This window comes from Erythrolamprus reginae, chromosome 1 (genome assembly GCF_031021105.1).
Source record: "Erythrolamprus reginae isolate rEryReg1 chromosome 1, rEryReg1.hap1, whole genome shotgun sequence".
Taxonomy (NCBI): Eukaryota; Metazoa; Chordata; class Lepidosauria; order Squamata; family Dipsadidae; genus Erythrolamprus; species Erythrolamprus reginae.
The window spans coordinates 43,598,505-43,723,295 of NC_091950.1; the positions used below are offsets into that span (position 1 = coordinate 43,598,505).

Below are 124,791 nucleotides of genomic sequence, written 5' to 3' on the forward strand. Positions count from 1 at the left end.
CACTTAGTGATCCTGATATTTATAAACATAATTATTTATTAACAATAATTATTTTCTTTGTTATTTATTTGCAAAAATCATTAGTCTGGCGATGATGTAGGATGTCATCAGGTGGGAAAAACCGTGGTATAGAAAAAAACCCGCGAAGTATTTTTTAATTAATATTTTTTGAAAAACCGTGGTATAGGCTATTCGCGAAGTTCGAACCCGCGAAAATCGAGGGAACACTGTAATCATTGCTGTCTAGGAGCTTTCCCCAGATTACTGACCTACAAGTGCTATCTTCCTCATCTACATGATCAATGGTCACTCTGCTTGGAATGAACAAGGGTTATAAGGTAACAGCTCTAGGAAAAATTGTCTTTCCTCCCACATGGCTTAGGACTAGATTATTTACAGCACCATCTTCTGCCTCACATGTTCCCAGCAACCGATTAGATCACACAGTCAGTCTTCTCCAGGTCCCATCAGCCAAGCAATGCTGGCTGGCAGGACCACGGGGAAGAGTCTTCTCTGTTGTGGCCCCGGTCCTCTGGATCCAACCCCTCATAGAGATTCAGACTGTCCCCACTCTCCTCGCCTTCCTTGCAAACACACTTATGCTGGCAGGCTTGAGGCCATTGAGCAACAGTTCTCCGCTCCCACCCAGTAGTATGAATGAGTGATGATTGTATACCATTAATATTGGGTTTTAACTTTTCTAATTGTTCTTATTCTATGTATTGGGGTATTTTAATTTTGTAATCATTTTATTGTTGTAAGTCGCCCTGAGTCCACTAGGAGAAGGGTGGCTTATAAATCTGAAAAATAAAATAATAAATAAAATATAGTTAAGTTATTAATGCTTGGCTTTACACTTTATGTTAAATGACTAGGTGGCTTGTAGATTGTTTTGGGTTTTTTTTAATATATAGCATCATACTAGCCACAGTGGTTGGTGAAGTTTTATTAACATTTGTGTGGATACACTGCAATTTATTTAAACCAATGGCTTATTATATTTATGGGCTACAATCTTCCAGTCGTTTGGCAGAACCAAAAACAATGTATCGGAGTGCCAAACCTGCAAAACAGGCAAAGAACAAATCTGTACAAGTATCAACCAAGTAGATTTTGTTTCATTGTTTCCCCCCCCCCCCCTCAAATACTGTTTGAACTATCCAAAATGCCATTTAGGAACTGTTTTTCTAAGGTGAAAGCTGACAAACTGAATAACAAATTGCAGATCAAAGGTAAAAGCCTGCCATGCTCAGAATAAGGTATTCCTCATTTGGTAAAATAACTCCACTCATGTTTACATATGATTAAAATGTAGTCATTATGGTGTTGTGGAAGATCCATAAAGATTCTAACTTTCAATACTTGTTTGCAGAAGAGACAATGTTATGTCCTGAAAAGCTGGGAAGTTTTCCCTCCTGTCTGACCAGGAATTCAAGCGCTTTAACTCAGATTGGTTCTTGAATTAAAGGACTCCCTATCTAAATCCCTGCCTGTAGCTGATGTTTGCTGGCTATGACCAATAAACAGCTGAAGTCACTAAACAGTCCCCTGCCTCTTTAGTAGAGAAACTTAACAAGAACATTTTAGAAACCCTATCTTATTAAGTTCAACTCAAGGAGTTTCAGCATCAAACTAAACAAAGGCAGAGCCTTCCCCATCATATTTTATTTTATTTATTTAATTGTCATACAAATATAGTATTGTATTGTAGCATGTTTAACATAATATAAGTATAAAGTAGAGATAGAAAAGATAAAAGAGACATTTGGACAGGAATGGTAGGCACAAAGGTGCTCTTATGCACACCCCTTTTGTCATGGCTCCTTTTGTACTCGTGTTGTTGCACATCTGTAGAAAGAAATGGGGGCTTCCATCTTGCCCAATTCACCCCCACTGATATTGCTGCCTGTGGTACAGATTACATGGAGTGTGTGTTTGCTCAAAGTAACAGAGGTCTTCAAACTTGGCAACCTTAAGACTGGTGGACTTCAACTCCCAGAATTCTCTATTCACAGAATTATATGGATAATTCTGGGAGTTGAAATCCACAAGTCTTAAAGTTGCCAAGTTTGGAGACTCCGGGTTAAGTACATTTACATCTGGTTATGCCCAGTCCTGGCCCAACAACATACTACAGCATAAAATCCTGGCTTTCCTTATTGCTTAAAATGGGAGGCCATTAGGAAATCACAGGGCTGTAAACTAGACCGATACTGTACTGTACTGTAACAGCAAAAAGCACTACAATACCAAAATATGAATAATCATTCATGAATGTTAGTTAAATGTTTTATAATTATGTCGGGTTTTAGGTTAGGTTTTATATTGCTTTTTAGCTTTCATATTGGGTTTCTCAGATTTTTGTATTGTACTGACTTTTATCATGTAAGATGCCCTGAATCCACTGGAGAAAGGTGGCTTAGAAACCCAATGAAATAAATTTTAAAAAACCCTATGTTTGCCATTACAGTCCCTCCTCCTGGGGATACTGCCAAAGGAAGTTAGATACAGAAATCTGTAACAATCTCCAGTAATTAAACCAAGCATTAAACTCAAAGGAGGCTTTATTTTTTAAAAAGTGAAAATATCTTTCTCCTAGTGCAGGGGGTGGGCAAAGTTGGCTCTTCTATGACTTGTGGACTTCAACTCCCAAAATTCCCCAGCCAATCATGCCAGCTCAGGAGTTCTGGGAGTTGAAGTCCACATATCATACATAGAAGAGCCAACTTTGCCCACCCCTGCCCTAGTGTTTTCAAATATCCATTACGCACCCACACAACACAACCATACAACCATACACACACACACACACACACACACACACACACACACACACAGAAAGAGAGAATAAAACAACATGAATTCTGGGAAATCCCAAAGTCCTTTTTCCGCAAAACAAGTTGTGCAATCCAAGGGTCCCCAAACTTGGCAACTTTAAGACTTGTGGACTTCAACTCCCATAATTCTCCAGCCAGCTATGCTGTTCCACCAGAGGTCCCCAAACATGGCTATGCTGGCTGGAGAATTCTGGGAGTTGAAGTCCACAAATCTTAAATTTGCCAAGTTTGAGGCCCCCTGGTGCAATCTGATCCTCCTCCCCCCTCCCCAAAAAAGTGGTGAATTTTATGCAATCTGCTCCGGAAGAACCGAAGCCCGTCCGCTTTCAAAATAACGCCCTCCAAAAGCATCTGCAACCAACTCATTTACTTTCTACGTCCAAAGGCGCGCGAGAGTCCCAGGAACCCCTTTTTTATAGGAAGAATCAATCCGCTTTCCTCCCTAAGCTGCGCTTTTTTTCCTCAGCCCGCTTCTTCAAGAGGGGAAACATCGCTAACCATCCTACTCCGGAGGCTACGGGAATCTACGGGGGGGGGGGGAGGACGACGCCTCCTGGACCGCGCGTGGATAGGGGCGGTCCCCGGGACCTTCGCGCGCCCGCGCGCGCCGAAAGAAGCGAGTTCCTGCTCGCCTGGATCCGCCTCCTCTTCTCCCTCCCCCGGCGGAAGGCGGGGAGGAGGAGGGGGGAACAACGGAGGGCGTCCCGGGTTGGCTGTCCGAGGGTGAGCTCGCGCCCCGGGACGAAGTGCCGTGCAAAGTTTGGTAACCACGTGGGTAGCACGCGGAAGGAGGAGGGTCCCGGGGGTTTTTGAACCCCTTCCTGACACCATCGGAGCCTCTCTCAGCGCAAGAAGTGCTGTTGTCAGGAGACTAGCCATGCCTTCCGCGGAGGTCCTCAGTGGGAAAATCGTTTCCGCGTAAGTTTCCCTCCTCCATCGTCTCGGTGCAAAAGATTTGGGGTTGGAATTTCACCGTAATATAAGTATCTGGGGAAAAAAGAGGGGGGTGCAGCGGGAGATTTTCCACATTCGTCAGGGCGGCAACACCACAAGCCCCTCAATGTGGTATACTGTATAGCTGGGCAGTTATCTAGAACTGATATTTGGACTTCAACTCCCAGAATTCCCCAGCCAGCAAAATTTTATTTTGGGGATGACTGTCTCAATGGCACATTAAGAGATTTTGTCCCTATGGAACAGTTAGTAGGGAGGAAGCTCAACTAGTCACATTGACTTTTTGTGCATATTGTATTGCAGTTTTCTTAATTGTAGCCTGTTGAATAACTTAGAATTGCCACAATGCTCTACACCAGAACCAAAACACATTATGGCTTATGATAATGAGTGAACCCAACCAATATCACCTTTGAAAAAATGTGGAATAAGCTTCCTGCTGAGGCATACACATACTGTACTGCACAGGAACATGAAAAGTTGTTCTTCCCATCGGCTCCTCCACCTTAGTAAATTTGTGTTATTCATTCTCTTGAGCCCGGACTTTAGAATGCCTTAGACAGCTCCTTTTTCTCTTCACAAACAGAATCATGCTGGGTTTTCATTACAGAATTTGAAAAGCCAGAGTATTACAGCTGATTCAAGCACCACCTATCTATGATAGGTGGAAGGTCTTAAGCATAAAACTTATCAGGAAAGACTTAATGAACTCAATCTGTATAGTTTGGAGGACAGAAGGGAAAGGGGGGACATGATCCAAACATTTAAATATGTTAAAGGGTTAAATAAGGTTCAGGAGAGAAGTGTTTTAATAGGAAAGTGAACACAAAAGGGGGCACAATCTGAGGTTAGTTGGGGGAAAGATGAGAAGCAACCTGAAAAAATATTTTACTGAAAGAGTAGTAGATGCTTGGAACAAATGTCCAGCAGATGTGTTTGATAAATCCACAGTAACTGAATTTAAACACGCCTGGGATAAACATATCCATCCTAAGATAAAATACAGGTAGTAGTATAAGGGCAGACTAGATGGACATGAGGTCTTTTTCTGCCATCAATATTCTATGTTTCTATGAAGTTTGTTAGAAGACCCTCAGAGGGCTGTGTTCCCACAAAACACTGAACCGTAAAACAGGCAACCGCATTTAAGTGATGTGTCAACCTAGCCTATTTTGGCTTAATGATTCAGTATGTTGTCATTTGATAAAATTGTGTGTGTGGAGGCAGAATTATGCATTACTTTAGTACAGGAGTGTCAAACTCAAGGCTAGGAGGTGGGATGGATCCAGCCCACTGGTTGCTTAGATCTGGCCTGCGGGGAAACAGTGAATACCTACTCGTGGGGCCTCTATCAGCAAAAACAGAGCATTGGAGGGATGTGTGCAGTCATCCAAGGTTCAATTTTCACCTGTGACAGCCTCCTGCTGTCCTCTGCCAGTGAAAATAGAGTTAGAAGGTGGAGCACCCACAATCCTCCCGAGCTCCATTTCCATTGGAAGATGGTTGCAGGAGGCTATCATTGCTGAAAACGGAGCTTAGGAGCTCGTTTTCACTGTCTGAGCATTCAGGCCACCACAGCTACCAAAACAAGTGACATCAAGCTGTCCCCCCCCCCCCACACACACACAAATCAAAGACAACCCTGATGTGGCCCTTTATAAAATTTGACAGCCCTGCTCTAGTAAATGATCTATCAAAATCACAGTATGTCACTTTGATTATACAAGTGACTTCTCTAAGGATTCCTCCTTTTTTTCCCCCCTCTGTAAAAATGCCCCAGAAAGAATGATAACTGAGGCAGTATTGAAATTACAAGGCGGCTAATTTGCTACTCCTTTCTCTCCTGAGGGTAGAACTGTACCTCCTAACCGCAGCAAGGGAGGCAGGATTTCAAAAGGCTCTTGGTATTTGGGATAACTGCATCCAGTTTGCATTAAAGGCACACCACTTCTAATAAGAAAGGGGTGGAGTGAAAGGGTCATGGGATTAAAGGAAAGAATGGTAATAAATCATGCCTAGATTTGCACATAACTTACAGAGTTATAATAAGAAAGCATGTTTTTATTTGGATATGTGTGTGTCCCTTGTGGTCGGTGCCATCTTGGAAGAATTGTTTGGGAGCTAAAGTGGGTTCTTCTGTGACGGGGCTTGTCGTTGGCAGTGGTTGGTTGTGCAAAAGAGTTTCATAGACAATAATAGATTTTAATATGAAATTATCCCTAAATCCAGAAAGATTTGTACAGGAGATAAGAACTGACATATGAACTGCCATGAAGTGGGAACAGGCCTGTTCCCCCCCCCCTTTTCACCAATTCCTGTGCCTTTAATGGTTAAAATTAGCCTTTGCCTACTCATTGATTCCAAAATGTGATTCTGCCCCTCCTTGTTACTTGGAAGAGAACTTCTAATTATTGTGCAAGTTTGTTCTATTACACTGATTCGGTTGGGAGCTTGCTTGCATAAGCAGCTTCTGGCAGGAGTTAACCTACATGGGTTTTGCTATGGTGCTAAACTGCCAGGTTCACAGAATTTTGATGCTTTCCTATCGTACTATAATTGCCAGAAAATGCAGAACAAGGTCCATTAAAAAAAATGTACAAAACCCCCCATTGTAGCTGTCCAAGCTGGATGTCAGGGATACACATCTTATTTCATCTGGATGCTACACTTGATCTTTGAATAACAAAATGAATATACCTGGGACTACTCCCAGGTAGGTGTATATCACATTGTAGGTGGCAGTTCTTGGCAGATTACAGTTGATCTAAGAAAAACTAAACAAGCTAGTATTTAGATGGGAGAGCACCAGGAAATCTCAGGACGATGGGCTGGGCTGGAAGTTGAAGAACCATCTGGAAGAAATCATGGCAACTTCTCGTGCTTCCTTGCCAAAAAACAAATGGGCATCTGAATAATGATGATGATGATGTAACAACAACAACAATAATAATAAACGTTTATTAAAAGCCATATACAGCTAACAAAGACAGGCAGTAGGTAATACACACACCTAGCTAAAATGCAACTAATAAAACCACAAAACTTGTAAATACACACACACACACACACACACAGTGGTACCTCTACTTAAAAACTTACCATAATTCGTTCCCTGACCAGGTTCTTAAGTAGAAAAGTTTGTAAGTAGAAGCAATTTTTCCCATAGGATTAGATTAGATTTATTGGATTTATATGCCCCCCTCTCTGCAAACTCGGGGCGGCTCACAAAATCAATGTAAAAGCAAATAATGTGTGCAAATCCATTAGGAAGAAATAAAAGCTCGGAATTTGGGTGGGAGGAGGAGGAGGACAGTCGCTGCTGAAGGAAGAAGGTGAGGTGAGGTGAATCTAAAAAAAATCCAAAACTTTAAGGCTTAAAAAAAAATAGAGGCACTCTGAGGTGGTGAGGAAGAGCACGTGCCTCCCATACACCCATTGCAAGGCTGCCTCCCATACACTGCGCCAGAGAGAGAAACCCAGGGGGAATGGCAAGAAACTGGCCGGGCCTTCATGCCGCTTTCAAATTTCCTAGGAATTGTTTTCCGGGCTTAGGTTCTTAAGTAGAAAATGGTTCTTAAGAAGAGGCAAAAAAATCTTGAACACCTGGTTCTTATCTAGAAAAGTTCTTAAGTAGAGGCGTTCTTAAGTAGAGGTAACATTGTATATGGTAAAGTATATGTTGCTCTATGCATGTGGTTTGTTTTGTTTTTGTGCCATCAAGTCAGTATCGATTCCTGGATGCCTGTCTGAACAAGTCTGTGCAGTGTTCCTGGCAAGATCTTTCAGAAATTGCCTCCTTTCCAGGGCTGAGAGAGAGGACTGGCTCAAGGTCACCCAGCTGACCTCATGACTAAGGCAGTACTAGTTCGTTCAGGCTCCTTCCTCACTTACCCACTATGCAGACTGGCTCTCAGTATATATAACACAATATAACTCCAAGTAAATCAAACTTCTGTGAAATCAAACTGTCCCCTTAGGAAGCAACACCGATTGACAATCCATTTCACCTGCTGTTGTGCACATTCAACTTTGTACAGAACAAAGTATTCAATGAGAATATTTCATTCATTCAGATCTAGGATGTGTTATTTGAGTGTTCCCTTTATTTTTTTGAGCAGTATATATAAACAAACTGGGCTTTTAACTGAATTTTCTGCACTCTCTCAAAATGTCTGAATAGCACACTTCTAACTAAAACTGAATAATAATGATGATGATGATGATGTAACAACAACAATAATAATTAACGTTTATTTATAATGCCCTTTTAACAAAGGGCATAACAGCAAGCCATATACAGCTAACAAAGACAGGCAGTAGGTAATACACACACCTAGCTAAAATGCAACTAATAAAACCACAAAATTTGTTAAAAACATTCCCAACTTCTCCTATGTCTTCCCCTCAATGCATAGTAGGAGTATCTTTTTTTATTGTTTTCAAAAAGTTAGTGGAAGCCTTTCCAGCCCAGATAAATTCCCATAAAGATGGTGCTTAATTTCTAGATAAATGCCATTTAAGCATGGGCATAAAGATAAGTGTCCATATATGCTATCTTACGGGTGCTATTTTGAAGAAACATCCACCACTTTTTCTGAAAGGTATCTTTGATTTGCTTTCTTTGTTTATTATTATTATTATTATTATTATTATTATTATTATTATTATTATTATTATTATACATAGGAAACAAAATGTTTGCTGTCTTTTGAAACCCATTCATTGTTTTAATGCAGAGGTAACGAATCTTTACTCCTTTATGTGATGTTGAACTCCCAAGTCTATTGGCTGCATTGGCTTGGGCCAAGAGAATTCAGACCAGCAACATCAGGAAGGCTGCAAATGTCGGGTGTCTGCTTTTAAAATCATCTATATAGGTGTCTGATTGGCAAAGGTGCCAGTTTTGTTTTAAATAAATCACACTAAGAAACATCGAGAGAAGCTTTATCACTTCAGGCAGCGTAGTTTCTGCACACAAACAGAAATAGTGTTGAGAAAATTGATTCTGTTACTTTATGGCTTCTTAGATTTTGACTATTGATGGGATTACCGAGTTTTCATGGGGGTTTTTTTCTATCTTACAGAAGAAGTGTAAGGACTACAGTTTTGTAGAATTGGGAAAAATCTATAAAGCTATCTCATTTCAGTACAATCTAAAATGGAATAATGTTTATAATGTTAGGTCTGTGCCAGTATGATGCTCTTTGTTTGTTTGTTTGTTTATATTCTACCTTAATTATTTTTACAAATAATTCATACTCAATTATCTTTCCTTTTCCTTACCTGATTCCCAGCCTCATGCATACTACTACTACTACTACTATTACTAGCAACAACAACAGAGTTGGAAGGGACCTTGGAGGTCTTCTAGTCCAACTCCCTGCTTGGGCAGGAAACCCTACACTACTACAAACAAATGATTATCCAATGTCTCCTTTAAAACTTCCAGTGCTGGAGCATTCACAACTTCTGGGGGCAAGCTGTTCCACTGATTAATTGTTCTGTCGGGAAACTTCTTCTTACTGTCAGAGATTTTCTTAGAAAACAAAAGAGGAAGGATTGAGTGCAGTTCAGTACTTTGTGTAGAAGCGTGCCTGCCTTTTCAATGAAAACAAACAAACAAAGATAAATTGAGATAATAAAGAACATTCTAAGAAACAGAAAAATGGTGCATTTTGCCTTCTGCTAAAGTGGGTAACATCAGTCAGGTTGCCAATAACATACTTTCAATACCCCACCAAATCTTAAACTATTCTTTGCAGTATTTTGATTAGGCCAAATCAGTCCATAATCAACTGAATAATAGAAAACCATTAATCTGTTGCCTTATTTGTTTGAATGGGCTTTCATATATCAAACATATTCAATACAACTTTAATATTACCCGATGCTGCATCAAATCCAGCTGTTTTTGTCATAGGAATTATAAGGTGAAAACATCACATATGGTCCTACAGCTTCTTCATTCAGACTCCCTGTTCTGTTGCCTGGATTTATTTTTTATTTATTTATTTATTTTGTCCAATACACAATACATATTGAAGAGAATAGACATGAAGTATTATATATAAAGAAAAGATATAAAAATAGAGGAGAAGATATATGAAAGGAAGAAAAGATATATGATATATGAGATAAGGAGAGACAATTGGACAGGGGACGAAAGACACACTAGTGCACTTATGTACGCCCCTTACTGACCTCTTAGGAGTATCTCCAGTATCTCTGGAGATTTTATATAGCCCAACCCTACCGTGGGGAAAAAGAATGACCAGTAAATTATTCACAAATGTAAGAAGTGCAGCTGTGTTAGTCTGTTGCAAGAAATGACTGGTTGCACCCCAAAGGGAGGCTATTTTATTATGACAGACTTGTTTGAACTCTATGTTGCCAAGCTACAATTTAGTAACTGTTTTAAAGCTTCCAAATTGTGTTGATTTGGGAGTTGAACCTAAAAAAGAAAGTTGCAGAACAAAAATAAATATTCTCCTTCTTTTAGGCCTTAAGGAAGAACAAGAGAATTGGAAAAGTTACTGTGTGAGATTGTTTTAGATAGATTTCTTAAAGTAAGGGATCTAGATATAAAGTATCCTTCCCAAACTTTTGGGGGGGAGGATATCACGAGTTTAGAATTAATAAGGCTCATGTGCAACTAATTAAACAGCATTTAACGTGGGACCAGGCTATCTGCGAAATGTAAGGGAAAGTTTCTGTTCTTTATACATGTTGCCTGGAATTTTCCTTTTTAGCTGAATTGGCACAATGAAGCAGCTACAAGAATCTGCTCTCTTAATGACCTTTGGAATTGAAAGCTGTTGCAAACATTTAACATGGCCCATATTGAAAAAAAAAAAAGAATGAATTTCAACTACTGTGGAATAGTAAATTGCTTTGTTCTTGGGTTTGGGATGAGTGGAGAGAGCAAATCCTTTCTCAGCCCCAGAAATCACTGGGCAATTTAAGCAGAATTGTCTTAAGTCACAGATTGTGCTAAATCATGATTTGTTTAGCCACAGGTTTTTCAATAAGCCACATTTGGCTGCATTCTGGCATACTTTAACAGAAAAGATGTATCTATGTTGCTCTTTATTATAGAAAACTACACAACTCAATGATTATTAGGTCTTTGAGAATTTTTTCATTACTTAAATAGAGAAACAGAATAGCATAGCCCATAAAATCATCTGCTACAACGTCCTTCCTGTCTACTTCTGTTTCAACCACAACAATACATGAGCCCACAACAGGTACAAACTTAAAGTAAACCGCTCCAAACTCGACTGCAGGAAATACAGACTTTAGTAACTGAGTAGTTAATTCATGGAACTCATTACCTGGCTCTGTAGTATCATCACCTAACCCCCAAAACTTTACCTTTAGATTGTCCACTGTTGATCTCTCCCAATTCCTAAGAGGTCAGCAGGGAATGCGCATAAGTGCACCAAAGTACCTTCCATTCCATGTCCCAATGTTTCTCTTTTACTAGCATTATGTATGCATACCACCAATTCATACTTGACAAAATAAATAAATAAAATAAATCACAGGGAGACAAAAAGCAAGTGAGAGTGGGAATGACTTCTGACTTCCTCCCAGCTTTTCCATCAATGTTGAGTGTAGCAAACTGGCAGAAAGCACTGGAAATCATAAACATGTGATTGCAGCAATGTGACAATACTTGAAGCAGCCTCAAATTTGCTATGAGTCCCAAATTAGGGACACATTTCTGTGAACTACCCCATTTGAGGCATGTTAATTCAAAAATCGTTGCCCAGTGATACACCATTTTGTCCAATGGAAGATTGCAATCAAGCAAGACAAATACAGTGATCCCTCGATTATCGCGAGGGTTCAGTTCCAAGACCCCTCGCGATAATCGATATTTCGGGATGTAGTGGTGCGGAAGTAAAAACACCATCTGCGCATGCGCGCCCCTTTTTCCATGGCCGCACATGCGCAGATGGTGGAGTTTGCGTGTGGGCGGCGGGGAAGACCCTTCGGCCGCCCAACAGCTGATCTGCTCCGCAGCGCGGCAGCAGCGAGGAGCCGAAGATGGGGTTTCCCCGTTGCCCAGGCAACGGGGAAACCCCATCTTCGGCTCCTCGCTGCTGCCGCGCTGCGGAGCAGATCAGCTGTTGGGCGGCTGAAGGAACCTTCCCTGGGTCTTCCCGCCGCCCAGGCAAAGGGGAAACCCCAAGATCGCTTGCCGCTTGCCCGTCACCCGCTCACCCGGCCGCTCGCTTGCTGCTTGCCCGTCACCCGCTCGCCCGGCCGCTCGCTTGCCGCTTGCCCGTTCGCCCGCCCGCCCGGCTGCTTGCTTGCCGCTCGAGAGCAAGAGGGGGAGAGATAGAGAAAGAGAGAGAAGGAAAGAAAGAGATGAGAGAGGGAGGAAGAGAGTGTGAGAGAGGAAGAAGCAGGATAGAGAAAGAGAGAGAGAAAGAAAGATGAGAAAGGAAGGGAGTGATGTCATCGGGTGGAAAAATCGCGATATAGCGATTTGCAATGATCGGGATCGCGAAACTCGGGGGATCACTGTAATAGTAGTACAGTGATCCCCCGCTCGTTGCGAAGGTTCCGTTCCAGGACCCCCCGCAACGAGCGGGTTTTCGCGAAGTAGCACTGCGGAAGTAAAAACACCATCTGCGCATGTGCAGATGGTGTTTTTAACTTCCGCAGCGCTAGCGAGGAGCCGAAGATTGGGGGCGGGGCGGCTGTTTTAAAACGTCGCCGCCGGCATGGGGGGCTTCCTAGCAGCCCCCCAAACCCGGGTTGGGGGTTCGGGGGGTGCTGGCAAGCCCCCCATGCCGGTGGCGACGTTTTAAAACAGCTGCGCCGCCCCCAATCTTCGGCTCCTCGCTAGCGGGCAGGCAGGCGGCGGACAAGCCGTTCGCTGGCGCTCGCTCTCGCCGCTTTCGAGCTGAGTCCTGAAGCGAATTCGCTTCAGGACTCAGCTCGAAAGCGGCGAGAGCTAGCGCCAGCGAACGGCTTGTCCGCGCTCTCTCTCGCCGCTTTCGAGATGAGTCCTGAAGCGAATTCGCTTCAGGACTCAGCTCGAAAGCGGCGAGAGCTAGCGCCAGCGAACGGCTTGTCCGCGCTCGCTCTCGCCGCTTTCGAGCTGAGTCCTGAAGCGAATTCGCTTCAGGACTCAGCTCGAAAGCGGCGAGAATGAACGGTGTGGGCGGGCGAAGGGCGGGCGGCAGCGAGGAGTTTGCGTGGGCAGTGGGGAAACTCCTTGCTGATGCCCACTGCTCGCCCTCCCGCCAGCAAGAGGGGGAAGACCCAGGGAAGCCGCCCAGCAGCTGATCTGCCGGGCGCCATCTACGCATGCGTGCCCATAGAAAAAAGGGCACGCATGCGCAGATGGTGTTTTGACTTCCGGGTTGAAAAATCGCAAATTACCCTGTTCGCAATGGTCGGGGACGCAATAACCGGGGGATCACTGTATATATATTGCAAGATAGTATAGTAACCTAAATCCGGTCCCCACCAGGCTCCCTATCTTAGTTAGATTTTCTTTCTTTTTTACGTTAGGAAGGGAATCTGTCACTATTAGTGCCAGCAAACCTCTATTTTCAAGATCTCTTATGGGTACCATAGCATTTTTTAGGACATGAAAATAATAAGTGACTTATAAGCATTGCTTAGTTTGGATGTGAACCTATCTGCCCAGGAAAAAGATCAAAGGTAAGCGGAATCAGGAGGGATTGTCCTAAAAGAGGGCAGCTAGAGAAAATGGAACCTAGAATTGTGATAACTTCACTTTGATGCCCCAGGAAAGCCATGCAAGATCTTCAGCAATTATTTGGAAGAGAATTCAAAATTCTAAAAGTGTCAGTGGTCAGAAAGTTTGGAGTTTCCTATCATCAATCATATTAGCTACGTTCAAACAATTTGCTAAACTGAAATTAACCTAACTTTACTGTGGCATACTATGATGTCTGAATCCCATTACTGAACTCATTAACATTCTTGTGAGAAGAAAAGAGTAATTGCAGTGGAATAATTAAATTATTTAAATTAGGAGTTTAATAAACCCATTGGGCAAAGTGGCATTAGCTACATTAATTTCATTGTGAATCCAGGCTTCTTAAACTAAAGTCTACACATTTAAATAACTAAACAGTTATTTCACTTACCATGTACAGGAATTCTGTGGCAAACATGCAATACTGTAAACCCTTTCCCTTCCTGTTCATTTGGGAGCATAAATTAGGGATGTTAAATTAATTTGCCTGTTTTGCAAATTGATTTTATCAGGTCATTTTATACCCAGTTTAGGGCTGCATTTTAAAATCACTTTACATTTATGAAGCAGGAGGCAGTAATAGAAATTTTGCTACTTATTAGATATGAGAAAAAAAAACATTTGGGTGGCAAAGAGTATTTTATGATCCGCCTCATTATGAACACAATGGAGCCCAAAATTTGTGTTGCTATTTTTTTGTTGTGAGCCACCCCGAGTTTTCGGAGAGGGGCAGCATATAAATCCAATAAATCTAATCTAAATCTAATTTGTTAAGTGAGTTTTGCACCACCTTACGACTTTTCTTGCCATGGCTGTTAAAACAAATCACTGCAGTTGTTAAGTTAGTAACATGTTTGTTAAGTGAATCTGGCTTCCCTAATTGACTTTGCTTGTTGGAAGGTTGCAAAAGGTGATCAGGTGACCCTGGGACAGGGCAATTATCGTAAATTTGAACCAGTTGCCAAACATCCAGAATTTGATAATGGGGGTCCTGCAGTGGCCGTAAGTGTGAAAAATTGTCGCAAGTCACTTTTCTCAGTGACCTCATAGCTTTCAACAGTCACTAAACGAAACATCGTGAGTCATGGATTAACCAATATTAGAAGTAGAAGGGAATTAGCTCTTAGAAAGCTGAAATGGATGTGATGGAATTCATGGAGTGGGATTTGGTGAAATATTAACTGATAGAAGAAATGTCCATGCCACTCAGCTCTTTTATCCAGTGGAAATTACTAAATCTATTTGGTCAGTAAGAGTTGAAACTGGTTTTGATGACATATAATCAATAAACTAAATATTGTGACATTAAAGCTAACAGAGATGTTAATTTCTTACAGGGCTATCTCAAATGTTACCTTGAAAAACAAGTGTTTGTAATACTAGGAAAAGTTTAAGGAAATCATGGGTAAAATACCTTCTTTTGGTTCATCCAAAATCGCCCCCTCTGTCAGTTGATAATGCATTTCTCCTTCTGACCTTTGTTTCTGGTTTATTATACAAACACACACATGTATACACATATATATATGCACTTAATCTGTAAATGTATAGGTGAAAAGTAAGAGAAAATGATGCAGTATCATTATTAACATTATGATAGATTAGAAATCTGACTGGCATTGTTTTGACTGCCAGTGTGTAGAGAAAATTACTGTATTTTTGGAGTATAAGACGCATCTAGATTTTAGAGGTAGAAAACAAGGAAAAAAAGTATTCTGAACCAAGTGATGTATTATTTAATAAAGTACCAGTGGAGCAGAATACTGTTTACAAATATGTAAACTTTTTACAACCATGTAACTTTTTTACAAACTTCAAACTTAACAGCTTTAAGACTAGTAGACTTCAACTCCCAGAACTCCTCCTCCAGTCATGCTAGCTCAGGAATGGGAGTTGAAGTCCACAAGTCTTAAATTTGCCAGGTTTGAAGACCCTTGCACCCCTAACCCAGGGGTCCTCAAGCTTTAAGACTAGTGGTCCTAACTCCCAGAATTCCTCCTTCAGTCATGCTAGATGGGGTAATTAGAAGGCAAAAACAGCCCCATTTTTGTGAAAAATGGGCTGTTTTTTGGGCATTTCTTTTTGCAAAAAAGTAGGTAGGCAAAGAGTCTGGGAAGCCTGCAGGGAGCTCCTGGGTGATGGGGGATGGCAAAAATGCACCATTTTTGAAAACATGGACCATTTTTGGCCATTTTTCACAAAAATGGGACAACTTTGCTTTCCCCCAATCTCCAGGAGGTCTCTGCAGGCTTGACAAACCCTCTGTCCACCCAATTTTTGCAAAGAAACCAGGCAAAAAATGACCCATTTTTCACAAAAACAGGGCATTTTTGCCATCTCCCAGGATCTCTCTGCAGGCATGGGCAGGGATTTGGAGAGCAAAAATGACTGCATTCATTGCATAAGACACACCAACATTTCCACCCTCTCTTAGGTGGGAAAAAGGTGTGTCTTATACCCTGAAAAATATAGTAAGACAAAGATAACCAAAAATTAAGCCCTTCCAGGAAAAAGTGAGGAAATTAGGTAAATTTAGCTTTGAAAAAAAAATAGCACTAAAGATCAAGACTCAAGGAGATCTACTGTGTGAGACTGCTGCTTTTCACTCCCAAAGCTGCAAAAAGAATGGCCAAAAGTCCATGAATCCAAAGGTTAAGGAGGAATAGTAATAGGAGTTGAAGTCCAGGAGTTAAAGCCAACATGCATATTGGCTTTAATTTTTATGTTTTCAAATAGGCAAATCTAAGTGGGAGGAAAAGGATGATAGGAATGATGAGAAAAACTAGTAGAAATAGAAGTGCAGATTTAGTAAAAAGTCTTTTTTAAAAAGTAACATCAGCCCTGTTTAAGTAACATCAACCATCTCAGACCTCTTTCTCGAGTCCCTGCTAGTAACATTTTATGATATTTGGAAATGTGTGCTTTCTCACATCTTGACAGCTATTTAATCAAAGAATAGCTTGTTTGGTGTGTTGTATTTATACAAAGTGGTTTGGGGAGAGGGTTGATATTAGATATGAACCAGCCCTTGTATTTTGCAAAACATGGTTTACGATTTTGCATCACAAATAAACTCAGCCAATTCTAGCTCAGGAAAAAATAATGGTTAAGCAAAGCCTGGCTTAATGCAATGTCTGTAGTAATTATTAAGTTCTAGTGGTGTTTCAAAGTACATTAAAACATGTTATTTGCAGTTGCACTCTGGTTTCACTAGGTGGCACTAAAAGGTGTGATTATTAATTTTACTAGAGTAGAGTGTATGGTAGTAAATGATGTACAGTAGCAACTGCTTTGTCAGTTTCATTTTCTTCTTTAATTTGACTTTTCTCTAAACCTGATCTGGGCATTTTACAGCACCTGGGCTAAATCTGGCCCTTTGGCCATCCCTGTCCAGCTTGTTGGAGGGCAATCAGAAATTAGAATAAAACATAACATTAATTCTTACCAGTAGCAGGTAATCAAAACCATATAGTTACAAGTTTTTATAAGGAAATAAAATTAATATCGAGCAGAATAGGATCCCAGTTTTTCATGTGGCCCCTTGGGTAAATCAATTGCACACCCCTGCTCTAAACTACATATTTCCACCTAATAATTAAACATAAGAAAAACCATTGCATAATATTTTGTACAAGAAAAATATTGATGGTTTGAGTCTGAAACCAGGCCTGCAACAAATCCCAGTTTTTGTTAAAAGTTTAAAACTCATTTGGGCCTGTCACTTATCTCTTATTGCATTATTTCACAAAGTGACAAAGTTAGTGGAGTAGAGGAACGCTGTCGATATAATTTACTTGGACTTCAGTAAGGCACTTGATAAAATAGACCATAATCTACTACTAGATAAAATATAAAAATGTCTTTGGACCCCAGGGGCCACCAAATTCATAATTTTAAACCCTGCAGACCATACCAGGGAGGTGGGGCAGGCTCAGCTGCCTTTCTGACCTCCCTGTCTGCAAGGCCTCATGGTGGGAGGCCCGACAGAAATGCCTGGTCCAGGCACATAGCCTAGAAACCTCTTCTGTGTTCTTTTTCTCAAGAAGCTTGGTCAATCTGAGTGAAGGAAAACGAAGATGGGCAGAGTGATGGCGGCTTGCTGATGTTGGTGGGAAAACTAGTCCCATATTCCAAAGCTAGAGCTGTAGTCCCTCCTCTCTCCTCCTCTCCCCTCCCTTATTATTATTATTTGGATTTGTATGCCGCCCCTCTCCGAAGACTCGGGGCGGCTCACAACAAGTGAAACAAATCATAAATAATGCAATTAATTAAAATATTTAGAAATTTAATCCCTTCCCTACTTTCCATTCCTTTCCTTTCCTCGCTCTTCCCTTCTTTCTTTTTCTTCTTTTCCTTTCTTCCCTTTTCCTCCCTCCCTTCCCCTTTTTCCTCCCCTCCCCTCCCTTCCCCTTTCCTTTCTTTACCTCCCCTCCATCCCTCCCTCCCTTCTTTCCTTTCCTGCTTTCCTTCTCTCCATTTCCCCTTTCCCTTCCCTTCTTTCTTTTCCTGAACCCAGGTGGAGGAGCTGCTCCTCATCTCCTGCCACTTGGGGCTCGGAGTTGTAAACTGTGTCTGGGAAGCACTATAGCAGAGAGAAGCAGACAGTCAACCTTAGCTTTGCTGTCCATTGCGGATGCCTCCACAGGGGGAAGGGCACTTACTATTTCTGGTAGATGCTGGATGGATAGAAGATGGATGGATGAAAAGGAGATGAATGGCTCTTGATTGTGGTTGCCGGAAGCACAGCACACACCCTGGACTCAGACTGAGTCCGAAAAAGGGCTAATATAAGCATAGTTCCCTCTAAGCTGAGCAGTGAGCAATCGCTCACTTAAAAATCATCATCAACTCAGAGTTTTTCAAACCTGCCCAGAAGCAAGAGGGAAAGAGTGAGAGGGAAGGAGAGAGAGAGGAAGAGAGAGAAACAGATAGAAAAAAGAGAGGAAGGAAAAGAAAAAGAAAAAAAATGGGAGTAAGGAAGAGAGGAAAGAAAATCAAAATCTAGTTTGAAACTATTATTATTATTATTATTATTTTTTATTTATTCGATTTGTATGCCGCCCCTCTCCGAAGACTCGGGGCGGCTCACAACATGTAACAACAAATCAAAAATAATAATAGCTCAACTATTTAAGTGGCATTTTGATATTGATAGAGTTGCCCTATTATGAGCTCACTGTTATAGACACACAGTACCGTATTTTATTTTGAAATTCTGAGGCAAAACAGGGTGGGGTTTTTGTTTGTTTGTTTGTTTGTTTATTTATTTAATATTTCTGTGCCGCCCAGTCCCGAAGGGACTGCCGCTCAGACACTATACTTTTCCGCCCACCCCCCAAAAAATTAGAGGGAACACTGAATATAAGGTATGGGGTCCTATTTATATGTTAGCAAACTCAGTCCTAATTGGCTGCAGACAAGTTCCACCCATCCGTGGAGACTAGCTCCCCCTACTGTGGAGAACCCTTATCTCGAGGAGCTCAGCCAAAGTTTCCTGTGCCACTTCAGCGAGCACTCCTCGGAAGAAAAGAGTTTGCAGGGGGCCAATCTAGCATCCGCCATGGATAGCAAAGCTAGGGTTGACTCTGGCTGCTTCTCTCTGCTATAGTGCTGTTCCTGGACACGATTTATCACAGTTTAGTTTATAAAAACTAAATAGTGCAAATCTAAGTCTCGGGGTTGTCTTTGGGACTAGGTCCCACTTCCTATGTTTTAATCTACTATTGATGGTTAATGTTTATTTTCTCTTTCCCATCTGTTCTTTGTAGCCAAGTAAGGGAGCGACTAAAGAATCAAGTTGCAGAAATGAAGGCAAAAGCTCCTGGTTTCAGGCCAGGCCTTGCTATTCTGCAGGTAAGTGTTTTATATATGTATGTATATATGTATTTATTTATTGTCAAGCCAAGCATATGCAGGTAGCTATATAAGGAATGGCAGCTGCATCCGGAGAGATAATTTTTCTGGAAGTATGCAAACTCTGAATTCAAAGGAGAAAAAGTAACTTCAGAGCATGCAGGGTTCTCATGTACTGAATTTTTCAGAGTATAAGATGCACCTTCTTACCCCCCAAAAGAGAATGAAAACATGGGTGTATTTTATACACCGAATGTAGCCCACCCAGCCATCCTCACCCTTTGGCCTCTGTCTCCCAGCAATTTACCTCCTTCTAGCACACAATGCAGGGCCTGATTAGCAACTGATTATTGGCCTCCTGACCAGCAGCTGATTGAAGCTGCAGGCAGGCCCACCTGCTAAAATGAAAGTGAAACTAAAGCTGCAAGGAGGCAAATTGCTGGGATGGACAGGCAGAGGCAGAATTTTATTTTCTTGTGCTAATCAGTTGCTGAAACTTGATGCAAGGAGGTAAGTAAATAACTATTAATGTCTATAATATGTTCAAATTATTAGACTTATTTTTTAAAGACTGCTTTATTTTTGTTCTAGACAACTTAACAAAATGAAGAATATTTTTAAAATAAATGCTTGATCTGAAGAGGCCCAGTGCTATTGTATCTTCTTTTAAATAGCAGAGAATAATGTATATTTCCAGAAAGCCACATCAATTTTAACAACATCTGTACAAGTATAATCTGAAATGTAACAGTGTCCTGTTTAATATTAAGACAAGGCAGCTGAGTTAAACCCTGACGTAGTCATGTTTCAATAATTGGGAGGAGTTAGTGGCATTAGTGGCAAACTTTCTGGCATTAATATACAGTGATACGAACTTTATTGGTTCCAGGATGAGGTTCATAAGGTGAAAAGTTCATAAGACGAAACAATGTTTCCCATAGGAATCAATGGAAAAGTGATTAATGCATGCAAGCCCAAAATTCACCCCTTTTGCCAGTCAAAGCGCCCGTATTCGCGCTGGTGGGATTCCCCTGAGGCTCCCCTCCATGGGAAACCCCACCTCTGGATTTTGCGATGCTGCAGGGGAATCCCACCAGTGCAAAAATGGTCGCTTCGGCTGGCAACGGAAGTCTGGAGGTGGGGTTTCCCAGAAGTGGCGGCGGGTTCCTAAGGTGAAAATAGTTCAGAAGAAGAGGGGAAAAAATCTGAAACCCCAGGTTCGTATCTCGAAAAGTTTGTATGACAAGGGGTTCATAAGACGAGATATCACTGTACTGCCATAATATACATTTCTCCAATTCTTTGCTATTTCTATGGCTCAGACACACATGCACAGAAATACACAGGGAGGCAAATTGCTGGAGACCGAGGCAGATCCCCCCCACCTTGTTTTCCTCTCCCCGAAAGGTGCATCTTATACTCCAAAAAATATGGCAGCATCTGTCAGCAAGCCTTAAACTGCTGGGATTGTATCATAGCCACAAAAACAGTGACATGATTCCAGAAAAAGCTGCATCTATTTTAACAGTTGCCAAGAAATGGTACGTGAATGCTCCAAAGTGCCTTCCCCCCTCCATTTAATTGAAAATTGTGCACGATCTTAGTGCCATCTCTTGAATTTTAGATGCAGTTTAAAACAGGAAAAAGTATTCAAAAAGCCTTTCATGATGCCAAAAAATTTTTACTTCTGTTTTTTTAATCTTGTATTTATGCTACTTAGATGTGTCTGTGCAGTCAGAGTGAGCTCAGTTTGAGGAAGACATTGCTTTCACACTTGTAAAATTGCATATTAGCTTAAAAGGCAGATTAAATATGAATATATTCATATTTAGAGTGAAGGTTTTAAAGTCTGCCGGATTCCAGTTAAGCACATTAAAGATCTCCCCTGTTGACTGGGAGGAATTATGTAAGAAAGAACGAAGTCTGTATCTTCGGAGGCAGATACAAGATCCCAATTGAGCTAGTGCAGCAGTGAAAATATAATTTGGGTTTTCTCAAAAACACCATTGCCTATAAAATCTGTCTGAGAGAAAAGTTTAGGCCAGGGCTGTCAAACTTGTGGCCCACAGGCCAGATGTGCCACCCCATGCCCGGTTTAGCAAAGGGGGGGGGAAAGTCACAATATTGGCGGGTCCCAGGGGAAGAGCCTTCTCTGTGGCAGCCCCGACTCTCTGGAACCAGCTCCCCCCGGAGATTAGAACTGCCCCCACCCTCCTTGCCTTCCATAAACTCCTTAAAACCCACATTAAAAATACCTTTCCTCTACTTTATGGAAATTCGTTTTTCACGTGTGGTCTTGGCCTATAAAATAATCTGATTTATTTCCCCCCAAAGGTTGGTGACCGGGATGATTCAAATCTCTACATTAGCATGAAGCTGAAGGCTGCCGCTGAGGTAATTTTGCTTTTCATTGCATTGGATTCAATGAAACATTTTGTTCCTATTTGTGAATTTAGCTTCAAGTAAAGAAATTGAGATACATAGTTTCCAATTGTAAAGTGTAATTGTAACCATGAATTTTCTTGTTAGGATTAAGGGATAGTCAATTACAAAACAGCAGCGGAAGATTAATTGTTTGCTGCTACCACAATGGATAGCAGAACTAGCAGAGATGGCAACATTGTTTGATTGGAGAAAGTTCAATACAGTGATCCCTCGATTAGCCCGGGGGTTACGTTCCAAGACCTCCCGCGCTAATCGATTTTCCGCGTTATAGTGGTGCGGAAGTAAAAACACCATCTGCGCATGCGCGCCCTTTTTTCCATGGCCGCACATGCGCAGATGGTGGAGCGACGTAAGTTCGGAGGCTGGCAATGGTGATTTTTCTGGGCTCCTCGCCGCTACCCGCCGCCCGCCCAATTCGCCCCTCTCACCGGCTTTCTTGGGGCAGCGCTGGCGGCAATGGCAATGGCTTCCTTCCCTCCCTCCCTCCTTCCTTCCTTCCTTCCTTCCTCTCACCGGCTTTCTTGGGGCAGCGCTGGTGGCAATGGCAATGGCTTCCTTCCCTCCTTCCCTCCTTCCCTCCCTCCTTCCCTCCCTCCCTCCTTCCTTCCTTCCCTCCTTCCCTCCCTCCTTCCCTCCCGTGGAAAAACCGTGGTGTAGAAAAAAACCCGCGGACTTATTTTTTAATTAATTTTTTTGAAAAACCGTGTTGTAGCGTTTTGCACTAATCGAGACCGTGCTAATCGAGGGATCACTGTAATTGCATTTATTAGTGACTGGAAACCTTTTGGGCTGAAAAACGGAGAAAAAATACAGGTTTGAAGATTAGAAAGGGTAGATTATAAAAAGAAAGAAAATGTGGTAAATTTAGCTAGATGGTTAAATATAATTATACTGTCAAGAAGATTGGAAACTGTTTCTGTAGTACAGTAATAGAAAACTCTGCAAGATCTTCCCTTCTGGTGGCAAAAGGACAACTGCCTTTTCAACTGTACAAAGTTAGGATAAGTAGTACGTTACAGAGGTGAGTTCCAATTTCCCTCCCCACCGGTTCGCATTGGGACTTAAGTGCACATTTTGTGTGCATGCATTTCTTAGAAACATAGAAACATAGAAGTCTGACGGCAGAAAAAGATCTCATGGTCCATCTAGTCTGCCCTTATACTATTTTCTGTATTTTATCTTAAGATGGATATATGTATATCCCAGGCATGTTTAAATTCAGTTACTGTGGAATTTATCTACCACGTCTGCTGGAAGTTTGTTCCAAGGATCTACTACTCTTTCAGTAAAATAATATTTTCTCATGTTGCTTTTGATCTTTCCCCCAACTAACTTCAGATTGTGTCCCCTTGTTCTTGTGTTCACTTTCCTATTAAAAACACTTCCCTCCTGGACCTTATTTAAGCCTTTAACATATTTAAATGTTTCAATCATGTCCCCCCCTTTTCCTTCTGTCCTCCAGACTATACAGATTGAGTTCATTAAGTCTTTACTGATACGTTTTATGCTTAAGACCTTCCACCATTCTTGTAGCCCGTCTTTGGACCCGTTCAATTTTGTCAATATCTTTTTGTAGGTGAGGTCTCCAGAACTGAACACAGTATTCCAAATGTGGTCTCACCAGCACTCTATATAGCGGGATCATAATCTCCCTCTTCCTGCTTGTTATACCTCTAGCTATGCAGCCAAGCATCCTACTTGCTTCCCCTACCGCCTGACTGCACTGTTCACCCATTTTGAGACTGTCTGAAATCTTCCTGGAAATGACTCTGCACATGTGCAGAAGCCAATAACAAGAGAACCGGCTTGGGGGCATGGCAAGCCTGGGTTACTGCTGGTTCCAGCAACCCAGGCCACCAAGTTCCTAATGGTTTTATAGAACTGGTCTGAACCAGCAGGAACCCACTTCTGGTATGTTATGGAGGACTATTGTGGCCGCTAAGTATAATTTGCCAATTTGCACAGGGACAATTGTTTAATTAAATCTACAGTAAAGAAGTACACACACACATATGCAGCTAGATATGTACATACATATAAATGTAAAAACTTGCTTTTATTTCTTTTTCAAGACCAGAATGGAACACGTGATTTGTTCTTATTTTCCCACACTCTACTGCAATGACTGGTGATAAAACTCTTGCTTTGCAAGTGTAACAAGAAAGTTGCCTGGTTTCCTAGACAACCTAGGAATACATTTTCTTGCCTTTGCCCGATGAACATTTTAACCTCTTGCTATATACCTTTTTTGAATTCTGTATGAGGGATGTTACAAAGCTTGCAAAAGGAGACCGTTTAACCTTCATCTGATCATGTCTCAGTTTATAAACTCTCTCATTCATTTGGCTTTTATTTTTTCAGATCGGGATCAATGCCAATCACATCAAGCTGCCAGGCACTGCTACAGAAGCTGAGGTAATCCAGCCCACTTTAAGACATGCATGTGTCAGCTGTATTTGATCAGATCAGTCTCACCTGATAGTATGTCTTCTGTGGTCCCTTGGAAATCTGCATCCTGAACCGCTACTGAAATGATTGTTTTCTTTCTAGCATTAGCTCCCTTTGGTGTCTATAATATAGCATTTTTAATTTGGGAACATCTTAAAAAAATTACCAAGCAGAAACAATGGCTAAAAATAGCATGTCTTGTCAAATCACGATTTTCTACGTATGTACTCTTATTTATTTATTTATTTATTTATTTATTTATTTATTTATTTATTTATCAGATTTGTATGCCGCCCCTCTCCGTACACTCCGGGCGGCTAACAACAATAATAATACAATGTAAACAAATCTAATATTTAAGTTAATTTTAAAAACCCAATTTAAGAAACCAAGCATACATACAGACATACCATGCATAAATTTTATAAGCCTAGGGGGAAGGGGAAGTCTCAATTCCCCCATACCTGACGACAGGAGCTTACGAAAGGAAAGGAGGGTGGGGGCAACTCTGATATCTGGGGGGAGTTGGTTCCAAAGGGTCGGGGCCGCCACAGAGAAGGCTCTTCCCCTGGGTCCTGCCAGACAACATTGTTTAGTTGAGGGGACCCGGTGAAGGCCAACTCTGTGAGACCTAACTGGTCACTGGGATTCGCACGGCAGAAGGCGGTCCCGGAAATATTCTGGTCCGATGCCATGAAGGGCTTTGTAGGTCATAACCAACACTTTGAATTGTGACCGGAAACTGATTGGCAACTCTTGAATAAACCATGGTTGGCTATGTGGACACATTGAACTTAGTCATAAAGCTTATATGTGCTGCTTGTTTTTAAATGATTCTGTTAATTAAATAATAATAAATGAAAAGCATACAATAGCAACCTGAAGAACCTCTAATAGATTCCAGAATGATCATTAGGTGGATGGCTACAAGTCTGGGTATTTTTTCATAAGGATACTCACTGTTTTAGGGAAAGGAAAAAAAGTAAAGATAAGCTAAAATGTCAGAGAGTATTAATAGGCAAGAGCTGGTAGCAAAGAATAATTCATTTATAATCTCATTAGTGATTCTGCTCTCCATAACAACCATATTTCAAGAAATTCCAAATGTGAACTGGGAAACACTACCATAAACACTGAAATGTTTATAAACCATAGCTGGGTTGACATAACCTAAGTTTTTGTTTTACTTTGGTTTAGTGCAGGCACATCCAACCCATGGTCCAGGCTGCATGTGATCATGGACAGCTAGTAGTCTGGCCCACAAAATTGTAAACTTTAATATTATGTGATTTATATATATTAACTATGGTATATTTTATATTTTATAAGAGGCCCAAGACAATTCCTCTTCATCTAATGCAGCCCAGGCAAGCCAAAAGTTTGGACACTCATTATTTAGCACAGCGGTTCTCAACCTGTGGGTTGCGACCCCTTTGATCCTTTCACAGGGGTCGCCTAAGACCATCAGAAAACACATACAGTGGTACCTCTACTTAAGAACTTAATTCATTCCTTGACCAGGTTCTTAAGTAGAAAAGTTTGAAAGTATAAGCAATTTTTCCCATAGGAATCAATGTAAAAGCAAATAATGTGTGCAAACCCATTAGGAAAGAAATAAAAGCTCGGAATTTGGGTGGAAAGAGGAGGAGGAGAGTCGCTGCCGAAGGAAGAAGATGAGGTGAGGGGAATTTAAAAAAATCCAAAACTTTAAGACTTTAGGGGGAAAAAAGGGGGACTCTGAGGCAGCAAGGAGGAGCACGCACCTCCCATACACCTGACGCGAGGCTGCCTCCCATACACTGCACCAGACAGAGAAACCCAGGCAGGCGAGAGGAGAGAACCTCCTGCTCCTTTGACCGAAAGGCGGCTGCTGATGCTACCTGCTTCCTCTTCCTTCCCATGCTGAAGGGCTCTCCTCTCGCTCGCTCGCTCACTTTGTAGCTGGTGCCTTTCCTTCCCTGACTCCTTGGTTTGGCTGAAGCCAAGTTGATCTGGCCGGGGCGAAGCTCTCCCTTTTGCCTTTCCACGCCCAGATGCTCCGGGAGGCAACCTCGCACCAGGTGTGTGGGAGGCAGCCACCACAGCGAAGTGGTTTATTCCCTCTCCAAGTGCCCAGAGAAAGGAAAATGCTCCATTCACTCTGGGCTGCCCAGAGCAAAGGGAGTGTTTCTTTTCTCTGGGCGCTGGCAGAGATTTATTCCCTCTCCAAGCACCCAGAGAAAGGAAAATGCTTCATTCGCTCTGAACTGGCAAATCCTCCTTAAGCAACACCAAAAGGCTCCTCTGGCAGCCCAAAAAAGCTCGAGATGGTCGGGATTAAAGGGGGAATGGCAGGAAACTAGCTGTCCCTTCGTGCCGCTCTCAAATTTCCTGGGAAATTTTTCCAGGCTCAAGTTCTTAAGTAGAAAATGGTTTTAGGAGGAGGCAAAAAAATCTTGAACATCCAGTTCTTATCTAGAAAAGTTCTTAAGTAGAGACATTCTTAGATAGAGGTACCACTGTATTTCCAATGGTCTTAGGAACTGAGACACTGGTCCTCTATCCATCTCCAGGCGGGTCTGCCCATATGCAAATAGATTACTGCAAACAAAAAAATATTTACCATTGGAACTTCTGAGCATGTGCAGAAGCCAAATTTCTGGCATTGTGCATGCGTTGCCATCTTGTTTTCATGGATTTTTGCATATATTTTTTTAAAAAAAATCAGCACTGTATATGTGTACACGCACAAAGTGTGTGCACGCCCAGAAGGCATGGCCACACAGTGCAGGAGAAAGTGAACTAGCAGCAAGGTAATTTATAATTCATCCTGAGTTTTCTAATAATTTTATTATTTTATGGTTGGTGTCACCACACCATAAGGAACTGTATTAAAGAGTCATGGCATTAGGGAGGTTGAGAACCACTGGTTTAGTAGGTTGTATGATTATCCCTAACATTGCATTTGGGTCCATTCATCATTATGAACTAATATTGAGAATAATTCCAGTTTGTTAAAGCTGGTAAGTATTTCTGTGCTTTCTGCACAGTCACTCATACTTGATGCCTCCTGGCAACAGGAGTGGCTGAAGAAATTAGGAAGCCTCTTCTGTGATATGAAGGCATTGCCTCTGAACTGGCTTGTTTCCCATCCTTTCTATGAACTTGCAGGTGCTCAAATGCATTAACAATCTGAATGAAGACCCTGCCATCCATGGGTTTATAGTGCAGTTGCCTCTGGATTCAAACAAGCCCATCAACACAGAGACAATTACCAATGCTGTGGCACCTGAGAAAGATGTCGATGGGTATGATTGTTGTAAAATATGCATGTTAATTTACTTAGAAGTAAAACTCTCTTGTGGTGAGTGATAGTCGCAAAACGTATCCGGAAAGACTTAATGAACTCAATCTGTATAGTCTGGAGGACAGAAGGAAAAGGGGGGACATGATCGAAACATTTAAATATGTTAAAGGGTTAAGTAAGGTCCAGGAGGGAAGTGTTTTTAATAGGAAAGTAAACACAAGAACAAGGGGACACAATCTGAGGTTAGTTGGGGGAAAGATCAAAAGCAACATGAGAAAATATTATTTTACTGAAAGAGTAGTAGATCCTTGGAACAAAAGTCCATGCCTGGGATAAACATATATCCATCCTAAGATAAAATACAGAAAATAGTATAAGGGCAGACTAGATGGACCATGAGGTCTTTTTCTGCCGTCGGACTTCTATAAGTTTCTATGTTTCTATCTGGAGGGCCAGTTGGGGAAGGAATACATTAAAGCAGTGTTTTTTCTAACTTGGCAACTTTAAGATATGTAGACTTCAACATCAAATGCCAGCTGGGAAATTCTGGGAGTCGAAGTCCGCACATCTTAAAGTTGTCAAGTTGGGAAAATATTATACTAAAGAAAAGCAAAATAATTTTATTTGGAAGTGGCTGCTTTTAAAAGTATCCAGTCGCTAGTATATATGTTAGGTTTCCATTTTGCTTTTATTATCACAGGAAGAAAACTTCACTAGTATATGTAAATATTCAGGCAGAAGATCACCAAAAGTTTTAATAACTTCTGTTTGCCAATGCCTTCTTCCCTTGAGCTGAGAGAAAATCATTGGCCCAGGGTTGCTGGCTTTGTGCCTTGCCTTCTAGTCTCACAAAGGTGGGACTAGAAATATCTCGCCTAGTTTTTAGCCTGGAACCTTAATCAGTCTGGCAAACTGGCTGTTATTAAATTGCAAGGAAGGTAGGTTTTTTTAAAAAAACAACAACACTATATTTAGTTATAAATGCGGAGCTTAGATGTTAGATGATGTCAGATGATAAGTCTATCTAATTCAATGATCTGAGTATTTAGTATAGATGGTCCTTAACTTATGATTTCAAATGAGCCCACAATTTCTGTTGCTAAGTGATACATTTGTAAAGTGGGTCTTGCCCCATTTTATGACATTTCTTGCTCCTGTTGATAAATGAATAACTACAGTTGTTAAGTTAGTAACATAATTTTTAATGGGGAATCTGGCTTCCCCATTGACTTTGCTTGCTAGAAGCTCATAAACGAGTATCATGTGACCCCAAGACACTGCAAATGTTATAAATTTGAGTCACTTGCCAAGTGTCTGAATTTTGATCACGGGACCGTGGTGATGTCACAATGTTTGTAAGTGTGAAAAATGTCAAAAGTCTTTTTTTTTTCAGTGCCGTTGTAACTTTGAATGTTCACTAAGCGAACTATTGTAAGTCGAGGACTACTTGTACTGCACAAGGTTTCTTGTAGTTCCTCTCCTACAAAAGTTTGGATGGGGATAAAAAATTCAGAGCCATCTACAAAAGTTTAGATGCGAAGGTAAAATTTCAAGGATTGCTAATTCAGCTGTTTTGCTTTTCTCCTTTTCAGCTTGAGCAGTGTAAATGCAGGGAAGCTGTCACGTGGGGACCTCAGCAACTGCTTCATTCCTTGCACACCCAAAGGATGCATGGAACTTATCAGGCAAACGGGTGAGCAAGGAAAGGGTGGGTCTTGGTTCACAAGAGCCAGGGACGTTCAACAGACCAATCCTTGACTGCAGCTCATCTGTCTGGAACTCCCACCGCATTTCGGACATAAACACTCTAGAAAATATCCAAATATATTTTACTAGTAGAGCCCTCCACTCTCACTTGTAACAGAATACCCTATGCAACTAGATTTACAATCCTAGGTTTAGAAAACTTAGAACTATGTTGCCTTAAACACGACCTAACCATAGACCATAAAATCATCTGCTACAATGTAGTAGTCAACGACTACTTCAACTTCAACCACAACGACACATGAGCACACAACAGATACAGACTCAAAGTAAACCACTCCAAACTCAACTGCAAGAAATACAACTTTAGTAACTGAGTAGCTGATGCATGGGACTCGCTACCTGACTCTGTAGTATCATCAACTAACCCCCCAAACTTTGTCCTTAGACTATCCACTTCAATCAACTTCACCCGATTCCTAAGAGATTATAAGGGGCGTGCATAAGTGCACCAGCGTGCCTACCGTCCCATCCTAATGTTTCTCTTTACTAGTATTATGGATATGAACATTATTATATCTTTGTATACTACCAATACGTACTTGACAAAATTAATAAAATAAATAAATATGCTTTAGGTACCATGAGTGATTATGGGGAAGCTAGAAAAGGAATGAAAGAAAACAGAGACACTATAAATACTTGAGTGGCAACTGAGTTGTTGCCTTATCATAAATGGCAACTTAACTCAAGTAAAGAGAAATGTTCCCTCTTTGAGGAAGATAGGCAATTCATAAATGTGAACATTAAATAAAATGTTGGAAGAAGTATGTCAAAGCATTCAAAGACACTCTGCCTTAATTAATTCATATAAATGGGACTGGAAAAACTCCATTGCACTTTTCGAGATTCTGAATTTACCCCAAAGTAGCATCAAAGAGACGGCCATGAAATCTCTGTAGTTCTTGTTTCCTTGATCTTGCCCAACTGCATGGGGCTTAATACATAAAAGCCTTTATAAAAGAATGATTGGAGGATTGGGGTTGCTTTTTGTAAGCCAGAGGTGGATCATAGACTAAACGGAGCACAGCTTTTGTGATATGAATGCCAATTCTGGATTCTGCATTTCAGGTGTTCAAGTAGCAGGCAAAAGAGCGGTAGTGATTGGGCGCAGTAAGATCGTTGGGGCTCCTATGCATGACTTGCTGCTCTGGAACCATGCAACTGTGACCACTTGTCATTCAAAGACTGCATCGCTGGCTGACGAAGTAAGGCAGGAAAACTGTGGCTGTAATGTTTCTGGGTTTAGCCTATGCAAAATGCTCTCCCCAACAGGTTCTTTTTTCCAGATGGTTATAGTTCAGAAAATGCCACAGGATCTCTTAATAGGATAGGTGATCATGGGAAGTAAATGTAATTCCATATTAAAGTATATGTCTCTATATGAAACATCCCAGGAAAACCTGTATTTTCCTCTTGGAAAGAATACTGGGAAGTAGCAGACCTCAGTTTGCAATATAGGATTCCGTCTTTAAGTCCATGTTCAAGTAGGCACTTGACTAAACTACCAGTACTTTATATTTGGATAGTGATTTTTCAACTCAACAAAGAAACAGCAAAAACAAATACAACCATGTTGAGGCACTGTTTCTTGGTTTCTGCAGATTCACAAGAAGCCAATTTTGCTCGAGCAATTCTTAAGATCTCTAGTCAAAGGAGTACAAAATTTGGGGGCAAACATGCACTTTGCATGCACAATTATTAGGCAAGTTGTATTTTGAAGGATTAATTTTATTATTAATAAACAACCAGAGTACTCTCAGTCAATCAAAAATGTTAATTAACCTGAAACCTGAATATTTAAGAAACTAAAAGTGAGGGTTTGGCTTTCTTAGGAGAATACCTATGTGTGCACAATTATTGAGCAACTATTCGTGTGCAGAATTATTATGCAACTAGATGGAAAACAAAAAAAAATTGCCCAGCTCACTCATTTATCTGCATCTCTTAAAGTGAGAATAATAAACAAACAACTCAAAATTCAATGCAATTTCAATTCAATTTATTAGATTTGTATGCCGCCCCTCTCCGAAGACTTGGGGCGGCTCACAACAATAATAAAAACAATATAACAGTAAACAAATCTAATATTAGATATATAAGAAAAATATATAAAGCCCCAACAATTAAAACCATACAACACATACATACCAAACATAAAATATAAAAGCCTGGGGGAGATGTCTCAGTTCCCCCATGCCTGGCGATATAGGTGGGTCTTGAGTAATTTGCGAAAGACAAGGAGGATGGGGGCTGTTCTAATCTCCGGGGGGAGTTGATTCCAAAGGGCCGAGGCCGCCACAGAGAAGGCTCTTCCCCTGGGGCCCGCCAAACGACATTGTTTAGTCGACGGGACCCGGAGAAGGCCAACTCTGTGGGACCTTATCAGTCGCTGGGATTCGTGCAGTAGCAGGCAGTTCCGGAGGTCCGAATGTATAAATAAACATTTCTGACATTTGAAACAAAAAAAAACATTATGGAAAGTTAGCTTGTCAAAAACAATATTCAAGGCTTCTCCCTGGTATGCTATAATTTTTTGAGACAGGGAGGGAATGTACTTTTGTTGATTTGCCTTTGTGTTCTAAAAAAGGTGAACTCTTGCTGATAGGCAGAATATCTAAAAATTGCAAAATGTTGGGATAATGATTTCTGTATTGATGTTTATGTCTGAGAAGGGAGCCACATGTTGCTCAGCATGCCTCTCAGATCCTCCAGGGACCATCCAGACACTTAATTTTATAGTCGGCCAACAATATTCTATATGTATAACATATTTTTGCTGATAATGAAAATGAAGGGAGACTAGCATAGATCTATTTCAAACTATTTAGCTGTCATCAACTAGCCATCATACCCTTACCGGGATTTGAATATACATGATATACATACATACATATATACATTCCTATTTTAATTAACCAAAAGGATTTATATTCATATTATAGGGCATTGTTAAATAGTGAATCGTTTTAAAGAGTGGGAGGCACAGCAGGAAAAAAAAGAGATCAAAGTTTCTTTATGAAAGTAAGTTAATACAAGTTGTGTTGCAGGTCGGTAAAGCCGATATCCTGGTCGTTGCAGCTGGCAAAGCTGAGATGGTGAAAGGTGAATGGATCAAGCCAGGTTCAGTAGTGATCGACTGTGGAATCAATCACATTCCAGGTAATGTTGAAAAATGACTTTGAAAAACTGTTAGTAAACATGTTAATTAGTGTAGTGTATAGGTAGGAGAAAACGATTACATTCATTACTGGTTCAGTCAGGCAATTACAGATCTTAATTTGGAAGTAGATCCCACTGTCTCTTAATTTTTTTTGAGGGGGGAATGGGAGATTAGGGATTAGAAAGTGAAGAAGAGGAGGAGGAGGAGGAGGAAGAAGAAGAAGAAGAAATAAAATTATGCTATAGAAACTTGAAGAAATCATTACTTTCCTACTGAGAAATTAATTAATGAACCAAAGCTTGGTTGCATAAGGTTCCTCTTTATTCAAGTGGAGCTTCTCTACCCATCTGCTCTCCAGTTTAAGAAACTAAGAGGATTAGTCACACCTGTCAAGTTGCTACCCTCCTACTTACTGCACTTCTAGAAAGATTGATTTTATAAGTGATCTATCATTAATTGCACTTAACTAATCAAAGGGTTAAATAAAGATGCTTATATTCTTCACGCTTCTTAGCAATTGTGGCTCGCTTCATTTTCTGCCTTTGAGGATGAGAAAAAAGCCCATAAGATACAATGCTAGCTAGCCAAGTCATTTCTCAAGAAGAAGACCCCAATTGGCTTATTCCCACATTGTTGGGGGGGGGGAGGGTATTGAATTTGAGCTTGCAGTAGGCTAGGATTCATGGGTCACACATAGCTCTTCATGATGATGACAGAACCCAGCCTGATAAAGGGAACATCCCGCTATATAGAATGCTGTTGAGACCACATTTGGAATACTGTGTTCAGTTCTGTTCATCTCACCTACAAAAAGATATTGACAAAATTGAACGGGTCCAAAGACGGGCTACAAGAATGGTTGAAGGTCTTAAGCATAGAACATATCAGGAAAGACTTCATGAACTCAATCTGTATAGTCTGGAGGACAGAAGGGAAAGGGGGACATGATCGAAACATTTAAATATGTTAAAGGGTTAAATAAGGTCCAGGAGGGAAGTGTTTTTAATAGGAAAGTGAACACAAAAACAAGGGGACACAATCTGAAGTTAGTTGGGGGAAAGATCAAAAGCAACATGAGAAAATATTATTTCACTGAAAGAGTAGTAGATCCTTGGAACTAACTTCCAACAGACGTGGTTGGTAAATCCACAGTAACTGAATTTAAACATGCCTGGGATAAACAGATCCATCCTAAGATAAAATACAAAAAATAGTATAAGGGCAGACTAGATGGATCATGAGGTCTTTTTCTGCCGTCAGACTTCTATGTTTCTATCAGGAACCTAGCAAGCCCAAAATATTTTACCCATTTTTGAGGAGGATGTGAAGTTTTAAGACAGACTTTTTCAAACTTTAAGATGTGTATCCGAATGGTGCTTTTTCAAGAGACAATTGGATTTTCTGGTTTTTCTTTGAAGTTGTTTTGCTTCTCATCCAAGAAGCTTGTTCAGCTCTCTCTGAGGTGAATGAAGAATCTTCTTGGATGAGAAATGAAACGTCTTCAAAGAAAAACCAAAAAGTCAAGTTGCTTCTTGAAAAAGCACCTTTCGGATACACATGACACGGATGACTGAGAATCCCCATAGGCATTTAACCTTCTTTTCTTTAAAACAAGTGTAGACCTGTTTAAAGGCCTTAAAATGTACATGTTGGTTCCTCAGACCATTTTCAAACCCCCCCCGTGAATAAAGATGTATGTATGGCAGTCATTAATTACCTCATGACTCTTGACAAATATATCTTTTCTTTTAGGTACACTGAGAGCATATGCACCAAAGGCAAATTCCTTGTGCGTCCAATCACACTTGGCCAATAAAGAATTCTGTTCTGTTCTGTTCTAGTCTATTCTATTCTATGTAGGCACTCCTCACTTCTTGCGGCACAAAGCCTTTGCCTAAGGCAGTGAAGGCGAACCTTTTTTTCCTCAGGTGCCAAAAGCATGTGTGCACGCCTATTGTGCATGCACCAGAGCCCACACCTATAATCTAATGCCTGGGGAGGAAGAAAATGGTATCCCCCACCACTCTGGAGGCCAGAAATGGTCTATTTCCCAACTTCTGGTTGGCCTAGTAGGCCAATTTTTCACTCTTCCCAGGCTCCAGAGGCTTCCCTGGAGCCTAGGGAGGGGAAAAAAGCTGTCTCCCGGAGGCCCTACGGAAGCTGAAAATGCCCTCCCAGAGCCTCCATGTGAGCAGAAAATCAGCTGGCCATCACACACTTGTGCGCTGGAACTGAGCTAGGGCAACAGCTCACGTGTCAGTAGATATGGCTGCGTGTACCACCCATGGTACATGTTCCATAGGCCTAAGGTCTCCTTCAGACTTCCCAAGGACAATTGCTGTGTCTTTCAGCTCTCAATGTTCTGTCAATACCTTGATGTCAAAGGAAAGTGTTTTGCTGGGAGTGATGCTGACAGGCAGAATGGCAATCACACCAGCCATTAGGGTATTATTCTTAAATTCGTGGTAAGTAGCTAGCAACCTAGTTGTGAGAAAATTGAGGTTCCACTTAACCCCCTGCCATGAGTGCTGCTATGGAGACCCAGGGCTACTTTTGTGAAGCTTCGAGAGGCCGCTGTAATTGTTTAGAGCCTTTTGTTTGGTGCCTTATTGAGGCAACCATATAAAAGAATCCCATGCCAGGACTAAAACCATAATTAAAAACAATAGAAAAAGTGCTTTGGGGTGAAGTCATTTACATAGATCTGGTATGAAATTATGATAATATTAAAATCTATTTATTGAACAGCGGGTACTGTATGTGCTTGTGATTTTCTTAAGAGTATCGTGCTGTATAGTTCTCTGCTAACTAGCTGCTAAGCAAAGAGAAAACCACCTCCAACATTTTAATTTGCAGTGTGTTCTTGTCTCTCCTTCACAGATAGCACAAAGGCCAGTGGGAAAAGAGTTGTTGGAGATGTAGCTTATGCTTCAGCAAAGGAGAGGGCAGCCTATATTACCCCTGTACCTGGTGGGGTTGGACCAATGACTGTTGCAATGTTGATGCAAGTGAGTACCTCACTTTGAGGAAGATCTTTTTTTCACTTTCTACTGAGTTTCTATGTAATACAGGTGTCTAGCCGTGCTCTTTGTTTCATCCCACGAGCTTTAAATCCTCTCATTTTTGTTGGGCATAGCTATTTGGTCCCATAACCTGTTGGGCGGAGAGAGTTTTGCACTCATGGAAGTTAATCCACCAAGTAGCCACAGTTAACCATTATACTGAATTGAAATCTTCAATGAAACACAGCAGTAGGCTTTCTTGTAAAATATGTATTTTACTTGTCTTGTTTCAAACTGCTTCTCTAAATAAACTATCATACAATACTTTCATATAACTCTTATAATATCCACCACTGCTCATTTTATTTAGAAGCCATCTTTTGAATACATTTGATTTTTCAGATGAATTTGATTGAACTAAAGTTACTCAGAGAGTTTGAAACTGAATAACAATTTAAGTTTCAAGACTGAATAACAATTTAATTTATGCAATAATATCAAAAGAAAATAGAAACCATGAATAATATAACCCACGGTATTTCAGATACACAATGTTTTCCCCAAAATAAGACATTCCCTGATAACAAGCCCAATTGAGGCCAAGTTCTTATTTCAGTGTTTAAAAAATATAAGAGGGCCTTATTTTTGAGGAAACACAGTATTACATTAAGCTGGTGCTTTCCAGATTTTCCAAATGTAAAATATAGACCAGCCCAACCTGCTAAAATGACTATATTGGCTGCCGATTGATTTCTGGACACAATTCAAAGTGTTGGTTATGACCTATAAAACCCTACATGGCATAGGACCAGATTACCTCCAAGACTGCCTTCTGCCGCATGAATCCCAGTGTCCGGTCAGGTCCTATAGAGTTGGTCTCCTCAGGGTCCCAGGGACAATGTCGGCTGGCAGGACCTAGGGGAAGAGCCTTCTCTGTGAGGGCCCCAGCCCTCTGGAATCAGCTTCCCCCAGAGATTCACACTGCCCCCACCCTCCTTGCCTTTCATAAGAACCTAAAAACGCACTTATGTCATCAGGCCTGTGGTCACTAGAACCTAGCCTCTGCCCAGTGAATGTATTAGATGTGATAGTATGCATGTGATTGTTCAATTTTAAATGATTGGTTTTAAGATAATTTTTTAAATGATTATTAAATTATTATTCTATTAATTGGCTTAGAAATGTTTTATATATTGTATCTTTCCTTTCGAAATGTTGTAAGCCACCCCTAGTCCACGGAGAGGGGCAGCATATAAGTCCAATTAATAAAATAAACAATAAAATAAAATAAAATGCCCAGCTAGCAGAGAGCACAAAAAAAAATCTTCTTGAAACTTACCACTATAACATATCTGGCGGGCACAAGTTGAAAAGTTTGGGTTAAAGTGAGGGGGGGGGGGAAGTAACAAGGCCATTTTGCAGTGTGTTTCACAGCAAATTAAAGCCCCGGACAAGGAACATAGATAGAATCTTGATGAATATTGAAGTGTTTAGGAAGTTATGCGGAAGTAGTTTTCTGAAGAGTAAATATAAATTATGGACCAAAAATGCAAATGAGGTATATATACTGTATATGTACCAAATCTTGTATTTAAAGGATATAGAGCTGCTGTCTGCCTTTTGCAGATTATATTGTACAATTTAAATTTTCTAAACAGGACAAAACATTTAGATGATTAGTTACAGTAATTATTTTTTGTTTTGTTTTCTTTTTTAAAACACCAATTCAGAGTACAGTAGAAAGTGCTCAACGTTTTCTTGAGAAGTATCAACCTGGCCAGTGGAATATTCAATATAGACTGCTCACTCCTGTAACTCCTGTTCCAAGGTAAGAGAGAAATAATAAAAATTAGTTTAGAAAGGATATGAATGGAAGTCTATATTTGTGCCTTGCTGTGTCTCAGTGAGACAGAAAGCAGGAGCAAACTTTTATAGCCTCCATTGGAGTTTCTTCTGGTATAGAGAAAATGGACAGTGGGGAAAATAAAAGCAATATCACGTTCGTTCAGATTTTATAACATAGAATATTTCTTTTAATATCATGCCTTTCTTCTGCCTCCCTTAGTGCACTCTATTCTGTGCCTTTTTTCTTCTCTCTTATCCAACATGCTCTCTCAACTACCGGAAAGTGCTAGGAATGTCAGCTGTCTTTGGGTTTTGGATTTTTTCATGTTTTTCCTAAATGCATTTTTGTGCTTGAGTTGCCACTGCTTAAAGCGATGACAGTTTAGATTTATATAATCCTATTTTCCCTTGCCATTTTTTCCAAATTTCCATAGTCCCCTTTCATTGGGCCTATTAATTTTCCTATATCTCTCCTATTCCACTTCCTAAAAATTAATTCTCTATTATTCATCCCGTTTATCTGTTTTTCCAATTTCGCCCATTTATTTTCACTTAATTGCAACTCCATTAACCTTTCCATTTGAAAAGCTTCCCTATACAGCTCCAAACATGGAACACCCCATCCCCCCTCTTTTTCATTCGCAATTAACCACTTTTTTCTTATTCTTGGTCTCTTATCTTCTTCAATCCAATAATTTAATTTTTTGTCCCACTCTTTAACCTTACATACCGATAACCCCCCCGACAGCACCTGAAATAGGTACATCATCTTGGGAGCTATCATCATTTTTAAAGCTCTTATTTTAGAGAGTCTCCTTAGCTTTTTATCTTTCCAGCTCCTCATCTGTTTCAACATTTTCCTCCATGTTATTCTATAATTAATCTCTTCCATTTTCACTGGGTTTTTTAATAACCAAATTCCCAAATATTTTATTTTTTTAAGTCCTAATTTCAACCCTGATTCTTTCCTAATTTCTATCTGTTCTCTCGGATCTGTATTTAAACACATAATCTCTGATTTTTCCATATTAACCGACAGTCCCGATTCCTGCTTAAACTCTTGTAAAATATTTATTATACCTTTAATCATCTCCATCGGGGTCTGGGTCAATATAATTGCATCATCTGCAAATAAATTTATTTTCATTTCTAATTTCCCTATTCTATATCCTGCCCAAGTGTTATCTTGTCTTATCTTATTAGCTAAGATCTCTATTGCTATTACGAATAATTTTGGAGACAGAGGGCATCCCTGCTTGGTGCCGTTTAATATTTTAATACTCTGCGTTCTTTGTCCATTCACTCTTATATATGCTTCATTTCCTTTATAAATCTCTTTTATAGTTTCACAAAATTTTTCCCCCATATTTAATTTGTTACATAATTTATATAAATAACTATGGTTAACTTTATCGAACGCTTTATAAACATCTAATTTCAAAATTCCCAATTTCCTTTTAGTAGCGGTAGCATGGTGCATCACATTCATTACATTTCTAATTGGTTCACTTATTTTCCTTCCCTTCACGAATCCATATTGATCCTCTTCAATTATTTTTGGTAAAATATTTTCTAATCTATTTGCCAGTATTTTCATAAATATTTTATAATCCTGATTTGCCAAACTGATCGGACGGTAAGACCCAGGCTCTCTTAAATCTCGACCCATCTTCGGAATGGTAACAATTTCTGAAAGCTTCCATGTCTGCGGGATATCACGATTTGACAATATATTATTAAACAATTTCCCCAAATGCGGCAGCAAAACATTCACATTCTGCTCCTTTCCTTTCCTCAATGCTTCCTCTTATTACCTGTAAGCAGCTGCAAAACTTTCTCCTTCCCGGCGGCTGCAACGGCTTCCCTTCGAGGAACAACAGCGCCGGGAACGTCACATGATGAAGGGAAGCCGCCGGAGCCATCTCAGCAGTTGCTGCCGCTCCAGCAGCTTCCCTTCATTACGTGACGTTCCCGGCGCTGTTGTTCCTCGAAGGGAAGCCGTTGCAGCCGACGGGAGGGAGAAAGTTTTTGCAGCTGCTTACAGGTAATAAGAGGAAGCATTGAGGAAAGGAAAGGAGCAGAAAGGAGTGGGATTGCAGCAGCCCCCACCCTTCCTGCAGCTGGGAGTACCGAATTTATTTATCCCATTGGAAATAAAGAAAATAGATTTAATTGGTTCCCAGCGAGTTAACAGGGGCTGGGAACCAATTAAATCCATTTCCATTATTTCCTGTGGGATAAATAAATTCGGTACTCGACCAAATCGGTTCTCAACCACACTTCTGGAACGAATTGTGGTCGAGTACCGAGGTACCACTGTATTAACATTTGGAAGAAGAGTAGCTGAATTGTAAGGCTGCAGAAAGCTGGACTTGTTTACTGAAATGTGTAGGAAAGCAAGCATATCCAGAAGAAAGATGTTCATCCATCCTTCATTCTGCTATATTATTTTCCAAATTTTGGCAAAGTGTTCACCTAGAAAAACATTCAGAAAGCCTGCACTTTCAAGGTCAAAAGAGAAAGGGCAAATTTAGGTGTGACTTGTATATTCCAAATATTTAATGAGAGATTATAACTGTTTCTTGATATAACTGTTGTTTTTCAGTGACATCGAAGTTTCACGGTCATGCACTCCTAAGCCCATTGGTGAGCTGGCCAGAGAAATTGGCTTGATTTCAGATGAAGTAGAGTTGTATGGTCAACGCAAAGCCAAAATCTCACTGTCAACACTGAAGCGTCTAAAAGATCAACCAGATGGAAAATACATTGTAGTAACAGGGTAAGTTGCCTTACATTATTTCTATGCCCTGTTAAAATAGCAGGGTTGGGATTTTTTTTTTAACTGACTTGGGGAAAGAATAACAGGTCCCCGTGGAAAGTCTATAAAAGCATTTACAATCATTGAAAGTCTTCCGCTTTCAAAGGAAAATTCCCTAAACAGCTTAATTTTAAAATACAGTGGTACCTCAAGATACGAACCCCTCGTCTTACGAACAACTCGTGATACGAACCCGGCGTTCAGAAATTTTTTGCCTCTTCTTACGAACTTTTTTCGAGTTACGAACCGGCGTTCGGAGACTGCTGGGAAGCCACACGGCTGTTTTAAAAGGTAACAGCCGGGCGGTGGGGCTTCCCAGAAGCCTCCCGAACGCCGGTTCGTAACTCAAACAAAGTTCGTAAGAAGAGGCAAATTTTTGCTGAACCCCGGGTTCGGTTCGGGAGGTTGCTGGGAAGCCCCCCAGGCCGGCTGCGACCTTTTAAAACACCTGCGCCGCTTCGCAGCTGTCTCCCGAAGCCGAACGCGGAAGTTCGGCTTTAGCGTTCGGCTTCAGGAGACAGCTGCGAAGTGGCGCGGGTGTTTTAAAAGGTCGCAGCCGGCCTGGGGGGCTTGCCAGCACCCCACCCGGGTTCGGGGGGGTGCTGGGAAGCCCCCCAGGCCGGCTGTCACCTTTTAAAACAGCCGCGCGAAAGCTGTTTTTTTGCGGGGGGTTTTTTGGTTGCACGGATTAATTGACTTTACATTGTTTCCTATGGGAAACAATGTTTCGTCTTACGAACCTTTCGTCTTACGAACCTCCTCCTTGCACCAATTAAGTTTGTATCATGAGGTATTACTGTACTGTACACCAAAGCACAGCACTAGTATATACCAAGGATGAAACTGGGTCCCAAGGAGACAAATATAAAAAATATCAATTTGTCAATCCCAGAATACAATCTGAACATAAATCAATGAAAATTTTCCCAAAATGTTGAGAAGGGTAAATTTAGGAGAACACCCATATGATGTTTAATTAAACATTCATAATGATGCCATTGCAGAAAATGTCTTGTCCCTTTAAACCAGTGGTTCTCAACCTGGGGTCAGGGTCCTTTGGGGGTTGAATGACTATTTCACAGATGTAACCTAAGACACTGGGAAAAGACAAATTTTCCATGATGTTAGGAACTAAAGCTTCTATTCTGCTGCCTTGGAACATATTTTTAAAATCTGACCAATCAGGTGTTTACAGTGGGGGTGTCCCCCTGACCTTCCTGCCAATCAACTTAAAGCTCTATTTTGAGACTTGGCACTAGACTTATGGTTGGGGGTCACCACAACATGAGGAATTGTATTAAGGAGTCGCGGCATTAGAAAGGTTGAGAACCACTGCTTTAAAATGAGCAAGCAGGTACAAAAAAACCCCTTTTAATAGAAACATAGAAGTCTGACGGCAGAAAAAGACCTCATGGTCCATCTAGTCTGCCCTTATACTATTTCCTGTGTTTTATCTTAGGATGGATATATGTTTATCCCAGGCATGTTTAAATTCAGTTACTGTGGATTTACCAACCACGTCTGCTGGAAGTTTGTTCCAAGGATCTACTACTCTTTCAGTGAAATAATATTTCCTCACGTTGCTTTTGATCTTTCCCCCAACTAACTTCAGATTGTGTCCCCTTGTTCTTGTGTTCACTTTCCTATTAAAAACACTTCCCTCCTGAACCTTATTTAACCCTTTAACATATTTAAATGTTTCGATCATGTCCCCCCTTTTCCTTCTGTCCTCCAGACTATACAGATTGAGTTCATGAAGTCTTTCCTGATACGTTTTATGCTTAAGACATGCTTAATGGCCAAGTTGCTCTCGCTTAACATATTGCTACATATTGTAATTAAGTGATTGTGCTTTTATCCATTTGTTAAAAAGTATTCTTTTTTTCCCCCCAGCATAACTCCCACACCTTTGGGGGAAGGGAAGAGTACTACAACTGTAGGGCTGGTTCAGGCTTTGGGTGCGCACCTTGGTCAGAATGCCTTTGCCTGTGTCCGTCAGCCTTCTCAAGGGCCTACCTTTGGAATTAAAGGTACAGATTGCAACATTTCCTGCCAGAGGCAAAGCTGTAGCTTGCCAGTTGTACACAATTTATGGGCAGTGGATCCAAGTTCAGTCCAAGGCATCTTCATTGAAGGAGTTCGTAGACGATAAGAAAAACTTGTCCTGTGTTTTTGGATAGCCGTTTCAATATGGTATTGTGCTTTGAGGTTAATTGGTGAAATGAAGAAAGGTCAAGTCTATGTTTCTATGTTTCTAAGTTGTTGTCCTACTCGGAAACCAACAGCAAATGTATTCAGCCTTGTCTCTGTGACAGCCTATATTTCTACAAATTGGTAGATATAGTTTGTTTTCTTAGCGCCACCACCCCAAGAAGCATTTATCTTGGTAACGTCCAATCTTTGGTAAACTCCAAGCAAAAAGTTTGCTTACTTTTATTCTCCTGGTTGTGTAAACTTTGGAAGGCTCAGAGGGAAATATTGATAATCCTCATTTAATGACTATCTCTTTTAGCAACTATTCAGTTACGATGCTGATAGAAAAAAATAACTTTACAGCATTTAAGACCTTTGCAGGTCTGTAAAGCCAAGAAAAGCTGAAGTAAGGTCATAGGTGCAGTCACAGTTCTCACTTAATGACCACTCCACATAACAATATCTTAATAACCAAGTTACTAGTCCCAATTCTGATTGCTAAATAAGGACTAGCTATAAGAAGTTGGCTAGAATGCACAAGCAGCGGATACCAGCAGAAACATCTGTAGAATTTTCATCATCAGGATAATACCCATTATTTAAGTGTAATGTTTTAGCAGGGTGATATTAAGAAGTGCTTGACCTATTTTTATTACTGTTAATAGAATGCAAGAAAGTACAGTCACTTGACTTTGATCTTTGCTAAAGGTAATGCATCGATTTTAAAATAAGTAGGTTTTTTCTTCTAATGAATAGCTGTTAAACCATTCAGTATTCACAATTTGATGCATGCCTTATGTTTTATATTCCCCAATATATAGGTGGTGCAGCCGGAGGTGGCTATTCTCAAGTTATTCCTATGGAAGAGGTAGACTTCAAATTTTTTCCTTTATAATTACAATGGGTGTTCCTTTCTCGTATGTATATTCCAGGATGTCAAGACTTACTTGTTCAGAAATTTAGAGTAATGGAAGTTCTTTTCCCTGATATTAGATAGAGAGAATCTGTGTGATTTGATCCTGACCTATGATTCCCAATAGTCATCAACATTCAGCTTGGGGGTAGATATTATTTCTAGTCCTTGTCAGTTCTGCATGCATTTAATCGTAAATCCATTCAACTATGAACATCATTTTTGAACTGATACATTTTTGAACAGATTGCAAAATTTAGAGAAATGTACAATCTCTGTGTGCATTCAGATATTAGAAATTAAATTAGTTTGTTTAAACATGTGGAACAAATTAAATTATCCTCTTATATCAGCCTTGCTGTAGATGAACAATTTTGGGGCTTATTAGAGAAATGCTTTTTATATTAAATGTATTGTGAATTATAATATTGAAGTTTTTTCCCCAAAAAAACATTTGGACCAAAAATTAAGAAACTGTAGCAATCCTTACTTTATAAAGAATTAACTGTTTGTTTGTTTGTTTGTTTGTTTGTTTGTTTGTTTGTTTGTTTGTTTGTTTGTTTGTTTATTTATTTATTTATTTATTTATTTATTTATTTATTTATTTATTTATTTATTAGCTTTGTATGCTGCCCCTCTCCGTAGACTCGGGGCGGCTCACAACACAATAAAACAGTTCATGACTAATCTAATAATTTACAATTTAAAATATTTTTTTTAAAAAGCCATTATTAAGCAGACATACATACAAGCATACCATACATAAATTGTATAGGCCCGGGGGAGATATCTCAGTTCCCCCATGCCTGACGACAAAGGTGGGTTTTAAGGAGTTTACGGGGAGGGGAGGGGAAGTTCTAATCTCTGAGGGGAGCTGGTTCCAGAGAGTTGGGGCCGCCACAGAGAAGGCTGTTCCCCTGGGGCCCGCCAACTGACATTGTTTAGTTGATGGGACCCGGAGAAGGCCCACTCTATGGGACCTAATCGGTCGCTGGGATTCGTGCGGCGGTCTCGGAGATATTCTGGTCCAATGCCATGAAGGGCTTTAAAGGTCATAACCAACACTTTGAATTGTGACTGGAAATTGATTGGCAACCAATGCAGACTGCGGAGTGTTTATAACATTTGCCACTTAAAGTGTAGCAAGTCAGATAAACCTGTCAAGATAGTAGCCCTCATGGTATGCTTGAAGTTCTCTGCCTGTTTTTATGTACTTGGGAGATGCTTCAACAAAATCATCACAATCATCTTAGAATTAGATAAACAGAGATGGAAGGGACCTTGTAGGTCATCTAGTCCAATCCCCTGCATAAGAAGGTGATCTTACATCATTTCTGACAAATGGCAGTCCAATCTCTTCTTGAAAGACTGCAGTGATGACGCTCCCACAACTTCCGAAGGCAAGCTGTTCTATTGTTTGATTCTTCTCACTGTCAGAAAAATTCTCCTTATTTCTAGGTTGAATCTCTTCTTGATCAGTTTACATCCATTATTCCTTGTCTGGCCTTCAGGGGCCTTGGAAAATAGCTTGACCCCTTCCTCTCTCTAACGGCCCCTCAAATACTGGAATACTACAATCAGGTCTTCTCTGGTCCTTCCCTTCACTAGACTAGCCAGGCCCAGTTCCTGTAACTATTCTTCATATGTTTTAGTCTCCAGTCATATAATAATAATAATAATAATAATAATAATAATAATTATTATTATTATTATTATTATTATTATTTATTAGATTTGTATGCCGCCCCTCTCCGCAGACTCGGGGTGGCTCACAGCAGTGATAAAAACAATATACAGTAACAAATCTAATGTTATCCTGGTTTCTCTTCTCTATATCTTTTTTATAGTGTGTTGACCGAAACGTGATGCAATATTATAGGTGTGGTCTTACTAAGGCTTTATGGAGTGGTATTAGTACCTCACTTGATCTTAATTGTGTCCTTCTGTTAATGTAATTTAGGATTGCATTGGTATTTTCGCTGCCACTGCTGGCTCACATTTAAGTGCTTGTCTACTAAGACTCCAAGATCCTCTCACAGTTACTGCTATTAAGCCTGGTTTCACCCAGTCTATATGTGCACTTTTGGTTTTTCTTGCCTAAGTGTAAGACCTTACTTTTCTCTACATTTCATTTTGTTTTGTTAGATAGGGCCCAGTGTTCAAGTCTGTCAAGATCCACCTGGATCTTGAGCCTATCTTGTACGGTGTTAGCTATTCCTGCCAGCTTAGTATCATTTCCAAATTTAAGTTCCCCTATTTCCTCATCTAAGTTGTTAATGAAGATGTTGAAGAGTACTGGGTACTCTTCACTGCTTACTTCCCTGCATGTAGACGTAGACCCATTAAGAACTACTTGTTGAGGTTAGTTTGTTAGCCAGTTACCTACCTGGTGGTGATATTAGCAAGAAGTAGGTTGTGGTCTACTTTGTTGAATGCCTTGCTGAAGTCTAAGTATATTATGTCCACAGTATTTCACTGGTCTACTAATTTAGTCATTATGTTGAAGAATGAAATAAGATTGGTTTGGCATGATCTGTTTTTAACAAACCCTCCTCAACTTCTTTGACCATAACTTAAGGAAGGGAAAAAAGGCTACCTGACTCCTACCCATGACAATAAAAAGAAGCCTTGTCATGTCTGCTGGTTTAGGGAAGGAACCAAATTTGTAACTAATGCTCCTAATGTTTTATCTGTTTCTAAATAATAAACTCCAGATGTCTTCAATAACAACCATTTTCTGCCAGGTGTTTGAGAGGTTGATATAAGTTTTAGTGGCAACAATTTCATTATGTTTTATAATTTTAAAATGTTAAAGTCTTAATTGTTATTTATTTATTTATTTATTTATTTATTTATTTGATTTTTATGCCGCCCTTCTCCTCAGACTCAGGGCGGCTCACATTTTTTTGAATTGTAAACTGTTCACATTCATTAATTGAGATAGGTGGCTATAAAAATCGAATGAGTGAATGAATAAATCTCAGTAACTTAGAAGCAACCGAAGACTGGATAGCATGCTAGGATGGAAAAGGTGTTCAGTGGGTGGGGAGAAATTTTATATTTCTCCCTTCAAAAAGTTCTGCCTAAAAAATATAAGAGAAGGCCTCTCTTTTCCTATGAGAAGGCATTCATGTATCAGAGAACTGCCCTCTGTCATGCCTCTAGAAACAGCACTGAATTTTGTAGTCTTGATCTGGGGACGTAATTAGATTTAGTCAAAGGATTGAGATAATGGTTGGGATATTTTCTGTGCTTCCCCCCCCCCCCCTGCAGTTTAATCTCCATCTCACGGGTGACATCCATGCGATTACTGCTGCCAATAACTTGGTTGCTGCTGCTACTGATGCCCGCATCTTCCATGAGGCTACACAGACCGATCAGGTAATTTGATGCAATTAATTATTCTCTTTTCTAGTGTGTTTTATGCATAGTCTTTATAGCTGAGATTTATTGTGTGCTGATAGTTCCTTAATGACATGCTTTGTTCTTTAAGGCACTCTATTGGCGATTGGTTCCTTCAGTTGATGGTGTTAGGAATTTCTCTGATGTCCAGATTCGGAGACTACAGGTGAGCTTGCTTGTAATCCCTAAACTATTTGTACTTCTCAATTATCCTCAGTGCTTGAAAGCACAGAATTTGATATATAGAGCAAATGTCAGTAGTCTGTCCCATTACCTTCCTGATGCCTATCACTTTTTGAATATAAACAGGTATCTTTCTCTGTGAGACTTTTTAAATCTGGCATTTTATCGCCACCAGCTTTATCAAAAAGGGGGATTGGGAGCACTGCGCACTGCATGGTTTCAAAATACTCAGAATTTTAATACATTATCTTCTTTTAAAATATAAGCAAGTTAATATAAAAATGTAATAAGTTAGAAAGCATCACTTCCTGACACTTTTGGAATAATCCTAGCAATATCTTCACTTCCTTTCCTTCAAAGGAAAACTTAGCCTCTGTTGAAATAATTCAGATTTTTATGTTTTTTTGCATACAGAAAAATGTGCCCTAGTTTTAATGTCTTCCTTGAGGGAGAACAAGGTCTTCCCAAAGTATGAGGCAAAGGCAAAGCGATGTTAAACAATCATAATTCATATCCGACAGTAACATTAATTTAATACGAAATCAAGCTTTATAAGGATGATTCCATGTTTTATCCTTTGGGTATTTCTGAGTTAATTTCAGTTTTGCTCATATTGTAGTTGCCTGGGATGTTATAATACTGTTTTCCCCAGTATTGCTGATTTCTCCTCATAATGTTTTTCCAAGTTCTTGAAAAATTGATAATGATGACTTCCTCATTCCAGTTGCCCATCATAAGTGGCCAAAGATTGCTACCAATACACACCTACTATGATGGTCAATGCCTCTGGGCTTGAGTATGACATGTTCTAAATCAGATGTGATAGATGCATAGCTACAACCCTGACATTTTCTGGATGCTTTGCCCAGGGATATGCATCCTTTCATGAGCCTAAGGGTGCATTTGGCCTTTAAATGGCATGCTGAGCAAAGTTTTGTAAAACATAATTGATGGGCAGGATAAAAACTAAAGCTGATTTAATTTAGTTGACATTTCATTAAAATAAATATAGTTAATGCAATTACTCTACTTCATTCATTTCCCCCTTTCTCTCATTAAAAGCTACAATGTTACAATGATAATAATTTAGAAGGTTCCATGCAGGCTATATGTAAATCTTTTGAGTATTCAGGTTGGTTTCCATTGTTGTAGCTTTTTTCTTCTACCTTTGCACACAGTGCAAGACACCAGCATTCTTAAAATAATTTTAGGGGAGGGTGGGTTTTCTCTGCCTCTGTATTTTGCTGATGCTGAGGGAGAAAAAATGAGAATTCTGCTCATTGATCTCTTGAAAGTAATGCCATTTTCTTAAAATTGTTGCTGGTTTTAGTGAATAATTGTACTAAAGATAATTATTGAATTCTACTTTTAAGACTTTCAGATAGGTGTTTGCGCTTTAGCTACATCCCTTTATGTTACTTGTAAAAAAAGGTTTTTTAAGTACTTTGCTTAAAGACTAGTTTCCTGTAACTTGTCAATGTCAATCTCTCTCTCTCTCTCTCTCTCTCTCTCTCTCTCTCTCTCTCTCTCTCTCTCATTTCCTTCCTCAGAGATTACATATTATGAAAATGGACCCAGCAACTTTGACAAATGATGAAATAAGCAAATTTGTGAGATTGGATATCGATCCAGATAGCATAACATGGCAACGAGGTATTGCAGCACAAATAACCTCTAGAAGAAAAGGCGAAAAGCTGTTTGGAAGAAAGATGATTCTGTCTATGGGGATATGGATTAAAGTCTAAGCAAGGAATAAAATACCTGCTGAGTCCTTCACTCTTAATTTTTAGAATCCATTTAGTTTTGGACAATTTTAATAATTAAGAGGCAGTTGCTGCGTTTGCCCTGGGGAAAGCTTTTGCAATTGGATTGCCAGCAGTTGGGAATTCTTTCTTGGGAGTAGAAGATTTCGGTTATTATTTCTGACCCCATAGGTGATCTGTCAGTGCCATTTTTCTCTTTCGGGCAAGGAATTCTAGTTTCTATGCATTAGTGGGAAGATATAGTAGCACCTTGTTTTGAGCTCTGGGATATTTAAAAGGTCAAGCTTCTTTAATAAATAGCAAAATTTATTCCAAAGCATTTTCGAGCTTTCTTGTCTAGGGATAGTCTGTGAAGAAATTATTTAAGCAGTCCTCTATAGAAGTTAACTATGCAACTTAACTATGCAGAGATGTACGGTAGTACAGTGGTACCTCTACTTACGGACTTAATTCGTTCCGTGACCAGGTTCTTAAATAGAAAAGTTTGTAAGAAGAAGCAATTTTTCCCATAGGAATCAATGTAAAAGCAAATAATGCTTGGGGAAACCACAGGGAGGATGGAGGCCCAGTTTCGTCCCAGGAGATTCCTAGAGAGGCCCCACAGAGGCTTCTCCCTGACTTTTCCGGTTACAGTTTCAGAGACCTGGGTTTGTAAGTGGAAAATGGTTCTTGAGAAGAGGCAAAATAATCTTGAACACCCGGTTCTTATCTAGAAAAGTTCGTAAGTAGAGGCGTTCTTAGGTAGAGGTACCACTGTAATTTAATCCTTATAGTGTTAATGCATCCATCAAAAACTGCATGTCATTCTGCAGTTCAAATTTAGCCTATTAATCAGCATCATGTTGAGAACAGATTATGGTTCTTTCCACACTTGCTCTCAATCTCACATTAGCTTATTTTTTTTCCAATGTTTTCAAGGAGAATTTATTTTCATACAATTTCCTAGTAAATGAGATATGAAACATAATCTCAAGAGACTGATTTTGGCATGTGTCCTACAACTAGTATTCCATACTAGCTTATACACAGAAAACACTTCATGCCTATTTTTTTGTTATCAAAATTGCTAAAGCAAAAGTAGCTATGTATTTCCTCCTTCCTGTGGAATTCCTGCCGTGAAATAAAACGGTCAGAGCAAATTACAGAAAACTATTGGCAAGTCAGTTTATCTTTCAGGCAACGTTCAGTGGCACTAAAAATATAGATCATCCTCCTGCAATTGTGTGTGCTGAACTTCAGTTTCCATCACTCCTGGGTATTAGGACATGATGGCATTTAAAGTTCAACATATATGGAGCGTATAGGTTGGTGAAGATTGACTTATATTATGCAAATTCCTGATACCAGGGGGTTAAAATCAAGGGAGATGTCAAGGGAAATCACCCTAAACCCTTGAAAAAATTATCAGGCATCTATATAATAATAAAAAGGTAATTTTAAAAAAAACTGTGGGTTGCCATGTTAGCCATTTATTTCTCATAGCTTTTATTCTAATGACTTGCCTTTGTGAGATAACTTTGATGGTATTAATTATTTAACATGTACATGTATAAAAAGTTGCTAAGTTCCCCATATTTATGATTTGTTTCCACGTGTTGTGAGCCACCCCGAGTCTTCGGAGAGGGGTGGCATACAAATCTAAGAAATAAATAAATAAATGTCACCCTTTTGTCTTCCCACCTTCTTTTCTGTAGTACTGGATACAAATGACAGGTTTCTGCGAACCATTACAATTGGGCAGTCTCCATCTGAGAAGGGATACACACGCACAGTAAGAGTCCTTTCTCTTTCACTCGAATTCTTTTTGCAATAGCAGGCATTTTTATCACAACCGAAAGCTGATTTTGAGCTAAGGGTTGTGCATCTCTCTCTCTGTTTTCCAGATGCACCCATCCCCATTTTATCTCCATTTTTAGGGCTGCCAATGATGTGTGAAGAAATTTGGCATATTGGAGATTTCCTGTTTGAGTTTTTGCCTTCTTACCTGTACAGAACAACACCATTTAAAATACTGTACTGTGTTCAGTTCTGGAGACCTCACCTACAAAAAGATATTGATACAATTGAACGGCTCCAAAGACAGGCTACAAAAATGGTGGAAGGTCTTAATCATAAAACTTATCAGGAAAGACTTAATGAACTCAATCTGTATAGTCTGGAGGACAGAAGGGAAAAGGGGGGACATGATTGAAACATTTAAATATGTTAAAGGGTTAAATAAGGTTCAGGAGGGAAGAAGTGTTTTTAATAGGAAAATGAACATAAGAACAAGGGGGCACAATCTGAGGTTAGTTGGGGGAAACATAAGAAGCAACGTGAGAAAATATTATTTTACTGAAAAAGTAGTAAATGCTTGAAACAAACTTCTATCAGATATGGTTGGTAAATCTACAGTAACTGAATGCAAACATGCCGGGGATAAACATATATCCATCCTAAGATAAAATACAGGAAATAGTATAAGGGCAGACTAGATGGACCATGAGGTCTTTTTTCTGCCGTCAATCTTCTATGTTTCTATTTTTAAAATGCCCTAACCTGTCATTGCTCAAAAGGCTATCATCCGCCCGGTGTTGTTCAGATGATCTATGACTGCTAGTTAAGACATCTGACAAGTGTACTTCTGAATAGCCAGACAGCACCAAATTTGGAAAAGACTATCACAGATGTTTAAAACTGATTCTGTTTCTAGATTATTGTGACTCCATAATTATGAGTGCTATGTCCTGTCTATGTCTTTTTAAATCAAATACTCTAGCTGTGTTCGGTTATGTCTATTTTTGACTTTGCTTGCTTTTTTTCTTCCTTGCAGGCCCATTTTGACATTACAGTAGCTAGTGAGATCATGGCAGTTTTAGCACTCACAAATGGCCTGGAGGATATGAGAGAACGCCTGGGCAAAATGGTGGTCGCCACCAGCAAGAAAGGAATTCCAATCACCACAGAAGATCTGGTAAAGGAACCTGATTCTCTTTGGAAGGAAATACAGTTCAGTTCAGTCATTTCTGAGATTATATGTGCTTTAACAATGCAGAAGTAGACAGCTTCAATCATGTCAAAGCAGTGTATGTTGATTGCTTAGATTCCTGCAAAGCTAGGAATGCAAAACATCACTGATCTTTGAGTCAGGATTTCTAAATGTGCATCTAGTAAATAATTTTAAATATTGATCTTGAAAATTGAGACATTAAAATTTACCTTCCCCAAATTTCTGGCAATAAATTTTGGAAAAATGGAGCAAATTAGATTCTAAGTAAAGCTTAAACAGTTGAATTTGCCTTTCATGACCTACTTTCATACAACAAAAACTGAGAAAATGGCTTGTTGTGATTATAAAAAGTAGGTTTATTAGCTTGAAATGCCATAAACCTTTAAAAATGTGCAAGAATTGCTACTTAAATAATTATTTCTACTTATTTCCTTAGGGAGTGAGTGGTGCCCTGGCAGTTTTGATGAAAGATGCTATTAAACCCAATCTCATGCAGACTTTGGAAGTAAGTATAGTTTGTGCAGATGCTTTTTTTTTTTACAGAAAATAGGGGTGTACATTAAAATACAGTATATTCTAGTGGTTTACATGTATTACTGCATCATCACCATTGTCATTAGATGTTTTTGACAATTATCAGATAAAAAGGAGGACAGCAATATGATATTCATAGAAAGTATGGCATATAAGATCTTACCAACAGCAACCATGGGATTCCAAAAGTAAATGTAAAATAATGTTGAATAAATTATTTGGAAATTAAATAGGCTTTTAGCTTTTTTACAAAAGTTCATCTTTTTTTTTAAAAAAATGATAAGATTGTGACATTTCATATAATTCTTCCTCCAAATTTCAAATGCCACCACCTCTCAGGTTTTTCAGACATGCAAAGTTTATAAGATACAGTATTCTCCTGGCATTTAAGCATTTTTGTGAATTTATTGCAATGCTTGTTAGAATTTTGCATTAAATCATTGGTTTATTTATAACACCAGCTATATCAGCTTCTATTATTCTGTGTAGCATGGAGGAGGAGGATTTGTTTTCTTTGTAATTTAAGGGAATGGTTTTTATTATTTATTATGAATGCTGTTAATTTTAAAGAGTAAGAGAGGTCTGTGTATTGGCCAATATTTTTTTGGATTTCTTTTTTTACAAAACCTTCCGTATGTCATACAATTGGCTGCTCAGTCCTGTATGTTCTCTACTCCTTCCACATTGCCATCCACTGTGGAATTCATTATCATTGATTACTTGAATGGCTTTAAAAGGGATTAGATAAATTGACGGAGGGCAGGTTTCCCAGTGCTTGTTTGTCTTGAAATTTAGTGAATTGGGGTCTACCTGCTTCCAACTACCTACCAATTGCAAGTGGGAAATGAGATGAAAAACTTTCCTGCATCTTCTGCTTGTGCGCACACCTGAGGCCTTTGGTTTGCCATTTTGAGAAACAAAAGTGTGAACTAGCATTAGTGTTACTCTTGCCCTGCAGCACTGTTTTTATGTTCCTGTATTTGCTCCTCTCCTAATTACTCCATTCTGCTCACTCACCATCTTTTAGCTGTTTTCTTTCTTTCGCATAAACTACCTTGGGAAGCATTTATCTGAGGGGCTTACATAAAATGAGGTTGTTTTCCTCAAGCCTGCAAATCTCACACTCTTGCACAGCTTTGTGCTTCCTTCTGATTTGCAAGTTCTTTCACAAAGTTGTTGTCTTTGAATGCCAAACAGACCACTTGTTTTCCATGGCAGTGCAGTCAGGGATTTTCCCCACTTCTCTTAGACTGTCTGCAGCTTTTTGCGTGTCCTCCTAATTTCAGGTGTCAGTGTCTTCTGCTTCTTGTACCAATAAACCAAAAGTGTACACACATGCACCAACATTATACATCTCTTCCTTGTCAATGAATTGCTACTCATTTGTGCCTAATAGGGCTTTTCCCTCATTCTTTTACCCATTCTTTTACTCTAAAATTATTTATGGTACAATCCTAACACCACATTTCATCTCTCTTGAATGACCAAATTAGTATTATTGATTCTTTTGAACTGCTTTCCCTCTTGTGTTTTGATTTGTCTTGCAAAGATATGTTTTGATTTGTCTTGCAAAGTTTTAGCTAAAGGCAAAATTCAGATATGCTTCAACACTTTCTTTCAGATACCACTGGTCTCTCTCTCTCTCTCTCTCTCTCTCTCTCTCTCTCTCTCTCTTTTAAAGGAAGACCATATAAATGCAGGGAATTTAGAGACATAGAATAGATTAGAATAAAATAGAATTGAATTGAATTCTTTATTGGTCCATGCCCTACTTGGCATTGGACCAGAGTACCTCCGGAACCGCCTGCTACCGCACGAATCCCAGCGACCGATAAGGTCCCACAGAGTTGGCCTTCTCCGGGTCCCGTCGACTAAACAATGTTGTTTGGCGGGCCCCAGGGGAAAAGCCTTCTCTGTTGCGGCCCCGGCCCTCTGGAATCAACTCCCCCTGGAGATTAGAATTGCCCCCACCCTCCCTGTCTTTCGTAAACTACTCAAGACTCACTTATTCCGTCAGGCATGGGGGAGTTGAGACACCTTTCCCCCAGGCTCTTTTATACTTTGATTTATGTTTGGTATGAATGTGTTGTTTGGTTTTTTTTAAATAATGATAGGGTTTTATATGTTTTTTAATATTAGATTTGTTCTACTATAATATTGTTTTTTATTATTGTTGTGAGCTGTCCCGAGTCTTCGGAGAGGGGCGGCATACAAATCTAACAAATTATTATTATTATTATTATTATTATTATTATTATTATTATTATTATTATGAAGTGTGATTGCACACACAAAGAATTTGTCTTTGGTGTATATGCTCTCAGTGTACATAAAAGATACATTCGTCAAGAATCATGACAATCAATTGATGATTGTCATAGGGTACAGATAAGCAATCAGGAAACAATGTTAATATAAATTGTAAGGATACAAGTTACAGTCATACAGTCATAAGTGGGAGGAGATGGGTGATAGGAATGATGAAAAGGCTAATAGTAATAATAATGCAGCCTTACTGAATAGTTTGACAGTGGTGAGAGAATTATTTGTTTAGCAGAGTAATGGCATTAGGGAAAATCTATTCTTGTGTCTAGTTCCCTTGGTGTGCAGTGCTCTATAGCATCATTTTGAGGATAGGAGTTGAAACAATTTATGTACAGGATGTGAGGGGTTAATAAATATTTTCATGGCCCTCTTTTTGACTCATGAGTATATAGGTCCTCAATGGAAGGCAGGTTGGCAGTAATTGTTTTTTCTGTAGTTCTGATTATCCTCTGAGGGCTGTCTTGCTGAGTTCCAGAACCAAACCTGCAAAGTAGATACCATTTGAGGTGTCCCTGAAGACTCCCTCCCTCCAGAATTTTTTTGGGTTTATTTATTTTGTTTATTTATTTGTCAAAAACATGCACAAGATAGTAAGTATTGGTATAAACATAAGTAAAGTAGGTACAGGTAAATTTGGACAATAGGACAGTAAGACAGAGACAGTAGGTACAATGGTGCACTTATGCACGCCCCTTACAGACCTCTTAGGTATGGGGTGAGGTTGACTGTAAGACAGTCTAAGGTTAAAGCTTCTGGGGTTTGGGGAAGAAACCACAGAGTCAGGTAGTGCATTCCAGGCATTGATCACTCTATTGCTAAAGTCGTGTTTTCTGCAATCAAGTTTGGAATGGTTTACAGTGATCCCCCAATCATTGCGAGGGTTCTGTTCCAGGACCCCTCGCAATGATCGGTTTTTCGCGAAGTAGCACTGCGGAAGTAAAAATACCATCTGCGCATGCGCAGATGGTGTTTTTACTTCCGCCGCAGCAGCGAGGAGCCGAAGATTGGGGTTTCCCCGCCGCCCACGCAGACACCTCGCTGCCGCTCGCCCGCCCTTCGCCCCGCCCACGCCGTTCGCTCACGCTGCTTCCCAGCTGAGTCCTGAAGCCAATTCGCTTCAGGACTCAGCTGGGAAGCGGCGCGAAGTGAACGGCGTGGGCGGGCGAAGGGCGAGCGGCGTGCGCGCGGGCAGGCAGGTGGCGGACAAGCCGTTCGCCCACGCTGTTCGCTCGCGCCGCTTCCCAGCTGAGTCCTGAAGCCAATTCGCTTCAGGACTCAGCTGGGAAGCGGCGCAAGCGAACGGCGTGGGCGGGCGAAGGGCGGGCGGGCGCGCAGGCAGGCGGCGGACAAGCCGTTCGCTCGCACCGCTCGCTCGCGCCGCTTCCCAGCTGAGTCCTGAAGCCAATTCGCTTCAGGACTCAGCTGGGAAGCCGCGCGGCTGTTTTAAAACGTCGCCGCCGGCATGGGGGGCTTCCTAGCAGCCCCCCAAACCCGGGTTGGGGGTCCGGGGGGTGCTGGCAAGCCCCCCATGCCGGCGGCGACATTTTAAAACAGCCGCGCGGCTTCCCAACTGAGTCCCGAAGCCAAACGCGGAAGTTCGCTTCAGGACTCAGCTGGGAAGCCGCGCGGCTGTTTTAAAACGTCGCCGCCGGCATGGGGGGCTTCCTAGCAGCCCCCCAAACCCGGGTTGGGTGTCCAGGGGGTGCTGGCAAGCCCCCCATGCTGGCGGCGACGTTTTAAAACAGCCACGCGGCTTCCCAACTGAGTCCCAAAGCCAAACGCGGAAGTTCGCCTTTGACGTTTGGCTTCGGGACTCAGTTGGGAAGCCGCGCGGCTGTTTTAAAACGTCGCCGCCGGCATGGGGGGCTTGCCAGCACCCCCCCGAACCCGGGTGGCCGTGCGAGCAGCGAGCGAACGGCGGGTGGCCGGGCGAAGGGCAGGCGAGCGGCGGGCGAGCGGGTGCTGGGGGGGCTTCTCGCCCTCCCGCCAGCAAGAGGGGGAAGACCCAGGGAAGCCGCCCAGCAGCTGATCTGCCCGGCGCCATCTACGCATGCGTGGCCATAAAAAAGGGCGCGCATGCGCAGATGGTGTTTTTACTTCCGGGTTGAAAAATCGCGATTTAGCCCGTTCGCAATGATCGGGATCGTGATACCCGGGGGATCACTGTATATTGAGTTTGAATCTATTGTGTGCCCGTGTATTGTTGCAGTTGAAGTTCAAATATTCATTGACAGGTAGGACATTGTGGTAGATGGTTTTATGAACTACATTTAGATCATAATAGAGGCAATGTAGCTCTAAGCTATCTAAGCCCAAAATTTCAAGTCTGGTAGAATAAAGTACTGTATTCTGTTGCATGCAGAGGAGTTGAGAACTCTTCTTGTGAAATATTTCTGGACTCTCTCAATTGTATTAATATCCAAAATGCAGTGCGGGTTCCATATAGGAATCAGAGACATTGGAGAACGTGTTGAAGAAATGTTGCAGAAGATTCCACTGGACTGAATGTATTTTGCTACAATGTCCATTTATATGATGTTAGGTTATTTTCCATGTAATGCTTTTTATTTTTTGCTTTCCAGGTGCTGTAAACTTTTTTAAAGTTCTATGTATAGTATATGAGTAACTTTTACTGAATGCAGCAATATGTCCTTCTAAATACTGGGAAAATGTGTTGGTTTGGTGTGGTTTAGATGAAAAGATGCTGATTTTCCTTCCTTCCCTCCTTCCTTCCTTCCTTCCTTCCTTCCTTCCTTCCTTCCTTCCTTCTGTTTCTGTTCATACCTCACAGGGCAATCCAGTGTTTGTTCATGCTGGTCCATTTGCTAACATTGCTCATGGGAACTCATCTGTCCTGGCAGACAAAATTGCCCTGAAACTCGTTGGCAAGGATGGGTTTGTTGGTAAGTCTCTTTTCATCAGGTTTGACTACTGCAATGCTCTCTACATGGGACTACCTTTAAAGAGTGTTCGGAGACTGCAAATAGTACAAAAGGCAGCCATGCGAGCTATTGTGGGTCTTCCAAGATTTGCCCACATTTCGACATCACTCCATGAGCTGAATTGGTTGTTGATTGGTCTCCAGACACAATTCAAAGTGTTGGTTATAACCTATAATGACTTAGGATCAGATTACCTATGGCACCACCTTCTGCCTCATGTATCCCAGCGGCCAGTTAGGTCCCACAGAGTTGGCCTTCTACAGGTCCCATTGGCCAGGCAATGTCATCTCCTGGGACCTAGGGGAAGAGCCTTCTCTGTGGCGGCCCCAGCCCTTTGGAACGAACTCCCTCCAGAGATACGCACCGCCCCCTCCCTCCTGGCCGTTCATAAAGCCTTGAAGACTCATCTCTGGCGGCAGGCATGGTGGGCTGTGAGTGCTGAGACCTAACTCCGGCTAATGTTATTAGTGGCTAGACCCAGTTGGGATGAATGTGGATGATTGTGTTAGGGTAAACGGGGTTTTAGAAAAATTTTTAGTTTTTAGTATTTTAATATTAGATTTCTACATACAGAGGTACCTCATCTTACAAACGCCTCTTCTAACGAACTTTTCAAGATACGAACCCGGTGTTTAAGATTTTTTTGCCTCTTCTTCTGAATTATTTTCACCTTACGAACCCAAGCAGCTGCTGCTGGGATGAAGGGGTTTCTTTTTTTCCCCTTTTTTGAAGAAAGAAAAGGGAGGGGCTGCTTGGAGTAGGAAAGATTTTGCAGAGAACAACGTGCTTGCAAAGGCACTGAAAGGGTGTCTTTTGAAGAAAGAAAAGGGAGGGGCAGCTTGGAGGAAAGATTTTGCAGAGAACAACATGCTTGCAAAGGCACTGAAATGGTGTCTTTTGAAGAAAGAAAAGGGAGTGGCGCCCCCCTTGCCTTTCTTCCTTCCCACTCACCCTTTAGCCTAGCCTTGCTTCTTCCACCCGCCCCCTTTAGCTGCTCCTCCCTGCCCTCTGTTCGCCTCCCTTCTAAAGTTTGGGATTTTCCTGAAGGATTTGCACACATTATTTGCTTTTACATTGATTCCTATGGGAAACATTGTTTCATCTTACGAACTTTTCACCTTACGAACCTCCTCCTGGAATCAGTTAAGTTTGTATGATGAGGTACCACTGTACTTGTATTGTATTGATTATGTTGTATGCCACTGTGAGAAGGGCGACATAGAAGTCAAATAAATAAACAAACAGACAGACATTCAGGCCTGGGGTGTTGTTTTTTTATTTACAAAATACATAGTATACAATGCAGTGAAACTTGCTTTTAAAAATTGGGAAGGCAAATGCTCTCTCAAGAGCCCTCAGTCACAGGGGTTGTAGAGTTCTCCATATTTAGAATATCTATGAGGTACAGCAGGAAATTGCAATTCCTATTATGTCTTATTGGTGGACTCTGTAGAAACTGACCACTAAGGGGGAAGGTGTTACTTAATCTGGCAACCAGGCTCTTATGATATTCTTACCACCTATTTTTAAAGAAAGAATGGGATTGCAAAGTTATTGAAATAGAGAGTTTAAAAAAAACATTGATTTCCTCAACTTAATAAATTAAATGAACTGCAATAGATACTGGGAATAAAAGTAAAAGAACATTCATTGTTCTTGGTTAACAAAAGATTTTCTGAGAGAAATAAAATGACATGAAGTCTGTCTTACTTTTTTTTTCCTGGAACACTTGCTTTTTAAAATTATTTCTTAGGCTGGAGAAAGTCTCGTTTAATTGTGGACATGTTTTTCATAATTATTAGTTGGCGTGGTGTTTGTTCAGTTACCATCTTGGAAGGATTCTTGCTATACTATTTGCCCTAGAGGTACCCACAATTCAGACAAAGGGAAGTTATAGTCGTGAGATGCCTATGACAGGAGAGATGTACACTTATCTATTAGCATTGCTGCCTCCTTAACTGTTCTCCCTCCCAGTTTGCATAGATTGCTGCTAGATCTGCGCAATTAGGAGAAGGAGGAAGAGGAAGGAGAAATATTCCTGCTTCTAGACTTTATTTGGTTCTCTGAATGTTTTTCTAATCAGCTGCTACTCTTTGTTTTAAAATTTTAAACCTTCGGTCATGTCAGCTTAATCGTTTAAGCAATTCCAAAATGTAATTTGTAAGAATAATGCAATGCAAAAAAGAAAACAGATTGTACATTATAATGAATTTTATTGTTCTACATGCAGTGACTGAAGCTGGCTTCGGAGCTGATATAGGGATGGAAAAATTCTTTGACATCAAGTGTCGGTATTCTGGTTTGCAGCCTCACGTGGTAGTCTTAGTTGCCACCATCCGAGCTCTGAAAATGCATGGTGGAGGACCCACGGTAAGCGATGATCGTCCTCTTAGAGAATCTGGGATACCATGATTGATGCTGGGCTCAACTAATAGTACTAAATTCTAGTGGCTAGATTTGCCAACAACAACCTTGAAAACGTAGTCCCCATTATTTCTTTGATAGATGAAGATAATAACTGCCAGGTTTCTTGGCATCTTGTCCTATTACTTGATAACCTGAGTAGGCCTTGCAGTCATCTTTGGAGGCACAGCCAAGTATTCCTGCTAAATGAAGTGGCTGGAGTGAAGGAAAACTCTCAGTTTTAGGGATCTACTTTGAATGCCTTCTCCAATGATGCCTGGATTTGTGCTGGGGGGATATTGCCTTTTCCAAATATTATGATTCTGCATTTAGTTGGAATTTAAGCCCAGTTCTATACTGCAATATTTAATTTTATGTTTTCTGTACTATGTGATTGTTCTATTGGTTAACTTTTTGTAATGGTTTTAGAAATGTGTCATGGTTTAATAGTGCTGTCTTCACCCCAGAGAACTTCAGTTATTTTGGAAGATCAGAAGCAATATAATCATTGCTCACAGATCATCTCAATAATTTAAGCCCCATATTTCCACGCTCTTTCTTATCACTGGTGATTTGTCATGTAAGCGTAAGAATAAAAAGCAGCTTTTACCAATGCATTCTGATAATGGCAAATTGAGCTTGTACTGCATATATTTATTCCCATTTTTTCCATCCTCTTTGTATTCCTGGCATCGGACCAGAATATCTCCAGGACCGCCTTCTGCTGCACGAATCCCAGCAACCGGATAGGTCCCACAGAGTTGGCCTTCTCCGGGTCCTGTTGACTAAACAATGTCCTTTGGCGGGACCCAGGAGAAGAGCCTTCTCTGTGGCGGCCCCAACCCTCTGGAACCAGCTCCCCCCAGATATCAGAGTTGTCCCCACCCTCCTTGCCTTTTGCAAGCTCCTTAAAACCCACCTCTGTCGTCAGGCATGGGGGAATTGAAATTTTTTCCCTTCCCCCTAGGCTTATAGAATTTATACATGGTATGCTTGTTTGCAGTATTGGCCTCTTAAATTGGGGTTTTTTAGATTATTTTTTAATATTAGATTTGTTACATTGTCTTTTTTATTGTTGTTAGCCGCCCCGAGTCTTCGGAGAGGGGCGGCATACAAATCTAATAAATAAATAAATAAATTAAATTAATAAATTCCTGGAACCTGCCAAACAGGCAGATTAAGCTGCAGCAGGGGAGCATGTCATGATATAACAGAGGATAGAACCATGGTCTTCTATTGCTGTGATTGGAAAGACGTGTATGTTTTGTGATTGGAAAGATGTCTATTGCTGTGATATGTACATGTGTATGTTTTTATGTGTAAGGTAATTTCTGTAGCCTAACAGCTGGATTAAATTGCATTTTGGGGACCAAAAAGCCATCTAGCATTATGTACAGAAGCAAAGGAATCAGAATGAAATTTTATGTCATGTGGTTCCTCCTCTTCCTCAATGAAATGCTTTCAAGCTCTTCTCATAAGAACATAAGAAGAGCCACATTGAATCAGGCCAAAGCCCATCGAGTCCAGCATTCTGTGTCACACAATGGCCCACAATGGGGATCTTGAGCAGAAAGAGAAGACAAAACCCTCCCTTTCCCTTGACCCCCAACAAATGGTACTCAAGGGAATCCTGCCTGCCTCAACCAACATAGAGGCGGCACATGGACATCCGTTTCAATAACCATCATACACTGTTCTCCATACAGGATAGAACTGCAGAGTTGTTTACCTTTTCCAGTGTGCATAAAAGAGAACTTGTGCTTAATACTAGCAATGGTTGGTTAGAATTAAGCATTTTTTAAATTTAAGCAAATTACCTTTCCTTTATCATGATTCCCAATTCAGAAGATACTGTACTACACACTATTTTTAGGGGAAGCAGAAAGTGACATGTTTTTTCTAGCCCATAACATGAAGGAGAGAGAGATTTCATATAATTAATGCTAAATTTTGGGATCCTGCGGCAGTTTTGCTTAGAAAATGGTTGCCATGGGAGATTTGCCTATTCACAAAATGGCTGCCACAATCACAAAACACCCACTTACCAGAAGCAAATTAACCTCCTAGGATGCTCTCTACTGTCCCACTGGGACCTTCTGCAGACCAAATGCATTCCTATAAATAATAGTTAAGGCTGCAGCTGGTGTTTTGCTCTGCTCTTTATTCTCAGTCATTGGAAAAGAAGCCTGCAGGAAAAGATTTCTGTCTCTGCTATGTGACAGATTAGCCATCAGTTTAGAGACCAGACTGCCACAGACACCAGGCCAGTAGTGTGCCATGCGCAAATAACCAGGAACAATATTTGAGTTCAGAGCATTAAGAGTTTTTTCTGCCACCTATACAGTGATCCCTCGATTTTCGCGATCTCGTTCTTCGCGAAACGCTATATCGCGATTTTTCCACCCGATGATGTCACTCTCTTCCTTCCTTTCTCATCTTTCTTTCTCTCTCTCTTTCTCTATCTTGCTTCTTCCTCTCTCACACTCTCTTCCTCCCTCTCTCATCTCTTTCTTTCCTTCTCTCTCTTTCTCTATCTCTCCCCCTCTTGCTGGCGGGCGGCGGGCGGCGGGCAAGCGGGGGCATCAGCGAGGAAGACCCAGGGAAGGTTCCTTCGGCCGCTCGGCAGATCAGCTGCTGGGCGGCCGCAGCAGCAGCGAGCAGACGAAGATCGGGGTTTCCCCGCCGCCCACGCAAAGGGGAAACCCCGATCTTCGTCTGCTCGCTGCTGCTGCGCTGCCGAGCAGATCAGCTGCTGGGCGGCCGAAGGAACCTTCCCTGGGTCTTCCCCGCCGCCCACGCAAACTCCACCATCTGCGCATGCGCGGCCATGAAAAAAAGGGTGCGCATGCGCAGATGGTGTTTTTACTTCCGCAACCCTACATCGCGAAAAATCGATTATCGCGAGGGGTCTTGGAACGGAACCCTCGCGATAATCGAGGGATCACTGTACACAAGAATCTGAGCAACTGACGCCCAAGCTAAATTGGTACTAGATGAGGGTCAGCGGAATTCAGTGAGCTGAACCTGGGTCTCTTGTGGCTATTATTCCAAACTAATGACCCCTTCAGCTCATTCGGTTTATCTACAAGAGAGCCCACCAACTTGTACAAATAGATGGCATTACAACAAAATTTAAATTATTAGAACAAAATTTAAATTATTACAATGCCTTCAGAGCCTATAGCCCTGGTTCCCAACGTGGGGCACAATTTGATTTTTAATGGGAGCAATTGGAACTTGTTTAAACCAAGTTAATGGGCTTTTTGAATAATAAGAATGATAAGTCACGGGTGGTGGGGGAAAGCCTCAGGGTTTTAGAGATGCTTAGGTGGGGCATGGTTAAAAAAAGGTTGGGAACCACTGGACTATAGCCTTCTGTTTATGTTAGCAGATTATGCTATGAGTGGCACTGAACAGTTGGTGTTCTGCTATCCAAGTGATATAAGAGAGCAATACCAAGTTCCCAAAACACCTCATCCTCATGTCTTGAAGTTCAGTACATACAGTACCAATCCAGAGTTGCTATCAGTGTCGGCTTAGATTCGGGCAAATCCCAAATACAGTGGAACCCCGACATAAGAGCTGCTCTACTTAAGAGCAACTCGAGATAAGAGCTGGGAGGGGAGAGATATTTTTGTTCTACTTACAAGCCCAAATTCGAGATACAAGCGCCAAGGAACTGTCTCCTGAAGCCAAACGCTAACTTCCGCGTTCGGCTTCAGGAGACAGCTGCGAAGCGGCGCGCGTGTTTTAAAAGGTTGCAGCCGGCCTGGGGGGCTCGGGGGGGTGCTTGCAGCTTTCTTTCTTGCTCTTTTTCTTTCTCTCTTTTACCTTCCCTTCCTCTATTTCTTCTTTTCTTTCTCCTTCCCACCTTCTTCCCTCCCTCCCTCCTTTCACTCATTCCTCTCTTACTCTCCCCTTTCATAAGTTTCCTTGCTTCCTTCCTCTGTTCCTGTCCCTTCCCCCTTTCTTTCTTTCTTTCTTTCTTTCTTTCTTGCTCTTTTTCTTTCTCTCTTTTACCTTCCCTTCCTCTATTTCTTCTTTTCTTTCTCCTTCCCACCTTCTTCCCTCCCTCCCTCCCTTCACTCATTCCTCTCTTACTCTCCCCTTTCATAAGTTTCCTTGCTTCCTTCCTCTGTTCCTGTCCCTTCCCTCTTTCCTTCCTTCCTTCCCACCCTCCGTCCATTCATTCACCCATTCCTCTCTTGATCGCTTAAAGCCGGTCCCTGGTGCAAAAAGGGTTGGGGACCTCTGTCCTACAGGATTGGGTGGCAGAGAAGTTGAACATATGTAAATTTAAAAGTTTAAGAAAGTTTACAAGTTAAGTGAAAGAAACTTCATTATTCATTTATATGTACATGTACATTTCTTCATTAAAAACATGTCTTTCTGCATAATTTAGACTAACTTTGTGAGTTTTTTGAGGGCTGGAACCAATTAAAATTATTTACATTAATTCCTATGGGGAAAAGTCGTTCGAGATAAGAGCTGCTCGACTTAAGAGCCCAGGTCCGGAACGAATTAAACTCGTATCTCGAGGTACCACTGTATGGATATTCCAGACTTGGCAGTAGAGATCAATTTGGATCCAGGATGACCTGCCACATTAAGATAACATATATCAGTGAGTTTGAAGGAAAGAGAGAAACATGTACACCAACAGTAGGGATCCTTGAACTCTTGGGCTTTCAACAAGCAAGACTTAAGAGCGGACTAGCAGTAAATACAACAAATGGAATTTGTTTAAAGAAACTTCTTTAGTTTCCATTTGACTGAATAGACAAGTGGCACTATTTGCTCTGGAAAACTTCTCCGATCTAGCAATTCACTGTTTCCCTGCATGGGACTTGTCATTAGCACTTAGGACTTTAGTAACTAACTCCTTCAAGACCATTAGACAAATTTCCATTACTATTCTTTTTAATTTGAGGGGAGTGGATTTTGCTGTATCCAAACTCTTTTTCTTGTCCATACAGTAAAACCTCTAGTCACAACTATAATTCATTCCATAACTTTGGTCACAAACCAATTTGGTCGTGACCCGAACCTAATTTTGGAAATTTGGCACTTACAAAAAAAAATAGCACAAAAGGGGAAATTGGCTGCGGACAAAAAAATGTGAATTTTTTTGGTCGGAACCCGATTTGGTCGTGGTCAGAAGCGTTCATGACCAGAGGGTCAACTGTATATTGAATTGAAATTATACATTCTAAATTGTTATATAAATTCAAACAAGAAACAATGGTAATTTGAATACATATAAAGCAGATGGGGAAGATATTGCAATAGAATTACCGGTATGCACTCTAGAAGAATTTCATAATTCTTTCCCAAACTCCATTTATGAAGAAATCTGCTACATGGCAATGGACCAGATTACCTCCGGAACCGCCTGCTACTGCACGAATCCCAGCGGCCGATAAGGTCCCACAGAGTTGGCCTTCTCCGGGTCCCATCGACTAAACAATGTCGTTTGGCGGGTCCCAGGGGAAGAGCCTTCTCTGTGGTGGCCCCGGCCCTCTGGAACCAACTCCCCCCGGAGATTAAAACTGCCCCCACCCTCCCTGTCTTTCGCAAACTACTCAAGACTCATTTATACTACCAGGCATGGGGGAATTGAGATAGCTCTTCCCCGTAGGCCATTACAAGTTATGCATGGTATGTTTGTGTGTATGTTTGGTTTTATAATAGGGGTTTTAGTTGTTTTTATTATTGGATTGTACATGTTGTGTTTATTATTGTTGTTAGCTGCCCCGAGTCTGCGGAGAAGGGCGGCATACAAATCCAATAAATTATTATTATTAATTATTAATAGATTTCAGTTTGTAATACAAAAATATAAAATCATGATACCGGGAGAACATCTTTTTCTTTCTTGATTTTCTTGTTCTCAATCTTTTCAGGTTATGGCTGGAGTCCCCTTGCCCAAAGAATACATTGTAGAGGTAATGATTGTGCTTTTGATTGTGTTTTGAATGTATATATTATTTTTTGGTTTATTTATTTTTATTATATTGCTGGCTGGGGAATACTGGGAGTTGAAGTCCAAATATCTTCAAGTTGCCAAGGTTAGGAAACACTGTCTTAGAGGCACCGTTTTCTATTATTTTGCTATATTTATTTTATTTATTTGTTTGTTTGTTTGTTTGTTTGTTTATTTATTTTGTCCAATACACATTGAAGAGAATAGACAAGTAGTAATATATATAAAGAAAAGGATAGAAGAAAAGATATAAAAATAGAAGATAAGATATATGAAAGGAAGAAAAGATAAAGGAGATAAAGGAGAGACAATAAAAGCAAACGACCTAAAAATTACATACAAATGTATTTGCAATGTTTCTCTTCATGGGAAGCAAGTTATTAAAAGGCAGAAAAGGGTAAAATACTAAGTCAGAAAAACTAAAGATGAAAAGATAGGGAAAAAGGGGAAATGGAATACAGCTAAATCTTGTTTACACTGAGAGGATTCACTGTGCCTCTCCATATGGTGCTATCTTTGTAAAACCATCCTTCTACCACATCTGTTTATAAAATACATATTAGACAGAAGAATCTTAAAACTGCTAAAGACTTGTACATTTGATCAAGGGCAATTTTTATGTGATTTTAAACATTTATTATATCAGCAGTATTCATCTGAAGATACTTCTAACTATTTTAAAGAAGGATCTTTAACGATCCATGGAGCAGCATCCTATATCTTCAACACAGTTGGATAATGTGGTGTCCTCTAGCAGAAAATGAAGAATTGTCTTCACCTTTCCACCTCTTTGTGCCATTCTTCTTCTTAAAAGATTCTTTCTCTCTTTCTTTTTTTTTTGTAGTTTTTAAAATGAAACTATTTTACTGTCGAATGCAGTCTTTTTAAAAAATTTATCCAACTTAGCCTGTTTATTTCTCTTCAGTACGTCTTTTTTCCTTTTTTTGTGAATTGAAAAGTTAAGTTTGTAAAATAATGTAGACTAACTCCCCCACACACAAACATTTTATTTTCATTCCAGCTTTCTTTAACATTCAACAACTTGATTGCCATGAGACACTTAACTATTTGTTCCTTCCCTGAAATAATCCCTTGAATTCTCTTTGTCGCATATAGAATATTCCACTTCTGGAAAATGGTTGTAGTAACCTGCGCAAGCAAATCGAAAATGCCAGAATTTTTGGTGTTCCAGTAGTGGTGGCAGTCAATGCATTTAAGTAAGTACAACAAAGGACAACAAAGTTCAAACTTCACAGTTTGGGGTGGATGCCATCTATTAATGTTCTTCAAAATGTACTCAACTGGAAAGGGCACAAGACATAAATTATTGGATAAAGCTTGAACATTAAACTTGATTTAATTGAAGTTTAACTTAAATGTAAATCACAACAAATACAGTAATACCTCGTCTTACGAACCTAATTGGTTCCAGGGGGAGGTTCGTAAGATGAAAAGTTTGTAAGATGAAACATTGTTTCCCATAGGAAACAATGTAAAATCAATTAATCCGTGCAACGAAAAAACCCCCGCAAAAAAACGCCGCCGCCCGGCTGTCAGTTCGGGTTTGGCGTTCGGGTTCAGGAGGACGCTGGGAAGCCCCCTGACTGTTTTAAAAGGTGACAGCCGGGCAGCGGGCCTCTCAGTGGCCTCCCGAACCCGAACTTTTGCCGAACTTCCGGGTTCAGCATTTGGGAGGCCGCTGGGAAGCCCCGCCGCCCGGCTGTCACCTTTTAAAACAGCCAGGGGGCTTCTCGGCGGCCTCCCGAACGCCGAACCTGGAAGTTCGGGTTTGGCGTTCGGGTTCAGGAGGATACTGAGAAGCCCCCCGGCTTTTTCAAAAAGCAACAGCCAGGCGGCGGGGCTTCTTGGCGGCGGAGGGTTCGTAAGAAGAGGCAAAAAATTTCTGAACCCCGGGTTCGTATCTCGGGTTGTTCGTAAGACGAGGGATTCGTATCATGAGGTACCACTATACATTTGAAATGATTATTCTTCATATATTCAGTAATTTTCTCCTTGGTTTGCATTAAAAGAACAATTCACTCACAGCTTTTAGAGATGTCTCAATACTTCAATAATGTAGGAAAAAGGGGTAGTAAAATCTAAGATAGAAGAGATGGGCTGTTATCGCTACATTGCAGGAAACAACAAGTTTCCTGCACATCCTCATTTTTGAAAATTAATGCAGATAAAATATGAACATATGTTAGTTTTTGGCAAACACTACAATCTTTTCTAAGGTCTATTGAGTGCTTCTGTCAGATCAGATTTTCAGAAACCTGGTTCACACATAAAGGTAGATGAGTGGGTGGTGATTTGAAATGTGGTAAATATTCGCATGTCAGATCACTTGTAGGGGTAAATAGAATATATCTTCTATTTTTTCCTAAGCCATCTGTTGGTCCTTCTTGCATGTGTTTTTGGTATTTATATACAAATGTAATATTCACATTTTTATAGTTTTTACTATTGTTATGAGCTACCCAGAGTTGTGCATTACCATACATTTTTAAAAATAAAGTAAATAAACTGCACAGATTGGATAAACGAGGTTTGCTGCAAAGACTCTATTCTCTTCTGTTGCATCTCTATTTCAACCTTGTAAAAAATCAAAGTGCCCTGGCTTATCAGGCAAGGCTTTTTTGTGTTTGCCAGATGATTTGAAGGAGATGATCTCAGAATGTCATGAAGATGAAACGCTTAATGATTTGCAGCAAGCATTAACAGAATAAAAATTAAGCCTTCCCCAGCTTCTCTTACCTCAAAGGAATATTTCATGTTATTCCTCTTCTACTCACTGTAGCTGAATTGCCTCTGTGGTTTTTGCTCCAGAAATCCCATCCTTCTAGATTCAAGTCTTCAAGCCCACACTGGAATATCAGCCTCAGCTAAAGAAGCTTAAGCATCCCTTTTCTCCTACAGGATATAGTTCCTTTGTTTCCCAGCTGGCATCCATGTTCGAGGAAATGGCTCAGTTCTCCATTCCACCTTGAAGGGTTTGGGGAGTTTTACAAGGCTAAAAAGTACAGCAAGATTCCCAGCCATGTTTTGCTTTCTTTCAACCCTGCCCGTATAGCTTTTATACTCAATTTGAAAGGACTCACTCCCTAATGTTGAATATTTAATTCTCAAGGAGGTGGTTGTTTTTCTTTCACTATGATCTTCATCAAGATTAAACATTCTGCATAGTTTATTTATTTATTTATTTTATTTATTTATTTTTTCCAATACATAATACACATTGAAGATAATAGATATGTAATACTGTAATATAAATAAAGAAAAGAATAGAAGAAAAGATATGAAAGTATAGGTGAACATATTTGAAAGGAAGAAAAGATAAATGAGATCAGGAGAGACAATTGGACAGGGGACGGAAGGCACACATGCACTTATGCACGCCCCTTACTGACCTCTAAGGAACCTGGAGAGGTCAATCGTAGATAGTCTAAGGGAAAAATGTTGGGGGTTAGGGGTTGACACTACTGAGTCAGGTAATGAGTTCCACGCTTCGACAACTCGGTTGCTGAAGTCATATTTTTTACAGTCAAGTTTGGAGCGGTTAATATTAAGTTTGAATCTGTTGCGTGCTCTTGTGTTGTTGCGATTGAAGCTGAAGTAGTCATTGACAGGTAAAACGTTGCAGCATATGATCTTGTGGGCAATACTTAGATCGTGTTTTAGGCAACGTAGTTCTAAGCTTTCTAGATCTAGGATTGATAGTCTGCTTTCGTAGGGTATTCTGTTTCGAGTAGAGGAGTGAAGGGCTCTTCTGGTGAAGTATTTGTTTTTCCCTTTGTCAAATTATTCTCTTTTATTTTGAATGTGTTTGTTTAATCAATTAATATAACCACCTGCTTGGTAGGCAGTTCAGTGCTAGTAGCAAGGGTTTAAAATAGCCAATATGAAGAAAATAGAATGGGATGAGATGGGACAGGATGGAACGGAAAAGAACAGAATCATTGTCCAAGTGGGATTGGACATGGAAGGAATTTGTCCCTGGTGCCTAAGTTCTCAGTGTATGTACAAATAATAAGTGATATATCACAAGTAGGGGCGGCATACAAATCTAATAAATTATTATTATTATTCATAAATATAATAAGGTGCAATAAAATAAAATACATTATTGCTCTTTCGACCAAATGAATGAAGCAAACCAAATCAGGAAACTATAACAAAAAGGCTACAAGTTACTACAGTTTATTAAGATAGGCTCCAATAACCACACTGCTCAACAAAATAAAGGGAACATTTAAACATCACAATATAACTCCAAGTAAATCAAACTTTTGTGAAATCCAACTGTCCATTTAGGAAGCAACACTGATTGGCAATCAATTTCACATGCTGTTGGGCACATTCAACTTTGTACAGAACAAAGTATTCAATGAGAATATTTCATTCATTCAGATCTAGGATGTGTTCTTTGAGTGCTCCCTTTATTTTTTTTTTACCAGTGTACAGTGGTCCCCCGATCATTGCGAGGGTTCCGTTCCAGGACCCCTCACAATGATCGGTTTTTCGCAAAGTAGCGCTGCAGAAGTAAAAACACCATCTGCGCATGCGCAGATGGTGTTTTTACTTCCGCCGCAGCAGCGAGGAGCCGAAGATTGGGGTTTCCCCACCGCCCACGCAAACTCCTCGCTGCCGCTCGCCCGCCCTTCGCCCACCCACGCCGTTCACTCACGCCGCTTCCCAGCTGAGTCCTGAAGCCAGAAGGCAAAGGCGAACTTCCGCGTTTGGCTTCGGGACTCAGCTGGGAAGCGGCGCTGGGGTTTCCCCACCGCCCACGCAAACTCCTCGCTGCCGCTCGCCCGCCCTTCGCCCGCCCACGCCGTTCGCTCGTGCTGCTTCCCAGCTGAGTCCTGAAGCCAAACGTGGAAGTTCGCTTCAGGACTCAGCTGGGAAGCGGCGCGAGTGAACGGCGTGGGCGGGTGAAGGGCGGGCGAGCGGCAGCGAGGAGTTTGCGTGGGCGGTGGGGAAACCCCAGCGCCGCTTCCCAGCTGAGTCCCGAAGCCAAACGCGGAAGTTCGCCTTTGCCTTCTGGCTTCAGGACTCAGCTGGGAAGCGGCGCGAGCGAACGGCATGGGCGGGCGAAGGGCGGGCGAGCGGCGGGCGCGCGGGCAGGCAGGCGGCGGACAAGCGGCGGGCGGACAAGACAAGCAGCGGGCGCAGCAGCAGCAAGGAGTTTGTGTGGGCGGTGGGGAAACTCCTCGCTGATGCCCGCCGCTCGCCCTCCCGCCAGCAAGAGGGGGAAGACCCAGGGAAGCCGCCCAGCAGCTGATCTGCTCGGCGCCATCTACGCATGCGTGGCCATAGAAAAAAGGGCGCGCATGCGCAGATGGTGTTTTGACTTCCGGGTTGAAAAATCGCCATATAGCCGTTCGCAATGATCGGGATCGCGATACCCGGGGGATCACTGTATATCTTGTAAGTGTATCTGTACCTTCTCTCCCTCCCCTTTTTTAAAATTAAGTCTGAGTCTCTTTCTTGTGCTATAGTTTCCTGCTTAACACATGCTATTAGGTATGGTTTGTTTGAACCATAATCATCACAATTTCAAAACTAACCATGTCTGGCAGTAATTTTAGTCCTTGTATGTGTTCTGCTGGGCTCTCTGGTAGACTCCTCCCAAAAATTCAGAGGTACAAATTTCAGACACACACACGTTTGAAAATTCAAAACAATGTTCTTTATAATGAAAATTCACTTAACCTAAGCCCTCTTTTGGTATAGCAAAGAGCACTCGTCTCCAAACAAACTGGTAATTTGTACAAGTCCCTTATCAGTTCTGTGATACTTAGCTTGCAGTTGTGAGGCAATTCACAGTCCTTCTTCTTTCACAAAGTGAAACACCCTTTGCTCTGGTTTAGTTTCAAAGCAGGGAAAAATCAGCACACAAAAGGTCAAAGTCAGTAAAGCAGGCACGAAACACAACGATCAGATAATCCTCCACAATGACCAAACCCACAGGCTGTTATTTATAGCAGCCTCACTAATCACCACAGCCCCACCCAACCAAAGGTGGCCTCATTTTCTTTGATAATAATCTCTCAGTTGTTGTTGCCTATGCATCGCTCTCCGCATGCGTGGCTGTATCCTTAACTCTTGTTCCGAATCCAAGGAGGAGATAGATAATTGATCTCCTTCTGAGCTGTCTGCCACACTCTCCTCTTCCCTGTCACTCATGTCTTCTTGGTCAGAGGAGCCTTCATCATCAGATTCCACCAGGGGCAAAACAGGCCTGCAGCATGTGGATGTCTCCCCCACATCCACAGTCCTTGGGGCAGGAGCTGGGCCAGAGCTAACCACAACAGTATGCTACTAAAGTTCACTATTGCTGAAACTGGAAAGATGTTTTGTACAGCATAGAAGGCAGGGCATTTCCAGTATATTAATTATAGGCAATGGATTATTTGAAAGGTTAAGTATTGGTATATTGGCATTCTAATAGAAAACCCGGTAATGTTTGCCTTTGCAGATCAGATACAGAGGCAGAATTACAACTGGTCATCCGGATGGCTAAAGAAGCTGGTGCTTGGGATGCTGTCAAAAGCACCCACTGGGCTGATGGAGGTAAAGGAGCTGTGGCATTAGCAGAAGCTGTGCAAAGGGCATCACAGGCCCCAAGCCATTTCCGGTTCTTGTACGACGTGGAGGTAAGGCTTTGTTTTGAATCTTTATCTCTTTTTAGGAGAAGTGAAATGCTAAGGAAGAAAATGCAAAACAAATAGATGGAAACTATGGCTTGTTTTCTAACTTTGTATGAAATGGATTTGCCCGGTGATTGTATTAACGCAGAGATGCACATGCAACTCGGCATTTGAAAGGAAGACAATTTCTTTTACAAATAATTTACAATATGGAGAAAATGACAGTACAGTAATGGAAGGTGGGTTTTTTTTTCTTCCCTGCCTTCGGGGGTGGATGTCATTTTAAATGCATCATTTCAAGTAATCACAGTAGTTGGCAGAAATCAGTGTTTTTGCCTTAAGATTATTCTGTTCTACAATATTCGTCACTGAAAGATTTGCCCTTCAGCTGGAGTCAACTTTGGCTCCAAAATCATAATGAAGGCTAAGGGAAATGTGATAATCCTATTAAAAATAAGATTGGGAATAGCAAAGGAAAATTGAGGCTCACAGTTTAAAAACAGAAGTACGTTAATAGATGCTGGAAAAATTTAGCTGGGTAAAAATCTGGGATGAAGGCAACTTCCTGGGGAAAGGCCTTTTTGCTTATTTAGATTCTAAATTATTTAGGTTCTGGGTCCTTTGGCATTGGGTGGCATATAAGTCAAATAAATAAATACAGTGCCTGTTTTATTTACTGGGCTCCTTTGAAAGGAAATACAACAGAGGTGGGTTCCTCTCGGTTCGCACCAGTTCTATAGAACCTGTAGCAAACCGCTGGTGATGTCACAGAGCCTGTTCTGTCGGTGCTGGTCTGTGGACACCGCCATCTTTTTTTATTTATCCTGAGGATTGGAGAATGGCCAGTGTTGTGCCTATTCACAAGAAGGGCAGTAGAGAAGAAGCTGGTAACTACAGGCCAGTTAGCTTGACATCAGTTGTAGTTAAAATGATGGAGACTCTACTCAAAAAGAGGATAAATCAGCACCTAAAAAACAATAACTTATTGGACCCAAATCAGCATGGCTTTACTGAAGGCAAATCATGTCAGACTAATCTTATTGATTTCTTTGACTATGTCACAAAGGTGTTGGATGAAGGTGGTGCCGTGGATATTGCCTACCTGGACTTCAGCAAAGCCTTTGATACGGTTCCACATAAAGAGCTGATAGATAAATTAGTGAAGATTGGACTTAATCCCTGGATAGTTCAATGGATTTGCAGCTGGCTGAAGCGTAGACATCAAAGAGTTATTGTTAATGGCGAGTATTCTGAGCAGAGTCAGGTTACAAGCGGTGTGCCACAAGGGTCTGTTCTGGGTCCTATTCTTTTTAATATGTTTGTGAGTGACATAGGGGAAGGTTTGGTAGGGAAGGTTTGCCTATTTGCCGATGACTCTAAAGTGTGCAATAGGGTTGATATTCCTGGAGGCGTCTGTAATATGGTAAATGATTTAGCTTTACTAGATAAATGGTCAAAGCAATGGAAACTGCAGTTTAATGTTTTCAAATGTAAAATAATGCACTTGGGGAAAAGGAATCCTCAATCTGAGTATTGTATTGGCAGTTCTGTGTTAGCAAATACTTCAAAAGAAAAGGATTTAGGGGTAGTGATTTCTGACAGTCTCAAAATGGGTGAACAGTGCAGTCAGGCAGTAGGGAAAGCAAGTAGGATGCTTGGCTGCATAGCTAGAGGTATAACAAGCAGGAAGAGGGAGATTATGATCCCGCTATATAGAATGCTGGTGAGACCACATTTGGAATACTGTGTTCAGTTCTGGAGACCTCACCTACAAAAAGATATTGACAAAATTGAACGGGTCCAAAGACGGGCTACAAGAATGGTGGAAGGTCTTAAGCATAAAACGTATCAGGAAAGACTTCATGAACTCAATCTGTATAGTCTGGAGGACAGAAGGAAAAGGGGGGACATGATCGAAACATTTAAATATATTAAAGGGTTAAATAAGGTCCAGGAGGGAAGTGTTTTTAATAGGAAAGTATACACAAGAACAAGGGAACACAATCTGAAGTTAGTTGGGGGAAAGATCAAGAGCAACATGAGAAAATATTATTTTACTGAAAGAGTAGTAGATCCTTGGAACAAACTTCCAGCAGACGTGGTAGATAAATCCACAGTAACTGAATTTAAACATGCCTGGGATAAACATATATCCATCCTAAGATAAAATACAGAAAATAGTATAAGGGCAGACTAGATGGGCCATGAGGTCTTTTTCTGCCGTCAGACTTCTATGTTTCTATGTTTCTATTTGGGGAGGGGGACTTTTTGCTGATTTTTTTTCTTCTGCACGTGCACAAAAGCTGAGTTTCCGGCACTGTGCATGCACTGTCTTCTTGGTTTTAGCTTGGGGGGGGGGGGGCATTTTTTTAAAAAAAATCAGCACTGTGCATGCGTGCACATACTTTGCACCAGTGATGGGTTCCTACGGGTACTGTCAGGAACACAGTACCGGTAGCAAAATTTGGAGCTCCACCCCAGAGGACCCAATTAATAATAATAATAATGATAATAATAATAATTATTATTATTATTTATTAGATTTGTATGCCGCCCCTCTCCACAGACTAGGGGCGGCTCACAACAGTGATAAAAACAATATATATTGACAAATCTAATAGTTTAAAATCTAAAATAACAATTGTACATTTAAAAAAATCTAAAAGCAAGGAACTCCAATATAAAAAAACATACATACAGTCATATCATGCACTAAAACTACATAGGCAGGGGGAGATGTCTCAGATCCCCCAAGTTTGACGACAGAGGTGGGTTTTAAGGAGTTTACAAAAGGCAAGGAGGGTAGGGGCAGTTCTAATCTCTGGAGGGAGCTGATTCCAGAAGGTCGGAGCCGCCACAGGGAAGGCTCTTCCCCTGGGTGCCGCCAGACGACATTGTTTAGTCGACAGGACCCGGAGAAGACCAACTCTGTGGGACCTGACCGGTCACTGGGATTCATGCGGCAGAAGGTGGTCTCACAGATATCCTGGTCCGGTGCCATGAAGGGCTTCATAGGTAATAACCAACACTTTCCACTGAAAGATGTTGAAACAAAAGGCATAAGCCACGACCATAGCATGGTAGTGAAAATTTTGGTAGCCCATCACTGCTTTGCACCCATGCATCAATGTAGCGTAGAAGGAAGTGAACCTGCAGTGAGATAAGTTGGAACCCACCCCTGAAATACAGTATTTAAATAAATTTCAGAAAGGGAAAAATCTTGGCTATTGAGCAGAGTATTAGGATTATGACAACGGAACCAGATATGCGGGATTATCACAGCTGGTTGTAGAAATATTTGTTTTGGCTTCCATGGGGATATTAGCTGAACCAGATTTATAAATGCAGACAAATATCCTGGCTCTCTTCAACTAAATCTAATTCAGGTTTCATGGTCTTTGACTCAGCAGCACAATCAAATTATTTTCCAACATCGTCTGCAGCTGTTCCCAGTAGCCAGAACTTGATTTCTATGTTCAGGAGGAAAATAATATAGTTTTAAAACTTAGTGTCTTGATGATGGATGATTTGAAAGAATACTTAAACTCACTAGAAATCATGCTGTTTTAGCTGTCATTAAGTTTCTGTCCACATTTTTTCTTTCTTAACAGCCCTGAATTTTAATGTCCTACAACAATTTGAAACTTTCTTGTCATTCCTGTCAGGTTTCTTGATATTTCCTCTTCTTTTTTTTAAAGTTATTTGATGGAATAGCATAGAGAAGGAGTTGTTTTTAAAATGTTATGTCTTCTCGTGACTTATAATTGTAGGAAGCTACATTTTATATGTATTCATCTACATGATTTAGAAGTTTCATTAAAGTTCTTTGCCCTTTGTATGTGCAGGCCAGCTGATTTTTGAGTCTCTGCCATATTTGCAGGAGATGTACATACATGCGCAAGGGGGTCACATGTGTATTCAGGGGTTACGCCCCCCCCCCCCCTCTGCTGCCCACTTTTGGTCCCAGGAGGCTACAGGGAGGGCTGCTAGGTCCAAAATAGGATATGGGGGGGGGGTGTTGCATGCACATGTGCAGGGGCACACACATTGCATTAGGGGTGCAGACACACGCACACACTTTCAACATGAAATGACAAAAAACTTAACCAGCACTGGTCTAAAGGAAGCTTTTGTGAGATTGCATCAGGCTTCTTTTAATTTGTATTATATTTTATCTGAAGAAATACCTAGAAATAGCTGTTTCTGTGAAACTGGGCTGGTATACTCTGTTCTCCAATGCCCCCTGATTGTGTTGAGATTTTCATATTGATTTAGAAATTTGGGGGACTACAAATCCAAACATATCTGGGTAGCAGCAGATTAGAGAATTCTGGCCAAGATTGTCTGCTTCCAAGCATCCTATTTTCCTGTTGCAGTTATATTATAGTACATTTTCTAATGAAAAAGGATGTTTGGAGAAACTGCAGTGGTTTTCTACAGTCTAAAGGGTTGCTGTGTCTTAATTCAGCATGTTGTGAGGATCGAAGGAACTCTCTAATATGTTTTCCCCTTTTTTGTGTTCCTAGCTGCCAGTTGTAGACAAGATCAGAATTATTGCACAGAACATCTATGGAGCAAAAGACATTGAACTGCTGCCAGAAGCGGAGTTGAAAATCATTCAATATACCCAACAGGTACACCTACAGGCATCCTGTGTCTGGGCTAAATTTAATGCATCTTCTGATTTTATTTGGACATGCAAGGCAGAATTGGGCATAACTACATTTTTTAAGAAATAAAACTAGTGCAAAATTCTTTAGAAATTTTTCCTTTTTGAAGAGAAGACGTCTTTCAGCATTTTGTCATGGTTTTAATATGGCACTTTCATGAGATTATATTCAAAATTTCATAATAATAATAATAATAATTATAATTATTATTATTATTATTCACTAGATTTGTATGCTGCCCCTCTTTGGAGACTCGGAGCATCTCACAACAATAACAACAATTGTTAATTTAAAAAAACATCTAAAAACTCATCATTTAAAATCATGCAACACAATCGAATAGGAGAGATTTAACAGACAGGTCAACAGAGTTGGATGGGACCTTGTAGGTCATCTAGTCTAACCCCCTGTCAAAGAAGGAGACCGTACACCATTTCTGACAGATGGCAGTCCAGATTCTTTTGATTAATTATGTATTACATATATCACACAAACAGTTTTAGATGAATTCATACAAAAACATTCTTTCTACATGCTATACAAGAATTTTTCTTCTTAATTTCCTGCGAATCCATTCAAAATGCATTTATCACTTTTCAAATTTGATAGTTTCTCTGGATTTTTAGTTTACTGGATATCCCAGAATGTGTGAAGGGCCCCGTTTCTTGCTTAAATTGAAATATGTGATGGCGTTTTTTCCTGCCTGCCATATATATTTAATGTTGGACTGATCTATCTAGAAAATGCTTTATATATTTAGCGCCAGGGACACACCTACAACATTAAATGGGGGCAGACAACCCTGAAATGAAAGCGTAAGAGTAGATCTATGTCGCTTCCTTGCTGAGCCTACTCGACTATTATTTTTTTAATGTTAAAACTAAAGGTCCTGTGATAGACAGAGATAATCCAACAGACTCAGATGAATCAATTTGTGACACAATTGATCTGCTTAAACTAAGAAAGGCTAGAGCCAAATGAATGTGACTTTGTATAATTTGGTAACCTTTTTCTGGCATGCACTTCAAGTGATGTCCTTTCCTTTGCAATCATTGTCCTTTCTCTGTTTGTCATCTAGGGATTTGGAAACCTGCCTATCTGCATGGCTAAAACCCATTTGTCATTGTCTCATGACCCGGAGCAGAAAGGGGTGCCCACCGGATTCATCTTACCCATAAGAGATGTCCGAGCCAGCGTGGGTGCAGGATTCCTTTATCCCTTAGTAGGAACAGTAAGTGTCCCAGTTTGGAAGTCTTGAATTAACATAAGTTGGATCCAGTTAGGTTACAATTTGATTATTTGACTTCAAGCTCCCTTTATTTTTATAAAAAGACATGCATGAAATTCTATACAATTACTCATATACAGTGGTACCTCTACCTACAAACGCCTCTACTTACGAACTTTTCTAGATAAGAACCAGGTGTTCAAGATTTTTTTTGCCTCTTCTCAAGAACCATTTTCCACTTACAAACCCAAGCCTCCGAAACTGTAACCAGAAAAGGCAGGGAGAAGCCTCCATGGGGCCTCTCTAGGAATCTCCTAAGAGGAAACAGGGCTGGAAAAGGCAGGGAGAAGCCTCTGTTGGGCTTCTCTAGGAATCTCCTGGGAGGAAACAGAGCCAGAAAAGGCAGGGAGAAGCCTCTGTGGGGCCTCTCTAGGAATCTCCTGGGAGGAAACAGGGCCTCCACCCTCCCTGTGGCTTCCCCAATCGCACACATTATTTGCTTTTACATTGATTCCTATGGGAAAAATTGCTTCTTCTTACAAACCTTTCTACTTAAGAACCTGGTCACGGAATGAATTAAGTTAGTAAGTGGAGGTACCACTGTATATCAATTATAAATTAATATTTCAGGTCCAATAGGCAGTTTGGTACATGTAGGAACCATGTTGGTCGCCTCTGAAATAAATGACATTTATTAGCTGATTTTTTATTCGTTGACTTGTTCTTCGCGTGTGTTCCTTATGATTAAGGACTTCTTTCTTTCCTTCAGTGTGCTTTGTATGATTTTTTTAAAAATAGATTTCTACTAAGCTCAGTTCTGCTGTAACATTTCTGAATCTAGATTAGCTTCTCATATGTTACGGGGAATATCACTGGCTTAGGGTCAAGAAAAAGAGGAAGGAAGGAGTAGAAAAAGAAACTGCTTTCCAAGTTGTATTTTTCAACCCCCAAAAATGTTCTTTGGTATAAATAGAAAAGCACATATTGTAGCAATGTTCAGAGGACTCAAACATTTCATCTTGTGTAAGCATCTTCAATTTGAATGACTTCCGTCTTAATTAAGCATTGAGTCTTCTATACAAGGCAATCCATAGCACTAGTTGATTTTTTTAGCCTTCCCTATGGGACCAAATGATAATAAACAAAGTTGAGAATTTAGGAAGCAGGTTACCTGACAATAGCATGCTGCTTATGCCAAGAAGAACATAAGCTGGTGCATAGTAGCAGGAAGCCTCATTTTTAGTTAAAGCAGAAATGAATAACTTACAGGGTATATGTAGCCCTCAGCCCTTTTTGTATTTCTGTGTATATGGATTTGAGAGTTTATTGGAATGCAGCGTTCCCTGTAAGCTGTGCGCGTGCGCGCGCCCCAAAATACCCCCCTGTGCACCCTTTTCCATGGGCGTGTGCTCCCCATCCCCCTGCCAGCCTGGGGGGAGCGGGGGCGGGGAGGTGCGGCAGTAGGAGGAAAGGGAGCCGCGGCCACCCCTGCCTCCCCACGGTGCCTCCGGCCAAACGCGCCCCTGGGTTCTCGGCCCTGCCCCCTGCCCACCCGATCCGCCCCCTCTCCTCCTCCGCTGCCTCCTGCCTTGGGGCGCGACTTCTCCCATGGCGGTGGCGGCTGCCCCTCTCGCAGCCCCTTCGCTGGGAGCGCTTTCGTCCCAGACTTCCAGCAAGGGGGCTGCAGCAGAGGCAGGGCAGGCGTTCCGGAAGCGCTCAGAGAAAGCGCTCTCGCAGCCCCCTTGCCGTCGGTGCCTCCGTTCTGGAGCTCCGCCTCACAGCTGATCGCCCTGCCGCCGCCCCACGGCTACTGCCCAATGCCGCTGCTGAGAGAAAGAGAGAAAGCGGGGGGAAAAGGGAGAGAGAGAGAAGAGAGAGAAGAGAAAGAAAACAAGAGAGAAATCGAGAGAGAAATGATAGGGGGAGAGAGATAGCAAGAGAGGGAAGAGAAAGAAAGCAAGAGAGATAGAAAGAAAGAGTGAGAGAGAGAGAGAGAAAGCAATAGAGAGAGAGAAAGAAAATGAGAGAGAGAGAAAGAAAGAGAGAGAGAGCAAGAGGGGGAGAGAGAAAGAGAGAGAAATGACTCTTGATTTAAAGCATATGGTAAAAAGCACCCAAATAATAACAGAGAAAAAAAACCCAGCCGTTTGTGTGTGTGTGTGTGTGTGTGTGTGAACTCTTGAACCATTTCCAATAGCTCACTTCTAATTGGAAATGGTTCAAGAGTTCACACACACACAAGGGGGGAGGAGACAGGAATGGAAAAAGAGAAGATAATAATAGTAATAGATTTTGGTTTTGTTTTATTATTAATTTCTTTTAATAAAAAAAGAAGGGATTTTTTTTACTTATTTATTTATTTATTTATACTTCTATGCCACCCAGTCCCAAAGGGACTGTCGCTCAGACAATATACTTTTCCGCCCACACCGAAAAAAAATTAGAGGGAACATTGCTGGAATGTATTTATTTATTCGCTGCCTCTTGCCAGTGTTGACTCCTGAACAAATCCATGCAATTATCTTAGCAATATTTTTGGGGGAGTGGTTTGCCATTGCCTGTTTCAGTTGGTTTTGTGCCTAGGTTAAGACTAGAACTCACAATTTCTCAGTTTCTAGCCAGTTACCTTAACTACTACACTAGATTGACTGTATCTCCTGCTAATATTCAGAGGAATATTTGGGTGAGAAGAATATGAGCACCAGAACAAACTCTAACTCTCTTCCCTCCAGGCACTTATTGCACTTTAGAAGTATATTGGACCATACAGTAGTGACAGCCATGCTATAAAGTTTAAAAATGCCACACAAGGGTTGTCAATCTGTTTCCTCTTAGATATAAAAGAACCCAAGCACCCAGGCCCTCAGCATGATAACCTGTAGAACAGGGAGTCAAACTCAAGGTTCCCGGGCCACATCTGGCTCACGGGGTGCTTAAATCTGGCCTACAGGGCTGTCCTGGAAATAGCAAAAGACTGGCCCACAGTGCCTCTGGCAACATGCTTTTCCCCATTCCCTGTTTTGGCTAGCAAAGTGCTGCAGGAGGCCCGCCATCTAGTCTAGCCCTTCCCCGGCCCCAGAGAAAAACTATGGTGCTAGTCCAGCCCTCTAAGAAATCCAGTTTGACACCCATGCTGTAGAACAATGTTGGTTCCTCTTTGGAAGTCTATGGGTGCAGTTAACGAAGAATGGTAGTGCATTCCAAAGATACGGATTGAGTTTGTAATCTTGCCAAGACCCACAAGATATAGGTAGTTCTCAATTTAGACCACAATTTGGACCAGAATTTCTATGGCTAAGAAAGGCAGTGTGTGTGGGGGTTTTTTTTAGTGAGTCATGCCTGGTTTTATTACCATTTTTGCCTGGTTCTTAAAATTGAATCACTTAATAGTTGCATTCATGTTAATGAATCGTGCAGTCATTAAGCAAACCCAGCTTTCCCCATTGACTTTGCTTATCAGAAGCTAACTGGGAAGGCTGCAAATGATGATCACATGATACTGAGAGACTGCAACCATCGTAAACACAGGCTGGTTGGTGTAAGCTTGGATTTTAACCATCTCACTATAGGGATCTTATTACCAATTGTAAGGCACTTTTTTGAGGGCCGTTGTAATTGAACAGTCACTAAATGAATTATTTTAAGTCGAGGGCCACCTGTACAAAGATCTGATGACTCCTAAATCGTACTTACAAAACTGCTGCCTCGGGTAACAGCTGCTACAATGCCTTTCTTATATCCAATGGAGAGATTGAAATAAGTATCCTACCTTGGATTTAAAATAACTGGACGGGTTCCTAGAAAAAGTAATATAAGGTGAAAAATTACTGATTATCCTTCCTAGTTTAGCTTTTTAAGAGAAAGAAGAAAGAGTATATAGAGCAGTGATGGCAAACCTATTGCATGCGTGCCACAGGTGGCACACGGAGCCATATCTGCCAGCACGCAAGCTGTTGCCCTAATTAATCTGCAATGCGCATGTGTGTGCTGGCCAGCTGATTTTTGGATTGTGCAGCGGCTCTGGGAAGGCGTTTTTAGCCTCTGGGGGCAGGGAAGTCATTTTCGCCCTCCCCAGGCTCCAACAATATCTCTGGAGCCTGGGGAGGGAGAAAAATAGGCTTACCAGACCTACCCGAAGTTGAGAAACGTGTGAATGGGGGTATCATGCATGCATACACAGGGGGCAAGGCAGCACAGGGGGAATCACACATGCGTGCAGAGGGGGGCCAGGAAGGCATTGAATTATGGGTGTGAGCACTCACGCAAGCATAATAGCATGCGCACATGGCCTTTTGGCACCCAAGGAAAAAAAGCTTCGTCATCACTGATATAGAGCATACAGTAGAACAGGGGTCCCTAAACATGGTGACTTTAAGACTTGTAGACTTCAACTCCCAGAATTGCTGCATAGCTGGCTGGAGAACTCTGGAGGTTGAAGTCCACAGGTCTTAAAGTTGCCAAGTTTGAAGACCTCTGCAATAGAAGTATCATATTGCAAGGAAAAGATGTATGTAGGAAAACACCTAGTGCCCCTTCTCCAATAATTGCTGAGACTTTCAACATGTTTATATTCTGTTCACATGTCCTATATTCAGTGTGGCCAAGACTGTGGCCTTAGCCAATGCAGGAATGTTAATTTAAAGTTTAATGAAATGTTTGGTTGAGATAGAGCAAATGTATCTTGAAAGTAAATGTTTTTCTTGTTGAAAAGATTAAGTAATCCTTCTCGGTATAGTCTGGAAGTTATAAATTACACACACAGAGACACAAAATATTTATGTGCAGGATTGGTTTCTGCTGCTTCTTTTTATACCTGCTTATTTTACATGAATAAAATGTTAGATCATTTGTCTGCCTAGTCTGCAAGGGTGTTATAGCAACTTTTCACAGATTTATAGACCTCTCAGTGACGCATGCTGCTGCTGAGGTCTGCAACAGTGATCATTCTAACCTTCTATTAACTATCACGTTGGCTGCCTGAAAAAGTACTATTCACAGTTCAAATGTCAAAATCCTGACTTTTATAGTCCTGTAAATGGAATTCTGGAAATAGGTCTAGATTCTGGAGGACAGAAAAAAATCAGGGTGAGAATAAGTGGTAATCCCAGAACAGATCTTTGTGGCACACCGCTTGTAACCAATCTGCTCAGAATACTCGCCATTAATAGCAACTCTCTGATGTCTATGCTTCAGCCAGCTGCAAATCCACTGAACTATCCAGGGATTAAGTCCAATCTTCACTAACTTATCTATCAGCTCTTTATGTGGAACCGTATCAAAGGCTTTGCTGAAGTCCAGATAGGCAATATCCACAGCACCACCTTCATCCAACACCTTTGTGACATAGTCAAAGAAATCAATGAGATTAGTCTGACATGATTTGCCTTCAGCAAAGCCATGCTGATTTGGGTCCAATAAGTGATTGGTTTTTAGGTGCTGATTTATCCTCTTTTTGAGTAGAGTCTCCATCATTTTAACTATAACTGATGTCAAGGTAACTGGCCTGTAGTTACCAGCTTCTTCTCTACTGCCCTTCTTGTGGATAGGCACAACACTGGCCATTCTCCAATCCTCAGGAACATCTCCTGTTAACAGGGATTGGTTAAACAAATCAGTCAGGGGGGTAACAATGACAAATCTGAGTTCTTTAAGAACTCAGTGCCAAGTTTTTTGATTCTTGGCCCCATGACCAACTAATTTTGGAGAGCAATATTTTTCGGAGTCTGAGACGCATCTTTTTACCACCACCACCACCCCAAAAAAACAGTGTGAAAACTTGGGTGCGTCTTATATACTGAATGCAGCCCCACCCAGCCACTTCCACGCTTTGGTCTCTGGCTCGCAACGATTTACCTCCTTGCAGCAAACAGATTAGCATAAGGAAATGAGTATCAACCTCCGGACACACAGCTGATTCAGAAACAGGCAAGCCACATGCTAGAACTGAAAGTGAAACTAGCTGCAAGGAGGCAAATTGCTGAGAGATGGACTGTGGCAAAGTTGGACTGCTGGAACTGCTAGGAGATAAGTCAATAACTATAAATGTCTATAGAATGTTCAAATTATCAGACTTATTTTTTAAAGACTGCTTTATTGTTCATTTTATTGTTAATAAAATGAATAAGTTTTTTAAAATAAATGCTTGATCTGAAGAGGCAAAGTGCTATTATATCTTCTCTTAAATAGCAGAGAATACTTACAGAAAGCCTCATCAATTTTAAAGATCTGTAAAAGTTAAATCTGAAATGTAACAGTGTCCTATTTAGTATTAAGATAAGGCAGCTGGGTTAAACTCTTGAGTTAGTCATGTTTGGAGCAAATCTATTTAAATAATTGGGAGGAGTTAGTGTGACTACATTTAAGAAAACGCTGACATTAATATATTGTCATAATGTACATTTCTCCAATTCTTTGCTATTTCTATGGGTCAAGCACATATGCACAGAAATACACAGCAAACAGCGTATATCACCTGTATTGTTTGCCATTTGGCAAATTGCTGAGAGGCAGAGGCCTCTTTTCCTTGTTTTCCTCCCCAAAAATTAAGGTGTGTCTTATACTCTGAAAAATATGGTATGTGTTTCAGACCAGTTATTTTTTCATTCCAGATGAGCACAATGCCAGGACTTCCTACCAGGCCTTGTTTCTATGACATTGATCTGGATCCTGTGACTGGAGAAGTAAATGGACTATTCTAAGACAAATCAACAACCAAAAGTGAGTATTTGAGAACATCAGTAGGTGTTGCTTTACTCTGTGAACCAAGACTTCACAGGTTTTTGAGAGGATTTGGGCTAATGTGTACTTTCAGAAAAACATCTGCCATGGCTAATCAAATAGTCATTTATTAAAAAGCAACTGGTGATTGTCTTTTGGGATGAGTGCAGATAGATGGTTGCACAAGCAAAGCACAAAGTTGTAACTAGCCCTTTGTTTTGCTTACAAGGATGACGGTGAGGACAATATGGAATCCAGAGGCATTGCTGGACATTGCTGTTAAATTTGAAATTAATGCTTCCTTCCGTTTCTCTTCATTAGACTTGCTTTGTAGTCTGATTATCATCCTTGTCCCCCTTCAGTTTGAGTTTTTTTCTGAGTCCTTCTTAAGATGAAGAACCCAGAACTGTGCGTAGTACTCGAGGTAGGATGTGCAGAATTAAGCATTCTGTAAATTTCATCCTCTTTCTATAATTTTAATTTTGTTTTCTAAGATGAATCTTTTATTCAAGTCATTACTACTGAAAATAAAGAGGCCCCAGGGACTGATATTTTTTCCCCCTTGGCTTCCAACTCTCTCTCTAATCTGATGAGAGTAAACTGGCTGAGTATGAGTTATATAGAACACTGTCTGAATACAAATTGCGCTGTATCTGTTAAACTATTATGCCATCCAGCCCATATTTTAACTATCTTGCTGATCATTAACTGCTTTCCGACAATCCAGATATACTATGTCTACATTATTCTTAATAATAATTAAAATAGGTTAATTTTTAAAAAGATACACATTGATGTTGCAAAACTTGTTCATGACAAATCCATGTTTTTATGATGCTTGCATATCCTTTTTTTTATTATCTGCTCTAAATATCAATGTAGGTTGACTGGTTTGTAGTTTACTGCCGCTTCTTTTTTTCTCTTTTTGAACATCGAGCTGACATTTGTTCTACACGAGTCGTCTGTCACTCCATCAGTTCTCTAAGATTTCGCAAAAGGTCTCAGACCATGAATTTATTCTTTCTCTGTTCTGGGATGTGGTTTTATTTTTCCCTGGAGATCATGTTTCTGTCAGCCGGGAACATCAGTGCTGCCATTCTGATTTTCCAAGTTTCTCAGTATGATACATTTTTGCTAGGATGACAATGTGTGGGGTCGAAGAAGCCTGAACCAAAATAAAATTAAAATAGTTCTTCCATTTCTTTGTTAGCTCTTAGCTATTATCTTCCCTGAACATTTTGATATATTGGTTCTTTTCTTTTCTTATTTAGAATATATATCTAAATACAGTGGTCCCCCGATTATTGCGAGGGTTCCGTTCCAGGACCCCTCGCAATGATCAGTTTTTCGCGAAGTAGCAGTGCGGAAGTAAAAACACCATCTGCGCATGCGCAGATGGTGTTTTTACTTCCGCCGCAGCAGCGAGGAGCCGAAGATTGGGGTTTTCCCGCCGCCCACGCAAACTCCTCGCTGCTGCCGCGCCCGCCGCTTGTCTTGTCCGCCCGCCGCTTGTTCGCCGCCTGCCTGCCCGCGTGCCCGCCTCTCGCCCGCCCACGCCGTTCGCTCGCGCCGCTTCCCAGCTGAGTCCTGAAGCCAGAAGGCAAAGGCGAACTTCCGCGTTTGGCTTCGGGACTCAGCTGGGAAGCGGCCCTGGGGTTTCCCCACCGCCCACGCAAACTCCTCGCTGCCACTCACCCACCCTTCGCCCGCCCACGCCGTTCGCTCGCGCCGCTTCCCAGCTGAGTCCTGAAGCCAGAAGGCAAAGGCGAACTTCCGCGTTTGGCTTCGGGACTCAGCTGGGAAGCGGCGCTGGGGTTTCCCCACCGCCCACGCAAACTCCTCGCTGCCGCTCGCCCGCCCTTCGCCCGCCCACGCCGTTCGCTCGCGCCGCTTCCCAGCTGAGTCCTGAAGCGAACTTCCGCATTTGGCTTCAGGACTCAGCTGGGAAGCGGCGCTGGGGTTTCCCTGCCGCCCACGCAAACTCCTCACTGATGCCCGCCGCTCGCCCTCCCGCCAGCAAGAGGGGGAAGACCCAGGGAAGCCGCCCAGCAGCTGATCTGCCTGGCGCCATCTACGCATGCGTGGCCATAGAAAAAAGGGCGCGCATGCGCAGATGGTGTTTTTACTTCCGGGTTGAAAAATCGCCATATAGCCGTTCGCAATGATCGGGATCGCGATACCCGGGGGATCACTGTACACCTTTTAAAATTATTCCTTCCATTCTTCACTAATGACAGTAAATTCTGAGTTTTTAGCTTTCATGAAATCACCTCTGCTGTCTCAGATTACCTACTTATATCTTTCCTTTGTGATTTGTTCCTCTTTCCATTTCCCATTATGTATTCTTTTTTTCAGGCCCTCGTTAGTTTTGTGCAGCCACATTTATTAAAATCATTTGCTGTATTTGCTGTTAGTATCCCCTTCTTTATGAATTTGCATCGGCCCTAAGTTCTTTTTGCAATTAGCTTCTGCTGATATGGAATGTTATTAACTTAACATTTTTCTAAATACAGGATATATGTTTGCCTCCTCGGTTTTTGTTTTTACTACATTTAAGCACCAGGGTCATCCTTCCAATATCCTACTCCTTCTTCTTCCATTTGCTCAGCCAAGTGTTTTCTGTTTGCCAGTATCAAACCAAGACTACCTTGTTCTCCCATGCATCCCTCCAGGTTTTGAAGGCGAAAGTACATCAGGAATTTTTGAAAGGACTATGCTTGCCAAAAAATGTGTCTCCAAACACATTTGTCAGGATAAGTTGAGTTGATAAGTTAATTCAGCAGCAAAAGTAGTTCAAACTATGTGAAGAATTACACTGGTCAACGCAAAAAAATCATCACCAAAAGTAATATGTCTGTTTTATGGAGTTTGATGTGCTGATTCCAAAAATATGCTTAGTTTTGCTCTATCACATAAACTGTCTGATATATAAGCATTTTAGTTATTGTTATTTCTGATATGTAGATTACAGTTTTCTTAATGTCGCCAGTATATTTCTTATACCTTATAATAATGATGTTGTTCCGTGGAAACTATACCTGTTATAGAAAAACAATATACATTTTTGAAGTCAGCACAAAAATGGGATTCAGAAAAGTACAAGGTCAACTGCGATGATTACAAAAATATTTTTTGTAGACCTGTGTTATTTTACAATATGACAATTATTTTATGAAGTGGAAAAGAGAACCTCTACTGCATTTTGGCATTATCTGGCTTCCACTTTGGAGAGGAAAATCTCAAAAATCACATTGCTGAGCTTTGGTGACACCTGTTCAAGAAAAAGCATGTAAATTTCACATTTTTTCCCAGTTAGAACATTACAGAAAAGTCAGTCTTCATTTAGGTGTAATCACACTCAAAATCACTTTTCAAACTGGCTTCTTTCAACAAAACACTGGAGGAAAAACACTGGAAGTCTCAGCCATATCAATTTAATAGAAATAAAAATATGATCCTTGGCTGTCAAAAGCTTGTCTGCCTCTCCATTATCATGATATATTGGTAATCTTTTATTTGATATTCATTTGTTTAAAGATGTGAGCTATTAAACAATATGGATCCTCCAAGTTTTCTATTAAGGAAGACATAAGATAATTTGTGGACAACATATGTGGAAATGCTTTCCTTTTTTTTATTTCCAGATGTTGAATGAATTATATTATCATTGATTTTTATAGCATAACAGATTATAATGTGGCTCTTTATTTTGTATGATTCATTTATTATGACTTGTACTTTTGTTACACAAGTAACTTAATTTCTTTTCTTTTGCAGATATTGAGGAAACTTGTTTTGACAAAAGTTGAATAAGTTCTCCGTGGTTCCAAGAAGTCATTCCTGGACTGTTGTTTCACAGAAACAATTTAAATCCTTATGTTTTTTAAAACACATCTTAATACTGTAATTTTAAATGGTGGTATGCTTTTTAGTTGTGACAAATGAAAGTCTATATTTTTAACATTGATACATTTTTTAAGAAGTTCACAACACAAGCCTGTATTCCTTATTAAAAAATATATATGGCTTTAACTTCGGATCCAACCTGATTAAATAAAATTTATGAACCATAATTTTTTATTAAGTCTATTACTTTTACATATGAGTAAACAACTAAACAAAAATGTAATTTTAGATGTTACATAGGTGTTGCAACAGGCACTACCATATGTCCATGTATTGCATCTTGCCATGTTAGGATAAAATCTATAGTTAATCCTCCTTTGAACCAATGCACTGAAATGAACACAGTTAAGTTCCATTATTTTTAATAGGTTTAACCTAAGTGGGTGCAAGACTAGATTTCTCATAAAGAAAGTAAACGACAGGTTTTAAATACACTTTTGTTTAAAAAATATTCTGTTCTGTTTAAAATCTAGTGGGTTAATGGAAGCACCTTTTCTGATCCAAGACTTTAATTTTACGTTCACTAATTAATCAGTTATACTTTTCTAGTTTGTTTGGTTTGGTTTGTTTGTTTGTTTGTTTGTTTGTTTATCTGTTTCTTTATTTATTTATTTTATTAGATTTCTATGCCGCCCTTCTCAAATGACTCAGGGCGGCATACAACATAATAAATACAGTACAATACACATGTATAGAAATCTAATATTAAAAGTTACTATTAAAAAAATTTAAATTGTTTTTTTTAAAAAACAATTTATCCCGACACAAGCATCCACATTCACCTAATCAATCACTCATGGCAATGGCCGGAATTGATCTCGATACTCAGGACATACATACTAGTTCCTCCTTTTAACATAAATATTTTAACCAAACTAATTTAACCATTTTAATGCTTAATTTTGATAGTGTTGCATGAGATATTCGGGACAGGGCATCTCCTCTCTTAAGTTCTTGCAAAAAAAAATCTCTTACATATTTTTTTATTCTTTCTGAGATTTTTCCTATTTATTCATTATTTAGATTTGTATAGAGAGCACTTTAGAAGATAGGCTCAAGATTTAGAAGGGCCCTCTCCAACAAAATGCAATTCAGTGGTGAGAAAAGTCAGATTCTAAACTTAGGCAAGAAAAACCAAATGCTCAAATATAGAATGGGTGGTACTTGGCTCAATGGCAATAACTGTGAGAGGGATCTAAGAGCCCTAACGGACAACCACTTAAATATGAGCCAGCAGTGTCCTGCAGCTGCCTCCCCCCCAACCCCCTCAAAAAAGCCAGTGCAGTCCTAGGGGAATAATATCAAGATCATGTGAAGTCTTAGTACCACTTTATATTGTTTTAGTAAGACCAGACTTGGAATACTACATCCAGTTTTGATCACAAATAAGATGTTGAAGCTCTAGAAAGAGTGCAGAGAAGAGCAATAAAAATTATTAGGGAGCTGGAAGTTAAAGCATATGATGAATGGTTATAAGAACGGGATATGTCTAGTCTAACAAAGAGAAAGAAGTGACATGTTGGCAATCTTCCAATATGTGATGGGTTATCACAGAGAACTAAACATGAGCCAACAATGTGCAGCAGCAGCCAAAAAAGCCAATACAATCCTAAGCTGCATCAACAGGTGAATTCACTCCAAGACCAGGGAAGTCTTAATACCACTCTACTACGCCCTGGTCAGACCACACCTGGAGTACTGTGTTCAGTTCTGGTCACCACACTTCAAAAAAGACATTAAAACAATGGAGAAGGTGCAGAAAAGAGCAACCAAAATGATCAGGGGTCTAGAAACCAAGACTTATGAAGAGAGACTGTGGAAAGTGGGCATGGATAGCCTAGAGAAAAGGAGGGCCAGAGCGGACATGATAGCAGTCTACAGGTATACGAGGGGTTGCCACAGAGAGGAGGGGATCACTTTATTCTCCAGGGCACCGGAGAACCGGATGAGGAACAATGGCTGGAAGCTGACCAAGGAGAGATTCAACCTGGAAATAAGGAAGAACTTCCTGACGGTCAGAACGATCAACCAGTAGAACAACCTACTAGCAGACGTTGTGAACTCCAATACTCTGGACATTTTTAAGAGGAAATTGGACTGCCATTTGGCTAGGATGCTATAGGGTTCCTGCTTAGGCAGGGGGTTGAACTTGACCCACATGGTCCCTTCCAACTCTAACAATGAATGAATGAATGAATGAATGAATGAATGAATGAATGAATGAATGAATGAATGAATGAATGGTCAACCAATTCTCCAAAGCACCTGGGGGCAGGAAAAGAAGTAATGTATGGAAGCTTATCAAAGCATGGGGCTGCCTTTGAAAAGCATTCGGAAACTATAAATTGTGCAAAATGCAGCCGCATAAGCAGTCACGGGCTTCCCCAGACACTCGCATATTTCTCCAACACTCCGTGGTCTGCATTGGTTGCCAATTGGTTTCCCAATCCAATTCAAAGTGTTGGTTATGACCTATAAAGCCCTACATGGCATGGGAGCAGAATACCTCTAAGACCGCCTGCTGCCGCACAGGTCCCACGGTGTCGGCCTCCTCCAGGTTCCGTCAACCAGACAATGTTGTTAGGCGGGTCCTAGGGGAAGAGCCTTCTCTGTGGGGGGCCCAGCCCTCTACAATCAGCTCCCCCTGGAGATTCGTACGGCCCTCCTTGCCTTCCGTAAGAGTCTGAAGACTCATTTATGCTGCCAGGCCTGGGGTCATTAGATCTTTGCCCCCTGCCCAATGAATGTGTTGAGACGATGTGGAGTGAATGGAATGTTTGCTTACTATACACAAGTTTGGTCAGGTCTGATTTTTTTAAAAATAATCTGATATCAATCCAAAAACTTTGTAGTGCTGTGTCAGCACTGTTTATGTTTGTGGGGAGATGGAAACACTCTCAAAAGACCTAGAACAGTGGTGGCGAACCTATGGCAAGGGTGCTGTATCTGCTGGCATGTGAGCTGTTGCTCTAGCTCAGCTCCAACGGTTTTGGCTTCCAGAGAGCCTCCGGGGATATGAGGGAAGGCATTTTTACCCTCCCCTGGCTCCAGGGAAGCCTTTGGAGACTGGAGAGGGCGAAACATGAGCATACTGGGGCCACCAGAAGTTGGGAAACAGGCCATTTCCAGCCTCTAGAGGGCCTCCAGGAGGCGGGGGAAGTTTTTCTCACCTTCCCCAGGCAATGAATTATGGGTGTGGGCACTCACGCATCTGTGATATCATGCTCCCACACTCTTTCAGCACCCAAGGGGGAAAAGGTTCACCATCACTAGGAAGATGGAAGACCTCTGGATGGCAATTGAATAGCTCGGAAGAAATTGATTTGATTCTGTTTTTGCATTTATTTTTCTAAATGAAGTACAGTAACAAAATCTTCTACAGTAGTATAGAGCAGTGTTTTTCAACCAGTATGCCGCGGCACACTAGTGTGCCGCGAGACATGGTCAGGTGTGCCGCGAAGCTCGCCAAGAGAGAGAAGGAGAGAGAAAGAAAGAGAAAGAAAGCAATAGAGAGAGAGAGAGAAAGCAAGAGAGAGAGAGAAAGAGAGGCAGGGAAGGAGGGAGAGATTAAAAGCAAAAAAGAAAGGAAGGAAGGGAGAAAGAGGGATGGAGAGAGAGAGGAAGGAAGGAAGAGAGAGAAAGAGGGAGAGAAATAGAGCGAAAGGGAGGGAGAGAAATAGAGCGAAAGGGAGGAAGAGAGAGAGAGATAATTTTTTTTGTCCAAACTTTTTTAGCCCCCCCACTCCCCCCCGCTCAAGGTGCCCCATTATTTTGTATATGTAAAAAATGTGCCGCAGCTCAAAAAAGGTTGAAAATCACTGGTATAGAGATTCTGTCATCCATGTCACAGTTGTCCCAAAGGTACCTTTTCAAGAGGCAACTGGACTTTCTGGTGTTTCTTTGAGGATGTTTCGCTTCTCATCCAAGAAGCTTCTTCAGCTCTGACCAGATCTGACCAGATCTCTTGAAAAAGCACCTTTGGGATTTCCACAGTCCTATTAGAACTGTCTGTGCTTCAGAATAAGCACTTTAGATGTTGCATGAGTGTCGCATCTCTCTGCTATTCATTAAAAAAAGAGATGTCCATAGAGCAGTGATGGCAAACATTTTTTTCCTTGGGTGCTGAAAGCATGTGTGCATATGCTATCACACACTTGTGAGTGTCCACACCCACAATTCGATGCCTGGGGATGCTGAAAATGGCCTCCCCTCCACCCCAGAGGCCCTCTAAAGCAGTGTTTTTCAACCAGTGTGCCGTGAGACATGGTCAGGTGTGCCGTGGGGATATTAAACATGGGTCCCCAAACTACAGCCCGTGTGCCAGATACGGCCCGCTGTGGCCATTTATCCGGCCAGCCGCCAGCCGCCTCCATCCGAACATAAACATTCTCCTCACAATCCCTTCAGCTATCAGCGACAGGAAGAGTGGAGGCACAGTGAATGCTCACTGACCAATCACCTTCTAGGTTTCATCCCAAGCACTAGCGATGAACCAATAGCAAGCTGCCTCTCATCCACACCCAGGAAGGTCCCCGCTCGGGCTGCCGCACACTTGTCATTGTGTGGCCACGGCGAGTAGTTGACGCTGTTACTCCTCCCCATGGTCCCAATTTCTAATCCTGGTCAGGACTGGAGGTAAATCTTGCCACCACTAGATGAAGCCTCAGCCTCAGCTGGTTATGTCTATCCTGATGTACTGTGTTAGAGTATCATTTTGTGTCATTTTGGTTGGTGGTGTGCCCCAGGATTTTTTAAAATGAAAAAAATGTGCCACGGCTCAAAAAAGGTTGAAAATCACTGCTGTAGAGCCTGAAAAAGCCCATTTCCCAACCTCTGGTGGGCCCAATAGGCCCATTTTTACCCTGCCCAAAAATGCCCTCCCCCACTCTCCCAGAGACTTTCTGGAAGCCAAAAATGCCCTCCAAGAGCCTCCGGGCAAGCTAAAAATCACTTGGCTGGCATATACATGCACATGGAAGCTGAGCTAGGGTAACAACTCACGTGCCAGCAGATATGGCTCCGCATGCCATCTATAGCACCCATGCCATAGGTTCACCATCACTGCCATAGAGGATAGTCAGAGTCAAAATAGTGATCACAGGGGTGCAGTTGAACCCTGGCCTATTTTGCAATGTACATGTACATACTGGTTGTCAACAGCTTCATTCACACCATCAGAGATGTGACTTTGAGTCCATTGTGACTTTGAGTCCATTCATTCATTCATTCATTCATTCATTCATTCATTCATTCATTCATTTATTAGATTTGTATGCTGCCCCTCTCTGAAGACTCGGGGCGGCTAACAACAATAAAAAAGACAATGGAAACAAATCTAATATTAAAAATAATTTTAAAAACCCCAATTTAAAGAACCAATCATACATACAAGCATACCATGTATAAATTCTATAAGCCTAGGGGGAAGGGAAAATTTCAATTCCCCCATGCCTGACGACAGAGGTGGGTTTTAAGGAGCTTGCGAAAGGCAAGGAGGGTGGGGGCAACTCTGATATCTGGGGGGAGCTGATTCCAGAGGGTCAGCTCTTCTCCACCACAAAGAAGGCTCTTCTCCTGGATCCCGCCAAACGACATTGTTTAGTCGACGGGACCTGGAGAAGGCCAACTCTGTGGGACCTAACCGGTCGCTGGGATTCGTGCGGCAGAAGGTGGTCCCGGAGATATTCTGGTCCGATGCCATGAAGGGCTTTATAGGTCATAACCAACTGTAGTTATGACCTATAAAGTGTCCATTCTGTGGACACTCCTCAAAGGAGGCCAACCTTTGTTGCCTTTAGCTTCAATGGGCAGATTCCTTAAAGCAGCAGCAGCAGCATTTGGAGTAATGTTCTCCCAAGCTTGTGCAGAAACCTGAAGAGAGTAGGGTTCTTTTAACTAATAGGAGAAGACTGCTAGGCTAGGCAAGTTCCAAACCAATTCTTCTGAATCATTTTTGAAATATGGAGAGACATGGCCGTGCACATACAGATTACTTTCGAATGTGTAAATTAAAATATATTTGCTGCCAGATTTGTAATTAAGAAATAAAGTGGCGTCCTTGAAAAGCTCTTGAGCACGCTTGTGATTAATGTAGAGGAACTTTGTGAGTTTCATTACTGTTCTGGGCAGAGCTTCCGGGTATTTGAGGAGGGGGTGATAAGGGGAGAGATTTTATCTGCAATGCACCACAATGGCTGGATTTAAAGTGAAATCCTCTGTTTTGAAGGAAGTCTTGGTGGAAAGAAAAGTAAAAGGGCCACATATGACATATTTTGATGCACGTTTGGATTCGTATTTATTGCACCACTCTTCCTTTAAAGAGATTATTAATTATATATTGCACCTCTCTTTTTTCAAACTGTCCAGAATACTTCTATCCACCTTAGCCTCTCTTTCCCTAACTTAGTGCTTCCTAGATAAGTCTAACAAGTATCCCAAGGCTTAGGTAGACAGACAAGGCTAAGCCCATTTTGCATAATTTGAGCTCCTGGCATCACCAATTTAAAAATCTACATAATGCATTATAGAAAAGCATTTTTGAATGGATTCCCAGAGAATTGTTGCTTGATACAGCACACAGTAGTGATTAGATAGACACGCGAATAAGGTTTACGGTTTTTTTTTAAATTAAGAGTTTATTAATTTGCAAAAACAATAATACAATAATTACAATAAGTGATTCTGCATTGTTACATCATTGCATCTTTTTTTTTTAGTTGCCTCACATTTTATATTCAGTGATACCTTGTCTTACAAACTTAATTGGTTCCGGGATGAGGTTCTTAAGGTGAAAAGTTTGTAAGACGAAAAAATGTTTCCCATAGGAATCAATGGAAAAGCAATTAATGTGTGCAAGCCCAAAATTAACCACTTTTGCCAGCCAAAGCACTCTTTTTTGCACTGCTGGGATTCCCCTGAGGCTCCCCTCCATGGGAAACCCCACCTCCAGACTTCTGTGTTTTTGCGATGCTGCAGGGGAATCCCAGCAGTGCAAAAACGGGCGCTTCGCTGGCAACGGAAGTCCAGAGGTGGGGTTTCCCAGCAAAGGGAGCATCAATGAAATCGCAGCATCGCAATAACACCGAAGTCCTCGAAACCCCACCTCCGGACCTGTGTTTTTGCGATGCTGCGATTTCACTGAGGCTCCCCTCTCTGGGAAACCCCACCTCTGGACTTCCGTTGCCAGCAAAGCACCTGTTTTTGTGCTGCTGGGATTCCCCTGCAGCATCACAAAAACACGGAAGTCTAGAGGTGGTGTTTCCCATGGAGGGGAGCCTCAGGGGAATCCCAGCAGCGCAAAAATGGGCACTTCACTGGCAACGGAAGTCCGGAGGCGGGGCATCCCAGTGGTGGCAGTGGGTTTGTAAGGTGAAAATAGTTTGTAAGAAGAGGCAAAAATATCTTAAACCCCGGGTTTGTATCTCGAAAAGTTTGTATGACGAGGCGTTTGTAAGACAAGGTATCACTGTATTTGGACATGTTGTACTGATATTCTATTATTACAATAGCTAAAATACTTATATTTTTCTATACAGTAGTCCCTCACCTATCGCTGGTGTTACGTTCCAGACCCGGCCGCGATAGGTGAAATCCGCGATGGGGAATTTCTCCTCCTTCCCAGCTCTTTCTACAACCCCAAGCACACCGCCGCCGCCGCCAACCACTAAGCGTGCCTCCAAAGACTGCCTTCTCGGCACTGGCGAGGCGGGTTGAATGAGGGGACGGGCCTCCGCCGGAGCTCAGTCCCCGCCCCGCTCATCATTCGCCCAGCCGCGGGCTGGTTGGCTTGTCCTGCCCTTCCAAACTTCTAAGCGCCGTATCTGTGCCAACGCTGACTTCAAAACCCGCGATGAAGTGAAGCCGTGGTGGGTGAAGCGCGATATAGCGAGGGACTACTGAATACATATTTACATGTTATGCTTCTATTTAGGTTTTATACAGTACTGAACTCAAAGTGTTCTTCCTTCACTTTGGTCCTTCCATCTTTTGAAACAATTTTCTGATAGTTTGATCTAGAATCTGATTTCAGGTGGGAAGCTTCCTTTTTCTTTCCTTGATAGCTTGCAAATTATTATTTGTTGCATATTACCTCACTTCCATATGGTATCTTAAACAGCCATATGGATTAGTAGCCACACAGTTGCTTATTGAGTGGCAGTCTCGAAACTATTTTAAGAAGCAGATCTGTGAATCTTAGCATGCTGCGTATTACAGATGTACATGAATTTGGAGGGCTTGTATGTTAAACAACCCTGGGAGAACCAAGGCTGGCCACCGCTTCATGCACAGTTGGTGGCCAAGCTTTTTGTACTTAATTTTGTAGCTATGACAAAATAATACCCCTCAAAAAAAAGTATTGGCTGTCTCAAGAGGGATAGGTTTAACTGTTGAGATGTCAGAAATTCCTGTAGCAATTAGAGTTCCAAAGTGATGTTTGGATCTTTTTAAACATTCAAATAATATGGTCGGTGCTTGTAGAGAATTCAAGGCGAGGAAGCCAGCTAGTTTGATGGTTTCTTAACATAGTAATTCGTCATCCTGTAATAGAATGGCTCATGTGCCATGAGGAATAAATCAGGGAAGGTCTTGGCACACAGCCACCAGCAAGTTTCTTGTTCTATGTCTATATGATTTATTGCTTTGCCTTTGGAAGTAGGCAAACACGCTCGCTCACTGAAGCCCAGTCACTGCCATTTTTTTTCATGTCTATGCATCAGCTATGATCCAAATGATTCAGTCTCGTCTTATACAAAGAATTCTGTCCTTACAAGAACCTGTATAAAATCACAATTTGATGATATCCTAGAGGTCATCTGTCCAACAGCCTGCTCAGGGCAAGAGTCAAGCGTATCTCTGACGGATAATCTTCCAGGCATTGTCTAGGGAAGGAGGGAAGGAGAACCTATACTGCTCAAAAAAACAAAGGGAACACTTAAACAACAGAATATAACTCCAAGTAAATCAAACTTCTGTGAAGTCAAACTGTCCACTTAAAAGGCAACACTGATTAACAATTTCACAATACTGTTGTGCAAATGGAATAATTGTGTAAATGAAATATTCAATGACAATATTTCATTCATTCAGATCTAGGATGTTTTATTTGAGTGTTCCCTTTATTTATTTTTTTGAACAGTATACAATTGGTACAGTCAAAAAGTTCTTGATGTGTAGGCTGAACTTCGTTCCATTTGGTTTTAAGCGTACAAGAAGATATGAATTATTTTATTTCAGGTGTTTTAACTGTCTTTATATTGTTTTTTATTTGTTGTACGCCACCCAGAGTCCACAAGGAGTTGGGTGGCCTATAAATTTAATAAATTAAATTAAATTAAATAATTTGTCACTGCATTTTAAAGAAGATACAAGGAACTGGGCTTCCCTTGGGAAAGGATGTGAGGCATTTTGGCTTGCTTTCTCCAGTTGCAGCAGGTGATATGGACCTGGAAGGCTTTATTGCAGTCATTAATCAGTACAAAGGAAATTTACTGTATATATGAATATGCAAAGCTGAATTAAACAGCTCCCCCCAGAGATCAGAATTGCCCCCACCCTCCTCGCCTTTCGTAAGCTCCTTAAAACCCACCTCTGTCATCAGGCATGGGGGAATTGAGATATCCCTTTCCCCCTAGGCCTATACAATTTATGCATGGTATGTTTGTGTGTATGTTTGCTTTTTTAATAAGGGTTTTTAGTTATTTTAAATATTAGATTTGTTATATCCTGTTTTTATTGTTGTTGTTAGCCGCCCCGAGTCTACGGAGAGGGGAGGCATATAAATCTAATAAATAAATAAGTGAGTGAGTGAGTGAGTGAGTGAATGAATGAATGAATGAATAAATAAATAAATAAATAAGAAAGATCAGTGTGTGCTGTTGCTAAGTTGTGTCCAATTCTTTGTGACCCCATGAATCACACCATGCTCCTCTGCCCTAAACTGCCTCCCAAGGTTTGCCCAGATTTATGTTCATTGGCTCAATGGCATTATTTAACCATCTCATTGTCTGCTGCCCCCTTCTCCATTTGCCTTCAAGCAGATCAGAATAGCTACAGTGGATAATATACACTGCTCCAAAAAAAAAAAAGGAAACACTTAAACAACACAATATTGCCTTTCGTAAGCTCCTTAAAACCTACTTCTGTCATCAGGCATGGGGGAATTGAGATATTCATTCCCGCCAGGCCTATACAATTTATGCATGGTATATTTGTGTGTATGTTTGGTTTTTTAAAAAGGGTTCTTAGTTATTTTAAATATTAGATTTGTTATATGTTGTTTTATTATTGTTGTTAGCTGCCCCGAGTCTACGGAGAGTGGTGGCATACAAATCTAATAAATAAATAAAATAAATAAATAAACTCTAAGTAAATCAAACTTCTGTGAAATCAAACTGTCCATTTAGGAAGCAACACTGATTGACAGTCAATTTCACCTGCTGTTGTGCACATTCAACTTTGTACAGAACAAAGTATTCAATGAGAATATTTCATTCATTCAGATCTAGGATGTGTTCTTTGAGTGTTCCCTTTATTTTTTTTGAGCAGCATATATATGTATATAAAAAACACATTAACTAAAACCAGCACTAAAATAGAGAAGACTAAGAAGCTTGCTTTAGCTACACGTTAGTGACAAAATAGGAATGGAATTAAAATTAATAATCAGAACAGTCCTGTAACAAACGCTAAAATAGCATAAAATCACTAGTTCTCAAGTATCTTTTGCCTGGTTTTGCTTGCTACCACACAAAACCTGGCTACCTCGCAGGTTATTTCAGGATAAATGTCAGAGAACAGAAATTGCATAGATTGTCAGTTGGGGAATCCTATTTTGCGGTTCAGGGATGTGATAATCAGGTGCTATGAAAAACCTACCCCCGAGAATTGCTACTTGATCTGACATAAATTAGCCTCTTTAGAATTTTCAGTCAGAAGGTAGTCTTGCACACTGTAAAAGGTCTGTATTGTGTGTGCGTGTGTGTGTGTTAAGTGTGTGTGTGTGTTAAGGGTGACATTAAAAATACTTGGAAAAGTTGTGTTAACAAGTTCTAAGCAGTTTTTTTAAAAAGATGCATTCACAAAGTCATATCCCACCTACATTTTATTTGCTTAGTGAAATCATGTGGGTGCTGAACAATTGACATGATCCACAAGGTGGGCACCATTCATAAAATTAACTTGTGTTCAACTAGTGCTTGTGATTTTTCTTAAGGATCATGATCAGACTCACATCCTAGGTTTGTGTTTCCGATTCCTATTTTGACATTGTTTCAAATTCTTAAATTTGTGTTTGTGTTCAAAGACCCACTTGAATTCCATGCATATACTGTAGTTTTATGCTTCAGGAGAAAAAGTTGTACAATGATCCCTCACCACTTCGCGGTTCACCTTTCGTGGACTCGGTACATCACCGGTTTTTATAAAATATTAATGGAAAAGAGATTGTAAGCAGCACACGATTGGTTGATTGATGGAGAAGTGACCAACCAGAGAGTGCTGCTTTGTATCCTAGAGCCTGATTGGCTCAGTACAGTAGCATGTTGTTTATTTTTCGTCTGTGCACAACTTCCCCATCTCTGAGTCTGCTCCTACACTCATCCATTTCACACGGAGCATCGTTTCATCGCGTACGTTTAGGAATTCAAAACATTTTACAGTAAGTGTAAAGGTACAATACATGCACAGAACAGTGTGGGAATGGTTGTTAAGGGAAAGGTTTATGTCACATAAAATTGTGGGGGAGGGCTTATAAAGCCTTAAAATAGTGTATAAATACTTAAATATATATAATATAGCGTCCCTATTTTGCGGATTTTCCTCTATCGCGGGGGGTCCTGGAACGTAACACTCGCGAGGGATACTCTAAAAACTTGCACAGGATAAAACTCAAGGACCTACAAGACCATAGGTCAAGGGGTGGATTTGGGTTACCAAACATGGAACTATACTACCATGCTTCAATTGTAAACCTACTGAAAGAATGGATAATACTTAAAAATTCTAGAATATTAACACTTGAAGGCTATGACCTTCAATCCGGGTGGCACAAGTTTCTGATGACAGACATAGATAAAATACCAACATATTTCAGATCACACTACATCCGAAAAACCTTAATTAACACCTGGCAATTCATTAAAAAAACCCATTACCTCTGCATACCAAAATGGATTTCACCAACAGAAGCCATTATATACCCGAATGCATTAACCCCTGATAAAATTATAACATACGACCAACTACTAAACGAAAATAATGAACTAATCCCTAAGCAAAAACTCATGGAAAAAGGTATTAAAGTAGATTGGTTACACTACCTACAAATAAAATCAAAATATAATGAAGATAAGAACAAATCAGACTTCCAAAAAAATAACCCCCTCGATAAAATAATTTTTGGTCCACAAAAAAAGCAAATATCAAATATATACAATATCCTCCTTCAACACGATACTGTTGAAGAAATAGTTAAAGGAACTATGATAGCATGGTCACAAAACTTTGGATACACAATTTACGAATGGGAAAAAATTTGGACTGCTAACTATAAACTAACGATGGCAACCTCATATAAGGAAAACCATTATAAAATGTTCTACAGATGGCACCTGCCACCTGCTAGACTTGCAAAAATGTATCAAAATCTATCACCATTATGTTGGAAATGCAGAGAAAAACCAGGTACATATTACCACATCTGGTGGACATGTGAAACCACCCAAAAATATTGGGAAAAAATTAAAACCATACTAGAACAAATTACTTCTCAGACTATCCATGCGAAACCCGAACTATTTCTACTAGGAATCACAAGACAAAACTTTAGTAAAGAAAACAGATATATTATAATCCATATTATTACAGCCGCATGGATTTTATATGCACAATTTTGGAAGCAAGAAAAAAACCCAACTACTCTATCACTCTTGATTAAAATAATGGAATGCGCAGAAATGTCCAAACTAACAATGGAACTGCAAAACAAGGATGAGACAGATTTCTACAAAGCTTGGGATAAATGGTACCTCTGGTTAAAAAAAAGGAATTATCTAAAAATTATTCATCAAGAAAAATATCCAACAAAAACAACTTGAAAAAATAGCAATTTACATCACAAATCATAACATCAAATTGAAACAATAAACTGTAAACATCGATCGATAAGAACTCCAACTTTACAAAGAAAATAAACCTAAATCAATTATATATATTGGCACTAAAAACTACATTCAAAACATATCGATAAAGCCTTAGGGTAAAACACACCAACTACGAGCCCAAACTACAGGCCGCAAATCATGAAAGACCCAGCTCTAATGCTGGTTTTCGCTTCTCTATCCCCCCTCCTTCTTTTCCCTATCCCTCTTCCTTCTATATCTAATTCCCTCCCTTCATAACCCCCTTCTCCCACTCCCCAATTACTACATAAGTAGAGTGTAAATGTTAAAATGTACAATATGTATATCTCTTTTGTCTTTCTGTATTTGGTTTTTATTGTATATATTTAATAAATTTATTTTCCAAAAAAAAACTTGCACTTGTTTTACAAGAAAAGTTGGCTTTGCTGCCATTATAGCTCTCACCGTTTTATAACCAGTGAAAATCCACTGATTAGCAATGGACTTTATCATAGATTGATAGAACAGAGCAGTCATGGGGTTATCTTTGTTTCTCATATACAGGTAGTTCTTGACTACTGACGGAATGGAGCCTGCTTATTACCGTCATATATTATAATGCGTAAAGTACATTTCTTTTTTTACAACCTTTTTTGCAGTGGTCATTAAGCAAACACTATGGTCCTAAAGTTAGCATGTGGAGGTAAAACAAACCCGTTGTTCATTATGGGCTGCCAAAATCCAGAAATAAATGTCAGCTTTCGGCAGAGGCATCATAAAATGTGGAACACTGATAATAGCCATAAATGTGAGCTAGTTGGGAAGCACCCAATATGCAGTCATATAATTCCGGGGTTCCCAACCGCATTGCTGGCCATAGTCTATTTGAAGCCTGACTCACACAAGCAACAGGTACCAACATTCATAGCCTCCCTGTGTGCCCCTCATACAAAACTATCCCCCCTTTCCTCCCTCCCTCCTCGTGCCAAGATGCCAATCCAGAAAGATTGGGGAAATAATGTAATGTAATGTAATGTAATGTAATGTAATGTAATGTAATGTAATGTAATGTAATGTAATGTAATGTAATGTAATTTAATCTAATCTAATCTAATCTAATCTAATCTAATTTAATTTAATTTAATTTAATTTAATTTAATTTAATTTAATTTATGCACGCACCTTGGCTCTTAGCAGTGGGTTGCCCCCAGTTCGGCCCGTTTTGGCAAACTTGTAATGATGGCAACAGAAGTCTCCACCCACCCGCCCAGGATTGCACCCAATACCGGTAACGATGGGATTTAGAACCGACTACTGGGAACACTAATGTAAGTATTGGGAGGCCCTGGTCATTTGGAACTTCAGAACCAGGTCCATTGTAAGTACCCTGCTGTAACTTTCAACGGCAGCTACTGTAAGTGACCAATCGTAAGTTGACAATCGTAAGTTGATTTCTGCCAGATTGCATTTGAGCTCCATCTCTCTCCATTTGGGGCACAATCCTAAACATTTTATTCTCTGATATCTCCCCATGTAACTTGAGGAAAACAAGTATGTGCATAAACACACATGGATTTTCCATGCACTATTCATCCCAATGTTACATCAAAACATGGTGTTGATGGGAAATTCAGAGGCAGGAGGGATCAACCACTAGATGACATGGAAAATTTGTTACAAATTATTTTACCCATATCTCCATTTATTGAAAATGTGAGGCTTTTCCTGGCTAAAACTTAGAGTGCGAGCAATATTCTATCATTTATTTATTTGTTTGTTTGTTTGTTTATTTGTCTGTCTGTCTGTTTGTGTGTTTGTTTGTTTGTTTGTTTGTTTGTTTATTTGTTTGTTTGTTTGATTGATTTTTATAATACCCCAAGGAATGTGGAGGTGGATGCAGGGGAAACATCAACATGTCATAGGCCTGTTTTATTGCCGATAGAGTCAGGTAGTGAAGTTTCCTCAAAAGAAGAAGAAGAAGAAGAAGGGGGAGTTTAGCAGACAGCCCAAGAGGAGATCAATCATCCTTATCATCCCTGGATTCTGAACAAGAATGTATGACACATCCACGCATGCGTAGAGTGATGCATAGGAGACCACAACTGAAGGATTATTACAGGAGATAAATGAGGCCACCTGTAGTTGGGTGGGGCTGCTGTGATTAGTGCTACAGATAAAAGTGCAGCCTGCTGTTTTAGCCTCATGGCAGTTTATCTGATTCATAGATTGTGATCCCCTTATACAGAGCCCAAATCCACCACATTTGGAATACTGTGTTCAGTTCTGGAGACCTCACCTACAAAAAGATATTGACAAAATTGAACGGGTCCAAAGACGGGCTACAAGAATGGTGGAAGGTCTTAAGCATAAAACGTATCAGGAAAGACTTAATGAACTCAATCTGTATAGTCTGGAGGACAGAAAGGAAAGGGGGGAAATGATCGAAACATTTAAATATGTTAAAGGGTTAAATAAGGTTCAGGAGGGAAGTGTTTTTAATAGGAAAGTGAACACAAGAACAAGGGGACACAATCTGAAGTTAGTTGGGGGAAAGATCAAAAGCAACGTGAGGAAATATTATTTCACTGAAAGAGTAGTAGATCCTTGGAATAAAATTTCAAGCAGACGTGGTTGGTAAATCCACAGTAACTGAATTTAAACATGCCTGGGATAAACATATATCCATCCTAAGATAAAACACAGGAAATAGTATAAGGGCAGACTAGATGGACCATGAGGTCTTTTTCTGCCGTCAGTCTTCTATGTTTCTATGTTTCTATGACAACTACCCATACTGGGTTTGCAATGATGCTCTGCTGGCTAACAAACCCAGTATCAATAGGCAAGTCCTAATTTTCAACATAGAAGATACCAAGTTTAAGTCTGGGCACCCGTCTCTGGATATTTGCGCTTTTGACTCAGTAAAGCTATTGACCAAAAGATCCAGCCTTCCTGCCACCTGATGCTTCTCAGCGGAACAATGGGGGTGAGTGGGTGTAGATTGCAATGCCCAAAACCTCAAAGTAGCGTCCCTGTTATCTCAGTGTGGCCACTGTGGTGGAGAGGATTAAAATTGTGGCAAATGGCTCTGGACCAGGCACAAGCCCCTAGTGGTTTGTTGGTTTGTTTTATGTTCATTCATTGATTCATTAATTCATTGATTAATTGATTGATTGATTGATTGATTCATTCACTCACTCACTCACTCACTCACTCACTCACTCACTCACTCACTCACTCATTTGATTTTTATGCCGCCCAACTCCCTATGGCAGGGGTAGGCAAAGTTGGCTCTTCTATGACATGTGGACTTCAACTCCCAGAATTCCTGAGCTAGCATGATTGGCCCCACAGAGTTGGTCTTCTCCTGAGCTAGCATGATTGGCTCAGGAATTCTGGGAGTTGAAATCCACAAGTCATAGAAGAGCCAACTTTGCCTACCCCTGCCCTAGGAAGTCTGGGTGGCTTACAACCAAAAAATACAACATCCAAATAGTACTAAAAACCTATAAAACACTTTAAAAACAATTAAAATAAAACAGTGAAACCCATGCATAACATTTATGGCTGGATCTTTTTGGTTACCCTCATCAAATCAATGGCCCTAGGCCTGACAAAAAAGCCAGGTCTTTACCGTTTTCCGGAAGGCCAATAGGGTGGAGGGGTAGTCCAGATCTCAGGAGGTAACTGGTTCCAGAGAGCCTGGGCAGCCACAGAGAAGGCCCTCCCCATACGACACTGTTTTAGCTGATGGGACCCCAGAGAAGACCAACTCTGTGGGGCCTTACCGGTCGCTGGGCGCTTTGTGGTAGAAGGCAGTCTCAAAGATAGTCTGACTCTAAGTCATGTAGGGCTAAGCCATGTAAAGTCATCTGGAGACCAATCAAGAGCCAGTACAGTCCGCGGAGGATTGGTGTAATCAGTGATGGGCTACCAAAATTTTTACTATCACACTGTGGGCGTGGCTTATGCATTTTGTTTCAACATCTTTCAGTGCAAATTGGGTGCTCTTGGGTGAAGCTCCAAATTTTGCTACGGGTACTGCGTTCCTGACCATACCAGTAGGAGCCCATCAATGGGTGTATAACATGGGTGTATTTAAGTGCACCCTCAACTGCTTAAGAAGAGAAATTGGGAGGGGGGGGGTTGTTGCTCTGAATGCCTCTTAAGGCTCCTGTAGCCGAATATCTAAAAGGGATAAAATGAGAAAATTCGCCCAGGTGCTGCTGGAGCAGGTTAGGGAGAACTTTCTGACTGTGATCAAATGGTGGAATGGCCTGCCTGTGGAGGTTGTGAATGCCCCAACACTGGAGGGAGACCTTCAAGAAGAGATTTGACTGCCATATCTGAGATGGTATAGGGTGACCTAGAAGACCCACAGGGTCCCTTCCAACACATAGATAGCTAGATCGATCGATCAATAGATAGATAGATGGATGGATGGATGGATGGATGGATGGATGGATGGATGGATGGATGGATGTGGGTGGGTGAGAGTGGGTAAGTTAAGTTAAGTAAGTAAGTAAATTAATAAATGGATGGATGGATGCATGGAAGGAAGGATGGAAGGAAGGATGGATGGGGGGTGGGTGAGAGTGAGTAAGTTAAATATGTAAATAAGTAAGTAAGTAAATTAATAAATGCATAGATGGATGGAAGGATGGATAGATGGATAGATAGATAGATAGATAGATAGATAGATAGATAGATAGATAGATAGATACATCTGTATGTCCGTCCATCTACACATACATACATACATACATACATACATACATACATACATACATACATACATACATACATACATACATACATACATACATAAGACCAGGGACCCCCAGCGCGACAGGCAGCTTTTCTTCCACGATCGCCTGCAAAGGCGGCCAGGGAGCTGTGCCTACAACCACGGCAGCTCCCATGTGGGAAGCAAAGCGTCGCCGGCAGCGCCCCGCAGCGCCTCCGCCGTCCTTAACAGCTTCCCGTCCGTCCGCCGCAGGGCGAGGACTCCGGAGGGGCCCCAACCGGCGACGCCCGGCGACCGAGGGAGTCGCTGCTGCGCCCGAGCTCCGCCAGGGACCCTCCTTCTTCTCGGGGCGACTCCTTGGCATCGCCACAGCGCCGACGGCGAGCTGCGGCTCCCTCCCCTCCCGCCCTCCCTCCGGGAGGCCAATGGGAGGATCTGCCGCGGCAGAAAGGCGAGAAGGGACGGGAGCCGCCGCCGCCGCCGCCACTCGAGCCCAGCGCTGACTTCAGGAGGCGCGGCGGCGGATCGGAGCGCCCACAACGGCCGGAGAGAGGGAGCAGGTGAGCCCGGGCGGGGAGGAGGGAAGCCGGACGTCGCGGTGGCCTTCCCGGAGACCAGGAGGAGAAACGGCAAAGCCCAGAGCGCTGGCTGAGGGTGCGGGGTGGGTGGGTTGAGGAGGACCCCCCTCTAAAAGGATGCGCGACCCTCGCTCCTGGTTTGCAGCCTTGGGACCCGCGCGCTCTTCGGGACCGGGAAATGGGCGAAGGGCACTAAGCGGCGGCTCTTTGCAACGCGTGGCTATATTGGTAATGCCCGCACACACACACACACACACACTCACGCACACGCTCGTCTTCCCAGTGCACAAGGACATTTTTAAGCGCGCGCAACGCAAGGACAGCTGCTCGGTGTGGGTGTGTGTAAGGTTAGAAGGGGACAGCGGTCTCTTTGCTCGGGTCGCCCAACCTGGAAGCCGCATCTCTGTCTCTCTCTCTTTCTCTCTCCCCCCTCTTTCTTTCTTTCTCTCTCTCTACCTCCCTCTCCCCCTTTCTTTCTCTCTTTCTCTCTCTCTCCCTCCCTCCTTCCCTCCCCGTCTCCTTCCCTCCCCCGTCTCCCTCCCTCTCTTTCTCTCTCTCCCTTCTTCCCTCTCTCCCTCCCCTTCTCTCTCACTTTCTCCCTCCCTCCCCCTCTCCCTCCCTCCCTCTCCCTTCCTCTCTTTCTCACCCGCTCTTTCTCCCACCCACTTTCTCTCTCCCTCTGTCACCCTCTATCTCTCCATCCCTCCTTCCCTCTCTCCCTTCCTCTCTCACCCGCTCTTTCTCCCACCCTCTTTCTCTCTCCCTCTCTCCCTCTATCCATCCCTCCTTCCCTCCCTTCCTCTCTCACCCTCTTTCTCCCTCCCTTTCTCTTCCCCCTCTCTCTCCCTCCTTCCCTCTCCCTCCCTCCCCTTCTCTCTCTCTCACCCTCCCTCTTTCACAGACAATTTCTGAGGATGCTTCCCACTCAGGGAAGTTGAGGGAGCCTTTCTAAATGTAATAAATTATTATTCTCTTGAACAGGGAGAGTCACGAGTGGGTGCTTGGGAGGAGGCTTTGTGTGGGCAAAAAAGGGGTTCCAATGGGCAACCAGCTACCAACCCTCTTTAGAAATGATGCCCCGGTGCTGGGCCTCCTCTCCTAGCCAGGCATCTCTCCCTTGAGCAAGGGCATTGTGCGCCTTGAGCAGACCAGAACCACCACTTGGCATCCACGTCCGTGTTTTTTGGGGACTGTGAAACAGGAGCCATTGTGGGAGCATTAGGCTGGCAAGAGGGTGCTTGAAACAAATGGAAGATCCCAACCAGACAACGGTTCACTTTAAACTGTGATCACCATAAATTGTGATCACCAAAACGGGTGCGGGAACAGTGCAGTAGCTGGGCTGCACACTTTTGGGACCAGAAGCCAGCACCCCTGTTTGGGTTTTGTTTTTCTGCATTATCATACTGGAGACCTGGTGCAGAGGGCTAGCAGCCACCATGGCACCACGATCAGAGCGTCACCCTGTTTTTTTGAACCATAGGCCCTCAGGAATGTATATATTCACTTGAGTAGGATAATTCCACCCAGCCACTTTAATTACACTGGTTGTTTCCTGTGCTGAACCCAGTTGGACAACGAAGCTGACTTAAGAAGCTGGTGTGTGGATTTCAGGCTTTGGTAAAAATGCCGGCCAGGAGTTTGATCTGGACAGCACCCACGATTGGTGCTTCACCCTGCTGTTGTTGTTTTTTCCTTTTAAACCTTCCCACCCAGGCCTGGAAAGCAAGCACCAATTGAGCACACAGCATCTCTGGTCACAGATCCTTCCAGTTTGAAGTGTAATATTGATGGTTGAATTCAAACCACAGTGCAGGAGTTCTTGCTGGTGAGATGAATAGATGAACTCAACAGGTGAACTGGTGGGGGGAAAACCCAACCCTTTCTCTTCTCTCTGGGTGCTGAATCCCTCTTTCAGCTTCTTGGTGTCACTTGAGCTAGAAGGATACGTTCTCATCAATTTCGTCCAATTCTTGGCTTGGCAAAAAGGTTCAGTTAAAAAAATTAAAAAGGTTCAACTGTTCATGTCATTGGATTCAATTGCAGGAGAACCGAGAGGTACAGAGAAAGGAATGGTGTGTGTGTGTGAGAGAGTGTGCCTCTTCTTTGTGAGTGTTTGGGAAAAGTTTTGGTGTTCCAGAGAAAAAGGGAGTGTGGGCAAAGCTCCTTTGTTTTCTTGCCCACACTCTCTTTGCCTGTGGCCTGTGGAGTCTTTTATGTGTGCCTTCCCTTTCTCCTTCATGTGTAGCCTCCTTTTTCTCTCCACATCATTCGGACCCCCAGCTACCTGTCCCTCCACTGCCATTTCATTGCTTTTAGGATGCTTCCATGGGACTGATTAAAGTATAGAAAGATACTGACTTACTGAGAGATACAGTGGTACCTCTTCTTACAAACTTAATTCGTTCCGTGACCAGGTTCTTAAGTAGAAAAGTTTGTAAGAAGAAGCAATTTTTCCCATAGGAATCAATGTAAAAGCAAATAATGTGTGCAATTGGGGAAACCACAGGGAGGGTGGAGGCCCTGTTTCCTCCCAGGAGATTCCTAGAGAGGCCCCATGGAGGCTTCTCCCTGCCTTTTCCGGCCCTGTTTCTCCCAGGAGATTCCTAGAGAGGCCCCATGGAGGCTTCTCCCTGCCTTTTCTGGCCCTGTTTCCTCCCAGGAGATTCCTAGAGAGGCCCCACGGAGGCTTCTCCCTGCCTTTTCCCGCCCTGTTTCCTCCCAGGAGATTCCTAGAGAGGCCCCACGGAGGCTCCTCCCTGCCTTTTCCCGCCCTGTTTCCTCCCAGGAGATTCCTAGAGAGGCCCCACGGAGGCTTCTCCCTGCCTCTTCCGGCCCTGTTTCCTCCCAGGAGATTCCTAGAGAGGCCCCACGGAGGCTTCTCCCTGCCTTTTCCGGCCCTGTTTCCTCCCAGGAGATTTCTTGAGAGGCCCCACAGAGGCTTCTCCCTGCTTTTTCCGGCCCTGTTTCCTCCCAGGAGATTCCTAGAGAGCCCCCATGGAGGCTTCTCCCTGCCTTTTCCAGTTACAGTTTCAGAGGCTCAGCTTTGTAAGTGGAAAATGGTTCTTGACAAGAGGCAAAAAAAATCGTGAACACCCGGTTCTTATCTAGAAAAGTTTGTAAGTAGAGGCGTTTGTAGATAGAGGTAGAGGTACCACTGTAGTGGTAATGCTCACATCAGTCCATCAACAGACTGATTAAAAAGAACCCTCATACCCCCAAAAAAATTCAAACCATGAATGGTCCATTTGTGGACTAGTCTAAGAGCCCAGGAAAAATAGCCAAGAATGACCACAATCGATAGCAGGGCTGGCACTGATCCCACAGAACTGCTTAGACCAGCAGAAACTGAAAAAATTACTTTTGACGAAACGAAAACAAGGAAAAATGGGTGGCCGGGGGTGGGGCAGGTTGAGGATGCTGTAACGCATTTGTAAGCAAGCTGCCCTGCGCCGCACCAAGGCAAGTGGAATATGCAAATTAGTGGTAGTGTCTCTATTATGAATCAGAATCATGGATCAGATTAGGTGCAAAAAAAAAGAAGAAATGCACAGATAATGTAGCTGATACGATTCTGCAATGTTTTATTTACAGCCCTGCTGATATAAAATTAGATGTTTTGTGCACCCACATTTCATTACACACACACACACACACACACACAATATGCTGGTTTCTTCTCTGAGATAAGGTTCATGTGGTTTCTGGGGAAATGATCTGATGTCAAAAATGTACGATTTTTGTCAGTTAAGAATAAGAAGTCTACTTAAATAAGCAATCGCCAATTGCTGTTTGCTTTTGAGAAAAAGGAAGTACAGTTTTGGTGGCGGCTGCCATTCCTTCTGCTCAGTCCAAGGATTTGCAGAGTTGGAAGAAGCAGCAGCAGCTTCTTTCCATGGCAGGTCTGGAGCAGATCAACATCTTTCATGGCGCTGCTGCAGAGAAGCCCTACATCCAAGAGATGTCAAGAAGCTTAGTCTCTTTTTTAAAATACTAACTGGCTTTGATGCATCACATGGACCATTTCTGGCTTCTTCTGTCCTGTAGTGCAGTGTTTCGTAACCTTGGCACTTGAAGATATTTGGACTTCAACTCCCAGAATTCCCCAGCCAGTGAATGCTGGCTGGGGAATTCTGGGAGTTGAAGTCCAAATATCTTCAAGTTGCCAAGGTTGGGAAACACTGCTATAGTGAACCCTATTGTAGGAGGACAGCAGAGTTACACCATCCATGTGTTGGGAGGAAGAGACCTGAATAACAAGCGCCTACCATGCAACAGGCCCTTGGATGAATGGGAACCCAGTCCTAGGATGGACTTCAGTTCAGAGGTAGTGCCAGAGTTCCAAATAGCATCTGAAATTAAATCAGAGTCCAAGGCACAGCATTCCTCAAAGTTCAAATTTATTAACAGAGCCGTTGTCAAGCCAGTGCAGAAGTTGGTGATAAATTAACGACTTGCCACACTATCTTTGGAAGGCCTGTCTATCCTTGCCTTTCGCAAACTCCTTAAAACCCACCTCTGCCGTCAGGCATGGGGGAACTGAAACATCTCCCCCTTGCCCATGTTGTTTTGGTGTTAGATTGATTGTATGCATATATTTTAATATTCCGGGGTTGTTTTTTATGAATTTTTTAGTTTAAAATTGTAATTGGATTGGTGGGTATTGGATTTGTTATTATGTATTGTTTTTACCTTGTTGTGAGCTGTCCCGAGTTTGCGGAGAGGGGCGGCATATAAATCCAATAAATCTAATCTAATCTAATCTTTATGGGAACTTGGGAGAGGTGATTTTCATTGAGGAACAGATGCAGCCACAAAGCATTCTTTTGAGTGGTTCAAGGCCATCCTACGCCCACCACCTGGGGGGAAGTGGAGGAAGGACTTGCCACGCTGGCACAATCTGATTGGGCAACGTGACAAGTTTGTGGGTGGGGGACAAGGGATGTGAACTTTCAACTGGGTGGGAAATTCAGATTCAGATTTCCCAGTGTAGGTGCCAGGATGGCTCCGGCAATAAATTGGAAGTTTGAGGGGCACTTTGACATGGACTCTGATTTAGTCACGTTCACCATGTTGACCAGTCGTCTTTTGCCAATGTGTCTGCTACTCCCATCAGCTTCCGGGCAGGTACTGAACAAAGGATGGAATCTAGAAGGAATTTGTTATAGCTACACCTCTACATCCCTCATGTAACAGCCCTTCCCAAATTCCCACAACATGAATAAAGCATAAAGTGTGCCAGGCTAAAGTCTCCAAGTCAATGATGCCTTCGGCCTGAGAGAAAGCTTTCCCCTAGGAGGGGCATGGGTAAAATGGGAAAAGCCAGCATGATCTCTTTTATGCAATTGTCCAGCTGCGCGAGAAGGAAATCCACACAATGCTATAGATTTTCAATATTTGCTGATCACCTATAAAAGTGAAAAAGTGATATAGCCTTAAGATATAATTTCAGCTCTAATAGGATTCTTTAGATTAGAATAGAATTCTTTATTGGCCAAGTGTGATTGGACACACAAGGAATTTGTCTTGGTTCATGTTGTGGTTGGCTCTGGCCCAGCTCCTGCCCCAGGGAATGGGGAGGTAGAGGCAGGGGAAACATCAACATGTCCTAGACCTGTTTTGTTGCCGGCAGAGTCAGGGAGTGCAGTTTCCTCAGACAAAGAAAAAGGTGGGGCTGACTTGGAAGAGGGGGGTTGGCACACAGCCCAGGAAGCCAATCACCATTATCTTTAGTCAATTCCGATGATGAAGTGTTAGACCCATGCAGGCGCAGACTTATGCATCAAAGAGACCAATTGAGGAAATATTACAGGAGATAAGAGAGGCCACTTGTGTTCGGGTGGGGCTCCAGTAATTAGAGCTGCTGATATAAATAGCAGCATGCTAGTTTGGCCGTTGTGGAAGATTATCTGATCGCAGCTCTTCAGGATCATGCCTCGCTGTGTCTGAACTTTGTTTGTGGATTTTTCATGCCTTTGACACCAAAGCAGAGTAAAGGGTGTTTCACTTCGTGGGAAGAAGGAGGGCTGCGACGTTTCTTACAGGTACTAGCTAAGTACTTAAGGACTGATTAAGGGACTTGTACAGCCGACAAGGTTGTTTTGGGGAAGAGTGCTCTTTGCAATACAAAAAGGGTGCTATGTTTCTTTTGAATTTTGTGATAAAGGACATTGTTTTGAATTTTGAAACATGTGTGTGTCTGAAATTTGTACCCGTGAATTTTCGGGAGGCTTCTACCAGAGAGCCCAGCAGAACAGTTCATATGTGCTCAACGTACATAAAAGAAAATATACATTTGTCAGGAAACATGAGATATAACATTTAATAATTGTCATAGGTTTCAAATAAGCAATCAGGAGATAATCAATATTAATAAAAATCTTAAGGATGCAAGCAACAAGTTATAGTCATATAGTCATACGTGGGAGGAAATGGGTGATACGAATGATGGGAAAAAACTAGTAGTAATAGTAGTGCAGAGGTTTCTACCAGTATGTTTTTTTTTTAAATCAAGAGAGTGGCCGTGACCCACCAATTGAAGTTCTGCCTGTTTTGTTACATCTATTACATGTTATAGAAGTAGTCCTCAAATTATAATACTTCATTTAGTGACCATTCACTAAATAGCGCTGAAAAAAAGTGGCTTTTGCCTGTTTTTCACACTTACAACTAGGGGTGGGCTACTGCCTGCACGGGGGAACACGATGCAGTAGGGTAGCGAAAATGAAGCTCCACTTCAGAGCACCCAATTTTTACTGAAAGATGTTGAAAGAAGACACACAGTGTGGTAGTAAAAAATTTGGTAGCCCTTCACTGCTTGAAAAAAGTGAAAATGTTTCTTTCTTTAGTTTATATAAGCATTTATCATAAAATTCAATCTTAGCATAATCTGCTCTCCAATTATTTAGGATATCTGACATCTGATCAACATTCAGATGCCTGGCAGCTGACTCCTGTTTATGATGGTTGCAGTATCCTGGAGTCATGAAATCACCTATTATTATTATTATTATTATTATTATTATTATTATTATTATTATTATTAATTAGATTTGTATGCCACCCCTCTCCGTAGACTATGTAGACTCTGTGACCTTTGTGACAAGCGAAGTCAATAGGGAAGCCAGATTTACTTAACAACTGTGTTAGTAACTTAACACCAATGATTCACTTAACAACTGTGGCAAGAACAGTCGTAAAATGGGGCCAAATGCACTTGACAGATGTTTCACTTAGCAACATAGAAACACAGAGAAAGACTTCATGGTCCATCTAGTCTGCCCTTATACTATTTCCTGTATTTTATCTTGGGATGGATATATGTTTATCCCAGGCATGTTTAAATTCAGTTACTCCACGCCTGCTGGAAGTTTGTTCCAAGCATCTACTACTCTTTCAGTAAAGTAATATTTTCTCACGATGCTTCTGATCTTTCCCCCAACTACCCTCAGATTGTGCCCCCTTGTTCTTGTGTTCCCTTTCCTATTAAAAACACTTCTCTCCTGAACCTTATTTAACCCTTTAATATATTGATTAAAATATCTTCGGAGAGGGGCGGCATACAAATCTAATAAATTATTATTATTATTATTATTATTATTATTATTATTATTATTATCATCAATACAACACGGCCAACGAGATCACTATGCTGGATTTTGTATTTCATCACCAGTCGGGCACTTCCCAAGCACCTAGGACTGCGTGATGTAGCGGCGAATTATGTTTTTTTATTTTTTTTATTTTATTATTATTATTATTATTATTATTATTATTATTATTATTATTATTATTATTATTATTATTATTATATGTTTCGATCACGTCCCCCATTTCCCTTCTATCCTCCAGACTGAAAGACATAAGTAGAAATTTAGATTTGTTGTAAACTGTTTTTTCACTTTGTTGTGAGCCGCCCCGAGTCTGCGGAGAGGAGCAGCATACAAATCTAAATAAACATAAACAAACATAAACAAACATAAACCTTGGGTCATAGATCAAGGGCTACACATAGTTATGTTCACATAACAAATGGATGGAGCTTCAATTGCAGCTGCTATCTTGACTTTTTTTTAACCATACCTTGCAGAAGCTCTTGCCTCTAATATTAATCTTGTCTATTCAGAAGTAAAGGGAAAGAAAGCAAACCAAATATCCCTCTAAGAAGGAATGACCGAAGAAATACCCAACATGGATGCTACTTGTGCCCATTGTTAAAGCTGCCGCAGGAAGGCTGCCTGCAATCTAATTAAATTAAATGGAACCCATCTTGAATCTGAACAAATGTTAATCCTATTAAAAGCATATATAAATGAATGGGTAAAAGTAATTACCATAATGAAGCCAGGAGTATATTTTTAATATGATTAAGTGGCAGGTAATGTATGCCATTGCAGAGAGCGTTATGTAACTGTTCTTCCCACCTGTGTGAAAAGTGAAAATGTTTCTTTCTTTAGTTTATATAAGCATTTATCATAAAATTCAATCTTAGCATAATCTGCTCTCCAATTATTTAGGATATCTGACATCTGACTGATTTAATACTCTGATGTCCTTATTTAAAAGTACTCAATGGAAAAGTTAAAAAAATATCCTTCAGTGTAAATAATAAGAAACACATATTAATAAAAATATGGATTCATATTATTAGAGCAAGACATGCTTTGTACCAACTGTGATCTGAGTTTTCAGATGTGATTCAGAAAACAGATTTTATGGTTGATTGTTCCTTATTTTCTCTTGCTTCATAAATCATTGTTATGTCAAGTCTAGAAGGGAAGCAATCCCTTACATCAGTGTTTTTCAACCAGTGTGCCGCGAGACATGGTCAGGTGTGCCGCGAAGAAGGAAGCTCAGGTTTCGGTCTCGCAACTTTTTGCTGAGAGAGAGAGAAAATGAGAAAGAGAAAGAGAGAGAGAGAAAGCAAGAGTGAGAGAGAGAGAAAGAAAGCAAGAGAGAGAGAAAGCAAGAGAGAGAGAGAGAGAAAAGGAGAGGAAGGGAGAGAGAGAGAGAAATGAGCAAAAAGGGGAGGAAAAAAGAGAAATGAGAAAATGATTGAGACCGAGAATGAGGAAAGAGAGAGAAACAAAAGAGAGAGAGAAGTGACTCTTAATTTAAAGCATATGATAAAAAGCACCCAAAGAATAAGAGAGAGAAAAAACCCAGCCCTCACCTGTTTTTGGAAAGGGTTCCAGAATGTGTACAAACACACACACACACACACACACACACACAAGGGGGGAGGAGACAGGGATGGAAAAAGAGAGGAGAGTGTCTTAGGATGTCATTTGGTGTCATTTTGGTTGGTGGTGTGCCCCAGGATTTTGTAAATGTAAAAAATGTGCCGTGGCTCAAAAAAGGTTGAAAATCACTGCCTTACATCACAGCAAACCACATTTAGTGTAAGCTATTTCATTTATAGCCATACTATTTGCAAGTCTTGATTAATTACCATAACTAACCTATCACAACACTCAACTGTTGACCGAGTGTGATATCTGACTCACAACTTAATACTAGGCCTTGATATATAACAGTAATAATTCCTATTTTGTTGCCGAATTGTGTATGAAGATAGGTGTGATACACTGAACAATATATAGAAACCTGTTATAGGCATTGAAAAGGAGTACATAAGAATATTATTAGTTAAAGCTGAAACGTCATTTACAAATAGCCAGTGGTTTTTTTAAACAGGACGAATAGATTTAAATATTCAAGGGAGAAAAAAACTTAAGAATCCACAGGGTTCCTTTGGAATGCTGGATGTTTCCTAGTGAACTCTGAAAATATGCATTTATATTCACTGTTTTAAACATAAGATTTGTAGTAATTTTTAGTCTTAGAATGATAAGGAAGACTGATTTAACTACAGTACAGTGGTACCTCGACATACGAGTTTAATTCGTTCCAGACCCGAGCTCATAAGTAGATCAACTCGTATCTCGAACGAATTTTCCCCATATGAATTAATGTAAATAATTCTAATTGGTTCCAGCCCTCAAAAAAGTCCCAAAGTTAGCCTAAATTATGAAAAAAGACATGTTTTTAATTAACAAATGTACATGCAACACGTATAAATAAACAATAAAGTAAATAATGAAAAGAGAAATGTACAAAATACAATAATAAAATGTATAAAACACGGTACAGTAACCTTACCTTGGCGACAGACGGGTGCGGCTGTGTACTGTAGGCTACGTAAACAACACTTTCTTAAACTATCATAAACGTAAACAAAACAACAATTCCATAGTTAAATGGTATAAAACTGTAAAAATATACACTTTCTGACACGACCGAGACGAGACATTGTTTTGTGCGCTAACACGTGCGAATGGCCGAGATAACCGGAAGCAAGGGGATTCTGGGTCAGAGAGGCGATGCGCCAACTAGCGGTAGCATCCTGAAGCTTGGCTCATATCTCAAATTTGAGCTTGGGTGTCGAACAGAAATTTTGCTCGTGTCGCAGCTCGTAACTTGGAATACTCGCATGTGGAGCAGCTCGTATCTAGAGGTACCACTGTATGTAGTACTGTATAATTGGACTCCAAATGTTAAACTGGAATTACTAGGCATAAATGTATGTTTATGATTATGATTTAGCTTTCAGGTCTATTCATTCAAGTTCAGGGTATATACATCATTAGTAATAATAATTCTTTTGATATTAGAAGAGCTGATGATGGGAAAATTTTAATTTCCAAAACAACATTAAGGGTTTATTCATCAGAAATGGAGTAAAGCACAATCTTGAATGCAGTTCAAAACATTAATATATCTAAGAACTTGTTTAAAATTCAAATGGGTTAGTCATTGGTCCTGGGATTTTCAAAATCATGTTACCTAAGTGATTCATGGATGCTTGGTTTATAATGGATGGGTTCATTTCTCAGGTTAACTCAAAGTAAACTTAACACATCACAGCTTACTATAATAAGTGACTTATGTCAGTGACAATAATTCTGGCCTGGTAATAAATTATGTGATGTGTTCTAAAGCTTTTCCCATGTTCGAAGGATTTTTCCATTCTTGATCATGCTGCTTTATTGTGTGCAATTTCCCCAACCTTTGTTTTTTGCTTCCTATTAGTCCAAATATACAGTACATAGAAACTAGCTACCGGCCTTGAAAAGGAATACATAAGAATATTATTAGCTAAAGCTGAAGCATCATTTACAAACATCAAATAGCCAGGGTTTTTTTCACAGGGCAAATGTGAATGTGTTCACATACGTATTTTATTTATGTTGCTTGTTTTCTTTCTGTGCAACTGAATGTTGAAGTGGATACTGTACTTCGAAAAAGGAATTTGTACTTGAATTGAAATTGTGCCTCCTCAGTTTTAAAATAAATGTGGATGTTGAAGAACTTCAAAAAAGTATTTCCAAGCATGGGGGCACTGAAATGTAAAATTATCCTCTTTCTTTTTTATGCTGCTATCCTGACTGGGGATTTTTAAGTTAAGTTTTTGGATTCCCTGATCCTGGTTTATCGTTATAGTATGAGAGGAAAGAGAAAATTCTGTATCTGAAAGCATTTGGATACTTTAAAAAATATATAAATATACAATTTGTTATTTGAATTGGGTGTATAATAGCAACACTTCGACATACAGTGGTACCTCCACCTACAAAAGCCTCCACTTATGAACTTTTCTAGATAAGAACCGGGTGTTCAAGATTATTTTGCCTCTTCTCAAGAACCATTTTCCACTTACAATCCCGAGCCTCCAAAACTGTAACCGGAAAAGGCAGGGAGAAGCCTCCGTGGGGCCTCTCTAGGAATCTCCTGGGAGGAAACAGGGCCGGAAAAGGCCAGGAGAAGCCTCTGTGGGGCCTCTCTAGGAATCTCCTGGGAGGAAACAGGGCCTCCACTCTCCCTGTGGTTTCCCCAATCACACTCATTATTTGCTTTTACATTGATTCCTATGGGAAAAATTGCTTCGTCTTACAAACTTTTCTTCTTAAGAACCTGGTAACGGAACGAATTAAGTTCATAAGTAGAGGTACCACTGTATGTCACTTCATAGTGCTTTACTAAGAGTCTCAGTGGTGCAGTGGTAAGAGTGCAGTACCGCAGTCTACTTCTGCTGATCACCGGCTGCCAGCAGTTTGGCAGATCAAATCTCAGTAGGCTCAAGGTTGACTCAGCCTTCCATCCTTCAAAGGTCGGTAAAATGAGAACCCAGATTGTTGGGGAAAATATGTTTACTCTCTGTAAAGCACTTAGAGAGGGCTGTAAAGCACTGTGAAGTGGTATATAAGTCTAAATGCAATAATGCTAAATGCTATTGCTATTTACAGCCCTCTCTAAGTGGTTTACCGAGTCGGCATATTGTGCCCAACAATTTGAGTCCTCATTGTACTGACCTTGGAAAGATGGAAGGCTGATGGTCTTTTTAGATTAAAGAAAAACAGGAGATATAATAGGAGTACATGAAGTAATACATGACATTATAGGAGTAGAAAAGCAAACACATTTTCCTGTTAGTGTTAGAATTCTTCAGTGAAATTGAACAGTCAGAAATATAGCACAGGAGAAAGCTTTCTCTTCTTAGTAGTGTACAAAAAACCTCAAAAATAGATTTATCTATGAGGGGAAAAAATCCATTAGTGACATCTGAAATTGTACAAAAGAGACTGAAAACTTTCAGATAATAATTTGATGATTGTTGAATTCTGTAATACCTTCTTTGATGACCAACTTTTTTTCCTTTTTGCTAGAAGTGAAAACTTTGAGGTTGTGGACTAATTTTTTAATGGAACATCAGTAGCTGAATTCCAATGATAGTCTTTAGCACAGTTGGTAAGTGTGGCTAATAGCTACTCTTGAAAGCCATTGAGCAATCTTCTGATAGTCTTTAGTAATTACTACTTACTGAAGTCTTGCTGAAACAGAAAACTTATGGAAAGGGCATGTACTTTGCTAATAGTCTTCTGTATCCTGCTGACTGCTGGGACAAATCCTTTGCCATTGCCATTCATCCTAGGCCTGAAAGAAAGTGACTGGCCCAAGGTAACCCAACTGGAGTTGTGTCTACCAGTTTCTTGCCTGGTGCTTTAAACACCTATACCAGACTGGCTCTCTTAATAGATACAACAATAGATGATTATAAGCTGCTACCTTGGAACCAGTGCACAGTAATGGTTGGAAAGGGTAGATCTATTTGTATGGGCTATGAAATAAAGAAGCATAAGAACAACATAGAAACATAAGAAGAGCCATGCTGAATCAGGCCAAAGCCCATTGAGTCCAGCATTCTGTGTCACACAGTGGCCCACCAATTGTACATGGGGATCTTGAGTAGAAAGAGAAGACAAACCCCTCCCTTTCCCTTGACCCCCAACAAATGGTACTCAAGGGAATCCTGCCTGCCTCAACCAACAGAGAGGCGGCACATGGACATCCGTTTCAATAACCACCGATACACTTGGCATCCATGAATCTGTCTAATCCTGCCTTGAAACTATCAAGGCTGACAGCTGTCACAACCTCTTCTGGAAATGAATTCCATAAACCAATAACCCTCTGGGTGAATAAATATTTTCCTTGATTTGTCCTCACTTTCTTACCTATGAACTTTAGGGGACTGCCCTCTCGTCCTAGTATTGTGCGATAAAGAAAAGATTTTTTCTCTATCCACCTTTTCTATCCCATGCAAGATTTTATACACTTCGATCAAGTCACCCCTTAAACGCCGTCTTTCAAGGCTTTGAGAGACCAAGGCATTGCAACCTGGTTTCGTAAGGGAGGTGCTCCATTTCCTTGATCAAATTCCTTGATCAGCATTAATTCAAATGCATGTTTGCAGTATGGTACATTTACTTTGCAACTAAGTAATTTCCATAACCTTTTCTCATTACTTCATACCAATTGTAGTGTTCTTCCTGATTCTGTTCCCTTCCAAATACCATGCAACAAACTTTGTAAGTGCAAAGATAATGTGAATAATAACCTAAGTATATGTGCTTCATCAGTAACAATGACTGGTCACAGGTTTTCATACCCCCGTCAGAGCTTGAATCTGCAGAGAAGGACAAGCCAAAGATCGAGGCGATGGAATTCAAGGGGAGGGGGGCTTTGTTGGCTTTGGATGGATGTGGGGAGGAGCAGGTCAAGGTAGCCCAGGGCCCCACAGGATTGGGATGGCTTGTTAGCAGGGAGGAACAGGGGGAGGATGATGAAGATATGGCAAGCAGCGGACATAAGAAGTGACAGAGTTCAGGTGATAAGCAAGAACTGCCTCCTCATGATCCCTGAACATGGAGAGTGGACAGAAGGTGGGAACTGTGCAGGATAACGGGACAACTCGGGATGAGAGTGTCCCCCAAGGCACACCTGGGGACTGAGATTTAAGGAGATGCTCTGGGGAGAGGCATTTATTGGGAACAAATGCCTAATTGGTAGAGTTTGATGTGCTGGTTAGAGACATTTAGAGTTTGCAGGACCACTTGCTTCTTCCTGACTTCGTAGACTCAATAACTTATTCCTTACCATGTGGACTCATTGTTTGTTCCTTGTATCGTGGACTAATTCCCCTGTTCCTTTGTTTTGATGGACTGGGCGCAGACAGAGGCTGCCTTGTTTTTTTTAATTAATTTTTTTAATTAATTTTAAGAAATAGAATACAAAACTCACACACAGTGCTCAGTGATCGGTGCCCACCACCAGACAAACATTCACACCGCACCACCAAATTGGGGGTGTTTCTTATATATACCATTTTAACTCAAGAGCAATGTCTCTATTTACATATTATAAAATGATTCCAATTTATTCCTTATAGCTTGGTCTCGGATTCTACTAACCATATATCGACTTACCTTGTCCCATCGTCCCATCAGTTGTCGCAAATCAGTTTCATTAACCAAATTCATCCTATTATTATTATTATTATTATTATTATTATTATTATTTATTAGATTTGTATGCCGCCCTTCTCCAAGGACTCCTAGCAGCTCACAACAAGGAATACAAATACAGTGAATACAAATGGTCTCTCTGTATCGAATTCCTATAATGTTCTTGCGGATTTAAATAGTAAGGATGTTGAAGATATTAGCAAGGTCCCTCAGGCAGAGAATGAGGGGATGTTCAAAGGGGAAGTTGTCGTAAATGTCACCAAACCATCAAGTGCAGTTAGAAATAAAAAGAGGACACATTTTCTTGTGGGTGATTCGACTGTAAGAGGTGTTGATTTGGGACAGAGCAAGGATGTGGTGAAGGTGCTGAGGTGTCTCCCAGGGGCCACTGCCAGCAGGGACAGGAGGCGGATTATAAACATTGTTGAGGCTGTGAGTAAAGGTAATAATGTTGATGTGGTGGTGCATCTTGGCACAAATGATTTGTCCCAGAGAAATGTTAATGTAGTAAAAAGAGATTTTCAATGTCTAAGTGTGGAGCTGGGTAAAATAACTGATTCAGTGACTTTCTCAGAGGTGTTATCGGTTTGTGGCCAAGAGGATAAAACAATGTGTATCAGAGAGTTTAATGTGTGGTTAAGGCAGTGGTGTAATGCTGAAGGTTTTGGCTATGTAAGTCATGATGTCAGTAGGTGGTCTAATAGGGAGTTGTTTAAGAGGGATGGTTTGCATCCATCATACAGAGGTACCCAGGTGCTCGGTGAGGAATTCAGAACTTTTTTGGACAGGCATTTAAACTAGGTAAAGGGGACAGAGATGTAACTGATGTGGGTGATTTCTGTCCCCAACCAATGAGGATAAAGCAGTTTTTGGAAGCTTATGAAAAGGGAGCTGCAAATGAAATAGATGTAGTTGTTGATGATAAGGGGCAAACTAATAATGAAAATAATGTTCTTCGGGTAATGTGCACGAATGCTCGAAGCTTGAGCAACAAGCTCTGTGAATTAATGGCCATAATATATAGAGATAATTTGGACCTGGTTGCCATAACTGAGACATGGTTTAAGGATTCTAATGAATGGGAAATATCCATACCAGGATATACACTGTATAGGAAGGATAGAATAGAGAGAAGGGGAGGTGGAGTAGCCATTTATATTAAAGAAAGTCTAAAAACAACACTAATTCACAATACATGTCAAGATCTAGAGACTCTCTGGATTTGCATGCAAAATAAAGAAGGTTCTGTCATTAGAATTGGGGTGATCTATAGGCCTCCAGGGCAATCCGAGGAATATGACAACAAGATGGTGGATGAAATTACCCAAATGGCAGTAAAGGGAGATATTGTGGTTATGGGTGATTTCAACATGCCTGATGTTGACTGGAATATCCCCAGTGCCCTTACATGCAAAAGTAAGAATATAGTAGAGGCCTTTACAGGAGCAGCTCTGGCACAGCTGGTTAAGACACCAACTAGAGGGGAGAATATTCTAGATTTAGTTTTTACGAATGGGAATTGGGTTTCAGATGTCAAGGTGGGAGAAAATTTAGGATGCAGTGACCATCTATGTTTGTGGTTTGATGTAAAAACTAATTGTGAGCAATCCTATAATGCAACCAAAGTATTGGATTTCAGAAAAACAAATTTTAATGCAATGGGGGAATATTTAGAAAATGAATTAAAGGGGAGGGATAAAATGGCAGGAGCGAGCACCCAGTGGACTGTATTAAAAAAGGCCATCGTAAAAGCCACTGGACTGTATGTAAGACAAATAACTAAAGGTAAAAGGAAGAAGAAACCGCTATGGTTTAGCAATGATGTAAGGGCTATAGTCAATGAAAAAAAGGCTGCCTATAGGAGGTATAAAGAGTCTGGAAGTATAGCTGATAGGGAGGTGTATAAAATGAGACAGAAGGAGGCGAAACAGATAATATATGCTGCTAAAGCCTCAAAAGAGGAAGAAATTGCCAAATCTGTAAAGAAGGGGGATAAAACCTTCTTCAGATATATTAGTGATAAGAAGAAGAAAAACTGCGGCATCACGAAACTTAGTACCGGGAATAATACATGCATTAATGGGAATAAGGAGATCGCTGACCATTTCAATAGCTACTTCTGTTCAGTTTTCTCAAAAGACACCGTACAAAATAATACTATAGAGGGATATAGCATTGCTTCCAGCTGTACGGATTCAGCTCCAGTGATCTTAGAAGCCGATGTCTTAGAAGAACTTGAACGATTAAAGATAAATAAGGCAATGGGTCCAGATGACATCCACCCCAGAGTTCTTAAAGAACTCAGATCTGTCATTACTACCCCCCTGACTGATTTGTTTAACCAATCCTTGTTAACAGGAGAAGTTCCTGAGGATTGGAGAATGGCCAGTGTTGTGCCTATTCACAAGAAGGGCAGTAGAGAAGAAGCTGGTAACTACAGGCCAGTTAGCTTGACATCAGTTGTAGTTAAAATGATGGAGACTCTACTCAAAAAGAGGATAAATCAGCACCTAAAAA

General features: G+C 41.1%; 1 protein-coding gene across 1 annotated transcript; it reads left to right on the forward strand.

The window, feature by feature from the left end:
• The first annotated feature begins 3,308 nt into the window (after window positions 1–3,308).
• Window positions 3,309–89,134, forward strand: MTHFD1 (methylenetetrahydrofolate dehydrogenase, cyclohydrolase and formyltetrahydrofolate synthetase 1). The gene is made up of 28 exons (XM_070751049.1): window positions 3,309–3,755; window positions 19,305–19,389; window positions 21,724–21,783; window positions 24,196–24,249; window positions 27,433–27,569; window positions 29,161–29,261; window positions 30,407–30,543; window positions 32,386–32,497; window positions 35,379–35,506; window positions 37,231–37,328; window positions 39,951–40,124; window positions 42,057–42,193; window positions 43,178–43,224; window positions 46,543–46,650; window positions 46,763–46,837; window positions 48,405–48,507; window positions 50,312–50,388; window positions 51,430–51,570; window positions 52,043–52,111; window positions 57,257–57,368; window positions 59,638–59,777; window positions 65,714–65,755; window positions 66,910–67,010; window positions 72,275–72,452; window positions 76,973–77,080; window positions 78,195–78,347; window positions 84,953–85,061; window positions 88,839–89,134. The coding sequence occupies exons 1-27, from the start codon at window positions 3,715–3,717 to the stop codon at window positions 85,040–85,042; spliced, it is 2,808 nt and encodes a 935-aa protein (XP_070607150.1). The 5' UTR covers window positions 3,309–3,714; the 3' UTR covers window positions 85,043–85,061; window positions 88,839–89,134.
• The last annotated feature ends 35,657 nt before the right edge of the window (window positions 89,135–124,791 follow it).

Bases quoted from the DNA above. Each gene is read 5' to 3' on its own strand.
- MTHFD1 (XM_070751049.1), top strand. From the start codon at position 3,715: ATGCCTTCCGCGGAGGTCCTCAGTGGGAAAATCGTTTCCGC. The intron at 21,784-24,195 runs GTAATTTTGCTT...TTATTTTTTCAG, and splicing joins AGCTGAAGGCTGCCGCTGAG to ATCGGGATCAATGCCAATCA. The intron at 59,778-65,713 runs GTAAGCGATGAT...CAATCTTTTCAG, and splicing joins TGCATGGTGGAGGACCCACG to GTTATGGCTGGAGTCCCCTT.